The sequence below is a fragment of the Spermophilus citellus genome (assembly GCF_964194105.1).
Source record: "Spermophilus citellus genome assembly, chromosome: 3".
NCBI lineage: Eukaryota > Metazoa > Chordata > Mammalia > Rodentia > Sciuridae > Spermophilus > Spermophilus citellus.
In genome coordinates, this window is record NC_138184.1 from 197,577,631 (window position 1) to 197,721,809 (window position 144,179).

Sequence of the window (144,179 nt, forward strand, 5' to 3'; positions counted from 1 at the left end):
GGAATTAAACAGCCAGGGAAGACTATATGGAAGACATAATGAAGCTTTGAAGGATGAAGTCATAAAATCAGAAAAGGAATCATATTTGAAAGCATATTTAGAAAGTTCTGGAGATCTATGGTACAGCAGGACAGCTATAATTAATATTATATTTTATACTTGATAATTGCTAAGAGATTAGATTCTTAAAATGTTTTTACACCCTCAAAAAAAAGTGATGGGTACCTGAGGTTATGATAGTCATCTTGATTGTTGTAACCATTTTATAACATACATGTCAAAATATCAAGTTATATTCTGTAAGTATGTAATGTTTTTATTTGCCAACCACACCTCAATAAAACTAGAAAATGCATATATAATGTACAACATTGTGCACATAAGTATGCATTTTGTAGTAGTAAAATGAAGTACCATAATTACTCAAAAACCACAATTATAAGTTCAATTTAAAGTGAGTCTGCCTCCGTTGGCCCTTATGCCTCCACCCATTCAGAAGGCTACCTTTAGACAGCTCCCTTATGCCCCCAATGTATTCTTTTTGTTTCTCTGAGGACCTTCTGATAGTAGAAACATTTTTTCAGCCTGCATAAGGAACAGGGTAGAAATATCTAGCAGCACCTCCAACAAAGGGAAGCAGTAAGAAAACACTTCTGCTTCCTAAGCCTGTAGAAGACAATTCTAGGGATTTTCTCTTCACCTTCTTTTGGAGGTCCCAGAAGAGAGTTCAGTGGCACAAAGCTATGACTCCTCATAAATACACCTTTTGGCTACTCTTTTCCTTCCTTTCCTGTCTCAATTCTCTATCCTCTCACCATGCTTCTGCTGATCACGCGCCACATATGTTCTTTTACCCAAATCCTTATCTCAAAATCTAGCATGAATCTACTCTGGGTCCTTTAGAAATGTTAGGAAGAAAAATCTTCATCTCATTTTATGTTCAATGAAACTAAATATTTATTTGTTTCATGTATTCTAAGATTATAGATTATGAGATTTAAGAATCCCAAATTTGCAGAGATGTAGAAAAAAAGAACCCTATAAAATTATCAGAGAATAATCTGATCATCCTTCAGTACTGTGTTGCTTTTTGGGTAGAATTATTTGCCACTTTCTCTCTAGAGTGTTCTTCCACACTCCTGAGATGATGGCTCTACAGTTCAGAAAACATACAATCTTGCTTTAGTCCAAGTTTATTGTTATTGTCCCAAATTACCCTGATTTCATGACCCACTCAGCCCCATGTTCTCTCTGGTAGACTCCATCACCTAGTCTTAATTACAGAAAAAATATATTTTACTATGTATCAAAGTTCTAATACATTGACCTATTAAGAATTAGTAGTCCAAATATGTAATCTCAACAACTCTAAGCAGTAGGGAGTCCTTGAATAGCTGTGAGCAAAGGGAAGACATTTTAATTTTGTTTTACCAAGATCATTCTGAAACCCAAAGTGGAACATGTGAATCAGGATAAAAAATGAAAAGGCCATTTGTAACAAACAAATTAAAATAATTAAGGCCAAGCTGGGGGTGTAACTCAATGGTAGAGGGCATGCTTAGCATGCACTAGCCCCTGGGTTCAATAAACAGCTACAAAATAGAACAACAACTGTGTCCTGAATTCAGGGAGTAGTGGTGACCAGAAGATAGGAATCATAAATGAGGATTCTCAAAGCACTGACAAAAAGCATGCTGGGTATCAGAGACATGTGGTTACATCACATGTGTGTTTGCATTTGAGGTCATGAGTTCTATAAAATGAAAATTAATTACAATATACAGGAGTATATAGCTGCTTTCAATGGTCTCTAGAGCTGGGACTTAACTTCTGAGTGTTATGAACAAGTTTTACAGACCCTAGAAACTACTGAACATACACTTAAAGTCGTTTGCATTTTTGTGGAGAAATAGATTTGTACCTTCACAAATACTCCAAGACCCAAAAGAGAAAGCCTTAGCCTAAGGCAAAGAGAATGATTTCAAGCATCATGGAAGCCAGCTGTTGGGGAGTGTTCTGCAGGGCTTGCTGAGAACAAGGACCAAGCGATGCACATCTGAGTTTACACTGTGAAGATTCTAGTTAATGGAGAAGACATGGTCTGGATGATAGGTAGGAAAAGTCTCCGGAAGTAACTGATAAGCTTGAGACAGAGATACAAAATAAAGGATTTCCTAAGTTTGCGTGATATACCTCCATCAGAGCTGCTTGTGAAAATAAAGATAGGCTCTATATTTTACAGAGTGGACAAGGGAGAAGACAGCCATTTTCAAATATGAGAGGTGAAGAAGAAAGTGTTAATGGTTCAGGTTCAAAAAAAAAAAAAAGATCAGAAGAAATGCTCTTGACCAAGGCTATTCTAACCCATGTGGTACTTTGTGGATTTTTAAAAGCCTCTATCTTGAGCCAGGGTCCACAGCTTAGTGTGAGTCATAAAGACAATGTCCAGATCCCCCAATGCACCTGCTCAGCCAACTGTCCTAGTGCAGCCCCTTCTACACAATGTTCTGCCTCTGGGCCACATGGACATTTGGGTCAGTGTGCCAGCTGTCCTCCTGCCACATCTTTGTAAGCTTCACTGGTCATTTCCTTCTCTACCCAGCTACCCTAGACCCCCAGGCCCTCTCCTAGACCCCTAGCCTCTTAAAGCCAACACTAGATATTCCCCTTCTCATTCTCTAGACAAAAATTATATTTTCACCATCTCTCTACCATGCTTTTTAGACAGGAGGCCTTAAAATGTCTTCCCCTCGCACTTCTCAGGGTCACCCCTGTCTAAACTGCTATTCAGCTCATCCCTGATTAGTCATTTGGTCTTCCCGATTTCCCTGAGAACTTCTTTTTCCTTTTCTCTTTCTGTCATCTTCCCTTGACTTTTCCCTCTTGCCCTTGTACTGTTCATTAGTTTTGCCTCCCTCAGGCTTCTGGTGATCTGTGTTACTTGCTTTCTTTGTAGAATCATGAACTTGGAGCTACTCAAGTCTGGAGGTAATATAAGGTCTTCATGAATGTCACCACCCCTTAACAGTCCGCCTCAGCCTCACAGGATTCTGGCAAAAATCCAGAATGCCTCTTTCATCTCATTCCTCCCAAATGGATTCTGTAACCTGAATCCATTTGGTGCTATTGCAAAGCCTCTTTGCTAACTGTTGGTATCTGCAATTTCTTTCTCTGCTGTCCCAGTTTACAGTAGTGTTGTTTCCTACCACTGCTGGAAGCCTGATGGCAGGTATATTACCAAGGTCTGCAAAAGCCCCCATTTCTCCTACACAAGACTAGGCTGCCAATGACAAACATCAAAGAGGCTGATGTCTGCCCAAGGGGCCTCATCTGCCATTGATGCCAACACCCATGCTGTTAACATCTTAGGCTTTCAACATCTCATCATCCTCTTCAATATATCCCCATGGCTTTCCTCAAGAGTTAATTAACTTGCTTTTCTCTTATTAATGACTAAAGTTTATTCGAATGTAAGCTGCCAATAGTTTCATAATTTATCAAAGAAAGTTTGGGCAATGTGAAATAATGGTAAATATTGATGATTCTAATATCAGGGTTAGACCTATATAAGGAATAAATAGTATTTCATTCCACTGACAGTTTCGAAGACTTCTATTTAATAATTTTCATTCACTTAAATATTAGCAAGCTCTAGGTGAGTAATGTTTTACACAATTTAACAGATTAATGTATTTTCAGCTACAATAATTTCACCTTTAATGTTCAGTTCTGGCTGCTATTTATCAAAACTGCCTGTGATTTTAATTTCTAAATTTGGATTCATTTGTACAAAGATAGAGACCATGCCCACCATCATATTTCCCCTGTGATTTCTACTGTCTGACATGATTTGAATTGTGCCCTCCAGAAAGATATTAAAGGCCTGACCCCTAGTATTTCAAATGGGACCTAATTTGGGAATGGGTCACTGTAAAATAGAGTGAGCCCTTAGTCAAATATTGTTATAGGGCAAGAGCCTGCTGGGGAATTGAGGCAGGCATGGTAGTCCTTCCTCAATGTTTTTTGCAAACAGGAGTTAAAAATTTCAGACATGGGGCAGCTCAGTGGTAGAGCTTGCCTAGCATATGTGACGCACTGGGTTCAATTCTCAGTACCACATATTAACTAATTAATTTAATTAATTAATTAAAGATTCATTAACAACTAAAATATATATTTTTAAAAATATTTCAGATATGTCAGTCAGAGTACTAGGCATGAGTTTATTAGAAGGGACAGGAAATTGGAAAAGGAGACACTCTCAAAGGAGAGAGTGGATCTACTCCAAGAGCAGGAGGATGGTGCCCTTCTTCAGCCCTCTAGTTTCACTGGGGGGAGGGAGTCACAGATAAATTTCCAGAGAGTCCTGCTCCAGTCCACCTCTTAACTTTTGAGTGACAGCAGGATAACATCACTTTTAAGTCCTCACTGTGCATGGTAAAAGTTAAGGACAACTCTAGGTCACTTTGGGCCATGCCTACCAGTTCTAATGGGAACTCATTATTGCCAACTTTATGATTAAGGGGGAATGGTCCTCATCTCCCTGAGTTCTGGAACCTGGTCTGTGTAAAAGTCACAAAAGATCCCCTTCAGGGTTGTTCTTCTTGGCATTTCTGGCCTGCATTTCTCCTGCAGATAACAGGTCATTTGCTGAGGAATGTAACATATCCTATTGACTTAAACCTGGTATGACTTTAGGCGAATTGCTTTTTAAAATAAAGCATATGAGAGTCAGTACAGTGGGCCCAGTTTATAGAACTATTCCCTTAACCTCGTGTTCCCAACCACTCACATCCATCTATTACCTATCATTTCCCCCTTCAAGGACTTTATGTCCCTAAATTCTTTTAGGGTATCTGGGTGTTGATTCTATCTGGAAGTTTCCTGCTGAGAGAGGGAAAAGTAAGGGAGAGTGACCCAAAGTCCTGTTCTCTAATAAGTGGGACATGGACAGTTAAGGGAATTTAGCATAAAGGCAATTTAGAGGTCCTTGATGGCAGTTGGTGGGTAGATAGATGAGGCATACATAGGATCATGCTAGCATAACAATAAACAAGACAGCAAAGTATTATTTTTCATAAATAATCTCATAAAAGTAATAAGCATTATCAGGTAGTCTGAAAAGCATGAACACTGTAACTCATTAAAGCTTAAGGTGGGGTTCAACATGGCATTTGATTTATGAGTGGAGGCTATTTAAGACTTTAGAAACATTAGTAGAGTTGTCAGAAAAAAAAAATGTATGTATATATGGTCTACATACATACATGCAGGCACCCCTTTAAGCTATAGTTAAGATACCTAATGCCATCTAATTTCTGTAAAATAGCTTTTTCTTTTTTTTTAATTTTTTTATTGGTTGTTCAAAACATTACATAGTTCTTGATATATCATATTTCACACTTTGATTCAAGTGGGTTGTGAACTCCCATTTTTACCCCGTATACAGATTGCAGAGTCACATCAGTTACACTTCCACTGATTTACATATTGACATACTCATGTCTGTTGTATTCTGCTGCCTTTCCTATCCTCTACTATCCCCCCTCTCCTCCCCTCCCCTCCCCTCCCCTCCCCTCTTCTCTCTCTACCCCCTCTACTGTAATTCATTTTTCCCCCTTGTATTATTTTTCCCTTTCCCCTCACTTCCTCTTGTATGTAATTTTGTATAACCCTGAGGGTCTCCTTCCATTTCCAAGCAATTTCCCAGCTTTTTCAATAGTGGTATCTCTGATAGGGAATCCATTTTATTGTGTCATTTAGAGCTCTTTTTTGTAGGGTTAGTTAAGGCTTTCATGTGCCACATTATATCTTTTAGACCAATTTGAGGGATAAATATCAGGATTGTATAATTCATATAATCATACCACCAACAAAACAAAACAAAAAACACTCACATCCCAGATCAAGTCAGCCTACATAGGGATTAGGAAGATTTGTAGGTCTGTAAGATAAAGCTCAAGTTTATTTGGGACAAATTTGCAACACTATCAGAGTCTTTCTTGATAGTTATTATCAGGAACTCCTATACAAGAGCTCTTCCATTATAGCCTCTTGGCTTTACTTAATTTTGGCACAGCTGATCACATGTATATCTCAAGTTCCATTCAAATAATAGTATGTCTGCCTTTGGTTATACTTTTCTATTAGGTGTTTAAGACCAAGTGGGTCAAAATGGACCTTGCTCCTATCTACTCTTATGATCAGCTATGATTCTTCAGGAGTCACTTTTGAGAACTTGTGAGAAGCTTGTTGGCTCCTTTAGCTTTTCCTTTACAGGATGTGTCAAGGTTGTGCTAGCCACCTGTGACTTCCCTTGGAAGCATTTCCCTCTCAAGGATCCTTCTCTTTTCATATTGTATGCTGATTGGTTTCCTGTTCTCTAGGGTCCTCATGATCACCTGGATTTGGAGGTTGCTCACTCATTGGAGTTGCAGGGCCTCAGAGGGGTTCCATCATCCCCTGGGTCCTGGATGACTTTAGAGGGCCAAAATATTGGCTGCTTTTTCCTTAGACCTTTGACTTCCTTAACCTTGATTGCCAAGTTTCAATTTTAAACATCCACCAGAACATTTTCACCAGTCTTGAAGTGGGAGAAATGGTTTTATTTTAATGCCTATAATTTTACAGTTATCCTTTCCATAATTAGAGTCAGTATTGGTACTAAAATTCAACATTTATTTTATCTGTCCCATAAGTGATGATGGCTCATTATTTTATATTAATTTGAGTTGTTTTGTTAGAAGTAGTAATTTTGCAAAACACTAAAGTACAGGCAGCAGTTATAAAATTCTGCAAGGAAAATACAAAAGATAATTCACAAGAACAAAAATATATTCAGTTCATATAATAGCTATGAACCAAAAAACATGATTTCTATAATAATCCTAATGTATCTCTGATATATATTTAGCCTCCACAAAGACACATAAATTTATCAGCTCAATCACATATGAGATACTTAACAAAATTTTCTTTTTAAAAAAGTAAAATTTTAAAATGAGTAATGAGGGACATACCATCCTCCTTCTCTCTGAGAAGGATCCACTGTCTCCCTTGAGTGTCCCCTTCTCCCTTTCCCTGTCCTTTCTAATAAACTCATGTCTGCTACTCTGAGCGACATGTCTGAAATCTTTCTGGCATGATTGTGATCACAAAAAGCAGTAAGAAAGGACTGCTCTGGCTCCCTGACAGACCTTTGCCATTTAACAACATGACTTGTGTCAATATGCGAAGAGGAAAATTTGGACAGAGAAAGCAAAGAGGGCTATGTAACGACTGAGGTAAAAATCAGAGTTTTGCTGCCACAAGAACACCTGGCACTACTGGAAGTTGAAAAAGGAAAGGATGGCTCTTTCCCTAGAGACTTTGGATGAAGCACAGCCCTAATAGCATTTCAGACTTCTGGCCTTTAGAACTATAAGAGAATATATTCCTATTGATTCAGCGACTCAGTTTATAGTACTCAGTTATGGCAACCCTAGGGAACTATACATAATCCAAGAAAGAACTCTACCAGTAATTCAGTGGTTGAAGAAGTCAACAAGACTTATTAGGTAGAGTGCACCCTTAAAAATTATGACCTACTGCTGGCTCTTAAGGCTGAGTACTAGGAACACAGAAATGAATTCCATGCTCCCACTGTTCCCAGGAAATCACATTACCAGATACTATGGTTTAGATGCTAGGTACCCCTAAAAGCTCATGTATGAGACAATGCAAGAAAGTTTAGAGTTGAAATGATTAGATTATGAGAAATTAACCTAACCGGTGCATTAATCCCCTGATAGGGTTTAATTGAGTGGTAACTGCAGGCTCAGATTTGACTAGTGGATTTGACTAGTAGGTTCCTGAGGGTGTGCATTTGGGATATATATTTTGTCCTGTTGAATAGAGTTCTTTGTGCTTCCTGATACCATTTCCCGAGCCACCTTCCTCTGTTGCATCCTCCCACCATGATATTCTGTCTCACCTTGGGCTCCAAAGAATGGAATCGGCCACCTATGGACTGAGACTTTGGAAACTGTGAGCCCCCAAATAAACTTTTCTTCTTGTAAAATTGTTCTTGTCAGGTCTTTTGGTCATGGCAGTAAAAGAGCTGACTAAAAACACCAGGGAAGGGGAACAGGGGACAGACACATCAACAGCCAACACTAACCAGAAAGATGCCTGATGTAAAACCTAGGTAAGAACCAAACATTATAAGAGCAAACACATGAACTATGCCTTAGATAATCGAGAAAGCTTCACAGAGGTGACATTTAAGATGGATCTTAGGGACAAGTAGGAATTCTGTAGAAGTATAAGGGACAAGAGCTATTAAGACAAGGGGAATAGCATTAGGAAAGGAACTGACCACAATATTTTGCTGGCATGGCCAGCTGGATGATTATCTACATGCAAATTCTCAGAAATTACTTTCTATACTGGCATTGTGAAAACAAGCCATATAGACTCGGACTTTTGCTTTTACAGGAGTCACCCTGAAGCATCCATTGGCTTGATTTCTCAGGATAGGTAACTCTGTGGTAAAATGAAAGAAACCTTTAAAAATGCCCTTTTTTGTTGTTAGCCTGAATGAAAATTGATTTTATTTTGGTATCAATAATTAATCCTATAAAGGAAAAATCTAAAGACAACTAAGTTAAAAGATTCTCAACATATTGATAATTACATCAAAAATGCCTTTCTGATCAAGTCCAGTTTAGATAAGGTGCAATTCTATTTGCTAAATTCCTTACCTTAAAGAGTGATTTTAGCATTAAATATCTTCTGAAAACAGAAAGATTCAAAACAGACACCAGTGCCAGGCACCCAGTTCCAGCGCTGTGGCACGCTGACATTCTTATGAATAATAGAACTGGAAGAGGACCCTCGCATTTCTTTCTGTCAGAAGGAGTTTCTGACTAGGAAACAGTAATTTGGGCTAAAAAGAAAAAAAATAGTTCATTTATGTGGTGTCAATTTGTAACAGATTGATTCATTTGGTTCTTATGCAGAGCTCTGAGAAAGAATACTGCCAATTATTTCCACAAATAGAAAGGAACAATCCATCCAGGAGTAACTTTAGCATGCCTATTTCTTTCCCCTACCTTTCTTCCTCCTCCTTTCCCTTCCCTCATTCCTTAGGGAGAAGTATTTTGCAAGTTAAAAAGATAAAACTCTAACACAAGAAGTTCAAATTATTCCTGGGTCTCTGATATCATCGATATTGTTAGGGACATCAATCTGTAACACTTATTGACTACTTTTTATTTGCCAAGTGCCATGCTAACAACTTTACAAGCCTTATCTCAATAAGTACTCCTAATAACTCTTTGAGGTAGGTATTCTCACTTGTGTTGTATTGCAAATAGGAAAATTGTGATTCAGTGATATTAATGTAACTTTACCTACAATGGCACAGTTAGAAGAAGGAGTATGATGGGACTGGAAAAAAAATCTGACTTCATAATCCACATTCCTGACTATTAGAATAGTGTGCCTAAACTTGATGTTCATGGGAACCACCTGAAGTCTGGCTAAAATGCAAATGTTGATTCAGTATGCCTCAGTGGGGGCCAGAGAGTCTGCATCTCCAACAGGCTCCAGTTAATGCCAGGCAGTGGTGTCCTTTTGAGTAGAAAATCTAGGCTATTTACTGGCAAAATGATCTCTTCTTGCAAGAGAAAAAGAATCCCAGTTTTCAAATACTAAGATTTAAGATGAATGGAAGAATTGCCTGTTTGATTTAAATTTTAGAATAGTTTCTGTTCCTCTTTACTCTGCCATTTCATGTCTCACTGCCTACCTCTACCCACCCAACTCCCAGGGATCCCCTGCATCCCTGCTAGCCACTCTTTTTCTTGATTCTATAACTTGTCATTTAAAATATGTCATATAGTTAGAATTATACAGTAGACAGCCTGAAAGACTGACTTCTTTCACTTGCAACCTACAAGCAAATTTTCTGCACTTCTTTACATAGCTTGATTAGCTCTTTTTCTCATAGAAAAATAAACATACCATAGTTTGTTTACATATTCACCTGTGGATGAAAATCTTTTTTTCTTCTAAGATTTATGAATTATGAATAAAGCTGCTTCATAAGCTCATATTCCATGGGAAATATAATACGATTATAATGTGTAAAATATTTATGAACCTGAACTGTTGTAATTCAAGCAAATTTGCCCATGATCCAATTCTTCCTTCTCCCCCATGATGAGCATTTACTATGTGTTAGGTATTCTGCTAAGAGCTTTATAGGCATTATTTTATTTAAACTTCAAAATAACCAAAATGAGGGAAGTAATATTGTTTCCATTTCATTTTAGAGATGAAATGGAAAAAAGCTAATTGCTCAAAGTCACCCATATAGTAATAGATATGGTCATTGGGTCATTGGATTTAGCACATTTATTGGGGGGTGTATATAAGTGTGCACTCACTTAAATCCCAATGGTTCCAATAGGACATACTAAAATTATTATACACACATAATTTTTTGTTTAACTACAATTCAAATTTAACTGAGTGTCTTGGTTTTCACTGTTTTTACTAGATCTGGAAACTCGATCTCTAAGATATCTTCTTATCTGCTCAAATATCACCCCCAAAACTATTTCATCTTTTGTTAAGACCTGCTCAGTGTTCTTCCCAAATGAGCCCATGATCTTGAGTTAATTTTGTTTACTTTTTCCTGACATATTAGCAATAACAGACCTCTCTACTAGTTTTCATTCCTCTGTTTTTCCCCCTTAGCAAGAAAAATATCAGGAAAATTCTTAAACAGAAATGAATTAGCAAAGGTATATTCTTTCCATGCATGGTTTCTTCATACTACCATTCTCCCAGGTACCATCTCGAGGTTTTAGTCTGCACCTTAAAGTCTTTCCCCATCTTTTTTTATTTTGTCATTTGAGTTTTATGTTGCTCATCCTAGTCTTTTTATTTTATCCAATCCCAAAACTGCCTCTTTCAGTCTTTACTTCCTTAGGAAGAAGATGCTACATAGTTATAAACCTGCTATCTTTTATACCTGCAGTCATTTTGCATTAAAACATTTTTGAGCCAAAATCATAAAATGTGAGATATTTGCTCAGTCCTGGACTTTAGGAAGTCATCAGTGGTGGATCATTTGAGTTTTTCCTTCCTTCCTTGTACCAGGAGTTGAACCTAGGGGCACTTTGCCACTGACCTACAGCCCCAGCCCTTTTTATTTTGAGACAGGGTCTTGCTGAGTTGCTAAGGATCTCGATAAATTGCCATACTGGCCTCAAACTTGAAATCTCCTGCCTTAGTCTCCTGAGTCACTGGGATTACAAGCATGTGCCACCACACCTGACTGGATCTTTGAGTACTAAGTGTAAAAGGAACAGACCTGTGGACCTCAGAAAGGCTTGGTGATATGTTTTCATGTCACTGAAGTCAACAAATAAAGAGATTTATTTTATAATTATTTTCCCAGAAGTCAGTAAGCTTTCAAATTGCTCTTCTGAACCCTGGTTCTTCTGACCTCCCCACACTCTCTCCATTCCCCAGTCAATAAAGGTTCTCAAATGTTTTCAGGTAAGAGTATGTTTTGGTTTGTAGCACTTCCACAAAATTAAGAGGAAAGAGCCAAAGGAGCTAAGGGTCATCTTTGAGAACAAAATAATTCAAGATCTATAACTAGTTTAGTTCCCCACTCTGTTTTGAAACTAATAATGTGGCACATGAAGAACTTTGAAAAGAACTTTTCCAAACACAAAACTTTTTTTAAGAATTTCTTTTTTAGTTGTAGACGGACACAATATCTTTATTTTGTTTATTTTTTTATGTGGTGCTGAGGATCGAACCCTGTGCCTCATACGTGCGAGGCAAGTGCTCTGCCACAAAACTTGAAGAAGGTAGTTTTATCAACTGAGTGTCTTCTTCAATAGAACTGGTTTTCAACTGCACAGGAAGTCAGGCATTCATCATTAGCATTTCACATAATAAGCTATATACTCTATCAGATTAATCATCTACTATATTTGCCAGACATGATTGTATTTGAATATTAAACCCACCCACCCCAAAAAAATCTAAACTACCCCTGATAAATATACTTGGCAGATTATTTTGAATATTTAAATTTTTAATCTTCTCTTAGTTATCCCTGTAACCAGGACTAAATTACTTGTCACAATTAAGTTTTGGTCCATTAAATTTGTTAAAATGTGCTTAACTGACTGGAGTTACTTGGTAATTATTGTAGTGAGTTGAATAGTACCTGTCAGTAAGAGAATTTTTTTTATTTCTAAATTTATCAAAGCATGTTTCTCAGTTCTCCTTCTGTATTCACCCCTTCATTGTCTTTCTAAAGCTTTTGTCATTGTAAAGAGGTAATAAATTAATCCTTTACCATTTTGAGGACTTAGAAAACAAATTTGTGAGAAAGCTAAGTCAGACAGAAAAATCTCAAAGTAGCAAGTAAATGGTCACATGTATATATCATTCATTCAATCAATCATTTTATTATTTTTATTTATGTACCAAAGTTCCTTTAGGGATTTTTGACTCAGAGATTGATAACTGACTCTTCTCTTCACCAGGACTTTAATACCCACTGAGGCAGTGCTGAGTAATGAATTGTGCCCATTCCAAAATTCATGTCAAGTCCTAATCCTCAAGGTGGCTGTTTGAAGCCTTTCCAGGTGGAGATGTATCTTCACCTTTACAGACATAATTAAAGTTAAATGACATAAAGGCGCTGGCAACTTCTAGCGTTTAGAACCTTTTTTTTTAACTTCAAGTTTCTAGAACCAAGAAAATAAATTTGTTATTTTAGAAAACAACTTTTACTCTGTTAACAGGTATTCTGTTATGGCAAACTAATGTAGTTTCACTTTTGCCTCAAAAATTCATGAAACCCTATCTTTTTTTGTATCTATGCAGTACCACTTTCTTGATGAAATATATATTTTGGAAATTAAATTGTGTCCAAAATAATTTAAAATATGCTTAGTGATTTTAATCTTCTAAAAGGAAATGTTATGATTGTGAGTTAAAGCCAACTGACTTTTATACAAGTCACATTATCCTAAGAGCAGGAAAAATACTTCCTAAATCTGAAAATAGCACAAAGATGTATAGGTGCTCAGGTTTTGACGTAGGATGGGTTTTTAATTCAAAGACATCCGTTACTTTCAACCTATCTAGTCATGTGTCCCCTGTGGTGCTAAAGCTCAGTGATTTGGAATAGATTCACCCCAAATTATGGAATTGTATAATGTTACAGATAGAGTAACGGCTATCACAATACAGATCTCTCTTGCGGAAGCTGAGGAAGCTGAAAGCCAAAGTGAACATGTAATTTGTCCAAAGTCACAACCTACAGCAGATAGCATTAGAGGCCTTTCCCTAGATTCCTAGGCCAGGGATTTTTTAAGATTAACTCATTTGTGCTTTTAACTAGCCAGACATACTCCATTCTGGCCCACACAACATCATTCTAATCACCTTCTTTAGTTTCCTGGATTGTAGATGCCAAGAAAAGCTCACTGCTGCAGTTCCCAGGCTCCCTTTCAGCCAGGTTTCTATATATGAAAGGAAAAAATTGGCTGCCAAACTGTCAGTTTTACTCCAGCCTCTGGGGTGCTTGAACATCATTTGATCTTTACACTTCTTGAAATATCCATGTTAGTGAAAGGAAAAATTCAAAGATGTTGCTAGGTGTGTTGTACTTAGTTGTCACAATCATTTATTGTAACATATAACGTATGATTATAGCTTTACTGAAGAATGGGAGCTTGATACCCCACCTTTGGTATTTTAAGTGATTGGCAGAGTGTTTAAGTCCAGAAATCCCAAACCCTATGACTTTCCTATGCTGAGTGATCTATGCTTGCTTCAGCTTCCTGTCATTTCTTGTACCAAAATATACCCCAGCACATGATAGGGGACGTCAGAACTTTCATCCAAGGTCTCAGTGGTGCTGTTATTATAGATGCTGTCTCTTCTTTATCCTTTCTTAGAAACTAGGTCCACATTGTGCTGAGTAAACTTGTTGTGCTTTGAAAGTTGGATTGATAATCCAAACTGGAAGCCCACTCTAGTGACCTTATACCTAGCTTTACCAATATATCCACCTGCATGAGACGGAAGTGAGCACCTGGTTGCATGCTCATGGGCAAAGTCATTGAATCCTTGACAGAAGTGTTTTGGATTTTCTGGGGGTAACTCTAGACTCTAGTGTCCAACCTCTAGCATCATAGATGTAAGCATCATAGATGTAGCTTATACAAGCTACAGCAGCAGGGAAATTTTTCCCATTATAACCAACACAGGCCTAGTGGGATGCATCCCAACTCTTTGCTTCTGGCTAAGTACATTCTGTGAGCCAATCAACCCCTTTATTTATGCCTTTGTTTTATGTAGGGGGAGATTCTTTTGCAATTAAGAACTTTAATCAATAGAGTTAGAGCTTTTCTCTTTTGCTTTGAAGTGATTATTCTGAGCAATTTACTTTAGCTTGATCTTAATGCCTATGGAAACCCTGATCTGAATTAAAGTCATCCCACCCACATGCTATACAGCACAAGATTTGTTTTTTCCTGAAATCAGAAGTTCTGCAGAGGTGCCTACAACTTGTTTATGATTTCTTAACCACCCACTTGTGGTTTTGAGTCTGAGAGTTAGACAATCACTTGAAAAGGAAATGAAACTGAGACCCATGGTTAATTTCTCTTTAGGCCCCCATGAACCTGAATTTTAAATAATTTGGGAGGCTTCTCTGGACTCATTAACATTAAAACAAAAACCCAAAATAAGGAATCTTTGGTATAAAATGTCTCACCAAAAGCCCACCTTGTTCACACAACAGAGAAGGCAGGGAAACCAGTGCAATGAAGCAGTCCCTCTCCACCTAACCAGGGTGAAATGCTTCGCTTTGACTCTTGCTGGCCATCACTTATCATATGAGCAAGGCCTGGCCTTCACGTGTCAGTCGTACAATTGGCCAAGGTATGCTTGTGGGCCAACACATATATCTATGTATTGAAACATTACGAAAACTAAGAAGAAGAAGAAGAAGAAGAAGAAAAAGAACGGGGTAAGATTTCAAAAATGAGGGTGGGGAAAAGGCCCTCTAAACTGCTGGGAAATGGGCTGAACAAAGAATAGAGGAAATTGGAATGGCTGTGATAACTGATCCTGATTATCAGGAGAAAATTGGGTTATTGTCAAATTCAGGGCAAGGAGGACTCTGTTTGGAAAACAGGAAAAAAGTTCACTCAGGAGTAGAGGTTCAGAACCCAGGAATTTCTCTGCCCAAAAAAGGCAGATCCACTGAAAACGCAGACCCCTCATGAACAAAGGTTTAGAATGTCCCACCAGGTATAAATATCTTTGACTTGCTGAAGCCATGGCTGGGAACAAAGGGAACACATCATTAGTTATAGAAGAAGGAAATTATAAACTTACCTCATGACTAGTTATGGAAATAGTTATGAAAATGATGACAAAGCACCTAAATATATTTTCTTTTCTGCTTGTGTAAATGGATGTGCATTTCTTGTATGTAAATATAAATTTTTCTCTCACATCCTTTCCTTTATTATACAAATTTGTTATCAGTGAGGTTTGCAATTTGGTGTTTAGGTGTTTAAGTATTGAGATAAAACTGTATGGAATTTGGGAAATAATATACTTAGAGAAAAACAGTGTGACTACTTATAAATGCCAATGCATTTATGATCGGGACTTTGAGAAAAAGCTAACTACATCCTTATTTGTACCAGGGCAGTTGCGTTTCTAGTTGAGCATACAGAGTTGTTTTCATTGTTTTGAAGACAACTATATGTAGAAGCCTGTGTGTGTGCTAAGGAAAAAAAGGAGACAAATTTTGCCAGTTTTCTCTCAACTTCACCCACAATTCTATGCTCCTCTTTTTGATGCTGGGGGTGGGACTCTATAGATCACATTTCTGCTCTGATAACAGGGGATGCTAGAGAAAAACTTCTACATTGGAGGAGGAAGAGCTTGCTCCTTCCTGTCACTTTGTTTGCTCCTTATTCCTTTTTCCCTCAGCATCACCCAGCCTCATTTCTTCATTCTAGAAACAACAGCCCATTTCAGTGGTAGCAGTTGAAGCAAGCTTGCCATTTCCAATATCTGCAAAAACCACCCAGCCTCATCATGCCCATCTTAGAGACCAGTGCAAACTGTCCACTGCTCTCCTCTTCAGAAGTCCAAGTTTCGGCTGTACAGGGAACAACCTTTAATCTTCTAAAGTGTAAAAATTGCAACCTCTTCCCCTAATTTCCTAAGCTGCTTCCTGCAATTGCTGATCCTGTATAATATCAGGGTTCTTTTTTTGCATTATTTGTTCTTCAATTTTTCATCTTAAATTCTCTCAATGAAATAATTGGTATAGTTCCATCTCCTGACTAGACTCCTGGTGATATAAGAAGGTGATATAAAGGCTGCAAGTAAGCAATTAAGGAGTTTGGAATTATCCCAAATAAGATAAGATTAAAGGATTTTTAAAGCAAGAAAGTGACATAACCAGGTTTGGATTTGTGGGAAAGTTACCCTTACTGCCTTTGGAGAATAGACTAGCAGGGTCAATACAAAGAGGCAATTAATAAAGTCTTGTAGAAATCCAGATGAAACAGTGGCTTGAACTAAAGAGATGAAAGTATTGATAGAAAAAAACTGAATGAAGACAGATACCCAAGACATGTCTACTCAGGTATGTGCTACAAGTACAGCTACTCGGGAAGCTGACAGGAGGACTGTAAGTTTGAGGCCAGCCTAGGCAACTAAGCGAGACACTGTCTCAAAAAAAAAAAAAAGTAGTCAGAGATGTTGGAGACATAGCTTAGTGGCACAACACCTTGGGTTCAACCTCCAGTACTGCAAAAAAAAAAAATTAAAAATGGAATGCAATTATTCTTAAGGATTTGGTGATGTTAAATGAAGGAGGGAAAAGGCCTTATTTCATGTGGAAGTGAGGAAGAGGTACATATCAAGGATGATAGTCTCTGGTAATTATAGCTTGGTGATTCAATTCATAAAGAGCAGACATACTCTGGAGGGTGATCAGTTTTAGAGCAACTGATTGAACTGAGGTTTGAGCTGTGGTCTTGAGTTCTAGTGGATGGTTAGTTTCATAGGTTATGGAGCTCACAGGAGGAGAACTGGGGATCATCAAACTACATAGTACAGGGAGCCAAAGGAGCTGATGGAGTACCCAGAAAGGGAAGAGTGACAAGAGGTCTATGAACAAAATCCTAAGAACAAAATGTGGGGGTATTTGGTGTAATTCCTTGAGTAAACAGATATATTTCTCTTCATTCCTACATGGAATGCTGATATCATCTCTTTCCAGATTTAGAGCCTATGTGATATCAGGACCTTAGGAAATTAACCTCATAATCTTCTTTAGGAAGACTTGCCACTACCTAATGTTCACTATCAAGTCTGCCATGTCTCCCTGCCCAAGGAACTCTAGAGCAGACTTCCCTATTTGTTGGCATCATTACTAGGTGGTAGGCAAGAAGATTTGGTACAGATGTACTGAAAGGAATGGTGAGGAGGCCATGAACAACATCAGCACCTCTGAGTGGGTAAGACCACTGGAAAGCAAAAATCTAAAGGGCCACTTGATGAGAACACGACCAATAGGTGCTGATCCAGCAGATCATCTTTACGAATTCTATTATATTTTCCTTTGAGAGAACGTGTAATGATATTGGGGTTGAAGTCATAAATGCCACGCCAACTAAAAGGGTTGAAATCCTAACTCCTTGACCTCTAGCCAATTATTTAATTGTTCTAAACTTCAGATCATTCATTTATAAGATGAAGTAACACCAACCCAACTCTGGGAAGTTTAAATATCTATGTAAAATAATCTATGTAATGAATTGGTAACTATTATATATAATCTTTGTAATAATCTATAGGAATCCTGGTGCCTGGTGTATGTAAGTGCTCTATTAGCTATATGTGCTAGATATCAGTTTGTTGCCTCTTCTCTAAATTCATTCTCTATCACTAGCTATTATTATGGAGATTTCAATGTTTCACTTTTGCAGTGAGCACAAGATTAAGCTCTGTCCATGGAGTGCTGGAGGATCATTGTAAAAACAAGGATTTCTCTGATTCCAGTATACTGCCATCTTGGTTTATTCTTTGCTCTTGCTGCCCAGTGGGCAGCAGTACCTGTGTGGGGACATCCAATGATACTCTGCCCTAGTTACACAATTAGAATTTTTAAAATTTTATTTATTTATTTTTAGTTTTCGGTGGACACAATATCTTTTATTTTATTTTTATGTGGTGTTGAGGACCGAACCCAGCGCCCCGCATATGCCAGGCAAACGCGCTACCACCTGAGCCACCTCCCCAGCCCAGGATATATAATCTCTTGATATGCTTGTAGCCTGGCCTGAACTAGGACCACCTCATATGTCCCTCCTGATATGGACACTGATCATCCCAGGTTTTTAGTACCCTACCCGTGTCCCAATGCTCACTTCTTTGTCTGCACCCCCAAGACACTTCTTGTGTCCCTCCAGATATGGATACCATATACTGAAACCACTCATTTCCTGAGGCTCAATATTCTAGAGACCACGGTTCAAATACTTTGCCACCAGTCTCAGCCTGGCTATACTACACAAGACTGTTTCTTAAGGCACTCCAGATGCGCACACTGCAAACACTTGTCTGCTTACCAGTAAGCAGGATACCAAGAGCCCAACTTCCTCTGTAAGCCTATCTGCTAGTATCACTGTATCTGCCAGAGAGCAGCTTCCTGCCTTCTCAGCAGGGAGAAGAGCAGCAGCCTGGACAACAGGACAAATGTCTCTGCTATCCAATAGGCTACAGCTACCACACCAACCTCCTCCAGAGCTCTGAATCTCAGCCTTGAGAAGCACTCTTCCTTCCAACTTTGTTAATCCTCGGGTACTCTCTCAGAACTATCTCCTTGGATATCCTTTATCTGGGTATGGTGGCACACATCTATAACCTCAGGGCCTTGGGAGGTTGAGGCAGGGGATCCCAAGTTCAAGGCCAGCCTCAGTAATGGGACTCAAAAATATAAAGGGTAAAGCACCTCTGGATCCAATCCCCAGTAATCCCCCCCTCCCCGCCCAAAAGATATCTCTTTATTTACATCTTTATAGTTACTCCCCATATTAAGTACTACTTTTATATTAAACTTTCCTCATTCCAATTAATCATTTTTGTCTCTAGAATGAACCCTGATACACTGTTTTCAGACATTATTTTATTCAAATATTTATTGAGTTCCTATGATGTGCTTGGCACTATTACAAATAATGATGAAACAACAGTGAACAAAATTCCTGCCCTGATGGAACATGTATTTTTGATAAGAAAACTGAGATTGGGAAGCAGTTAAAATAATGTGAGATGTCTCTTTTGACTACAGAAGACAGAAGGTACCCCCTCACATGTCAGAAGGCTAAGCTTTAAGATTGATCAAACATTTTTTCTGTTCTAGAAAAGTCGGTTTAAAATAGCAATTAATTTGGGGCTGGGGTCGTGGCTCAGCGGTAGAGTGCTTGCTTGCCTAGCACATGCAAGGCGCTGGATTTGATCCTCAGCAACACATAAAAGTATATAAATAAAATAAAGGTATTGTGTCCAACTACAACTAACAAAAATATATTAAAAATAAAATATCAATTAATTCAAAACCAGTTCAGACATTTTTACCCATAACCTTTTTAGTCATACTTTTTAAATCAAATTGCTTTTGCATGAGCTTATCTTACATGTAAAATGTATATCATAATGAACTTGTAAAGTTTTACTATTCTTGTGGCCTAGTGCTTAATTCTCCTTCCAGTTATATAATTTGAGTGTCAGCATCCACTGGATATGCCATTACTCTGCAGATAGTTATTTTCTTAAAGTTGCTTAGCAACAATTATTCAACATTTAGCTCCTTTCAGCTTTTGCACTAATTGAAAACCTGAACGGGTATACTATTTCAAATTGAATGCTATTGTTTCTTTGCTAAAACAGCATAAGTTAATGTTATAATTTATATAAAATTAAAACACTTCTTAAAGTCCATAACTGCCAATTCATCTCAGTATTTCTGCATATTTCTATAGGTCAGTTTTGGAGATGTCCAAACATAAAATCAGTTGGAATAAGTGAATCTGTGTTCCAAATTCACCGATCTTGAGACAGATGAGGGGGTAGGTGAAAAATGTGGTTAGCCTAAATGAATTTATCAGCCTCTTTAATTCAAAACTTTTATGAAAATCTAATTATATTATAAAGTTCTTAAAGTATTTACTTTATCAGGTCTCCCACCAAAAGAATCAATTAGGTACCAAAGGGAAAATGCAAACAATCCTTAAGAGTTGTTCACTGAAAAAAAAAAAAAAAAAAAAGAGTTGTTCACTGAAGAAAGGTTTTCGAAATACAACAACATAAAACAGTGCCAAAGGCTAGAAAATAGTTTTGTGCTTGTTTATCTTATTTTTTAAAATAAAAATAAACATAATTGTTTTCCCTCTTAAAATAGACATATTTTTACAAATTGTATATTAAACAAGCTTATGAATAATTTCAAAATTGGGGTGTTGGATTATGTTTTTAAAGAAGATAATTAGTTATGGTAAATGAAAAAAAATCTTGTAGTTTCTCCTTTTTTTTTTTTTATCCTTTTCTTTTTTTTTTTTTTTTTTTTTACATTTTTTTTATTGGTTGTTCACAACATTACAAAGCTCTTGACATATTATATTTCATACATTAGATTGACATGGGTTATGAACTCCCAATTTTACCCCAAATGCAGATTGCAGAATCACGTCAGTTACACATCCACAATTTTACATAATGCCATATTAGTGACTGTTGTATTCTGCTACCTTTCCTATCCCCTACTATCCCCCCTCCCCTCCCCTCCCATCTTCTCTCTCTACCCCATCTACTGTAATTCATTTCTCTCTTTGTTTATTTTCCCATTCCCCTCACAACCTCTTATATGTAATTTTGTTTAGCAATGAGTGTCTCCCTTCATTTCCATGCAATTTCCCTTTTCTCTCCCTTTCCCTCCCATCTCAAGTCTCTGTTTAATGTTACTCTTTTCTTCCTACTCTTCCTCCCTGCTCTGTTCATACTTGCTCTCATTATATCAAAGAAGACATTTGGTATCTGTTTTTTAGGGTTTGGCTAGCTTCACTAAGCATAATCTGCTCTAATGCCATCCATTTCCCTGAAAATTCTATGATTTTGTCATTTTTTATTGCTGCATAGTACTCCATTGTGTATAGATGCCACATTTTTTTTATCCATTCGTCTATTGAAGGGCATCTGGGTTGGTTCCACAGTCTAGCTATTGTGAATTGTGCTGCTATGAACATCGATGTGGCAGTGTCCCTGTAGCATGCTCTTTTAAGGTCTTCAGGGAATAGTCCGAGAAGGGCAATAGCAGGGTCAAATGGTGGTTCCATTCCCAGCTTTCCCAGGAATCTCCAAACTGCTTTCCAAATTGGCCGCACCAATTTGCAGTCCCACCAGCAATGTACAAGTGTACCCTTTTCTCCACATCCTCGCCAGCACTTGTTGTTGTTTGAATTCATAGTGGCTGCCAATCTTACTGGAGTGAGATGGTATCTTAGGGTGGTTTTGATTTGCATTTCTCTGACTGCTAGAGATGGAGAGCATTTTTTCATGTACTTGTTGATTGATTGTATATCCTCCTCTGAGAAGTGTCTGTTCAGGTCCTTGGCCCATTTGTTGATTGGGTTATTTGTTATCTTATTGTCTAGTTTTTTGAGTTCTTTGTATACTCTGGATATTAGGGCTCTATCTGAAGTGTGAGGAGTAAAAATTCGTTCCCAGGATGTAGGCTCCCTATTTACCTCTCTTATTGTTTCTTTTGCTGAAAAAAAACTTTTAAGTTTAATTAAGTCCCATTTGTTGATTCTAGTTGTTAACTCTTGTGCTATGGGTGTCCTATTAAGGAATTTGGAGCCCGACCCCACAATCTGTAGATCTGAGCCAACTTTATCCTCTATCAGACGCAGAGTTTCTGATTTGATATCAAGCTCCTTGATCCATTTTGAGTTAACTTTTGTGCATGGCGAGAGAAAGGGATTCAGTTTCATTTTGTTGCATATGGATTTCCAGTTTTCCCAACACCATTTGTTGAAGATGCTATCCTTCCTCCATTGCATGCTTATAGCCCCTTTATCAAATATAAGATAGTTGTAACTTTGTGGGTTAGTCTCTGTGTCCTCTATTTTATACCATTGGTCCACCCGCCTGTTTTGGTACCAGTACCATGCTGTTTTTGTCACTATTGCTCTGTAATATAGTTTGAAATCTGGTATCGCTATACCGCCTGATTCACTCTTTCTGCTTAGAATTGCTTTTGCTATTCTGGGTCTTTTATTTTTTCATATGAATTTCATGATTGCTTTATCTATTTCTACAAGAAATGCCGTTGGGATTTTGATTGGCATTGCATTAAATCTATAAAGAACTTTTGGTAATATCGCCATTTTGATGATGTTTGTTCTGCCTATCCATGAACAGGGTATATTTTTCCATCTTCTAAGATCTTCTTCTACTTCTCTCTTTAGGGTTCTGTAGTTTTCATTGTATAAATCTTTCACCTCTTTTGTTAGGTTGATTCCCAAGTATCTTATTTTTTTTGAGGATATTGTGAATGGAGTGTTTTTCCTCATTTCCATCTCAGAAGTTTTGTTGCTGATATACAGAAATGCCTTTGATTTATGCGTGTTGATTTTATATCCTGCCACTTTGCTGAATTCATTTATTAGTTCTAGTAGTTTCTTTGTAGACCCTTTTGGGTCTTCTAGGTATAGAATCATGTCATCTGCAAATAGTGATAATTTAAGTTCTTCTTTTCCAATTTTTATGCCTTTAATTTCTTTCGTCTGTCTAATTGCTCTGGCCAGTGTTTCGAGAACTATATTGAATAGAAGTGGAGATAGGGGGCATCCCTGTCTTGTTCCGGATTTTAGAGGGAATGCCTTCAACTTTTGTCCATTCAGAATGATGCTAGCCTGAGGCTTAGCATAGATAGCTTTTACAATGTCAAGGTAAGTTCCTGTTATCCCTAGTTTTTCTAATGTTTTGAACATAAAGGGATGCTGTACTTTGTCGAATGCTTTCTCTGCATCTATCGAGATGATCATATGGTTCTTATCTTTAAGTCTATTGATGTGGTGAATAACATTTATTGATTTCCGTATGTTGAACCATCCTTGCATCCCAGGGATGAATCCTACTTGATCATGGTGCACTATTTTTTTGATGTGTTTTTGTATTCGATTCGCCAGAATTTTATTGAGGATTTTTGCATCTAGGTTCATTAGAGATATTGGTCTGTAGTTTTCTTTCTTTGAGGTGTCTTTGTCTGGTTTCGGGATCAGGGTGATGTTGGCCTCATAGAATGAATTTGGAAGAGCTCCCTCTTTTTCTATTTCCTGAAATAACTTGAAAAGTATTGGTATTAATTCTTCTTTAAAGGTTTTGTAAAACTCCGCTGTATACCCATCCGGTCCTGGGCTTTTCTTGGTTGGTAGTCTTTTGATGGCTTCTTCAATTTCATCTATTGATATTGGTCTGTTCCGATTGTCTATATCCTCCTGACTCAGTCTGGGCAAATCATATGACTTAAGAAATTTATCGATGTCTTCACTATCCTCTATTTTATTGGAATATAGATTTTCAAAATAATTTCTAATTGTCTTCTGTATTTCTGTAGCATCTGTTGTAATATTGCCTTTTTCATCCCGTATGTTAGTAATTTGAGTTCTCTCTCTTCTTCTCTTCGTTAGCATGGCTAAAGGTCTGTCGATCTTATTTATTTTTTCGAAGAACCAACTTTTAGTTTTGTTAATTTTTTCAATAGTTTCTTTTGTTTCAATTTCATTAATTTCCGCTCTGATTTTAATTATTTCTTGCCTTCTGCTACATTTGCTGTTGTTTTGCTCTTCCTTTTCTAGGGCTTTGAGTTGGAGTGTGAGCTCATTTATTTGTTGGTTTCTTCTTTTTTTGAGGAATGACCACCAGGCGATGAACTTTCCTCTTAAAACTGCTTTCATTGTGTCCCATAGATTCCGATATGTTGTGTCTGTATTTTCGTTTATCTCTAAGAATTTTTTGATTTCCTCCTTTATGTCTTCTGTAACCCATTGATCATTCAGTAACATATTGTTCATTTTCCATGTGATGTAGGATTTTTCCTTCCTTCTTTTATCCTTGATTTCCAGTTTCATTCCATTATGATCAGATAAAATGCATGGTATTATCCCCACCCCTTTATATTTACTGAGGTTTGCCCTATGGCATAATATATGGTCTATTTTTGAGAAGGATCCATGTGCTGCTGAGAAGAAGGTATATCCATTTGATGATGGTTGATATATTCTATATAAGTCAGTTAAGTCTAGGTTATTGATTGTGGTATTGAGTTCTATAGTTTCTTTATTTAACTTTTGTTTGGAGGATCTGTCCAATGGTGAGAGAGGTGTGTTGAAGTCTCCCATAATTATTGTGTTGTGGTCTATTTGATTCTTGAATTTGAGGAGAATTTGTTTTGTGAATGTCGCAGCACCATTGTTTGGTGCGTAAATATTGATAATTGTTATGTCTTGTTGGTGAATGGTTCCTTTTAACAGTATATAATGACCTTCTTTATCCCTTTTGATTAACTTAGTCTTGAAGTCGATTTTATTCGATATGAGGATGGCCACCCCTGCTTGCTTACGAGGACCATGTGCGTGGTATATTTTTTCCCATCCTTTCACCTTCAGCCTGTGTATGTCTTTTCCCATCAGATGTGTCTCCTGTAGGCAGCATATTGTTGGATTTATTTTTTTAATCCATGATACCAGCCTATGTCGCTTTATTGGAGAGTTTAAGCCATTAACATTCAGAGTTACTATTGATATGTGGTTTGAACTTCCATCCATGTTTGATTGTTTATCCTTTTTTAAAAAAAAAAAAATTTAGTTTGTCTCTCCATGATTGTCTTTCCCCTTGCCCTCTGTCTTTACTGCGGCACTTCCCACTGATGGTTTTGGTTATTGTTTTTCATTTCTTCCTCATGTAGTGTTTTGCTCAAAATGCTTTGCAATGCTGGTTTTCTGGCTGCAAATTCTTTTAACTTTTGTTTATCATGAAAGATTTTTATTTCGTTGTCATACCTGAAGCTTAATTTTGCTGGATACAGAATTCTTGGTTGGCATCCATTGTCTTTCAGTGTTTGAAATACATTGTTCCATGACCTTCTTGCTTTCAGTGTCTGTGATGAAAAATCCGTGGTTAACCGTATTGGTTTACCCCTAAATGTAATCTGTCTCCTTTCTCTTGTAGCTTTTAATATTTTCTCTTTGTTCTGTATATTGGATATCTTCATAACAATGTGTCTTGGCGTTGGTCTACTGTGATTTTGTGTGCTCGGTGTCCTGTATGCATCTTCAATTTGTATATCTGTTTCCTTTTTTATTTCTGGAAAGTTTTCTGTAATTATTTCCTTCAGTAAGTTTCTCATTCCCTTGGTTTGAATCTCTGTACCTTCTTCTATCCCGATGACTCGCAAGTTCGGTTTCTTAATGTTATCCCATAATTCTTGGATGTTTTTCTCGTGATTTTTTACCAGCCTTTCTGAGTTGGCTAGACTCTTTTCAAGATGGTGTATTTTGTCTTCATTATCTGATGTTCTGGTTTCTACTTGCTCCACTCTGTTAGTGATACTCTCAATTGAGTTTTTAATTTGGTTTATCGTTTCCTTCATTTCTAGAATTATTGTTTGATTATTTTTTATAGACTCTATCTCCTGATAAAGATGCTTAACTTCTTCTTTTATCTGTTTGTGAAATGCATTCTCAATGTGTTCTTTCGCTGCTTGAATTTGCTGTCTTGTATCCTCTTTAAGGTTCCATTCCATCTGTCTTAGGTGTTCCTTGAGTTCTTTATATGACCATTTTTCTGATGACTCTAGGTCCTCCTGAATATTTAGGCTGTCCTGCGTTGTTTGTACTCCTTTTCTTCCTTGTTTTTTGAAGCTGCTCATGTTGTTTCTTGTTCTGTTTGACTGCTGAGTTACTGTTTACTCCTATAAATTAGTTTGATGCTTGGGAGGAAAGGTATTTGAAGGGAAGGGAAGAAGTCTCTAAAGAGAATGAGAGTAGGCAGGTAGAATTCAAGAAAAAAGGGGGGATAAGAAAAATGAGAAGACTCAAGAAGAAAAAGAATAGGAACTAAAAAAGAAAAAGATTTAAAAAAAATAATAATAATTTAAAAAATTTAAGTTAAAATTAGTAGAAAAAAAATTTAAAAAATATTTTGTAAAAAAAAAATTAATAAAACAACAAGAAAGAAAAAAATGAAAATGAAAGAAAAACCTAAATCAAAAAAAAAAAAAAAAAAAGGAGAAAAGAAAAAGAAAAAAAAACCTAATAACTGCAGTCTTAGAGTTTGATTAACTTCTCTTCCAGTAGGTGGCGCTGTGCCCACCAGGTCAAGTTTCTCCTGTCAATACGCGGGAACCAATCATTGTGCAGCAGCTCCTCCCAGACTGGGCGAGTCTCCAATCCTGAGTGTCTAGGGCCTCCTCTTGTGTCTAGTCACTTCCCACTTTTTCTCTAGCCAGGCCCCTCTCACCACAATACTGGCTACACGCCAAGTCTGCTGCTCCCGGAGCCCTGTTTTCATGAACGACTGGGCACACTCTTCCAGTTTGCCATTCCCTCAGACCCTAAGCTTGTAGAGTTTGGGGCTGAGAATCCTCAGCGGCTTTTACTTGCCCTCTGGTATCCACTTCCCGTAGGTGGTGCAAGAGGCCTCAGCAATCAGCCCAGGTGGGAGCGGTATTTCTGCTTGCGAGACCCGCACCACCTCTGATTCCCTCGGGCTGGCTGAAGCACTCACAAGAGAGCTGGGAGGTGCCCTTAGGGGAGAGCTGGGAGGGGCTCTTAGAGTTTTCCCGATGTGTGGAGAGGCAAGGCTATGGGATCACACACCTGTTTCAACAAAGTTATCTCCGCAGCAGTCTGATGACACGGTTTCCCTTTGCCGGGAGACTAATTCTACGGGTGGGTCCTTCTCTCCCAAGCCCCGTTTCAAACCTGTGGCCACTACTTATGAAGGCTCGGTAGGCATTTACCTTCGTAGGATGAGAAGGGCTGACCCGTTGTTTCAGCGGGATGAATTAATGCCGAGTCATAGCTGTTTGTCTGCGGGAAGCAGGTGACCGGGAGTTTGAATTCAGCGGGCCAGAGCTCAGTGCGTGTTCTCGGATCACTTGGGTTTTAAATTGTCGCTCATCTTATCAGCTGTTTCATATAATTCGGCAGCTCAATCGCGCGGTGAAGCGTCTGCTCTGTGGTGCTCTGTGGGAGGCGGCGGCAGCGGCGGCAGCAGCGGCAGCGGCCTTCGGGACCCCCGGGGAGGGGGTGCGGGTTGGGGGAGGGGAGGCGGCGCCTCAGGCCACGCGGTCCGGGTACCGGACACGCAGGAGAGCGGGCGGGGTGGGGGAAAGAAGTTGAGATCTAAATTTAGAGACTGAGCTTGGGAGGAGAAACGGCTGGGGAGAAAGAAGCAAGGTGGAAAGGCGGAGAGGAGAAGGGGAGGGAGAAGGAGAAGGGGTTGATGGAGCCGGGCGGCTCGGGCTGCAGCCTTACTGCTCGCGCTGAAGTCCTGCTGTACTCCCTTCACCTTGGCTGGATTAGTGGCTGATTCACTCCACCTAGGCCCCTATCATGACATGGTGCTGGGTTTTTGTCGACAGATCTCCTTTAATGATCTTTACCTCATCGTTTCAGACGCCGCGGCGCGGGGCTCAGAGCAGCTTACTCACTTCCCGCCGCCATCTTCCTTGAAAAAACCCATCTTCCTTGAAAAAACCAGTTTCTCCTTACTTGAAATAAAATAATTTCTACTTTATTAGTTTTATTCAGTCAAAGTTTGTTGTTTGGTTAGTGGTTTTTGTTTTTGTTTTTTAATACGACAGTAGAATTCAAGCCCAGAAACTCCTCAGAATTTCCCAGAAAGCTTTTTTAAACTAAAAATGCCTAGGCCCTAGGCTACACAGAATCTTTAAGATTGGGTGCCTGGTACTTAAATCTAACGTTTCTAGTGTTGGACCACTCCTCTTTAATAAACCGCAGAGTACCTCACACTGGGTGGGAGCAGTAGTTCCCTATCAGACCCATTCTTACCTCCCTAAAGCCCTGTGCACAGTCCATTTAGAAATTACACTCTCTCTCTCTCCATGCCCTTATTTTAAACAAATTCTTTCCCACTCCACAAATATTTACTAGCTTAAAAATGTAGGTCAAACGAGTTAGTTGCACATATAATTTGAAGAATGACACTCATAAATATCACCCAGTATGAAATATAAAACATTGCCCCCAGGACCCCAGAAGATTCCATACACCCATTTCCAGTCACAACCTTGCTCACCCCTCTGGAGTTAACCACTCTTCTAATTTTTGTGACTGTCATTTACCTTTCTTTATAGTTTTACCACTAATATCTGCATTGCTCACAAGTTTTTTTATTTTTATTTTTTGCCTGATGTTCTACTTGGTACAAATGGATTCATTTACTGTATTTATATTCAGCATCTTTCAGTCAGTATTGTATTTATGAAACTAATAGTTCATTAAGACTCATTGCTATATGACCATACCACAACTTGATCTCCTGTTGAGAAATATTAGTATTGCTTATGGTGTAGAGTTGCTAAAATAGTTCTTATATGAACCTTCTTGTATAGAATGTTCTCCACACCTGCACAAGATTGTTTAGGACTGGTTTTGTGGGTTGCAAAGTAATATTAATAACAATGATACTGAACGCTTTATAGTATTTATTATGTTCTAAGTACTGTTCTGAATATTTCACATGGATTAATTAATTAATCTTAACCACACTAGAAGGGCAAAAACTGGTTCTTGAAGGAGAGGAAAACCAAGACAAAACTTTACTTTTTATATATCAAGTCACATGTGAAAGGTCAGAACTCACATGAACTTGACAGCAGTATCTGTACTCAAACACAATAATGAAATAATATTAATGCATTAATACTATAATAATATTCAGTATAAGCATCTTTAAATTTACTAAGGAATGTCAAACTTTTCCAAAAGAGTTATGATTTATATTTGCATACGTTTATTTCAATTGAAGCCAAAGATACTTTTTCTATTTACTGATACATGAATTTCCTTATTTGCAAATTTTTTATTCAAGATTTTTGCCAATTTTCTATTGAATTTTAATGGTAGGTAGAAGTTCCTCAGACATTCTGTATACTATGCCCATGGGCCATTGTATGTATTGCAACTCTTTATACTCAGAGGCTTATGTTTAAATTCTTTTGCAAACTTAACTGCTTTTGACAAAAGAAGTACCATGTTACTGTATTCATATCTTTTTTTTCTTTATATGTAGTTTTATTTTGTCTGAAGTCCCTTCCTACTCCAATATTTTGAAGATATTCCTTATCTTATTTTCTTGAAGGGTTATAATTTTGCCTTTCGGGGCTGGGGTTGTGGCTCAGCGGTAGAGTGCTGGTCTCGAACGTGCAAGGACCTGGGTTGGATCCTCAGCACTAACTAAAAAATAAATAAATAAAATAATGATATAAAAAATTTGCCTTTCATATTTTTATCTTTCAGAAACCACAATTCTATGGGTCTGGGGTTGTGGCTCAGTGGTAGAGTGCTTGCCTAGCATGTGTGAGGCACTGGGTTCAATTCTCAGCACCACATATAAATAAATGAATAAAATAATGGCATAACAACATCTAAAAAATTAAAAATAAAAACAGAAACCAAACAATTCTAAACACCAAAGTTTTCTTTCTTTTTTTTTTTTCTCTTAAAAAAAAAAGTCAACTGTCAAGGAACCAGAACCATTTACTGACAAGCAGTCCTTGCTCCATGGAGTATAACACATGACTGCCAGAAATCAAGTCCCTGTGTGAAGAAATGCCACACTATTTTACTAACTAAAGCGATACTATTTGGATGTCTGGTATGGTAAGATCTTTCAAAATGTTGTTCTTAAAAATGCCTTGGTTATTCTTGACTCTTGGCACTGCATACTGAAAAATGTTTGTCAATTAAAAAAAATATTTGGAATTTTGATGAACATTGTATTGCAATGATAGACCTTTTGAGGACAATTAAGATATTCACAATATTAAATCTTTCAATCTTTGAGCATAAAGTGCCTTTAAGTTTCTTTAGCATCCTGAAAGTAAAATTTTACAATTTCCTTCTGAGAATTTTGAACATCTTTTAGTAAACTGGTTTGTAAGTATTTAATATTTGTTGACAAAATATCTTTGAAAATTTTCATGCTGTTACCATTATGCAGGCGCACAACTGATTTTGATTTTGTGTAGCAATGTTTGCATCTAGAAAACTATTAAATTCTTATTTTCATAATTTGTACGCTCTTTTAGATCTTCCACACATACAATAATATTATTTTAGAATATCAGTTTTGACTCAAAGAAGTACTTACAGACATCCTTTCCTTTTTCCCAGTCTCAAAGAGAAAGCTTTCAACAATTCATGTTTGCTGCACATGTTTGGTAGAAATCCTCTAATTAGACTGAAGTACCCTTCATACCTAGTTCAAGAGCATTTTTATCATGAATAGATGTTGAATGTTTAGCAAACACTTTTTCTTCACCTCTTGAGATGATCACTACTAAATCTCCTTTAATTTGATTATGTGGTAGACGATAGTAACTGATTTTCTAAAGTAAAAGAACTTTGGATTCCTGGCATAAACATGACCACATCACAATGAAATCATCATTTGCTGGATTTGCCTTACTAATATTAAGTTTAGGATTTTATATCTATGTTCCTAAGTAAAATTGGTCAGTAATTTTCCTTTTCCACTTCATTTCATAGGTATTTGTTGGTCTCATAAAAATGGATTAGGGAGTATCCCTCTTTTTCTATCTGGAAAGGCTTAAGTTTGGGATTATATATTTCATACTATTTGGCAGTACTCATCAAAGGTGTTATTTAGGCTTGAAATTTTCTTTCTGGGAATTATTTTAAACCATTGATTCAACAATTTCATGGCTCCTGAAACATTCTTTTGATTATTTTTGTCAGCTTCCTCTTCCAAAAAATTTGTCCATTTTGCCAGGCTCAGTAGTACACACCTGTAATCCCAGTGGTTTAGGAGGCTGAGGCAGGAGAACCGAGGTAATAGAAGGATGAGAGTTCACATCCAGCCTCAGCAATGTCAAGGAGCTAAGCAACTCAGTGAGACCCTGTCTCTAAATATACAAAATAGGGTGGGGGATGTGGCTCAGTGGTCAAGTGTCGCCAAGTTCAATCCCTGGTACCAAAAAAAAAAAATGAAAATTAAAAAAAAAAGTTGTCCATTTCTTCCACAGGTTATATATACATTTATTGGCTTTAAGTTGTTCATATATCTATTTAATGATACAACAGAAAGTTTTGTCCTATTTTGTTCTTAATAGAGGTTATGTGTGCCTGGTTTTTCTTGATTAACATTGTTGGGAGGTCTCTGAATCTTTTTCAAATAATAAATTTTGATTTTTAAAACTTTTCTGCTCTAATTTTTATTTCCTTCTATTTTCTTTGAACATATTGTGTTATTCTTTTAAGATAGCTCTTCTCAGTAATATTCAGCCTTTCTTTGCTTCTGCTAGACTCACTAAAGTCTATCAACTTCATTCAAGGGCTCTTTTCGATGCAATCCATAATTTCATTATGCATTTTCATCACTGTCTAGTTGTACTTATATCCCAGAGTCCACTAGGGTTTCTTCTTTCACTCATGGGTTATTTAGAATCATGTTAATTTCTCCAAATATGAGGCTGCTTAACCATTTACTTACAGGTAAATGCCAATTTAGCATTCTCTTCCTAATAAATTGAACCTTTCATTATATGAACCAATTCTTTTTATCCCTAGCAATAAATGTTTCTGCTTTAACAATTTTTTCAGATGCTAATATTATCTATATTGACTTTCTTTTGGTTTGTATAACTTTAGTCATCATTTTACTTTAAAACTTTCTATGTATTGTTCTTTAGGTGTCATCTTTTGTAATGGCATATAATTGGTTTCATGTTTTAACCAGGTAACAATTTGTCTTTAACAAAATAACTTAGTCCATTTACATTTCATGTAATTACTGGGTTACATCTGTAAGACTATTTAGTACTACTATAATAATATATCACAGATTGGTTAAGTTATAGAGGTTTACTTTGGCTCAATTCTGGTCAAAGGCTGGGGCTGCATACAGTGATGGCCTTGTGAGAACAGTCCCAAGCCAGAAAAGTCCAAGTCACTTCCCAAAGGCCTCTCCTTTAAACACTATAGTCAGACTGTTTCCCACTCTATCTTAATAACTCAGAGCAGGGATGAAAGTCCAACAGTTTCAGAAGAGGCAAACCACTATCTACCACCTGTTTTTTTTCCCCTATTCCTGCCCCTTCTATGCTTCCTTCTTTTTCTATTTTATGATTATTTTCCTATTTTTACCTTCTATTACCTCAGAAACGATATACTAATTTCTGTGTAACCATCATTTTAAGTGGTTATACTAGAAATCATATTTATACTTCAGGTTAAAGCTAACCAGTACCTTTATTCTCTCAGACCATACAAATTTAGAGGACTTATTCCAGTCACTACCCTATCAACTTATATATTCCAATTGAAAGGTATTTTAAACATAATTTTTGAACTCCATGAAACAGCATTATTATTTCATATAGCAAATGCTTTTTTAGATTCATCCATTATTCACAACCTTTGGTCTTTTAGTCCATCTTCAATCACCTCCCTACTATATAAAGCATACCTTTTAGAATTTAAGAATACTTAGGTGGCAAACTTGCTCATTTTGTTGTCCGAAACTGTCTTTATTCAGCCATCGTTCCTGAAATATATTTTTGAGGTACAGATTTTAAGTCAGATGTTATTTTTCTCTTAGTCATACAACTGGTTTCTGGTTTCCATTATTGATCTTTAGAAGTCAAAGATCTAACTGTACGGAAGATTCATTGTGTACTGGTTACCACTTCAGCCCTCTGCATCTTGCACTACAATTTCTATTATTTCTTTTTTTTCAATATTTATTTTTTAGTTGTAGTCGGACACAATACCTTTATTTTATTTAATGTATGTGGTGCTGAGGATTGAACCCAGGGCCCCGCATGTGCTAGGCGAGCACTCTACCACTGAGCCACAACCCCAGTCCACAATTTCTATTTCTAAAAGTGATGAGACAGAACATTCACACATCACATGAAGTATGTCTGTTACTTAGAGATAGGCAGCAAGGACAACAGTAGCCTAGAATTCATGACAAGCCTTTCCTCCAAGGGTCAGGAAAGCTGCCAGGCCAGGAGTCTCATCTGCACATGCCCCAACTACACTGCAACTGAGGGTCCCTGGAAGGCACTCCACTTGGATTTTACATCCTGGTGGTGACCTCATCTGCCCAGCTATAGTGTTGAAGGTCATGCCAGTATAAGAGGGATAGAAACACAAACCACAGTGTTCTAGACATTCCCTCTTTATCTCATGATCTTGCATTACCAGCATATTCTGAGCACTTTTTTTTTTCCTAAGAACTACCAACAAGAAAGCTGGGAAGAGCTGGGTCACCAAGACTACTAGGGACTTGTCCTGCTCTAGGTGATTTCCTTTGAAGGTTAATTGTGACTTCTGTTTTGGCTACTTTAACCAGTTTTTGTCTTTGGCATTCTATCTTTTACTATGATGTGTGTAAGTGAGGACTTCATATTTATTCTGCTGAGGATAAATCTGTGGACTGGTGTTTTTTATTTGAAAGTTTCTCAGCAATTAATTCTTCAAATATTGCTTCTGTCCCCATTAGCTATTTGAGACTATTAGTTATACATTTGATTTTTATTCTTTTTCCTGTATTCTCACATTTTCAAGCTGCTCTTCTACTCAGCATCCTGCACAATTTCTTCTATTACAGTCACTAATTCTCTTTTCAGTTCCATTTAATCTGTTAAACCTGTTCATTGAAATTTATTTTTTTTTTAGTTATTCTATTTTCCACTTGGAAAAGTTGTTTTTTCTTTTCTCAAATATGATAGTCATCTTTTATAGTAAATTCCCTGTTTCCTGGAGACCTTTTAAACAATCTTTCTTCTTAGCACATGTGTAATATTGTTTTAGTCAGCTTTTTTTGCAGCTGTGACCAAAAGATCGGACAAGAACAATTAGAGGAAGAAAGTTTACTTGGGGACTCAGGGTTTCAGAAGTCCTAGTCCATTAACAGCTGACTCCATTCTTTGGGGTGTAAGGTAAGGAAGAACATCCTGAAAGAAGGGTATGGTAGAGGAAAGCAGCTGGGAACATCACCAGGAAGCAGACAGAGACTCTCCTCACCACAGACAAAATATGTACTCAAAGATACGCCCCCAGGGACTCACCTCCTTAAGCCACACTGTACCTGCTTACAGTTAGCATCCAGTTAATCCTTATCAGGGGATTAATGCACAGATTAGGTTAAGATTCTCATAACCCAGTCTGGGGATGTGGCTCAAGCGGTAGCGCGCTCGCCTGGCATGTGTGCAGCCCGGGTTCGATCCTCAACACCACATACAAAGAAAGATGTTGTGTCCGCTGAAAAACTAAAAAATAAATATTAAAATTTCTCTCTCTCTCTTCTCTCTCTCTTTAAAAAAAAACCTCATAACCCAATCATTTTACCTCTAAGCTTTTTTGCATCATTTCACATGAGCTTTTGAGGGACACCAAATATTTAAACCATAACAATTATAAAACATGTTTAGTTCTAATTTCTGAGTTTTCTGGTGGCCTGTCTCTATTGCCTTAGTTGCTATGCTAATTTTCCTTGTGGAGTTTATTTAAACTTGAGGAAACTGTGATCCTAGTATCCTCCAAAAATTTGTTTAAATCTTTCAGGTACTTATTCTGGGACCATTTTATATAAATTCATAACTTGTTGTTTGAGTACATAGATGACTTGATTTGGGATGCTCTGAAACTCTGGACAAATACTGGAGCAGGTTTGCTTTTGGCGTTCTCTGATGGTATTCCTTAGGGTCCTGGCTTTGTGGGAAAACTGTATTTTATGAATCTCTATTTCAACTGGGCTCTAAGCTCTGTTTTTTTTGCCAGTGTTCCTAAGGACAATCAAAACCAAACCTGAAATTCACCCTCAGGGCAAAAGGGTTGCAGCAGTTTCATTTAGTAATACTGGCCTTGGAATTACTTAATCTTTTAGAACAGTGCCAACTCCCAGATGCATCTAAAAATGCTTTTTCTATTTTACCTAAAAGTTTTTAGTTTTAGCACTGCTCAGATGAACATAGTCTGCCACCTTACTAAAAAAGAAATCTAGCATTTTGTAAAAATTCTACATATTACATATTCTCACTTATCAATTAGGAAATTTCCAATGTCCTTTAAAATTCCTTATAAACCTAAGTTTATCTGGGTTCACTCAAGTGTCTGCTGTTGGCTGAGAGCCAGCTGATCCAGTATTGCCTTGGGTAGTGTAGTTTACTATGCTTCCCAAAACCTGATCTGATCTTCTGGAGGGTCAGCTCAGGCTTAACATGGCAGTAGGGCAGGTGTCCAATCATGCCAGTGGAGCTATGCCAGCTCTGAGGCCTAGACACTAAATTTGCATAATATCACCACACCATTCTTTTGATCAAATCCATGGCATGGGAGTAGACTTTTTGTCTTTGATAACTACTGTATCCCCTGAATATCAAATGATCTTGGCATATGCAAGATTTTAATGTGTCTTTTTAAAAATTTATAAATCAATCTAACTATGAGAAAAATTTGTGTTTTTATACTCCCAAACATTAGGCAATAAATGACTCTCAAAGTAACTACGAATTATTTGAAGGACCATTTGTTATAAATACTGTAGAAATATTATTATATTTTGTACAATCTACTATGCAAATGATAATATAATACTGAATATTAAAGCTTCTCTTTACAATTTCATTGTGAATAAACAATGAGTCAGAAGGAGACATGCAGAATAATCATATATGCAATTATTAAAGTGAAAATGATACTTTCAGAATGACAATCTAATAAACCTGTTGAAATTCTACATTTGTCATTATGATATACTTAACTGATATAGCAAAAGAAAATCTCTAATGCTTGAACATTAGCATTTAAAACAAACTTGTATACAAAAAATTCTCAATATTTCATTTTGGAGGCTTCCTTATTTAATGCACAAAATCAAATTCCATTCAGTAAATACTGCTATTCCAACAATGTCCTAAAGTTTTCCAGTTGTCTGCTGGTGATCCTGGTCCACATACTGTATTCATAAAAGCCAAAAATAAAATAATACGTAAGGATGAAATAATAACTTTTAACAACCAATGGTAGTTAAAAGGTTCTAAATTTTATATTTTGTCAAACTTTACTGTATTTACTAAAATTTTGGTTTTGTAGACTCCATGATACTAAATTGCCTGTTGGGTTTAGTAGTTTCTCGCATCAGTTCCTGTAACTGTCCAATTTGCTCATCACGAAAGTCATTAAGTTTTTCTTCTGGGAGTGAGGTGCCAAAACATGCTCTTTCAGTTGAATTTTGTCTGTATTCATTAGCTTGTTCCCATAACACTGATGCATATACCTAAGAAGAAGAAAAAGAAAAATGATTGATGTTCACTTATTTAATCATGGAGGACTTAATGAATTCTAATTCCAAGTTACCTATTTTTCTCCATCACTAAATTTTCTGCATTTGCCTAAGAAGATATAAACAATATAGTCATAGCTTTATTATTCAGTGATAATTTCAAATATAGCTTATTTTCAGCACAGGCTTTTAGAAAATTCTTCAATTATAAATTAATGGTGCATGTGTAAATGGATGGAGCTGAAGACCATCATGCTAAGCAAAGTAAGCCAATCCCAAAAAAACAAAGTCCAAATGTTTTCTCTGATAAGTGGATGTTAATCCATAATTTGTGTGGGGTGGAGGGGGTATATAAGTGGAGGAACTTTGGATAGGGCAAAGGAGAGGGAAGGGGAGGGAGGGATGGGGACATGGAGATAGGAAAGATGGTGAAATGAGACGGTCATCATTACACTAGGTACATTTATGATTGCATGAATGATGAGTGCCTACTTTGTGTACAACCAGAGAAGTGAAAAATTGTACTCCATTTGTGTACAATGAACCAAAGAGCATTCTGCTGTCATGTAAAACTGATTAGAATAGATAGATAGATCGATGATAAATAGATAGATAAATAATCTAGAGGAAAGGTACAGGGGTATAGATACAACAAGACTGGCCATGAACTGATAAATACTGAAGTCAAGTGATGTATGAATGGTTCATTGTGTTCACCGAACATGTGTATATGTTTGAAATTTTTCCCATTAGTTTTTTAAAAGTATGTATGTATATATACATACAAGAACGTTAAAATAAAAAATACAAAATCAATAGAATTAACTATGTATAAATACTAACCTAAAACTATTTCAATCACTTCTAAATTCCAACTATGGGCTTGAAATTTCTCATCTAAAAAACTTACTAAGTCCTGAAGAGCTAACCTTCACCTGTCTAACCACAAGCATGTAACTCTTTAATGCTTTATCAACCTTAAAATCATAATTTTTAATTATTTGTTTCAGTAAGGAATACAAAGCATCTTCAAAGTAAAATTTTATTTTTGTGAATCAGCAAAGGAAAAAAGCAAACTGTTTCTTCAGATTCAAATATGTTCTATTCTTTATAATCTCAACTTCTAAAATACAACTAAAATTTTTTTGTGTGTGGATTCATCAGGGTTCAAAGAATAAACCAGTTAGTTTTGAGGTTATCTTTGCTCAATGATACTATTATATTATAATGAAGTTATAATGATCACCTGCTTTTTCCACTATAAGCAGGTTCTTCATTAATCTTGTTCTTAATTAATCTTCTTTGATCCTTTGATCTCTCCTATTTCCAATTAACCATTTCACTGTTTCTTCTGCCACTTTTAAAGTGTTCATTAGAAAACATATTAAGATTAAGGTTCTTTAATAAAGAAAGTCCAAATTTACCAGCAGTTCTTCTTATATTCCCTAGCATTTTCCCTTATGTATATAAGACATAGCCAAATAATTTTAAATAGGTTTTGTGGGAATTTCCTCAGTAAAAGAATAAGATTTCAGAATTATCACTCTATCACATAGTGAACCTCAATTTAGTTCAGTTTGTGTGCCATAAAATTAGCATTTGTATTGATAATATAAGTTGCTAGATTTGTGCTATTTTCCTTACAGGCTAGAATCAAAGAGGCATAAAATTCCTTATACAACTGCACACAAAAATTGAGACTGTTTTTAAAGAACTAATATGTGCCATGAATTCTCCAGTTGTCAATAAGGAAGAGAGATGGCAAAAAGAGAATAGGATTTGGATGTGGGATAGTGACAGAGACATAGAAAACAAAAATGTCATAGAAAATAAATTAATGGATTTCAGAAAATTGAGCTTCCAGGTATGAATAAAAGGAATATCAGGAAAGAAAAGCTACTGGCTCCATTCATATCTTAAAGTTATCCATATAGAAAGATGTAAAAAATTGATCAAATTAACTATGATACATCTATAGTCATCTATATTATGAAATAGTATGTGATAGTTAAAAAGAGTAAAATCAAGAATATATTGATAGAAGCTCCCAAGACAAATTAGAAAATCAACTTACAGGATATTAAGTAAATACAATGCAATTTTAAAATATGTGCAAATTTATATATGTAATAGCATACTTATGTGAAAGTAGGCTGTAAGAATGTTTACAAAATTTGGGTGGGTGATCTTTCACATTTTGTCCTGAACACCTTTACCTTTGTGCTATTCTAAATTTTTAAATAATAAAGACTAACATAATTAAAGGGAAGAGAAAGCTGGAAGAAGAGAAACTATAGGAGAAATTTTGAAATGAATAAGTTGAAGCTCTGGTTTTTCATGATTTGTCCTAATAACAGAGATCAAACTAATTTGTCTAACTAAAATTAATTAATTTAACCATAAGAAACAACAAAACTCAAGTTTCAATTTTTTAAATCACATCTTGTATTTGCTTTTCTTGGTTTCTTGAAAACAGAACTCCAATGCAATCACCCCAAAATAAACATTTTAATTGTGAAATCACAACATACGAACTGACAAACTGGGTAAATAAAAGTTTTGGATAGTTGCTTCACACACAAATTCATATTTAGAAAAACATTTTTTCACAGACCTCCTTTTAATAGTTGTTATGGTTTGGATCTGGAATGTCCCCCAAAGGTGCATGTGTTGAATGTCTGATTCCCAATGTAGCTATACTGATAGGTGGAGCTTTTGAGAAGTGACTAGATCTAAGGGTTCTGACCTCATCCATGGACTAGTCCATTGATGGACTCAGAGTTGGAATGGACTTGTGGAAGGTAGTAGAAACTATAGGAAAGGGGACTTCGTTGAAGGAAATGGATCATTGGGGGCATGCCCTTGGGAACTTTATCTTGTCCCTAGATCCTTCCTCTCTCTCTCTCTGCTACCCAGCTGCCATATGAGCCGTTCTGCTCTGCCATGCCCTTATGCCATGGTGTTTTGCCTCACCACAGACCCCCAAACAATAAAGCCAGCTGACCAAGGATAAAAACCTCTGAAACTATGAGTCAAGATAAATCTTTCCTCCTTTAAGTTATTTATTCCAGATATTTTTTAATACCATGGAAAGGTGTCTAACCCAACAAAACCAATGGTTTTAAATCTTTTATAAACAAGGCATTTTTAAAATATCAACTGTAGAGAATATAATTCAAGACAAGTTCTATGTACCACCTGTTCCATTTAAAAACCTGACATTTTGTTACATTTCGGATTAGGTCATAAAAATGCTACCCCAAATTTTCTACATATAATCGGAATTTGGTCTAAAGAAACCTCTTTCTTTTAAATTACATAATTTCATTGCCAATTTTCCTAAAAGAATAAAAAAGATTAAAGCATGTGTTGCCCTTCTCACAATTCACTAGAAAGCTATAATAGTAGTAATTGTTTTCATAGATTTGATGAATTATTTGAAGTCCTTGAATGTAAACTCCCAAACAGAAGGACAACTATTAGATCTAGAAAGAAACAAATACCTTTTTCCCAATTTTATTCAATTATTGTAAGATTCTACTTAGCAACCCTGAACCAATAAATTTAAATTTGCAGCATTTAATCAAACTTTCCCTAGAGAACTGATTAAAAATGTCAGGCCTCCTTGCAGAGCAAAAACAACAAAAACACCCTCCTCCACAAGAAAGCCAAAGGTTACCTAAATTACAATAACTAACGTCAAAGACACTTTGGGTATTTGAAATACATCTGCTCAATTCATTAATACAGAATATTCATATTCTAGAAAAAAATGAATTTGTTGCAATGAAATAAATTTAACTTCTTGGCTCTTTTTTGAATAGGTTTTATGATTTTCAAGTCAGTAAGGATAGATTCTCCATTTTTACAGCACAGATAGCAAAATAAATGTTATTTCTCAACCTCTAGACACTTAAATCACATTGATTCATAGAATACAAACAGGATAGAAAATAATACAGGTGCCACCATTAAGTGTATTTCTTGGGTGACCATGAAGCAGGACTTCTCTGTAGTCAAGTTCCCCTGGTTTCTCTGCCCATTGCAGTAAAACCAAACTCAGGCTTCATCTGTGACTCTAGTGTTGAGCAAGAAAGGTGTCAGTAGCTACTTAAAGCACAAGGGGAGGGGGGAGAATAAAAGCAAGAACTTGGAAAGCTCTTGGCTAAGGAAACAGAGTAAGAAAATGTTAGAGAAGAATGACTCTCAAATATTCTTTCCTTGTCTATTATGAATTCTGTACGTCCTTGTCACTAGACATATACAAATGAAATATGCCTTAATGTCAAAACTAAGAGTCACATCCACAGCCCTTTTTATTTTATTATAGGGTCTCCCTAAGTTGTTGAGGCTAGCTTTGAATATGCAATCCTCCTGCCTCAACCTCCTGAGTTGCTGGGATTACAAGAGTGTACCACTGCTGTCTGGCATAAAAATGATTTTAAAAATACATTTTCCTGCTCATTTCAAAAACTACTGAGGTAAATGAACCATACACCGATGCTTTTTATAGTACCTTCAATTTTTCTCTAAAGATATGATTTTCATAAGTTTCATAAAATTCATTATACTATAAATATTAAGCCTATAATACAATGATGCATTCACACAGGGTATTAAAAAATGATAAAAGCTGTTATCCAGCATTCTAATTATCAGGACATCTTTATTAAAACTACCAAACATTTACAGTACAATAATGAGCTCTGTACTGCCTACCTAGGGTTACGGTTAGAATTAAATTATAAACTGTTGGTATTTTTAAAAGGTACGTGAATCCATGCCATAATACCATGGAGTTCTAATTCTCCTTGCATTTATAATGTCGTTATGAATACTCTTCCCCTTACCTGGAATGTTCTTCTCATGGTTGGCTGCTGTTTACCCCTCAGGTCTCAGGTTAAATGTCTCTTCCCTGGAGAGGCCTTCCTAATTCATCTATTTAGTCCTACTACTCTTTCTCAGTATTTAGATTTCCTGCCTAGTACTTACTCTAATCAGACATTATTTTGTTTCCCCACTAGAAAGTCCATGAAAAATAAACATACATTTTCTTCATTACCAAATTTCCTTCATCTAGCATAGTAGTTGGAAACAAAGACAGTGCTCAGTAATTATAATTCTAATAGTTAATAAATTAATGTTACCAAACATTTACCAAAAACCACTCCTAAGGAGGTAAAGGCATAATGTTAAACTGAAAGCTACCATGTAAAATGGTTAATCTTCTAGATTTTTATAAGGATCCACAATTTAAGATTACACTCAATTTGTAGATTTTACAGTGGTAGATAGAAATTTTACAAAGCTCTAATCTAAGCTTTCAAGTGAAAATTTTACCTTTGCCCAGAAATAGTTGTTTTACATGAAGTGACAGAATCACTCCATTAATTTTAGAGAAAATGTCTGCAAATACCCAAATCTGAATAACAATTGTCAGTTTTTTCCTCTCAGGTTAAAAGGTGCAAAATGAAAAAAAAAGTGTCTAATTTAGCTTGCTACTTAAATATTTGCACGAGTGTTTTTACTCAAATAAGCATCACATATTTGTAAAAGGCAGAAGTACTTTCTTAGTACTTCCCACTCTCATAGAATTTTAGACACATACTCAAAGGTCCATGTTTAATAAAATTGATGTGTATTACTTCATGAAGGATGCTCTTAAACAATATTGGCCTTTTTAAAACTGTAAGTGAAAATCAATGATGAATACAGTAACTGCGGCTACAGTCCATTTATTGTACTTTCGGGGTTTTTTCGTTTTTGTTTTTGGGGCTGGGGCTCAAACCCAGGATCTAACGCATGATAGGCAACAAGCACTCTACTACTGACTATACCTCTAACACACAGCCTCAACTTAGGCAAAGGTATCAGCAGTTTTATCCATTGCTGGATTTGCATATCAGTTGCAATTCTAGAACACAACTTTTCCAAAGTATTTTTTAGGGAGCTCTAATATCAATAAGTGTTCTTCCTTATGAAAATATAACCTTTTTATTTAGGTGTATGTGGAAAATACTATATACTATATGTCACCCTTGACATTAATGAAGAAATTTTTCAAAGCACACAATTGAGAAAACACTTTAGAAATTTCACTTTTAGAAGAAAGATTTCAATTTACATCACTGAAGAGTCAACTCATTGACTGCATTTTTCAAATGCTTACTCTCAACACCAATCATCCAATTTCTGTAAGATATGGAATCAACAGAGATGACCATTAACAGATGAATGGATAAAGCAAATGTGTAATATCTACACAGTGGAATGAAAACTAGCCACAAAAAAATGGAAGAACTGGAGAACATTGTGTTAACTCAAATAAGTCAGACAGAGAAAGACAAATATCACATTTCTCATATACGGATGCTAAGAAAAGCCAATCTGAATGTAGAATAGTGATTATTTAGAGGTTGGGAACAGGCAAAGGAAACTTGAGGGAGAGTGGATAAGTCCTAGAATTCTAGGGCATAGTGAGTATCTATAGTTCACAATAGTCTACTATGTATTTTACAAATAAGTAAAATAAAGGAGTTCAAAGACTTCATATACAAACTTATAAGGAGATGGAAATGTTAATGACATTGATTTGGTCAGTATATACTTCATACACACACACACTTCACACATTATGTACAATTATTGCATATTAATCAAAAAGTTTTTTAAAATGTTTAAGGACATGGTACTTACTTAAGGAAATAACCTGATTTGATAATTATGCATTATACTTATGTATCAAATTATTATACACCATAAATATGTACAATTAAAATAACTTTAAACCTGACCACTAAAAAATAAATCACTTCTATCTGTATGTGTGTATACATATCTAAATACATACTTTTCTATATCAAGATGGTATTGACAAAGCTAATTTATGATTTAATTGGCTTAAAGAAAAATTAGTGCTTATACATGAAGTATACATTCCTTAAACTCCTAGGTGGAAACTAACGGTAAATTTTATTCAAGTTCATGTGATTTGGGAGAAAATCTTCAGCAAATATAAGCTAGTTAAAGTTCCCTGGTTTTATTACAATATGCATGTATTCAGAATTGTCAGTGTTAAATATAATATAGAAGCACAGCTTTTCCTACCTACATTTATTAGTAAGTATGGGTAGGTTCTCCCTATATTACAAAATCTGTCAGCAAACAAAATTACTTGGGATAATGGGTAGCTGTTCAGTATCTCATGTAAGCAATCCAAAAATAATTGTTCTTTAAAAAATGAGTTAAACAAATATAAGTAAATAAAATTTTCATGTGAAAGATGGTCTCACTATATACTAGATGATTTTAACATTCTTGAGAAAACATTCTATAAATCATGATTCACAGATTTACCAATCTATAGAACACTAGTGTGACAGAATAGACACAATTGGTTACATACTAGTTCTCTCTAGATATTAAGGTTACTTGGGGTTAAAAAAAATTCAAATTAATATGTATCACTAAAAATAACTAGAAATTATAAGAGAAACAGCAATACATGAAAGTTTATTATAAAGATGTATTTTTGACAAATAAAACTATAAGGAATATGAGTATGTTTTGTTAAAATGCGGAGTAATTTTTATGCTAAAGTAAAAATTACTTGTTGTTCTACAGTGAAAAATAGGAAAAGTACAGGACAAAAATTCAATTGATATAACAAAGTGGCAAAACTAGAATTATGTTAAAAATAAGGTTCTTTTAGGAGTACTAGTTTGCCATGTAACTTTCTCCACATGCCTCTGAAGTTTTTTAATTATCATTCTTGTTAAATAAGCAAGTATTCTCCAAAGCTGTGATCCTATTTAACCAACTGTTTTAACCTTTTGATATTTTTGAGAACTTCCAAAAATCAAATTCTAAAATAAGTCCTTTTGACCTGGATGGGCCCCTGGAATATCTCAAAAAGAATTTATTTTAATCCTTATTTATATAAAGAGAAATGTTAAGCTAATTAGGTTTATTTGATGTGATAAATTGCATAGAAAGCATTTTCAAATAGTGAGTAATGCTGAACCTTCTTCAAGTCATATTGTATGAATGTGGTATTAATATGTTTCAGAAGTGGAATGAAATTCCTAGAAATCTGATAATCCTGGCATAATGTTATTATTCATAGTTGGTCATTATCTTAAAATACAGAAATATTTCTGTATGTCACAGATATAAAACTCCAATATAAATTGTATTATAATGGACTCTCCTCACACCTTTTTATTTAAGTTTATAAATAGAAATTTATTTTTTATAGTTCTGGAGGCTGGGAAGATCAAGGAGTAGGCAAATTCTATATCTGGTGAGAGTGCCTTCCTGGTTCACATAGCATCTTCTGGTTGCACCTTCAATGTTAGAAGAAGGGTTAATACAACTCTCTGGAGCTAAACCATTCTGGGGACCCTGTTCTCATGCCCTAATTACCTTCCGAAGGCTCTGATTACCAATACCTAATCACCTTGGGGATTGGGTTTCAAGATATGAATTTGTGGAAGGTACAAACAATCTGACCATAGTAGGGAGCAAGGGCAAATGCAATGATATCAGTTAAGAGCCTGTTGTAACAATACAGAAATTTTGAAAAGATAACATTTGTATGGGTGCTCCTGATGAAGTCATTATTCTTTGTGATGAGGAAAGGGAAGATGAATAGCAAATATTAATATACCAATTACTACATGAGTATAAAAGGCATTTATCAGATGTTGTTAAAGTCATATTTGTTTATGTTTAATCTGCATCTCATCATCATTAATTTGAATTGTTGGCTACTTTATTTGCTGAGACAAGCAAGAAGCTCTCCTACTAAGTTCAAAGATTTAATAGTAATTGCTTCTAGGATTTATCATAATAAAGTGCAATTACAGAATATATGTTAAAGAAATTTGCACTTGTTCCTTATATTTATGTTCTTCTTCTTTTTTTTTAATTCTCATCATTGTGCTCAGCCCATCTTATTTCCTATTGTTGTTTAAGGTTTTCAGCTCCTTCTTTGTGTTTTAACCCCAATAATTATACTTGATTGCTCACACTGTTTTAGAGTAAATATGTGTTTAGATTTCCAATGTCTATAACCTTCTCTGTCTATGATTCCTTAAGCTCAGTGTTGCCTTCAACACTGTTTGTTCTATACTTTGTTAATCATGTTCCTTTATAGTTGTCTCAGTGAAAGTTTGTTGGTCGTATAGGCTCTTCAAGTGAGTTTTGAAGGCATTTTATTCCATTGTCTCTTTTTTTATGGTACTTTGATTTTATTTATTTATTTAAAGCCACAAACAAAACAGGTGCTGGAAAAACTGGAAATCCTTAAGTGGTAGAATGAAATTGAATGTCTATCTCTCACCCTGTGCAAAACTCAACTCAAAGAGGATCATGGACCTAGGCATTAGACCAGAGACCCTGTGCTGACTAGAAGAAATAAAATGACAAAATCATAGAATTTGCAGGGAAATGGATGGCACTAGAACAGATTATGCTTAGTGAAGCTAGCCAATCCCTAAAAAACAAATACCAAATGTTTTCTTTGATATAATGAGAGCAACTATGAACAGAGCAGGGAGGAAGAGCAGGAAGAAAAGATTAACATTAAACAGAGACATGAGATGGGAGGGAAAGGGAGAGAAAAGGGAAATTGCATGGAAATGAAGGGAGACCCTCATTGCTATACAAAATTACATACAAGAGTTTGTGAGGGGAATGGGAAAATAAACAAGGAGAGAAATGAATTACAGTAGATGGGGTAGAGAGAGAAGTTGGGAGGGGAGGGGAGGGGGGATAGTAGGGGATAGGAAAGGTAGCAGAATACAACAATTACCAATAGGGCATTATGTAAAATTGTGGATGTGTAACCGATGTGACTCTGCAATCTGCATTTGGGGTAAAATTGGGGGTTCATAACCCACTTCAGTCTAATGTATGAAGTATGATATGTCAAGAGCTTTGTAATGTTGTGAACAACCAATAAAAAAAAAAAAAAAGAATATGTAGGCCCCCATCATGTTGGCTTAGGAACCAACTTCCTCAATAAGACCTAAAGTTCAAGACGTAAAATTTAAAAATCAATAAAATGGGGTAGTAGCAAACAAAAAAACTTCTTCACAGCAAAGGAAACAATCAAGAATGTGAACAGAGTGCCTACAGAATGGCAGAAAATCTTTACCACTAGCACCTCAGAGCATTAATCTCCAGGATATACAAAGAACTCAAAAAACTTAACACTGAAAACAAAACAAAACAAAAACCCCAATCAATAAATGGGTTAAGAAACTGAACAGGCACTTCACAGAAAAAATAATGGCCAAAAATATATGAAAAAATGTTTAACATCTCTGGAAATTAGAGACATGCAAATCAAAACTACACTGAGATTCCATCTCACTCCAGTCATAATGGCAATTATCAAACATAAAGTAACAATAAATGTGGCAAGGATGTGGGGGGAAGGTTCACTTATATATTGCTGGTGAGGCTGGAAATTGGTGCAAACATTCTGGAAAGCAGTATGGAGATTCCTCAGAAAACTTGGAATGGAACCACCATTTGACCTAGCTATCCTACTCCTCAGTTCATACCCAAAGGACTTAAAATCAGTGTACTACAGTGATGGAGCCACATCAATATTTATAGCAGTTCAATTCACAATAGCCAAGCTGTGGAACCAACCTAGGTGGCCTTCAAGAGATGAATGAAGAAAATGTGGTATATATACACGATGGAATATTACTCACCCATAAAGAAGAATGAAATTATGGCATTTGCCTGTAAGTGGGTGAAATTGGAGACTATCATGCTAAGTGAAAGAAGCCAGTCCCAAAAAAACAAAGGCAGAATGTTCTCTCTGATATGTGGATGCTAATCCACAAGGGAGGGGAAGATTAGAAGTTCACTGCAACAGACAAAGGGAAGGGAAGGGAGGAAGGATGGGAAGAGGAAAGACACAGAATGAATCTGACCTATCTTTCCTATTCTTATATATGAACATACAACTAATGTAACTCCACATCACATACAACCATAATAATGGAATACTAATTGAAACAAATTATACCTATATTATGTATGTATAATATGTCAAAATACACTCTACTCTGTAACTCTTGTTACAGTTTAGGTGTGGTATCCCCATGTATATCTAGAAAGAACAAATACATTTAAAAAGAAATCAATAACAAAATGAGACAGAAAAGGAAAAAAGAAATTTCACCAAAAAAATTCTTTATAACCATGGCTACATTATTTTCCAAACCACTTTATATAACTACAATTTCCACTTGTGACGGCATACCCCAAAAGACTGTCAATCACTCACATTTTTTTTTAATGTGGTGCTAACACTTGAACCCAGTGCCTCACATGTGCGAGGCAAGTACTCTGCCACTAAGCTACAGCCCCAGCCCTACTCACATTTTATGGCAGAAAAATCTCACACAAAATCTATTATAAGTATTCATAAAGAACTCTAATAATGGATATTAATGATAGTAAGGAAACTGTTTTATGATATTAATATTTTAAAGAATTTGAAAGCATAGGGCAGTGCATATCATATGATAGCAAGAGAAATAAACCTAAGGTTTTAAAAAATATTTTTTGTTGCATAATTACTTTTCAATCAGCATTTTCAAATTTGAGTTTCTTCTTGACTTTTGGACCTTTCAACTCTGTCTATTGCTTCATTCATTTCTAATCACAGGGGTATACAGTTACTCTCTCATCTCTACAAATCTAGAGCTCCTTCCTTTGCTCCACAGAAAGGTGCCCAATTATGGCTTAGAGACATTAAGATCTATTTATTTCTCCTTAGATCTTTTAAGAAAGTCTATTTTAAGTTTTTTCATGGCAGACAATTGCTCTACTCTAGTAAACAGGCACCATGCTAAAAGAATTGTGAGCAACTATAAACTGGAAGAATTTTACCTTTAAAGGGATTCATGAAAATGATTCTGATAGGTACAGGTTCCTGATAAGATTAAGCTCATGCAATTGGACTAGGAAGAATTCCTAGAACTCTAGTCAAGAAACTGGTTCATAAATTTAGGTTGACTGGAAATTCAGGAAATGGAGTTGCCTACTGAATTTTGAGTAACTCTTAAAAATTATTATTTAAAATTAATTTTAAAATTGGTTTTAATTTTCCTAAAACAGACTTTTACTTAATTTCATCTTTTTAAATGATACGGGTTAGACTTGTGTTTTTTCTAGTTACTGAAGGATTTATTTTTTCCCTTTGGTAACATCTCTAGGTCACCAACTAGTCCAGTGTAGATGAAGGAGACTTAGATGAACCTATAATAAAGAAAGTTTGCAAGCTGTTAAAAAGAAAGAAAGAAAGAAAAGAAAAAAGAAACTGGTTCATAAAATTTCTTGTTACAGTTTAGATGTGGTATCCCCCCAAAGCTCACATATGAGATAATGCAAGAAGGTTTGGAGGAGAAATGATTGAATCATAGCCTTAATCTAATCATCTAGTTGATCTCTGAAGGAATTAACTGAGTAGTAGCAGGAAATAGGTGGGGTGTGGCTGGAAGAAGTGGCTTATTGGAGGCGTGACCATGGGATATATATTTAGTCTCTAGAGAGTCTCTCTCTCTGCCTTCTGATCATGTCACACTCTCCCACCATGAAGTTCGGCCTCACCTTCAGCCCCAAGGAATGGAGCTGGCCTTCTATGGACTAACACTTCTGAAATCATGAGCCCTCAAATAAACCTTTCCTCCTCTACAGTTGTTCTGGTCAGGTCTGTTAGTAACAGCAGTGAAAAAGCTCACTAAAACACTCTAAACCAGCTTTAAGCAAAACAAGAAGTGTTTAAATAAAAAGGAAATCCTCAGACAGATTTTCATGCTCAGTCAGCTACTACTGAACCTGTCAGTATATATAGTTTCAAAAAAATACCTATGATCCAAGTCTAATCACCAACAATAACCTATTTAATAAACAGTGCTATATGCCTGATTTGGGAAAACAAAATTGGTATCTGAAAAGATAAACATTTAATTTTAAGCAAAGACTCATGGATGGCAACCTGGTCGTTATAGTTTTCATTTTAAAAACTTACTATGAAGTAGAGAAAAGTATATAAATTATGAAAAAAATAGTATAATGACTTTTATAACTTCAGAAAAGGTTTTATAATGAATGCTTGATTTGTCAAACCTATAACCCTAGGAGGACAATAAAAACCTCAGGGGTACATTTCTATCACCTGCTGGATCACAGGACCACTTACAGATTTCATTGCCATCTGCCATGGATATCAAAATGCTCTTGTAATTGTATGTTCTCCAGTTGAAAAGCTTTCTTATGCAGGTAGGTCAATGTTGCAGTAGCTAAAAAGTTACTAGAAAACGTGTTTCCTTTATAGAGCATTCCTGAAGAAACTTCCAGTAATAGAAGTACTCATTTCACTAGATAAGTAATGAAACCAAGTATTACAAATAGAATGACACTACCATTGTCCCTATCATCCTCAATCTTCTAAGAATGTTAAAAGGATGAATTGCATTTTAAAACTGAAATTGGCAAAGTTAACTGGATTAACTAAACTGCTTGGCCAAAGGTGTTGCCATTGGCTATGATGACAATTAGATTCACCCCTACTGGATAACACAAATTAACCTCTTATGAAATAGCTACTGGGTAACCCATGCTACTAATAAAAGTCTCATATCTCTTGCTCATATAAACTCTAAAGTAACTCAGTATTACAGGCTTTACCCACATTATCCCAAAGAGTATTCTCACCAAATAAAATAAACCTTCCGTGATCCACCAACTGATGACTACCTGACTTTTCACCAATCTAGAACCCAAAGACTTGGGTCTGTTGGAAATAAAACTAGAGAAAGGCTACCTGTGAGCCCTATTAGAAGGGACCACACCCTTCTCACTCCCCACACTGCAGCAAAACTTCACATCTTGAGACTTAAGGGGTCCCTCTTAAGTTGGAAGATGTGAACTTAAGATTCTTGGGACTCTACAACATGGGGGACATCAAAGTAAAATTCACAAGGGAGGTTTCTCCCCAGAAGCAGATGACATGCTAGACATAAGCAGCTTTCTCAAGGTAACAAATCAAGATTTCTGTTGTCATGAAACCTCTGTCCTTCCTTTCCTGTACCTTCTATGTATGCACAACAAGAAAAAGCTATAATCAGATTTTCACAGTTGATATCTGCTGAGGGCCATTACCAAGTAGGAATGATGCATCGAAATTTCTTTCCCAGCGTACCCCATGTTAATTTCGCTGTTGACCTTGCATGTGTGTTTGAGAAAGGTGACCCTGCTCAACGACCAGGGAGGATCCAGGATTAGGGTGTGTCCTGCAGTTTGAGGAAGTATCCCGGTCCTTGGGTTAAGGGCGTTCCCAGTTTAAGACCTTGGATTTTAGGGAAGTTCGATGTTGAGGATTATTGCTGCTGGAATTAGGGCATTCCTGCTGCCTGAGCTCCCGTTGAGTTCTCGTGAGATTCAGAGAGATTTTTTGGGAAAAAAAAAGCCTCGTGGAGTAGGTGAATTGGGGGCAGAAGAACTGGGATTGCCCCAGAACGTGTGTGGAGGCCAGTGTGAGTTCGGGAATAAAGATTTGCTGTTTGAATCTACAAAGCTGTGTGGTGGCTCGTGATTCTGTGCCCAGCCAAGACTGCGGCAGATATCTTCAACAGATAGTTTAAATGAATACTGGATACATCATGTTAAACCTAAATCCCTACATAATCTTATCTATAACCTCTATTTGACACTATAAACAAATTTCAATTTCATGGACATTCAAGGTATGAACCACTGTTCAAATTATCAATCTGACTCTTTCTAGAGGATTAGACTTTTAGATCTTAGTATTTGGATTCCTTGCTTTAAAATACCAGTAGTCATAACCCACTTGAATCTAATGTATGAAATATGATATGTCAAGAGCTTTGTAATGTTTTGAACAACCAATAAAAAAATAATAAAAAAACCATACAGTGAAGGTTTTCCAGTTAAATTATGCCAGAAACTGAATAAGAAAGCCAAAGCAAAAAAAAAAAAAAAATCAGTAGTTCTAGTTCTGTTAGTAGCCTTTCAATCATGCAATAATGCAGTAGTAGAGCCTTGAAGAAATACTACCACTGCTTCTCTGCTTATGACTCCTACTCTATAATGTGACTCACAGGAAACTGGTGCTGTCCCCCATCAAAATTTGTTATCTGTGGAGGACATAATAATGGTCAATCATATACACAGGCAACTCTCAACAGATTGAAATAAGAGCCCAATGTGAATTAGGGATTTTACAACACCACTGTCACTCCATAACCAAGTAAAACGTGAACACTTGTCTACACCTATTATTTCTGGCCTACAGAATAAACAGAAAATTGGCTGCAGGTACAAATTCCTTTAAGTGTACATCTTGGCATACAATACTCCTTTCCTGGCATGGCACAAATGCAAATGAGGTTATTATTAAAAATTTTTCAAACATTAACTCCTACAGCTGACTTGACTGCAAAGGCTATCTATAGCTGTCCAACAAACTTCTCTAAACTTGCTTTGGATAAGTGTTTTGGATAACATGATTGCCCTTAACAGTATATTGGCTCAACAGGGGGAAGTGTGCAATAGCTAACACCTCCTGCTGCACAGATAAACAAATTTAGTACTGTAGAAACTCAAATCACAAGAAATTGAAAAATGGGCACTTTGATCAAAACAAAACATTTCTTTTTCAGCTCATCTTTGATTTCTCTGATTTTCATTTATTTGGTTCATGGGGTCCTTGACTTATTCTTTTTGTATTATCCTCCTAATAGTCATCATCATAGTCTCCCTGGTACACTGATATTCAGAAAATAGAGGAAGAATATTTCTAAAGATATATATTCAAAAAAATCAAGTATTCAACTCTAAACAGAATTTCCTTAAAATCTCTATACTTCATTAGTAGACATACAAATTATTAACATTACTTAAAACAATATGCCATAAGAAATGCTTTTGGTTTCTCTACTTTCAATAATATAGTCTGTAACATAGTGTCCTCCTTTTCCAATTAAAAAAAAAAGGTATTACTTTGGTAAAATACACTTAGGGAGCAATTAAAACTACCATGAACATATCCTTCCTTCTCCAGTCTAATTATGGATTGACTTTTTAAAAGAAGAATAATTTACAGGTCACTAGAGAGAAGTTACTTTGACAGTCTCAGGGGATAGTGATTCAGTCTATTTTAAAACACACTTTTGAAATTTAGTGGTATTTTTTGTAGTTCCAAATAATTAAAGCCCCTACAATTCCACTGTGGAGGTACATTGTAACTTTTTATTAATTTCATCTTATTGCTTTTCCTAGAATGTCTGTAGGCTGATACATACAGTGTTAAATATGACAAAAGCAAAGACTGAAAGGAGAAGGAGAAATGGAGAATGGGATAAGATCAATTTGAATATACTTGAAGGATAGGTTAGATAGTAGAACATACTTGTTAAAATGGTTGTTCAAGTCAATTCAACAGAGATTAAAAAGCTCTGCTCTTATAGTGACTAGAAACTAAGCTGCCTGAATTTGGAGAAGGGTAGGATTTGGCGAAGGGAAAGAAAAGCATAACAAAAAATAAAGGCAACACTGAGTAGAGTCATGTATCACTCAGTGACAGAGATACATTCTGAGGAATATCTCAAAAATTTGTTATCTGTGGAGGACATAATGGTCAATCATATACACAGGCAACTCTCAGTAGATTTAAATAAGAGCCCAGTGCAAAGACTACAGAGTATGCTCACACAAACTAAGATGGCACAACATCACTAGGTGACATAATCTAATGGGATCATTATTCTATGTAGTCCTTCCCTGACTGAAACATTGTAATATGCTACATGAATATACTTAGGTCTTTCTCATTTCTTTTATTACAAGTTAATGATTCTTTGATAAAGTCTAAGCAGAGAAACATTGCTGTTTTAATTATTCTTCCCTTTAATCCCAACCAATCCAAATTGTGAAGTAAAGTCTCACAGACTACACCGTTTTTTGGGTTTTTTTTAAAAAAGAAACGACAAATTCCAGCTAGGAATATAGATCAGTGGTAGAATGATTGCCTAGCATTCCAACCTCTATATCACTCCCCCCCACCAAAAAAAAAACAACAACAAAGAAACTAGAACAAGTAGTAGCAAGTATAAATTAATGTTAGTACATACTAAATTCTACATATAGCTTTCCCACTTAGAAAAAAGAAACGTCCTATCTCACTGTTTTTACAGGTTTCTATACATTGACCGTATTTGGTCTCCACCCTTTGCACACCACCTTTTGCTATTCTTTCCACAAATTCATTTTCAAGTTCCAAAGTTCAGCATTGCCCAATTCAAAAGCCTAGTATCAAACTCAGCTGTACCGTTCACTACAATCCCATATTTACAACTGCTAATTTTTTCCATTAGCCTTTGTTTTGCTGCTGTTGTTGTATTTTTTTGTTTGTTTGTTTTGGGCACCAGGGATTGAACCCAGTTGTGCTTAACAATTGAGCCACATCTCCATCTCTTTTTTTTATTTTTCATTTTGAGATAAGTTCTCATGAAGTTGCTTATTAGGGTCTCACTAAATTGCTGAGGCTGGCTTTGAACTTGCAATCCTCCTGTCTCAGCCTTCCAAGCCTCTGGAATTACTGGGTTGTGCCACTGCACCTACCATTAGCCTATTTTTAACACATCCTTGTCATTACCTTTCCTTTCCCGATGTCATCAGGATAGAACCATTCTCAAATTTTCAAACAAAAGTCAGCAAAAATGGCAGAGTATGGATCTCCAGTAAGCTATCCCTCCACAAAGCAACAAATAAACTGTCAAAAAATGGCAGACTACACTTTCTCCAAACTCTAAAATGGAAAGCTTACAGAAATCACAAACATTTAGTCAAGACAAAAAAAGCTGAATCTTGGTAAGACAACTTTGTGGCATTTTAATTCACTCTGATCCCTTTCTATGCTCCCCAGATAGGCAATGGCCTTTAAAACATCAGCCCACATTCCAGGCACAGGTACCCAGTACCAGGAAAACTAGAATGGAACTTACTCTCAAAGAACTGGAGTTGTTTCTTGTGACTTGTTTGGTGACTGCCTGGATGACAGGCTCAAAGGAATTGCCTTGATCTTGCTTTACTCTTCCAGTGCTGAAAGAAGCACCAGGGGGCCATTTATAAAAGAGAGGCAAAGGAACTGAATGTACTACTAGCCCCTACTACCTACCTACAGGGATTGAAGTGGGGGCAGACTAACTAAATGTCTTGGCATGAAAGGCAGCTGAATGAGAAGCTTTGGGGAGTAAGGGCTTTGAAAAGCACTCACATATTTCTGGGAATCTCAAAGATCACACCCATATCCACATATCTAAAATGTTGAAGAAGTTTAGATTCCAGTGTCATTTTTTAGAGGAGAGTGCGTCTAAGATGTGCTCCTGTTCAGCAGCCTGAACAGGAACATCTACAATGTACTTTCTAAGAGTTTTAACAAATTTTTATCATATTAAGCCACCCAAATTTTGGGATTATTTGTTACAAACTGGCATTAATTGCATGAACAATAGAGACCAAGAATCTAGGGAACCTACATGCATTCTACTTTGCTATAAAATAAGAACTTGTTTAAAGAAAAATGAGTGATTTCTTTATATGATGTTCAATAAGGATCTCTCAGCAAGTACATTATCTTTATACTGAATTACTAATAAAAACATTTAAAAAGAAGAAAACACAAAAATGAACTTTATGTAGGTAGACACATTTTTCAATAAATTATTTTGAGCAGTACATACTGGCCAACCTCCATCAAATCTTAAATGTCATAATATAATAATCACTTAGAAAGTGAATCATATATATTCAAATTTAAGTCTGCTAGAATACATTCATTTTAAAAAATAAATTTTACCTGAGTCAGAGAGTTTTAGTATTAGCATCTGGGAATAGTAATGTAGAAAGAATAATTATGGACAAGTTTTAAGCTAAAAATGAATACAAAGTACATGTATGAAGACAATCTATTCAAATTATATTCAGATCTATGCAGTTATTCTTCTGAAGGATAATGCCTCAGATGAGGAATATCTGACAAAAGAACAGCCTGAATAATAAAAATATTCATTTAAAACAACAGAATGGTAAAATAATAGACAAATATGTGTTTTTTTTAAGTTTAACTGAAAAGATCAAAGCCCTGAGCCTGCATTCATTCTTAATATATATTTTAAACATCACAATAACAATAGCTTCACAAAATGTACTATAACATATAGCACAAAAAATATGAATTCAGGAAGCAACATCTCACAATATGCCAAACATAAAATATGAACTTCCTTGAACATGTTGCCACATGCCATGCTATAAAATATCATATTTATTCATCTCATGGTAGCATCAAAATGCCAGTTACTACATTTGCAATTTACTGTTCTTAGCAATTTAGTATTATTTAATGTATGTTCAGATTTCCAAATTTTAAAATAAGCCCAGAAATGCTGAAATAAATAAAGGTAACACAAAAAATGGAATGTATTATAGTCTAAATGCATATATTACATGTTTTCCTTGAAAAGTTCATAGCTACTCACCCATTGCCAATGACAAAATCCTACAGTAAATTCATAACATAATCATTACATATCTGAATAGTATATTGTTCAAACATGCTTTATAGAAGATCTATTAATTATAACCAGTTCATATTAGTAATCTGTCAAAAATGCCTAGAGATATCTGCCTCACTTTACAATTTTGAGAAGATTCTATGAATCAGATTTCTACAAGTTGAAGTAAAACTACAAATAGTTTAAAACTTTTATGGTTTTATAAAACTTTTATGGTTTTATAACTATTTTATTTTATGAATTTGTAAAAGTTAATTTCTTTGGAAATAATTAGTCCTAATTAATCACAGTCATAAGTTTATGTTTTGTGTTCTGGGCTTCTTTAAAGTGATCCTAGACTATATTATTTGTAAATTATTTTTTCCAATGATACAGCTTGTGTATGTTCCCATTCCAAAGAAGTTGTCATAAACTAGGAATACTGAGAAGGTGTTTATGAGTTGAGAAGAAATGAAGATTTAAAAACAAACAAAAGGCAAAAGGGTGAAAGCATTCATATTCTGTAGTGCTAGAGAATATAAATGCCAGCCTCCTATAAGTGCCCTCCCAATTAACCTACCCCCAAAAGAAAATTTTTAAGACAGGTAATCTAGCAATGACTGGATTTCAATAAGGATCCCCAGGTTCAGCATGTAATTATAAAGCAATATACTTTGAACAATATACTCTTCAGATATGTAATAATTATTTATATGAATTCAGGTCCAGGATTATTTTGTTGTTGGAGGCAGATGGTTAGCTATGATCTTTTCAAGGAAAACAAATACTATATGCATTTAGGCTATGATACATTACATTTTTATGTTACCATTACTTATTTCAGCATTTATGGACTTACTTTAGCATTCAGAAATTTGACCACACATTAAATAATACTAAATGCTAAATCTGTAAAAGCAATAAATTGGCAATAAGAAACAGAACTAGGGGAAAGGAGGGGGCATAGGGTTAGAAATGACAGTGGAATGAGATGGACATCCTTATCCAAAGTACATGTATAAAGACATGAATGATATGAATATACTTTGTATACAACCAGAGTTATGAAAAAATGTGCTCCATATGTGTAATATGAATTGTAATGTATTCTGCTGTCATATATATAACAAATTAAAATTTAAAAAAATTTTAAAAAACAGAACTAGTCCCCCTCCCATCTTTTTTGGTCAGAAAATAGAATTCTCAAAATGAGGACATCATACAAAGGAATAAAAATTTGAGGAAGTCTGGAGAATATAGAAAAGAATTAATTTAGGAAGCTAGTAAAATGATCTTTAAAATTATTTTAGTACTCTATTAGACCATTAGTCTCTGGATTCACTAAATTACAGATTGTCCCTGACATCCTCATGACTACAACATACAGTCTAAGCTATGTAGTATACAAGCAACAAACAATATAAGGGAAGAATGGGTATTCCCAAATGCCACCAATGGACCCCCTCACCACCATTGCATTTGCCATTGACATACGCTATTTGAATATGCCATAATTTGATATGCCATTTAAATGGATTTATAATTCATATTATCAAATTTAATTAAGCTAATTAAACAAACCTATAAAATGGACAAGATTCTTTAAAAGGTGTTTCTAAAGAATCTTCTGAAGACAGTAAGATTAATACAAACACAAGTAAAAGATGACAATAAGATGATGGATACTTCTCCAACTATGAATGCAAGCTCATCAGCCACAATTAATGAAGTAAAAATGATGGCAACAGTATACCCTCTGTGGTCTTCCTTTCGAAAATCCATAACTCCAGTTTGAGGACAGACTACAAAATTCCTAATTAGTACTGCCAGGTCATCAAACATGAGGAATGTGTGAGAAACTATCACAGTTTAGAGAAGGCTCAAGAGACATGACGACTAAATATAATGTGGCTTCCTGGATAGAATCCTGGAGTGGAAAAGGTCACTAAGTAAAAACCAGGCAAATGTAAATAAAAATTGAATTGTAGCTCATAATGATGTATTAATATTGGTTCATTAGTTGCTACAAGCATACTGTACTATTTTAAAATGGCAATGTAGTCAGATCTAAAAAACTCAGCCCCAAATTTTTTTTTTAAAGAGAGAGTGAGAGAGAGAGAGAGAGAGAATTATTTTTAATATTTATTTTTTAGTTCTCGGCAGACACAACATCTTTGTTGGTATGTGGTGCTGAGGATCGAACCTGGGCCGCACGCATGCCAGGCGAGCGCGCTACCGCTTGAGCCACATCCCCAACCCATCAGCCCAAAATTTTTAAAAATATCAAGACTACTTAGAATGAAAATTTACATTCATGATACATTTTGTTAATGAACATTCCTTTCTAAGTGTCATTTATTAAGAGATATTAACTAATGGCAAAGCATATTAGAATTTATATTAAATTTATATTCACATGAAAGATACATGCTTCAAAAGTCTGGAGAACATAATTCTAAAAAATGTTAGTCAATATAAAAATAAATAAATGTGAAACTATTATTCATACATAACCAATTATTCATTGTATATACCCTAAATGTCAAGTGTTAGGGATACAAAGATCTCACAATTTCTGATTCAAAGTAGCTTATACTTCAGTTGTGAAACAGACAAGTAAAAAGGCAATTACAACACAGTGTAATAATGAAGAGGAATGAGAATATAATAATTGATATAAATAGAAATCAATGGAGAGTTCAACTGGTAGGATGAGAAACGAGGAATGAAACAGAAAAGGTCTCCAGGAAGAGGTGACGTCTATGCTGATTATAAAAGGAAAAGTTGGTCAGTTAAATAAAAGGAAGAGTTTCATAGAGACCAGTATATATAGTTGTTGAGAGCTACCTTGTCCAATATAGTAGTCAGTCATAAGCCAAAATGTCTACTGAACACTTAAACTAATGATTACTGAGAATGATTGAGGAACTAAATTCTAAATTTTAAAACTGAAGTAATTTAGCATAGTAAATAACATCAATTCTCCCTAACTTGATCTCCAAAGTTTAAAAATCAAAATTCCAAAAATAGATCCACTGAAGGGGAACATGACTGTCTTCAATCTTCTTCCTGAAAATTTCATTAACCAAACATTAAATCAACCACCATACCTACAGTCTAGAGGAAATTTGTCCTTAAAAATAATTTAGTACCCCTCTAAAATTGCCTACTGACCTCTCCCTCATGATAAGGGTATTTAAGTATCATTCATCTAGGTCCTTATTTGTATTTTCATATTTTTGATGACTCCCACCTTATGTATACTAGTAAATTCGTATTTTTTTATCCTGTTAAACTTTGTACTGTCAGTTCATTTTAGCAAAGTCGAATGACAAATATTCAAAGGGAAAGTTTAACTTCCTATGTTAACTTTAAAAATATATAAACACAATAAGATAAAATAACAAACCTATTAGAATGATCCAGAGCATGGAAACCACCAAAAACTGGCAAGAACATGTGCTAAAGGAATTCTCATTTCTTGGGCTGGGGTTGTGCGGCTCAGCAGTAGAGCGCTCACCTAGCACATGCGGGGCACTGCGTTCAATACCACATAAAAATAAAATAAAGGTATGTGTCCAACTACAACTAAAACAAAATACTTTAAAAAAAGAATTCTCATTTCAAATGGAAAATTCAAAATGGAACAGCTACCCTAGAAAACACTTTGGTGGTTTTTTACAGAAATAAACATATTTATGGTAAGATCCAACAATCATATGATTTGGTATTTGCCCCAAAGGGTAGCAAACTTATGTCCACACAAAAACCTATGTCCAAAGGTTTACAAGAGTTTTAGTCAAAATTGCCAAAACCTGGAAGAAACCAAGATTTCTTTCAGTAGGTGAATAGATAAGTAGCTGTGTAACATATGAGAAATGGACTGGCAATTGGTGCTTTAAAAAACAAAAACAAAGTGGTGCATGCCTGTAATCCCAGCAGCTTGGGAGGCGTATGCAGGAGGACAGCAAGTTCAAAATCAACCTCAGCAATTTAAGGAGGCACTGAACAACTCGTGAGACCCTGTCTCTAAATAAAATACAAAATTGGGCTGGGGACATGACTCAATGGTCAAGTGTCTCTGAATTCAATCCCCAGTAACAAAAACAGAAAGCAAAAACAAAAACAGATCTGTGAAGACAGTATCTCTGACTCCATCATGCCCAAAGTCATTAATTATAGCCAAAGAAGCTATAGGGAAACTATACTATAGTGACCTTGAGGACGGGTCTTTCAAAATATTCAGGGGGGTGGCCAGAGGAAAAAATAAGAAAGAGTGAAGACAGTGTTCAATATCTGTGGGATACCATTAAACAAACATCCACATTTTTGGAGAACCCAAAAGAGAAGGGAAAAAAAAAGGTTACGTGCATAGAAAACATATAATACAGCAAAAAACATCCACACTCTTAAAGAAGATATAAACACCCATATAAATAAACCCTGTAAGACCCCAAATAGTCATAACCAAAGACTTTTACCATGACACATTACAACAAACTGTCAAGAGTATAAGACAAAGAAAAACAAAAAAGGCTGTCAAGCATGCACAAAGCATGGATTTGCTCCCCAGAACTGCTAAAGTAAAGCAGAAAGGAAAAAAAAAAGGAAGAAACCAATTTGAAAGGCTACATTCTGTATGATTCCAATTATATGACATGTTAGAAAAGGAAAAACATGGAGACAGTAAAAACAACAGTGGTTACAAAAGGTTGGTGAGAAAGATTAATAGAGAACAGAGGATTTTTTTAAGACAATGAAAATACTCTATATGATACCATATTGAAATATAGGCCATTATTTATCTAAATCCACAGAATTTAACACCAAGAGGAAACCCTAATGTAAGATACAGGGCTCTGGGTGATCATGATGTGTCAATGTAGATCCATCAATGGCAACAAGCATACCACTGTGGTGGAGAATGGTGAAAATGCAGGAAGCTATGCATGTGTAGGAGCAGGGGATACAAAAGATATCTCTGTACCTTACTCTTAAAGTTGCTGTGATCTTAAAACTACTCTTTAAAAAACTGTCTTAAAAAAATAAAAATAAAATAAACAGTCACCTGAAATCTGAATTACACATCCAACAACAACAACAAAAAAAATTTAACAAACTTTCAGTAGGATCTGAGTTTATAATATGACCAGTTATGGCTTAGAGTTTGGGGTTTTTTTTTTTTTTTTTTTTGGAGGGGGTGAGGTACTGGGAATTAAACTCAAGGACACTCGACCACTAAGCCACATTCTCAGCCTTATTTTGTATTTTATTTAGAGACAGGGTCTCACTCAGTTGCTTAGTGCCTGACCATTGCTGAGGCTGGCTTTGAATTTGCAATCCTCCTCCTGCCTCAGCCTCCCAAGCCGCTAGGTGGCTTAGACTCGTTTTTGTTTTTTTTTTTTTTTTTTTTTTTTTTTTAATCAGGGGTAGAGTACTTAGCTAGCATGCCTGAGGCCCTGGACTCTGTCCCCAGTAAGAATTTTTTAAAAAGTGTATTTCCAAATAGCACAGAGAATTTTGAATGTTTCCAACAAAAAAATGATAAATGGGATGATATGTCAGTTATCCTGATCTTATCAGTAAACATTGCATACATGTAATGTCACACTGTACCCCATAAATATGTGTAATCACACATATGTGTAATTATATATGTCAATAGACTCTTGTTCAGTGGTAGAATACTTGCCTAGCATGCACAAGGCCATGGGTTCCATCCCCAGTACTGCAAAGATGAAAAACTTGACTAAATCTAATATTTTATTTATAAAACTAAAGCATGCCAGGCTGGGGTTGTGGCTCAGCAGTAGAGCACTCACCTAGCATGTGCAGGGCCCTGGATTTGATCCTCAGCACCACATAAAAATAAATAAATAAATAAATAAAGGTATTGTATCCAACTACAACTGAAAAATAAATATTTTTAAAAAACACCTTTTTTTAATATCACAGTTTAAACTGTGCCCTAAATTTGTCTTTTTTTTTTTTTTTTTTTTTTTGGCAGTGCTGCAATTCAAACCCAGATTCTCACACATGCTAGAGCTCACTCCATCACTGAGTCACACCTCCAGCCTCCTGAATTTTTTCATTTTTACTAAAGTATTAATGGTTTCATTAGCATTGGTATACCTTCTACTTTGTACTTCTACTTTCTACCACAGACTAGTCTAGCAGTGTTTAAGATGCAATTAACATAAATTCTTGATTTAATAAGTGGTTAAATCTAGAAGATACCCATTGATAACCCATCTCTTTCCCAATGCTTTTCTGACTCAATGTAACCAACACCTTTCTTTTATGGACAGGGCAGAAGATCTGGTTAATAAAGTTAATGTATTCAAACCCAAGTGCCTCCTCTGGTATAGCATAGAATAGTCACATAAGTATTTGACCCTATTGCCCTACCAACTACTTAGACTAGGCCACATTTCAGACTAGTACACAAAACTTCCATTAAGCAAGCTGAGTAGGGACAAGAAAATCATAGGAATTTAGTCAGCTTTTTCATGCTGCAACCTAAAGAACTGACAAGAACAACATAGAGGAAGAAAAGTTTATTTTGGCTCACAGTTTCAGAGGTTCAGTCCATAGATGGCCAACTCCATAGTATGGGTCCAAAGTGAGGCAGAACACCATAGTGGGAGAGCATGGTAGAGGAAAATAGCTCAGGACATGGCAACCAGGAAGCAGAGAGAGTTCCACTCTCAGTTCCACTCATCAGCGACAAGATATAAACCCCAAAGTCATGCCCCCAGTGATTTACCTTCCTCCAGCCACACCCTGACTATGGTTACCACCTAGTTAATCCCTACCAGTGGATTAATCCACTCATTAGTTTACACCTCTCATAACCATTTCACCTCTGAAAATTCTTGTTTTATCTCACACATGAGCTTTTGGGGGGAACCACTCATCCAAACCATAATAAAAGGTTAGGTAAAATACATAAGGGAAATAGAGAATATAGAGAGCAAATACAATAGAGTTTGTTCCAACAATACTGTTTTTGTCATTTAATAAATTGTACAAATCTATAACTATTTACTTTCTAACTCTTTTTGGCACCAGTCAACTACAAAAATGTTTATCATGAATAAAAAAGCCAGTGTGGAATTTCCACTTCTCAAAACATTTGAGAATAAACATTAAACACATAGACTTTTACACTGACCACATGAAAACCAAAAGATACAATCTACTCAGCATCAGTATTTACTTTAAAATTCTGAATTATTTTAAAACTGTACAAGACTACACATATAGCTACAGTTAGTATATTTACATATTATGCTGAGAACCAAGATTATCTCTAGTGAGATCAAATAGCTATTCACCTAAATTAATTTCACTCATTTTTATCCTAAATATTTTGTGCACATGTAAGTAAATCAATAGTTGATAAACTGTTAGCAAAAGAACCACTTGGCAAAAAGTTAAATATTAGCTTCATATCAGTGATACCAAAAGCTCTATATAAAAAAAAATAAATCTAGTAACATCAAGGAACTAGGAATTAAACCAGAGAGCTTGCACCTAATAGACAAAAAATAGGCCCAAATCTCCATCATGTCAGATTAGGCCCCAACATTCTTAATAAGACTCCTAGAGCACAAGAATTAAAACCAAGAATCAATAAATGGGATGGATTCAAACTGAAAAGCTTCTTCTCAGCAAAAGAAACAATCAGTGAGGTGAATTGAGAGCCTATAGAATGGAAGCAAAGATTTACCACTTCCACATCAGATAGAGCACTAATCTCTAAGATATATAAAGTACTCAAAAAACTTAACACCAAAAAGATAAATAACCCAATCAATAAATGGGCCAAGGAACTGAACAGACACTTCTCAGAAGAGGATATACAATCAATCAACATATTAAAAAATGTTCAATATTTCTAGCAATTAGAGAAATGCAAATAAAAACTACTCTAAGATTTCATCTCACTCCAGTCAGAATGGCAGCTATTAAATCCAAACAACAACAAAAGCTGGATGTGGGGAAAAGGGCACACTTATACATTGCTGCTGGGATTGCAAATTGGTGTAAGCAATCTGGAAAGCAGTATGGAAATTCCTTGGAAAACTGGGAATAGAACCACCATTTGACCCAGCTATCCCACTCCTTGGTTTATACCCAAAGGACTTAAAATACAGCATATAATTAAAAAATCACACTTTGGCAATTAATCTGTACCCATGTAAAAAAGCTGTATATTGTTTAAAATTTCATGAAAAATCTATTTTGTCTTATGAATCACAAACATTAGCTAAAACATAGCACGATTTGGTGGCTATCTACCTTGCAAAACAAAGGTTTTTTTGTGAGAGAGTTTTTCTTCTTCTTCTTCTTTTAACCTATGAATCACCAGTAGGGCAGTTTCTGAAACATGGTAGGCATTTAATAAAAATGTACTGAATGAGTGAATTTCTTAAATTAAGACCAGAAGGGCTGAGGATGTGGTGGTTCCATATTGGAGCTCTTGCCCAGCATGCATTAGACCCCAAGTTTATTCTCAACACCATAAAAAAAAAAGAAAGAAAGAAAAATTAAGAGAAACAGTGACAGAGAATGAGGCAAGAAACAAAACAGTAAAGATACCATGAGATTGTCATTCAAAATTCTTGGCATGTTAACACAAAAGAATACAGATTAAATCAATTCCTTAAATTTCTAAAGTAGAGTTAAATAAAATTTCACATATTAGGTCTGACATTTTTACCTTTAAAGAGTAAATATCTGCCCTCAATTTCTCCTAAACTGACTAAGAAAAAAGATAATTACTCAATTTACAATGCTATTCAGGAGAATAGATGAAATCTTCAAAAATGGATGTATATAAGAAATAGAAAAATTATTTACTTCATTGTAAAATCAGTGAATTAAAACATTAAAAATGGAAACAGCATATTTATATTATATAATACAAACATGAAAATTGTTAGCTGGTATATGAAAAGACAAATATTGAAGATTAAAATTGAAATATAAAGTTTCCTTAATTTTATCTCTTTCTAGACACAAGGATCTTCTGCCATCATGTGGAAATTTTTGAAATTACACATGCATTTAAAAAACTACTGTATATCACTAGAGTATTAGTTTACCCCTAATTTCCCACATTTGAAAAGATGAATCCAATTGTAACCTTGAAGTTAACTATTACTAAAATTTAGTGAAAATGTTTGTGCACAAGGTTCCTCTTCTTCCTGAGAAAAGATGGTGTTCGCTTGCACCATAAGGGAACTGAATAGAAGACACTACTACATTTGTTATTAAGATCTATACCAGTTGTACTTCTAGGTCTCTTCCAGTTCATGATCCTAAATCCTTTAATGACTGTCTCCTTTACTCTCCCCTACGTCAGTCACTTAAAATACTTTACTGAATAGAAAAAAAGAAACAGGATCAAGCTACATTAACTTGTTCTGAATAAATTGGAACCAAAGAGGTCTGATACTAGTTTCATAATTAAAAACTGAACCAACTATCCATACAGTCGCATGCCCATTAACTACACATCTTGACCAAAATATAAAGTAGAGTGCTTGAAATAAGCCAAGTGTCCTGTGAACTATAACAATGAATTATTTTGTACTAATGAAATACAATTTTAAGAATTTAAGCTTTTGCTTCAACTACTAATCTTTATGACGACTACTGTTCACAAATTTGTTTAACTTTTTATTGAGATATAAACATTAACATAATCACTCATTTTTCTTTGGGGGAGATGATTTACTGAGCATCTTTTATACACAAAATACTGTCTTAGTAATTTTAAAGTACACCAAAATAAGTAAAACATCATTTTTATCCTCAATGAATTTACATGTACCAGTGGAAAAAAGGTGCACGTACTCATAACATGATGAAGAAAGTAGTAGGAACCAAAACAAAAATAGAAAAATAATGTCTTGGAAAATTAGAAAACATTGAGATTTGCTTTTCACTGGAAGACTTAATTAAGAAAGAGAGAAAAGGCAAAGAACTCAAAAAGCTAAACACCAAAAAGAAAAATAACCCAATCAACAATGGGCCAAGGACCTGAACAGACACTTCTCAGAAGAGGATGTTCAATCAATCAACAAATAGGTGAAAAAATGTTCATCATCTCTAGCAATTAGAGAAATGCAAATCAAAACCACTCTAAGATACCATCTCACTCCAGTCAGAATGGCAGCTATTATGAAGACAAACAACAATTAGTGTTGGTGAGGATGTGGGGAAAAAGGTACACTCATATACTGCCGGTGGGACTGCAAATTGGTGCAGCCAATATGGAAAGCAGTATGGAGATTCCTTGGAAAATTGGGAATGGAACCACCATTTGACCCAGCTATCCCTCTCCTCAGTCTATACCAAAGGACTTAAAAACAGGATATTACAGGGACACAGCCACATCAATGTTTATAGCAGTACAATTCATAATAGCTAAACTGTGGAACCAACCTAGATGCAATAAAATCATGGCATTTGCAAGTAAAGGGATGGGGTTAGAGAAGATAATACTAAGTGAAGTTAGCCAATCCCAAAAAACCAAATGCCCAATGTTTTCTCTGATATAAGGAGGCTGATTTGTAGTGGGGTAGGGAAGGGGAACATGGGAGGAATAGACAAACTCTGGATAGGACAGAGGGGTAGGGAGGGGAAGGAGGGGGCATGGGGTTAGAAACGATGGTGGAATGTGATGGACATCATTATCCAAAGTACACGTATGAAGACACAAATTGGTGTGAATATACTTTGTATGCAACCAGAGATATATGAAAATCTTGTGTTCTATATCTGTAATATGAATTGTAATGCATTCTTCTGTCATATATAAGTTAAAAAAAGAAAGAGAAAAAAGGATTGGTGTTGTTTTGAAAGACATTTTAGGGTTTGGCCTTGTGGGAAAATAAAAAGATTTATCCAAATGAATTGCTACTTTCAGAGACATTCAGTCGAATGACCAGAAAACAGAATTCATGACAAAGAATACTGAGATGAAAGTAATAAGATGAATTTGGGCCAGATTTTGCCCCCCACCCTTTTTTTTTCTTTTTGGTACCAAGGATTTGAACTCAGAGGCACATAACACTGAGCCAACATGCCTAATGCTTTCTTTCTTCTTTCTTTTCCCTCCCTCCCTCCCTCCCTTCCTTCCTTCCTTCCTTCCTTTTTCTTTTTTTAAGAGCTAGGGTCTCACTGAGTTGTTGCTTTGCACCTTGCTAAACTGCTGAGGCTGGCTTTGAACTCATAATCCTCCCACCTCAGCTGGGATTACAGGCGTGTGCTACCGTGCCTGGCTTAGATTTTGCACACTTTTTTACTCTATGTTAAAGAGAAGTTAATGGAAAAACAGATGAATTTTCACAAAAGCAATAAAACAATCAAATTTGTGTCTTGTAAGAAAACAACTAATAGACTAAAGGTAAAAATTACTTATGAAGTTATTACAAACACTTGTAATGACAATTGGAATGGAAGTGATAGATCAACGTTCTAATACTCTAAAAGGAAATCAAATCAGTAGGATTTGGCAACTAATTGTATGTGGAGGATAAGAGAGAAGTTCATTTTTAAAAATGAAAATTACATAATTTGTTTTTAGCACTCTCAAAAAACACCAAAAACTTTCACCTTCTCATTATTAAGCTCCTTCCTACTCCACACTAGAGCTAAAATAGCTAATGTTTATTGAAGTTATTATGTGCACAGCACTTGGGCAACTACTATGCATACACTATCTTATTTAATCCTTAATCTTAGAATTAAGTACTGCTGGTATACCCAATTTACCCATAAAGAAACTGAGGCTTGGGATAGTTAATCAAATAAGCCAACGTCACTCAGAAAGTGGCAAAATGGTCAGATACTTATTAATGTATTAGCCAACAATAAATTTAAAATGGACTCTCTCAAAGGTTAAATATATTTTTTAATAGAAACTCAAAAGACAAAAAAGATCTTCAAAATACAATGGAATGGAGCCATATGCAGGAATGGCAAGATACAGGGCAGACATGTTGGGAAGGGAATTACCTAATCATAAATCTAATGGCTAAAAGAAAAAGAAGTTTTTCCTCCTGTACTCATACTCCAAATCTGTTTGTCCTGCTATCAAAAAACCAATATTTTCAACCACTATTCTTTAAGGTACAATGAGTTTCATTCTATCATATACAGATTTATAAACAGACACATAAATTCCTTGAAGTCACTAACCATATATTAATATACCTCTCCCCTAAAAAACAGTAGGAAATGAGTGAATGAGTAAACAAATGAACTCTATTGGACTGCTTCTGTCTAGACTCCATGGCACTGTGTGACCAACACCCTCACATTGTTCAAACATTTTGAGTAATTTCTCCATGTCCCACCCTGATCTCAATCTCAAAACCTCTGCTCCTGATCCTTTGTCTCCTTCTCAATTTTGAACTTAATAATGCCCTATGGATAATTCTTGACATTCAACTTGTTAAAGCAGCAGACAAACATAAATGGCCTCATTTTAGAAGTTATTTCTCCTAAATCCCAGGAAATTAATTACTAAGAGTTTTGTGAACCATTAACAGAAATTCTTCCTCAGTTACTAAGGTCAAGATTGACTTTCCATGGAATCTAACAGAATCCATGTTTGATAGTGAGAAGGCTTCTCGTTTGATGAACAATCTAGTTGGCTGTGTAGAAGATCTGAGAGATGTGTACAAGTTCCCAATGCTCTTAGCTTTAACCTGTACAACCTTAGAATAACATGGGTTTGACTGCACAAGTTCACTATATGCAGACTATTTTTGAGATCAGCAACCATTTGAAAAAACTCTCAAATTAAATGAATAACCTAGAAATATCAAAAATTGAAAAGAATGTTGTGAATGCATAAAATATATTTAGATAATATATAATTTATTCCCATAAAATATACACAAATTTTAAAAATTAAATTTATCAAAACTTACACACCAACACTTATAGAACATATATGACACCATTTGCAGAAAAGAAAAATGCAAACAAATGTAAAGATGCAGTATTAAACTCTAACTCCTAAAATTAACTGTAATATACATATACAACTATAATAATTTCACACCCACCTCCTATTGTTATCACAGTGAGATCATATTGATAGCATCCATCTTCACATGAGAAAGAAACAATAAAAAAATGTTTGTAGCAAAAAGTGCTCTTTGGCATTTCTCCTCTATTTTTCACTTATACAATACATATAATACTCAGATGTGTTAATTATTTATGATATTATAAGGCTTACAGTCAATAATAGACTATTAGTAATTAAGTTTTGGAGGATTAAAAAGTTATATGCAGATTTCTTACTGTACTTGTTAACTCTCCTAAACTCTCTTAACCCCAAGTTTTGTTCAAGGCTTCCACAGAGTCTTGCAAAAGCAAATCAACAACAACAACAACAACACACACACACACACACACACAAAAAAAAAAACCTCTATTTAACCAACAGTGCAGTACAATATTCAGAATGGCAATCATTTTTATCTCATCTTTTCATTATAAAACTACCATGTTTTACTATATTAAGAACTAAATAACTGTTTTTTGGTTAATTCTAGTTAGCATTTTCGTATTAAAACTAAGAGGAGGATGAATTATCATTAGTATCTTCCAAATATTAAACAGAGCAATAAACTGATGGGTATAATCAAACTACTGCAAAAAAGTAAGCCAACAGACCTATTTAAAAGCACCACATACATACACAGGCTAGGATAAAGAAAAAATTTTAAAGAAAATAAAGCAATTAACATTTCGAATTCCAGTTATGCTTTTAAAAGAAAAGATAAAACCACTAAATAACTTTTCAAACTTTTCATAACTTCACACTAACCCTGCTAAGAAGATAAATTACAAAAATATACCATGGCTTGATCTAAATATACGAAGTCTTGCCACTCCTTTAATTTAGGGTGTTAAGCACATTTTGATGGCTTTTAGTTGAAAAGAATGAAGATAAAATAATCTGGTATGTCTCACTTATCAAAAGTGAATTTGATACAAACAGAAATTAAATTTTCTTCTTTTTAGACACATGCATCAACACTTGTAGACATAGCCTATTTAAAACAAATTTGATGTATGCAAATGCAGTTTTACACAAAGAAACAAATTATGGGCTGATTATTCACTTTACAAAGGATCCAAAAGAGAATTCCTTTAAATAGTAAGTTTGCCAGTATGCTTAAAACATAATTACATTTAAAAAAATCAGTTTATAAACAAATTTTCAGAAATATACTCAAGTATAAAGTTAGTTAAAAGGGTACCAATCTTCCAAGAATTCCTATTATTAGTCTTTGTCCTAAAATCTTGACAAATATAGTAAATTAAACTAATGGATTAAATACCATAGCTGAAAATGGCATTGAAATGTATATTTAATAACTATTCTCATAATCACCAACCTACTAAATTATTTTAAAATATATTCAGGAGGCAGGTATGGTGGCTCACTTCTATAATCCCAGTTACTCAGATACTTAGGCAGAAGAATCACAAGTTCAGTCAGCCTGAGCACCTCAGTAAGACCCTGTCTCAAAAATAATATAATATAATATACTAATGTTGGGGATGTAGCTCAGTAGCAGAGTGCCTCTGGGTTCAATCCCTGGTCCTGAAAATATTTTTCAGTGACTGGAAAACAACAGAGTTAATATGGGTAAAGGTGACTCCAAGAAATCTAAGGTACTTTTGCCTTCTTTGTACATGCAAGCAAGAAGTACAGGAAAAATTAAAATCCAGAGATTCCCCATTTGTTGCAGTTTTCTAAGAAAACCCTGTGAGGAGGAAGACAATGCCTAGGAAAAGAAAATACAAATGTGATGATCCAGAAATGAAGCTTTTAGACAAGCTAAGAGAAGCAGGTAGAAGGATCCTAATGCCCTAAACTACCAATACTGGTTCACTTCTTCCTGTTCTGTTCAGAGTGCCATCTAAAGAACAAATTCACAAACACTGGCATTTCAACTGAAGACCCCCAAACTGGGTGAGATGTGGAGTAATGTGAGTGACAGCAAAAAACAGCCTTACAATAATAACATGGTAACACTGAAAGAGAAATATGATAAATATGTAGCCACTTCACAAAAATTTGATGGTGCAAAAGGGATAGCAAAAGTTGCCTGGAAGAAGAAGAAGAAGGAGGGGGAGGGAGAGAGGGAGGAGAGTGGGGGGAGGGGGAGAAGGGGGAGGAGAAAGAGGAGTTTGGAAAAGGAGATATGATGAAAAAATAAAACTGAGCATCTGTTGCCCTGTGAATTCCACAAAGTAGAGAAAATACCACAATACATCTCTTTGAGGAGATGGTGTTAGATTTCCTTAAAGCTTGGTGCAGTGCTACATGCCTATAATCCTGAAGACTTAAGACCCTGAGACAGGAGGATCACAGATTCAACACTAGCCTGAGCAATTTAGGGAGACCCTGTCTCAAAATAAAAAATAAAAAGCACTGGTGATGTAGCTCAGTAGTAAAGCACCCCTGGGTTCAGTCCTCAGTACCTAAATAAATAAAAAGAGTGAATTACAAAATTAGAATGATCATATTGCAGTTTCTAAAAGTGCTCTAGAAATATCAGGTATTTGCATGAGGTATTCCAGGGTGTTTTAGCATTTTGAAACTATATTAATGTTTTCTATAACTCCAGATATCCTATAATAATAAGTTCTCACTCCATATCTGTCATTTAGTCTTATAAAGGCATTTAAAGATCTCACAGATTTTTCTTTTAAAGTGGTGTAACTATGGTTATTGGCCAGAAATCCTAAAGTTATTAATTTTATATCTGTATCTATAAATTATAAAATAAATTAAGCAACACAGACAAACGGCAAGGACCAAGTTTGGAAGTGTGAAGTGTGAAGCAGTAAGTATGATGCCTTCTGGAGGAGTCACAGTCCACAGTGTCTGCTGTGACCATAGATAAGTATTGTCTCATTCATGTGATTCCTGCTGTTTTTGTATATGTGTATCTGCTATGCCACCTACCACCATTCTTAGCTTTGGAAAGGTCATATGAAAAGTATAAGATTTTTTTTTTTTTTTGATTAGGCAGAAAGAATCACAAGTTAGGCAGAAGAATCACAAGTTTCGTCAGCCTGAACACCTCAGCAAGGGATAGGGGAGAGGGAACTGATGAAGAGGGCTGGCTTTCCTTTTCTAGAAGTCAGATATTTACATTCACTTCCAGGGAGCCCTTTTTTTTATATATAGTTAAGTGAGATAGGTTTTTAAATACAGACCTGTTCAGCAGCAGCAAAGTGAAGTCACTGTATCAAAGCTCAGAAACATTTGGTATTTAAACATTATATTCTGGTTTTGTTCTGTATGTTTATAACGATGAAGTGTTTTTTAGGGAAATAAATCATACCATTAAGACTTATTCAAATAAAGTGTGAATATTTTTGTGTTTTAGAGCTTAGAAAACAAACATACTTCAGAAATGCTTCAAGTTATAGTGGTATAGGAGACAAGAAGAGCAAAAAATTATAAATAAAGCATTACAGTCCTACCTTGGGAATTAAGGTAATTAAATTTGTACACAATAAGATGAATTTGAAATCTCTTAGGCCAAGAAGACTTAGCTTAATCTATTAACAGGTATAATGATGATGATGATGATGATGATGATGATGTCTCAAGAGAAAGAAGGTGGTTAACAAAAATAAAGGATTGGGGAGAAACTTGCTAATATGTGCTCAGCACTGTCCAGGAAAAAAAGAACATGAAGCTAGAGGACCCACAAAAATGATTACTAAAGGGATGTTTTCTTCTGCAGACACAGGGAGGCCTAAAGAAAACTTTTTCAAGCCCACCCATTTGTCATTATTTTAATTCCATGTTTACCAGGCAAACTTCTAAGCACTAACTCGTCTCCTGGAAAGCTTCACAGCTTCACAGAGATCCACAATCTCTTTTTTTTTTTTTTTTTTTTTTTTTAAGGGACAGGGTCTTACTGAGTTGCTTACCACCTCACCATTGCTGAGGCTGGCTTTGAAGTCATGATCCTCCTGTCTCAGCCTCCCAAGACACTGGGATTACAGGTGTGCACTACTATTTGCAGTTTTGTAAAGTTCTCAAAAGCAAAAGCTCTTTTACAATAAGATAAACTTGGCAGTAAAGCATGACCTACATGGACATGAAGTCTTCACTTGTGAATAGACAAATATTTTCTGAAGGTATATTAACAATTACAGAATTCTACCTTAGATCCCACTAGAGTGTTTCTTAAAATTCACTACATACCCATTACCTTTGGAAAAATCTAAAAAATACTGAATTCTGAGTCATATCTGAAAAAAGGGCCCCTGGAAGTGAATGTAAATATCTGATTGCTAGAAAAGGAAAGCCAGCTCTATTAATCAGTTTCCTCTCCCCTGGCAGCAAGAAAAAACAAACTTGTATTATGGTTTATATTTCAGTATTACATAAATTTAATTAGCATAAGTCCTATGGCAAGAATCTGATCATATTTGGGTATGTTGGTTAGTCAAAGTGCAGACTTACAAAATCAAGATTACCAGGCCTTGTAACCAGAATCCAGGATGGCAAATATCTACCTCAACTCTTTCCTAAATCTCCTGGTTTCCAAGCCACAAAAGGAGCCTGTTTACTTGTCTTCCATCCTCCCTAACTAACCTATCAGAAGATAAACCAACAATTAACTTATCTTCCCTACCAATCCTACCAGTCATCCTCATTCAATCTAATATAAATTAGAAAAGGTAAAAAACTAAATGAAAAAAATAAATTACAGTAGAATAGAATAAAATTATAAAATAGCATTTAAATTAAGTCTTTATCAAACTGATTTAGTGGAGAATCACTGAATGCGTATGACCTCTGAGAAACTAAACATGAGAAGACTCCCCATACTACTTGACCTTATACCAAAAAAAAAAAGACCTTATACCAGAAAAATGACCTTAATGACACCAGATGACCATAGTTCTCTTCTAATCTTAGTTTAGAATCCTTAGGATTCTAAATGTTTCTACTAATGGTAAGGTAAAGTTTAACTTTGATCCTATACATGTTTTCATTTTCTTTCATTTCACTTAAAAAATTAAGTAAGAGCACACAAAATATATAACTGACACTAACATTCATGAAACATGCAAAAGACCAAGTCTAAAATATAAAACGTAAAGGGAAAATTAGGAAATAAATGAATAAGGTTGCTGGTATGTGATTCTAAATATGTTTCCCTCAAGTCCTTTGTGAGACAAGACTGGTGACAAAAATATTCAGTATATCCGACTGCAATTTTTTTTTTTTCAGTCCCAAGGATTGAACAGAAGGGTGCTTGGTTACTGAGCTACAATCCCAGCCCTTTCTACTTTTTTTAAATTTTGAGACAGGATCTGGCTAAATTGCCCAGGCTGACCTTGAACTTGCAACCCTCCTGCTTCAGCATCCCATGGAATATATAAATAAGGTGCTAGTATTTAGCTCTGAATGTATCTGCCTCAAGTTCTATGTGACACAAGACTGGCAACAAAAATATTGAATGTACAAAACTGTGATTTTTTTTCAGTACCAAGGAATAAACAGATGGTTATTCTGCCACTGAACTATATATATCCCCAACCCTTTCTGTGTTTTTTGGTTTTCTGCTATTGTTGTTATTGTTTTTGCAACGGGGTCTGGCTAAGTTGACCAGGCTGGCCTTGAACCAGCAATCCTCCTACCTCAGCCTCCCAAGTAGCTGGGATTACAGGTATATACCACTGCACCTAACCCAAATGCATTTTAAAAATAACTCTACTGGATTTCTTATAATTACTAAAGTAACATGTAATCTTTGTAGAGAATCTGAAAACCTTGAATTAGAATGAAGAAAATTAAAATCATTCTTCAACTTATCACCCAAAGATTAATAGTGTTTACATTTAATTATATCATGAGCAGTGTTATGTGTCATTCATTCTTCTAAAATAGCACTTCCAATAGCTGCCTACAACCTGTCCATTATATGGTTTTGTTATAATTTCATTCTTCAATAAATGGATATCTAAACTGCTTTAACTTTCTTACTTTTACTATATCCACACAGCATAGCAATTAACATTTTTGTACCTAAATCACAGAACGTCTAGTAGATGCCCTTTTGTCCATTCTTTTAAGCTATTAGTGTTTCCCTACCAAGCTAAATGAGTTCTCTTTATATTATTAATGCTATCAATCACATATTCTATTAGCCACAAATATATTCCATTTGCCTTTATATCTTAACTATTTTTAAATTCAGGAGGTAGTAAATGCTATATTATGTGTTACTATATTTCAAAGACAAATGAAATATACTGTTTTTATTTTTTACCAATTCTATTGCTATACTAACATACCCATACAACTAACAGAAAAGATTAAAGGGGAAAATCAGGGTGTCAATAAAAAGTATAAAGTAGGTTAAGCCATTTGATTCAACAGGTTATACAATCTCACAGTGTAATCATATCTTGGGGGTAAAAGAATTTTTTGATCCATCTGTAATTTCAGGGGCAATATATTATTTTCTCTACTAAAACAACTAAAGCCCAAGAAAACCTTTCAGACAATTACACAGAAAATAAATGTGTACCTAATTAATATGAAAGTCTAACAGTTATATCCCAGCAATTTCCATTCTCCTTTTGTTGCTAGAAAGAAAAAAAGAACTTTGAAACAGAAATGAAAGGCAAGTAGCACCTTATGCTAATAAACATAAAATAATTTTTAAACATTGTAAGACACTACACTAGAAGTAAAGAAAATTTAAAAGACCATTTAGAAGCTTCCCTTTCCCTCAGGAATAATTATAAAAATGAAGAATCAAATAGACAAATTGGTAAAGAAGCAAGATTCAAAACAAAGTATGCAATCATTTTACACTGCAAAAGTTTGTTTGAAACATTAATTTCCAAAATCTTAAGTAGCCTATCATGAAGTAGAAACACAAGCTTTTTTGTCCTAAGAAGCAATATGTCATTTTACTTCTATAAGCCACTATCATCTTCTTTTCAATAGAACTTTTCATCTTTAAAAGAATTTAGAGTTTTTAGGTAAAGAATGGCAGACTGGAGAAATTCTGTGATTGAGTCTATTTCTTATCAGCTCTCTCTTCTAAAACTCCACTGCAGTCGTGGGAAGGAATTTTTAAAAGGAGTAATCCATAATGACTAAAGGAACAAGAACAGAGCCATTAGCAGCTAAGAGACTTCAGAAAATTTCTGAAGATAAAAAGCAGGCAAAAGAATATAAGTAATGAAGCAGGTAGACACAGGAAGCCACAGCATAAGGATATAAAGGAGAATGTAGCTGAAGAGAAAGACAAACCACCAGAACCAACTGAAGGAACACCAGATAAATAAGGGACTCTTGAAGAGAAAAGCAAATAGAAATTAGGTTAATTGAAACTATGTAACCAAAAAGTAACTTTCTAATCAACCACGCCTACCTATGTGGGAGTTTTCATTTCCTATTGCTGCACTCATAAATATGAACAGATGTTTTTAGGTCTTTTGGGTTTAGTCTGAGAAGAGGAATAGCTGGGACAAATGGCGGTTCCATTCCCAGCTTTCCCAGGAATCTCCATGCTGCTTTCCAAATTGGCTGCACCAATTTGCAGTCCCATCAGCAGTGTATGAGTGTACTTTTCCCTCGAATCCTCGCCAGCACCTGTTGTTGGACTTCATAATGGCTGCCATTCTTACTGGAGTAAGATGGTATCTTCGAGTAGTTTTAATATACATTTCTCTGATTGCTAGTGATGATGAGCATTTTTTCGTATATTTGTTGATTGATTATATATCCTCTTCTGAGAAGTGTCTATTCAGGTCCTTGGCCCATTTATTGATTGGGTTATTTGTTTTTTTGGTGTTTAGCCTTTTGAGTTCTTTGTATACCTTAGAGATTAGAGCTCTATCTGATGTGTGAGGGGTAAAAATTTGTTCCCAAAATGTAGGCTCCCTATTCACCTCACATATTATTTCTCTTGCTGAGAAAAAAAAACTTTTTAGTTTGAATTCATCCCATTTGTTGATTTTTGGTTTTAATTCTTGTGCTATAGGTGTCTTATTAAGGAAATTGGGGCCTAGCCCCACGTGATGGAGATTAGGGACTACTTTTTCTTCTATTAGACGCAGAGTCTCTGTTTCAATTCCTAGATCCTTGATCCATTTTGAGTTAACTTTTGTGCATGTTGAGAGACAGGGATTCAATTTCATTTTGTTACAGCATACTACAGGGACACAGCCACATCAATGTTTATAGCAGCACAATTCACAATAGCTAGACTGTGGAGCCAACCTAGATGCCCTTCAATGGATGAATGGATTAAAAAATGTGGCATATATCCACAATGGAATATTACTCAGCACTAAAAAATAATAAGATCATGGCATTTGCAGGGAAATGGATGGCATTAGAGCAGATTATGCTAAGTGAAGTTAGCCAATCCCAAAAGAACAAATGCCAAATGTCTTCTCTGATATAAGTGGGGGGGTGGCTCAAAATGGGGAAGAGAGGAAGAGCATGGGAAGAAGATTACCTCTACATAGGGAAGAAGGGTGGGAAGGAAAGGGAGGAAAAAAGGGAATTGCATGGATGGTGAAAGGAGACCTCGTTGTTATACAAAATACACGTATGAAGATGTGAGGGAAAAAAAAAAGAATAGCTTTACTCTAGACTAGGTAGAGAGAAGTGATAGGAGGGGAGGGGAGTGATTGGGGGGATAGGAAGGATAGTAGAATGAAACAGACATTATTATTACTGTGTGTATATATGTGAATGCATGACCAATGTGATTCTGCAACCTGTAACTTCAGAAAAATGAGATATTATATCTCATCTGATTCAAATGTATGATATGTCAAGATCATTGTACTGTCATGTGTAACTAATTAAAACAAATAATAAAAAATAAAAAAAATATGAACAAATAACCAAAATTCACAAGACATCTGAAACAAGACTAAAATAAAGAATGTCCCTACAAGAGATAAATTAAAATTCAGAAAAGAATATACTGCTCTGTATTATAAGCTCTTCTACACTAATTTTTAAACCATATGCACATATTATTGATATTTTACAAAAAGTTGATGGGAATGGCGATATAGTTCAGTATTAGGGAGAAAAAAATTTGAAGTGTATATTAACTGAAAAACAAAAAGAAAAGAAAAAGAGTTTAACAGAGTAAAATGAACCTACAATCAATTCTAATATTTCTGATATAAAACTTCAGTTGTATTTCTCATTTGCATTAAGCAGCCATAAACTGTTACATAAAATAGTTGAACAAGTAAAATTAATATTATTCTTCTGTACAAATTCTGAACAAAAACTTCAAATGTGTAAGACTGCATGTTGTATACATACATACACAAATATAGATGTTTCTATAAGAGGTGGCAGGACCTTTAAGAGATGAGTCCTACTGGAAGGTTCTCAGGTCACTGGGGGGCACTGCCCTTGGAAGTGATTAAGGTAGTTCTCCTGGGAACTTGAGTTGGTTCTTGTAAGAGCTAGCTGTTATGAGAGTAACTCCAAACCCTGACTTCTCTGGCTTCCTGTCCCCATGTGATCTCTCCCTCCCAAACATGTTCCCACCATTGTAATTTCATCCACCATGAAGTCCTCACCAGACACCAGTTAATGCTGGCATAATACATTGATCTAGATAAACCTCTTTTCTTTATAAAGTTACCCACCCCTAGGTATTTCATTATAACAACAAAAAGACTAAAGCACATTTTATGTTGCAAGAATATACTATTTCATATCTTCCCTATTATCATTTTATTCCTTTTTAGGCCATTAATTAAGCACCACAATAGTTCTAAAATCTTTTAAAAGTCATACCTTGATATAGAAAATATATGTGTGACAGATCCATTCAATAAACCATCACCATTCAATAAACCAAAACAAACAAACAAAAAGCTGTAAGTAACATACAGAATAAACAATACAACTAAGAGGTACTCAAGTGACCCACTCATGCTAAGTAAATATATTCTCCAAACATAGAATCAATTTACTAAACAGGGAGGTAATTCATTCCTTTTCTCCCACAAGCTAAAATACAAACTTTAAATCAGAATGTTCAAAATCAACAAAATGAGGTCCCCAAATTAGGTATAAGAGGCATACAATTACAAAAATTAGCAAAATACCCATCCAACTCTAATTATACTAAGTTAAAGAAACTCTAAATATATGTGACATGCAACTTAATCACACGTTTTATCTAACAATGCACTTCAAAGTCATAAATAAGAAAATATATCCCAAATGAGTTACAAATGTATGGCTACATGACTCAGCAGTATTTCCTTATCTCTAAAACAAATGCACCAAACAAAAAAGCAAATGTCATATTACAATATCTAAACTATCACACAAGTCTGAAGAATTAAATATAATAAAGAAGAATGTGTTTTTGCAAAATGACTAGGAACAATTAAATACAATTTTAAACAAAAGAGAATGGTTCTAGCACTACACTACCATCTACTCACTCTCCTGACTCCTAAATGTCAGCTACTTTCCCCTAAATGTTAGTCGTCTATCTTTGGTCACCTAATCTGGGCACTTCCATCCACACTTTTGGACCATCAACTACAGATATTGAATTCCAAATTTCTATCTCCAGGCATAATCTGTCTACTCAGTATCAGACCAATATATATCTTTTATCTGTACTTAACTGTTCCACTGGAATTATTAACACAAAATGTACCAAATTCAACTTATTCTCCCACCTGTTCCTCCTATGTATGTTTATTAGTACCCTATTCTAAAACCTGTGTTTATTAGTACCCTATTCTAAAACCTGATGGTTATCCATTCTATTTCTTCCTCCTATGCTAAGCCTATGTTGGTCACCGTTTTAGTCAGTATTTTGTATCACTGTGACCAAAATATCTGACAAGAACAACTTAGAGGAGGAAAAGTTTATCTAGGGCTCCTAGTTTCAGAGGTCTCAGTCCATAGATTGCCATCTTGATTGCTCTGGGCCTTTCTTCTTTCTGAGTGGGTCAGAAAGTAGACAAAGAGAAAGAGGAAGAAGCCACAGGGAAGATGCATCCTTCCAGGGCGTGTCCCAGTGACCCACCTCCTCCAGCCACACCCCAGCTGACTACAGTTACCACCCATTCCATTCAAACTAGGATGGACAGATTAGGTTGCAGGTCTCATAATCTAATCATCCCACCTTCGCATATTAACAGGAGCTTTTACCCTCATACCCAAACCATAAGTCAAGTCCCATTTTGCCTTGAAAGAATAACTCATAAATCTGTACCCTCCATTTTCAACACCTCTGTCTTGGTTCAGGCATGTATATATTTGAGATTACTGTATCATCGCCTATAATTCTCTCTACCTTCAATCTGGCTCTTTCTATACTGCTGCTAAAATGAACTTTCTAAAATATAATTTAAATCATTTCCACCACTGCTTATAATCTTTATATTCAAAATGAAAGCGTAAAATCTTTAGAAGAATATCTTTTCTCTTCTCAGCTTTATCTCTTCCTAATCTTTCATAAGAAACTAAATTCCAAACAGCAATGCTGTGAAAAGTCACATTGCTTCTTACTTCAATGCTTCACATGTTATTCCTTTTTCTAGAAAGTCCTGTTGTTGTTTTTTAACATATTTTTTATTGGTTGTTCAAAACATTACAAAGCTCTTGACATATCATATTTCATACATTAGATTCAAGTGGGTTATAAACTCCCATTTTTACCCCAAATACAGACTGCAGAATCACATTGGTTGTTTTTTTCTTTTTCCTGAAGTTCTGGCCAAGTTTCTTCAGGCTGGCCTCAACCTTTGTAATCCTCCTGCCTCCACCTCCCAGGCTTCTGAAATTACAGGCATGGCAGCCAGCTCTAATAAAGTCCTATTCTTGACACAGTAACTGACTAGGTCAGTGCTCAGCTCAATCATCTATGTTGCCTTCATCTTCATTCCTCCTTGCTCCCATAGCATTTAATAGACATTCTTTGATACTGTGTTATAACTGCCTATTCTACACTACAAAATTTTGAAAACTGTGAAAGTAAAATATATTAACTGTTTATTTTTGTGCCCCATAATATGCCTACCACATTCCTGGCAATAGAAAGTGATTAACACTTTTGCAGAATGCTTAAGCCTTTTTACTTTTTTCCAGAAACAGAATTTCTACTTATAAACATTCCCCACCAGATACTGTGCAAGGCAAATATTTGGGAAAAGCAAGAGAAGCCAGGCAAAAAGGCAATCTGCATAAATAAGTGGGATAGAAAAAGGAAAATTAAATGTATGGCTCTCGAGTAGCTATAGAAAGCACACTACTTTTTGCTGTCTCACATTCTCTCACCAACATATTTTATTTACTATTTAATCTTAACTCTTATTCTGAGTCCCTAGAAAATAAGTGGTAGACAGAAAAATTAAAAGCATTATCTAAATCAGCTATTTTTCATAAAATGAACAAAGTCATTACTTTAAAATGCCATAAGACCCTGATCTACCAACACAATTCTACTTCTTGCCTCCTAAAAGACTTGGGATTAAGATTATAATGAACATTTTATAAACCAGTTATCAAACATTATCTTAACAAATCAGAAACATCTCTTCCTAAACTTTCAATTTTTTTCTCTTAAGAAATTATATAAATTCAGAATTTTCTCTGTAAATACACATTTACATGTTTACTCTTAAGATGAAATAAAATATTTTCCATCACTTTCCTCCAAGTGGTCCTGAAACAGAAACTTCTCCAACTGAATTCTTTCTGAGATATGCCTGTTTTCCATGATCTCAAATAGCACTCTTGATCCTTCCCCTTTTCTTTTATCCAGTGGTACTCATACCCAACTTTGCTCATGATACAAAACAAATTCAGAATTCATTCAGGTCCAAAATTAATTTTAGAAGTATATGAAAGAATCCTAGAGGCCAAATTCCACACAGCATAGTTAAAAGTCTGCAACAGGGATAGGACATAGCTTAGTGGACACAGGCAAAATTCTTCAATGAACACTGAAAATAGCTGGCCAAGTTTAAGGAGAACTTAGTCTCTGAGTCTCTGTCCTAAAATATGTGTTAATTACAAAAAAAATACAAACAGTCTTAATCCATTTTTTGTTACTATAATAAAATACCTAATGCTGGGTAATGCATAAAGAAAAAAGAGATTTATTTAGCTCCATGTTTTGGAAGTCCAAGAATATGGTACTGGTATCTGCTTGGCCCTCGTGAGGGTCTTCTGACTATATCACAACATGGCAGATAGCATCATGGTGGAAGAATATGTGAGATCACAAGCAGACAGGACACAAGAAAGATTTAAGAGCCAGGTTCACTATTTTTATAACAACCCATTCTCACAGGAACTAACTAGTGTCCTAACAAGAATTGTATTAATATGAATGAAGCTGGGCAAGGTGGTGCACGCCTGTAATACCAGCAGCTCAGGAGGCTGAGTCAGTAAGATCCCAAGTTCAAAGCCAGCCTCAGCAATGGCGAGATGCTTAGCAACTCAGTGAGACCATGTCTCTAAATAAAATACAAAAATAGGGTTGGGGATGTGGCTCAGTGTTTGAATGCCCCTGAGTTTAATCCAAGTACCAAAAAAAAAAAAACTATATTAATCATTTTCATGGGTGATGCTCCTAGTGAGCTAATTACTTCCCACTAGGCCCCACCTCTTCAAGGTTCTAGAACCTCTACACATCATCACAGTGGGGACCAAGCATCAAGCATATGAACCTTTAGAGGACACACTCAAACCTTATCTAAACCACAGTATTAACAGTGGAACACCTGACAGATAACATCTTAACCAAGTTAATCACCGTTACCAATAATGTCATGTTGATATGTACCTTCTGAAGTGTTGAGGATACTTCATTCCTATAGTATTCTCAATAATGGATAACATCAATCCCATGATCATGAATAAACATCAAAAAAACTCAAAATGAGAAACATTCTACAAAGTAAAAGGCTAGTACTTTTTTTCTTTTTTTTAAAGGATTATTTTTTTTTTAAAGAGAGTGAGAGAGGAGAGAGAGTGAGAGAATTTTTTTTAATATTTATTTTTTAGTTCTCGGCGGACACAACATCTTTGTTGGTATGTGGTGCTGAGGATCGAACCCGGGCCGCACGCATGCCAGGCGAGCGCGCTACCGCTTGAGCCACATCCCCAGCCCGCTAGTACTTTTTTCAAAAGAGTGTTGAGGTAGTGAAAGATGGGGGAAAAAATGATCAACTGTCACAGATTGGAAGAGATTAAGGAGAAAAGATGACTAAATGCAACATGGATCCAGATTGAACCCTGGACAGAATAAAAACATTTATGGAAGTCTTGGCAAAATATGTATAATTAATAATATTATAATACTGTTAAATTTCTTAGTTTTGATAAACACACCTCGGTGATATGTTACCAGAAAGGGAAGCAGGGTACAGATGTATGGGAACTCCATACTATCTCTGTACCTTGTCTAAAATTATTCCAAAAGAGTTAAAAACAAAAAAAAAGCTAAATTCCTACCAAGCTTCCTAGGTTGTTCAACAATTTACCCAGTTCTTTTCTTACATCCTCTCTTCCCTCAGCTTGTAACAATTTATTCTAAGTTCCCACTCTTTCCTACATTTTCCCTAAAAATTTCCCAACTGTGACTTCTAAAAGTAACCTCATTTCTTCCCAGCACAGAACCAAACTCTCCTGTCTGTCCACAAACAGAACTCACTTAAAAGAGGTCACTTAACAAACACCTTAAATATATAATAGTTTCAATGTAATTAATAATATTCTAATATTTTAAATAGTTAAAAGTCTGCAACAAGGGTAGGATGTAGCTTAGTGGAACATACACTAATTTTCAGATGCATACTATAAATACTATTACTTTACAGGTGAGGGATAAAAGACTAGAAAAATTAAATGATCTGACCTTTAATAATATCCAAGCCTGAATCTGAATCTAGTTCTGGCTCCAAGAGCAAATTACCTTATTAAAAGAAAGTGGTCTGCACTTAAAATATTAAACTTCCCTGGCTTCAGGCAAACAAATTATATCAACTACACCATGATTTTTATGAACTTTCTAAATGTCACAATCTAAATGTCCGTCTTTAAAACTTTAATGGTTCAACCATCAATTCTGGAATTCAGTGAAGAAGCTCCAAGTTTACCTTTGTATAACCTCTATGATTTTTTTTAAAAGCCCAATTCAGTCATCTCTTCAGCCATCAACTTTTTAGACATTAAAACTCACCTCTACCATGCTTTCAAATACCTGAGACGTACTCTAATCTCCAAATCCATTCATTTCTTAATATTTACCAGTAAGAAGAGGAAATCCTGCAGGGCCCCCAACCCACGAAAAATTTTAAATATTTTTTTTTTCCTTCGTTCAAAAAATAAAGTCACTAATCCCTAATGCATGTGTCTGCTCAAGACTGGGCACAAGAGCGAAGGGTAAAGTAACAAAGCCACGTGACTCATGACTGGAGAGCCTAAAGAAACCAACTTCCACCTTGCTTAACTCCGACCAGCATTTTCCTCCTTTACCACTAGTCCTTTATCTGATTATCTGATTTCTGTATCGAGTAAGAAATTCACCAAGACCCTGAGATTTAAAAAGTAACAGATCAGGAAAACAAACCTGTAGGTGTGGAGACTGTTATGAAATAACCATTAACTTATTAACAGGCGTTTGCTACCTGCAAAGGCAGTGGAGCGGACCGAAGCCGGCAAGCCCTCTGAGCGTTTGACAGTGATTTAGTCAATTTTGTGACCTCCACCCTCACCTCTTGGACAACTAGTATCTGCAAGAACTCAAAAGGCTGAACCGAGTTAGACACACTGAATCTGCTCCAGCCAGGAACCGGAGGACTCAGGATGCAGCTTTATCAAGTGTAGAATGCCCCCGTTTAATCTGTATGGGTTACTGGGCACGAGCTGGGACAGGCGGACTCTGAAAGGGACAAACGGGAACACCACTTAAGGAAACCCCAAACCGAGGCGAAGAAAAGGGGGCGTCACTTGCCTCCCATTCCTGCAAGAAACGCTGGGCCTCGTCAGAACCAACGGTCTTATGTCTCCTAAATTCGTCCTTCACGTACTGGTCACCCAGAGATTTAAGGTCCGGGGGCAGAACCCGGTGTAGTTGCAAGATCCGCCTATATAAGCTACGGACACGAGAGACGTGCGTTCCAGGCATTTCACCACGCGTGGACCGCCGACTGCGCCTGCGCAAAAGGTCGTCGCGACCCCGCCCCACAGAGAAATTGCCTCTGGGTGAACCAGAAAGAGGGCGGGACGACCTCCATCCGGTTTGGTCCGCTCCTGAATCTGGTCCTTCCGGAAACTCGAACTTTGCTGCGTACGGAAAACGGGCCGGCCCCTTGCTGGTAGAGGCATAACTTTCGTGTAGTAGCGTCTGCGCTTCAGGGTTAGTTCTCCCGCGTTGTGTCGCGCGGAGAGAGGCGAGGAACCAGAATCTGGAGCGTGCAGTTGTCACCTCTCTCTCCGTACCACCCCACTATCTTTTTCTTTCATGTTTGTTCTTTCCTTCTTTTTAAAGGTCTGAGAAAAACTTTGTAAAATCAGGCTACTCCAAAAAGCCCTCCGGTACCATGGTTAACCCAACCCACTTAAGGTTTCTTAAGGGTATTCCTGAATTAAAGTAGGATTAATCTTTTCCTCCACTAGCCCAACGGCCCACGCGCACTGCACAGTGCTGTGCTTGAGCTCCTCATATGTAACCAACAGCTTACATATTAAGCCCTCAAGTTTTGTTAGCCCAAGTTGGCTGTGGAAGAATCTTGGGAGGAGTTTTAAAGGTAGTGTTTCCAACGTCCTGGTGATTCTGGCTAAAGAATCTGGAGTGAAAACTGGAATCAAGAGGTTTAAAAAGTTCCACCTTTTACAAAGGTGCTACTGAAAGTGTAACCGGTTTCCAAAGCTAGTAGCTCCTTGTCCTCATTCTTCCCCATCTCATCTTTAGTTCTTCAGCAGATTCTGTTGATTCCACCAACAAAATATATGCAGAAATCTACCAGTTTCCTCCACGCACTCTATTACAATTATCTCTCTACTGGGTTTTATAGTAATTCCCTTATCTCTATTCCTGCTTCAGGACATGACCAACTTCATTCATGGTCCACCAAAATTACAAATCAGATCATCTGTCCAAGAAAATACTCCAGTAACTTTTCATCAGAATAAAACCCAAAGTCTCCCTACCCCCTTAAAGTCCTAATGAGACCCTCCCTGGAAATCCTGTTGGAAACCTTTGAAATTGCAACATCACCAGTCCAAAAACTTCCAATGATCTTACTCTGCTTTTTTAGCCCCCTCTATAGTACTTATACATGTTATTTTACCTAGTTATATATTCTGTTTCTCCCCCCACTAGAGTACAAATTCTGCAGGAGCAAGAATTTTGTGATTCTTTTCACCGTTGTTGCCATATATCAGTGACCTACACCAGACCAATAATTAAGAATGCCGTAAATATTTGTTGAATCAATGGAAAAAGTTTAGTGGTGTCAAGTGCTGCATAGACTTGGTGGGAAAAAGACAAGAGTGTGAAAACTTGTGTGATTCTCTAACAGACCCCAGATTTCTATCTATGCAAAGGCTTTTGAAATTTAAAAAAAAAAAGTAAGTATCCCACAGAGACTTACTCATTTCACTATGCTCTTGAGGGCCCACCACAGTGCTTTACAAATAGTAAGCACTCCAATATTTATTGCCTGAATGGAGTTTTTCCTTTTGCTTAAATTTAAGGAAAATATTTGTTTAAAATAACAGAACATTTTTTAAAAATGGATTTAATTTGGTATTGTGACAAACCACACTGATGTCAAGGATTGAAGGGCAGTGTGGCTATTTTATTTCAGGAAATTTTTTCTAACCATATTTCATCTGTTAATATCCCCATAAATTGAATATTAATTTCTTGTTCCAGTTTCCTTCTTTTCTGGTTTCCTTTGGGGTTAAAGTACATGTATAATAAATACTTCTTTCAGAGCCAAAGCTCTCATAAAAATGTGGAAAAACATTCTGCCAATGAATTAATAAAAAAAATGAAAGAATTAATTCAGTCTAAAGGGAACAGAAAAGGTCTGCAAAGCATTGAAAAAAAAATCAATGCTAAGAAATGGAGTTGATGGGCCGGAAAGAATCCAAGACATGGTGAAGTGGTTAGGCCTTGTGAAAAGGAATCAAGCAATAACAGTGAGGGAAATGACAGATGAACCATATTTTTTTCTTAAGATGGGCTGGACAGTTAGTTAACTTTTAAAGACAAAACTTTCTGGTTCCCTAACCTTCCAATTTAGTTTTCCTCTCATGGTCAAAAAAGCCATAAACTGAAAAAACAAACAGTGAGTTGAATTCTTGGCAAACTAATCCATATTAGTACACTTTATGCAGGTTTTTTTTTGTTCTTCCTCCATCTGTTTCTTTTTCCTGTGTGTTATCTAGCAAATCATTTAACCCCTCTGTGCTTTGATTTTGTCACATGTCAATTAAGTGAGATTGGCTAATTCTCACTAATTCTCTTCCAGCTTTACTAATCGTGACTTCTCCCATATTCCCTCCAATTTTTTTTTGTAAAGTAAAAAAGGACACATACCCACTCTGAAATAATTACTTTGAAAATGTTTCTGTTGAATAAGAAACAAGACTGCATGAGGAGCATGCAGGAGCCCTTCACTATACACAAAATAGAAGAACCACACATATCCATAGAGATGGTAGAGGCAACTAGAGAAGGTTTTTAACAAGCAGAGAGAGATTTTCAGATCCAAAGTGTTAGAGAGCAATGCTGAACAAGAAAAAATAAACTGAAAGGAGAAAGGGAACATCTGCATGACATTCTGCTACTTTGTGTTATATCTAGTTTTCACCTTACACTGTGGAAAGTAAGTCACTTGCAAATAACCTTGGAGCATTTTCCTTTACAATAGAAGTGAAAAGCATTGGGGGCTAGGAGAGGCTGGTGGTAAAATATTTGGAAACTTCTTTATGTCACTGGATTAGGAAGCAATGCATTCACAGACTTGGATTTGATTACACAAGTGGCTCAGTTGTGAATTAAGCCCATTAGAATTTCAAATTCTAAATTATGGCGAATAATGAAAACTCTAGGACAAGATATATCTTTGACCCAAATAACCTTCACTTGCTTAGAGGTCTACAGAGATGAACAAGCCTGATCCATTCATGATAACTGCTTATACTCATCCCAGTAGACATCAGAAATGGTCCCTCATTTCCCACCTTAAAATTTAGGTACATGGCTGCACTGAAGTGACCCATGTAAGAAACAAGGAATTTTGTAAACATCTTTACATGGTACCTGAAATTTCTATTTATTAAAATGCAATAGTAAGGGAAAGTAGATAATGGAAAAATGATTTAAGAGTTCCAAATAACTGATGACTATTAGAAAATAGCTTAATTATATAAGGTTGGCACTCTTAGTAAAGAACCATAAAATCTCTATCATCTGTATCTTCTCTCTTCCTGCTCTCCTCAAACAGAAAACTTCACCTACTAGTACCCTTGGTTATATCCTAACTATTTTGAGAAGCATCTTTCCCTCTTTGTCATCTTCAATTACACTCTTCATGATATTATTCCAGTGATCTCATAAACTTTTCATAAGAATACTTCAAGTTACAAAAAAATCTCCCCATCTAGTCTGCCTTCACCTTAAACTACCATCCTATTACTCTGCTTCTTTTCATTGGCAGATTCAAAAATACATATTCTGACTTTTCCTATCTCCATACCCATTCCCCATTTAATCCCTTTAATCTGATGCTGATATCACTACTCTTCTAAAATCACTTTTTTCCAAAATCACTAGTTACTTGCATCTGCTCACATGCCTACCAACTCAAAGGTTTCTAGAAACCTTTGCATCATGGATACATTGCTGCTGTGCGGGTTGTCCCACCTCCAGGGGCCCACTGCCTCTATCTCCTAAACAAGACTCTCAGTGCTCTGCCATCTTCAGCAATTGGTGATGCTCTGCTGCCCCCACCTGGCCAAGCCCACCCTAATCACTTCATAGGCCTTCACTGAACCCTGAGTACCTCCAGATCTCTCACACCTCTGAACTCGCCACAGTTTCAGCTTTCCCTTGTAACTACTGGATTAGTCTAAATCCCAGGGTCTGTCATTCCTTCAGAATCCCTGATCCAAACTAAATTCATTATTTTTTTCAAAGACTTTTTCCTCCACCATTATTCAACCTACCTAGATTCAAAACATGTTAACTGATTAGAACAACAATAACAACAACAACAACAACAACAACAAAATTGATTAGAAAAAATTTTTTAAAAGTGGAAGGGGCTGGGGTTGTGGCTCAGAGGTAGAGCACTCGCCTGGCATGTGTGAGGCACTGGGTTGAATCCTTAGCACCACATAAGTGTAAAATAAAGATATTGTGTCCACCTATAACTAAAAACTAAATATTTTTTTAAAAATGGGTGGCATCTGTGACAGCTTTTTTTCCTTCATTTAACCCCCTTTTAAACTCTGTGACTTCTCATTTAACAACTCCAGACCTTAATTTTTCCCTCTTAAAATAAGAATGATATTATGTACCTCAAAAGCTTCTTATACAACTTAGTGATTTAATATGTAAAAAGTATTTACACTAGTTGACGCCTGGCACATAAGAAGTGACAATTAGAATTAGTTATGATGATGAAGTGGAGGAGAAGGAGGGGGAGAGAATGTAAGTTGATAGTAGAAACTGCACTCTGTTCTAAGAAATATGATTTTTAACTTAATTCTCACTTTAAAACATAATAATAGATCTATGATACTTAAGTAATAGAAACAGACAATTTAAATCCTTTTTATTTTTAAGGGTCATTTTTCCAATTCTATTGAGGTACAGTTCACAAATAAAAATTATACATATTCAAGGTGTACAATGTGAGGTTTTGGTAGGTGTGTACATTATGAAAGTATTAACAAAACTAAAATATCTATCATTTTACATAATTACTTGTGTGTGTTAAGAATGGTTAGTATCTACTCTCAGAAAATTTCTCGTACACACTACATTATTATTAACTGCAATCACCATGTTCCATATAATTTCAGAACTTATAACTGTAAGTTTGCATCCTTGGACTGATTTTCCCCATTGCCTCCACACCCTGACTTTTGGTTACCATTCTTCTACTATTTGTTTCTGTGAGTTTGACTTGAAGAATCCACATATAAGTGAGATGGTGAAGGATTTGTCTTTCCTCACCTATCCTATGTCACTAGCATAACATCCTCCAGATTCATCTATATTAGCACAAGTGGCAGGAATTTCCATTTTATGAATGAATAATATTTCTCAATTGATATATACATAAAATTATATGGTATACTTTCCTTATCCATTCATCTGTTAAAGGCCACAGATTATTTTTATATCTTGGCTATTTTGTATAATACCACAATTGACGTGGAGTAGAGCTGTATTTCCAAGTTAGTGATTTATATCTTTTGAATATTGGTATGGCTTGGATCTGAAATGTCCCTCAAAGATCATATGTTAAAGGCTTGGTTGCCAACATGTGGTACAATTAGGAGGTGGGAGGAAGGCCCCCCAGGTAAACCTTTGATGGTATGTTGGGTCCCTGGGCCCTTCCTCTCTCTTTTATTTCCTGGTTACCAAGAGCTGAGCAGCTTTCTTCAACCACAATAGACTGCCTCACAATAGGTCCAAAAGCCACCAGGCCAAGTAACCATGGACGGAAGACTCTAAAATTGTGAGCCAAAATATGTGTTATCCTCTAAGTTGATTTTCTCAGATACTTTGTCACAGCAACCTGACACTAAAAGACATATGCCCATAAGTAAAATTTCTAGAGCATATGGTAGTTCTAGTTTCTATTTTTGAAGCATCTTCATACTGTTTCTATAGTGGGTATATTAATTTACACTCCTACCAACAATGTACAAAGGTTCCCTTTTTTCCACATCCTTGTCAACAGTTGTTGACATTTGCCTTTTATTAATAACAGCCATCCTAACATTATGGTTTTGATTTTGAACAGCTTATTTTCTTTGGAAAATGTATAGTTAGATCATTTGCCTATTTTTTACTTGGCTGGGTTTTTTATACAAATGTTTTATTACATAATTGTAAATGTATGGAAAGTGAATATTACAATATACCAGTTATCTATATTCAACATCTGCTTATTACTTGCCATTTTATTTCTTCTATGCTTCTACCTATTTCCCAACCTAGACCAGCCCCACTCCTTACATATTTATTTTTTGGTATGGTCATATGTACATGTATTGAATGGCACAAATATTGACTGTACAGTTTTGGCAAATATACTCATAAAAACCTTCACTGCTTTTAAGCACAGAATATTTACATCATCCCAAGAAAACTGTTTTCTTTCCCACACAACTTTTTCTTCCCCAGAAGCAAGTTACTATAATAGACATTTAACCATACTTTTTATTGGTTCTTCTTAGTTACACATGACAGTAGAATCCATTTTGATAAAATTATACAAGCATGGAATATATCTTATTCTAATTAGGACGCTATTCTTGTGGATGGGCACAATGGTGGGATTCGCTTAGGTATTTTCATATGTATGCATAAGAAAATCATATTAGACTTATTCTAGTGTCTTTCCTATTCTTATCCCCACTCTCTTCCTTTTGTTCCATGTTGTCTAATCTACTGAACTTATCTTCTTCCCTTCCCCACCTTTATTGTGGTTTACTACTGAATTGTATGAGTTACTTAGGTAGTGTGGATATAATAACGCCTTTGCAAATATTTCCTCCCATTTTGAAGGTTGCCTTTTTATTTTGTTGGTTGTTCCCTTTGCTGTGTGGGAATATTTTAGTTTTCTATAGTCCTATTTGTTTATTTTTGGTTTTGTTTTCTGTGCTTTTGATATCATATCCAAAAAAATCATTGTCAAGACCAAGGTCATGAAGCTTTTTCTAGTTTCACATGACAGTAGTTATGCTGCCAGATCTCATGCTTGAATCTTCAACCTATTTAAGTTGATTTTTGTGTGTGGTATAAGAGGCCTTCCTTCCTTCCTTCCTTCCTTCCTTCCTTCCTTCCTTCCTTCCTTCCTTCCTTCTTTTCTTCCTTTCTCTTTTCATGTGAATGTCCAGTTTTCCCACGTGGTGTCCACAGTGCAAGTATTCCAGAATCAGCTGACCATATGTTTCAATTAATTTCTGGGTTTCTATTCTGTTCCATCAATCTGTATGTCTGTTTTTAATTCAAGTTCTACACTGTTTTGATTATCATAGCTTTGTAATATAATCTGAATCAGGAGGTGTGATGCTCCAGCTTTGTTGTTTTTGTTTAAGGTTGTTTGGGGTGTTATGGTATTTTATGGTTTCATACAATTTTAGAAATTTTTTCTATCTCTTTGGAAAGTGCCATTGGAATTTTGATAGGGATTACATTGATCCTGTAGATTGCTTTTGGTAGTATGAACATTTTTTACAATAGTGATTCTTCCATTAATATAGGTTATCTTTCATTTACTTGTGCCTTCTTCAATTTTCTGATCAGTGTTCTATAGTTTTCAGCGGATAAGACTTATTTATTTCCTCAAAAGTTTATTCTTAAGAATTTTATTTGTCATTTTCCTTTTTTGAATGGTTTGTTGTTAGTGCATAAAACACAACTAGTTTTTATATCCTGACTTTTTTCAATTTGTTTATTACTTCTGATGATTGTTTTGTGGAGACTTTAGGGTTTATAAGATGTCAGATTATGCCTTCTGCATACAATTTTATTTTTTCCATTCCTATTTGGATGCCTTATGTATCTTTATCTTGCCTGAGTGCTCTGGCTAGAACTTCTAGTATTTAATTTTTTTAAAAAAGGCAAGAATGAGCATCATTGTCTTACTTTTGATCTTAGAAAAGTTTTCAATTTTACATCCTTGAGAATGGCATTAACTATGGGCATGTCACATGTGATCATGGTGTTGAAGTATATTCCTTATATAATTCGTTGAGTTTTACATAAAAGGACATTGAATTGTGTCAAATGCTTTTTCTAGATCTATTGAGATGATCATATGATTTTATCCTCCATTCTATTAATGTGGTTAATCACATTTATTGATTTCATATATAAAAAATAAATCTCATCTGACCATGGTGTATGACCCTTTTAATGTGCTGTTCAATTCACTTTGCTATCCCTTTGTTGAGGAAAATTGCACTGATAATCATAAAAGATATCAGCTTGGGGGGCTGGGGTTGTGGCTCAGCAGTAGAGCACTCACCTAGCATATACAAGGCCCTGGGTTCAATCCTCGGCACCACATAAAAACAAATAAATAAAGGTATTGTGTCCAACTACAATTAAAAAATAAATATTTTTTAAAAGGGGGCTGGGGATGTGACTCAAGTGGTAACATGCTCACCTGGCATGTGCGGGGCGCTGGGTTCAATCCTCAGCACCACATAAAATAAAATAAAGATGTTGTGTCCACCAAAAACTGAAAAATAAATATTAAAAAATTCTCTCTCTCTCTCTCTCTCTCTCTCTCTCTCTCTCTCTCTCTCTCTCTCTCTCCCCCCCCCCTCTTTCTTAAAAAAAAAAGATATCAGCTGATAGTTTCCTTTTCATGTGGTGGTACTCTTGTCTGGCTGAGGTACAAGGCAATGTTGGCCTCATACAACACATTGGGAAGCATTCCTTCATCTACAATTTTTGGGAGAGAATTTTAGAGATACTGGTATTAGTTCTTCATTAGATGGTAAAATTTATTAGTGAAACCATCAGGTCTTGGGCTTTTCTTTCTTGGGAAGTTTTGTATTTCTGATTTGATCTCCCTGCTCATTATTGGTCTGTTCAGATTTCCATTTTTTCATGATTCAGTGATGGTAGTTTGTTCTAAGAATTTATCTCTTTCTTCTAGTTTATCCATATTTGGCATATGATTATTTATAATAGCTACTAATGAGCTTTTGTATTTCAGTGATATCAGTTCTAATGTCTTCTCTTTCATTTCTGATTTTATTGATTTCAGACTTCTTTACTTTTCCTTAGTTTGTCTAGCTAAGTGTTTTTCAATTTTATTTCTTTCAGTAACCGACTTCTGCATTGGGGTATAGCTCAGTGGTAGAGAACTGGTCTACCATGCATGAAGACCTGGTTTTGATCCTCAGCACTGCAAAAACAAAGGAAAAAGAAAAAGGAAAAATAACAACATGTGATCTTTTCTATTGTTTTTCTATTCTCTATTTTATTTTTTCTACTCTATTTTTTCTATTTTATTTTTCTACTTTGGATTAGTAATATTTTTTTGCTTTTCCCACTGCCTTAAGGAGTAAAGTTAGACTGTTTATTTGAGATGTATCTTTTTTCTTATGTAATTATTTCTCCATGTAAAGTTTTCTCTTAGAAGAACTTTTCCTACATCTCATAAGTTTTGATATGTTGTTTTCAATTTTATTTGTATGAAGATTTTTTTTAAATTTTCCTTTAAATTTTTTATTTTACCCATTGGCTGTTCAGAAGTGTGTTTTTTAATTTCTACAAATTTATGAATTTTCCAATTTTCCTTCTGTTATTGATTTTAAATTTCAAAAATTGTGGTTAGAAAACATCCCTGGTATGATTTCAATCTTCATAAATTTGTTAGTCTTGTTTTGTGGCCTAATATATAATCTATCTTGTATAATGTTCTATGTGTACTTGCAAATAATATGTATTCTTTTTTAAAAAATATATTTTTAGTTGTAGATGGACACAATACCTTTATTTAATTTATTTTTATTTGTGCTGAGACTTGAACCCAGTGCTTCACACATGCTAGGCAAGCATTCTACCACTGAGCCACAACCCCAGCCTAAATAATATGTATTCTATTGTTGCTAAATAGAATGTTCCATTATGTCTGTTATGTCCATTTGGTCTACAGTGTTATTCAAGACCAATATTTTGGCATCGTGGAATGGTATGTGCCTATAATCCCAGCTACTTGTGAGAATAAGGCATGAGAATCTTAAATTCAAGGCCAGCCTTAGCAACATAGTGAGACCCTATCTCAAAATAAAAAATAAAAGGGACTGGGATTTGTAGATCAGTGGTAGAGTGCCCCTGGGTTCAATCCTTGATACTGCAAAAAAAAATCTTTATTGAATGATCTATTTATTCTTGAAAGTGAGATATTAATGTCTCCTTTTATTGTTGTATCACTGTATTTTTCTCCCTTTGGTTAATACTTGCTTTATATACTTAGGTGCTCTGTTATTGGGTGCATATATACTTATAATTGTTATATTCTCTTGATGAATTGTCACTTTTATTATTACATAGTCACCTTCTTTGATTATTGTTATAATGTTTGTCTTGAAGTCTGTTTTATCTGATTACATGTGTATTTTCCCTTTCTAGCTTTTGTTTCTATTAGTATAGAATGTCTTGCCATCCCTTCACCTCTCTGCCCATGTACATATTTAAAGCTGAAGTTGAGCCTCTTCTAGGCAACTAGTTGGTTCTTATGGTTTTATCCACCCATTTACTCTCTGTCTTTTTATTGGGTAACTCAATTCATTTAATTCAAGGTAATTATTGGTAGACAAGGCTTACTATTGCCATTTTGTTATATTCTAGCTGTTCTGTAGATTCATTTTTTTTTCCTCCTTTGCTGTCTTCCTTTGTGATTTGATGATTTTTTATGGTAGTATGCTTTTCTTCCTTTCTCCTTATCTTTGTGTATTTGCTATAAGTTTTTGCTTTATAGTTACTCTAAGGTTATGTAAAACATGTTATAATTATAATGGTTGTTTTAGTCAGCTTTTTTGCTGCTGTGACTATAAGATCTGACCAGAATAATTTTAGGGAAGAAAAGTTTATTTGAAGGCTCATGGTTTCAGAGATCTTAGCCCATAGAAGGCTGGCTCCATTCCTTGGGCCTGGAGGTGAGACAGAACATCATGGTGGAAGAGTGTGGCGGAGGGAAGCAGCTCACATTAGGATCAGAAAGCAGAGAGAGAAAGACTCCACTCTCCAGATACAAAATATATACCCCATATCCATGCCCCCAATGAGCCACTTCTTCTAGCCACATCCCACCTGCCTCCAGTCATCCCATCAGGGATTAATTCACTGATTAGGTTGAGGCTATAACCCAATCATTTCTCCTCCAAACCTTCATGCATTGTCTCACACATGAGCTTTGAGGGGACACTTCATGTCCAAACCATAACAATGGTCTATTTTAAATCAATAGCAACTTCACCTTGATTATATATAAAAAACTACAATTTTATATTCCCATAATTTATGTTTTTGAGGTCACAATTTACATCTTTTTATACTGTATAACTAAGAATAAATTACTCTGTTATATTTATTTTTATCTTGTAACCTTTATAAGAGTTATAAGTAATATATATATATATATATATATACTTTATTCCAGTGTTGAGTATTCTGAATTTGACTACATACTTACCTTTACCATTAAATTTTATGCTTTCATATGGTTTCATGTTATTAACTAACTTTCTTTCATTTCAGTTTAAATAACTCCCTTTATCATTTCTTGCAAGGCAAGTCTAGTGATGATGAGCTCCCTCCATTTTTCTTTTGGGAAAGATTTTATTTCTATAAGTAATTTCTGAAGGACAGATTTTCCTGACAAAATATTCCTGGTTAGAAATTTATTTTTTCCCCAGTATTTGAATACATCAACCCAGTCTCCTAAACTGCAGCATCTGCTGAGAAATCATGCTGATGGCCTTATTGCCTGGTGTGCAATAAATCTCTTTGCTCTTGCTACTTTCAAAATTCTTTGTCTTTGATTTTTGACAGTTTAATTATAATATGTCTTGGTAAAGTTTTCTTTGGATTGAACCTGATAAAAGACTTTTTAATTTCATGTACCTACATGCTTGTATCTCTCTTTAATTTTGGCAAGTTTTCAGCCATTATTTTTCTAAATCAGCTCTCTGTCCCTTGCCTTCCCTTCCCTCTTCTGGAATTCCCATAAAACAAATATTAGCTCTCTTGATAGTGTCTCAAAACTCCTGTGGGCTTTCTTCTTTCATCTTTATTATACTTTTTTTCTTACAGGATATTTTAAAATGACTTGTCTTTAATTTCAGATTCTTCTGCTTGATCAAACCTCTGTTCATGATCTCTATTTTATTTTCATTTCGTTCATCATATTCTTTAGCTCTAGAACTTTTGTTTGGTTCTTTTTTATCCTGTCTCTTTATTGTACTTCTCAATTTGTTTATGTATTTTTTTCTGATTTCATTGTGTTATCTGTGTTCTCTTGTAGCTTCTTGAGAATCCTTTAAACAATTATTTTGAATTCTTTCTTAGATAATGTATTTATCTCCATTTATTTGAAGTCAAGTCCTTGAATATCATTGTGTTTTTTCAGGGTTTTATGTTTTTTTCAGGGTTTTATGTTTCCTTGGCTTTTCATGTTCCTTGTAGTCTAATATTTCTAATATTTCATGTTCCTTGTAGTCTAATATTTTTACATTTGAAGAAATAATCACCCACGCGGGTTCTTTTTTTTTTTTACAAATAAACTACATTTATTATCTTTTAACATGAAGGCAAAATTATAATCTACACTGATAAATCAATCCATATGAATTGTAGTATCTTATTTAGAATTATGGAGTTTACCATAAATAGTAAAAGAAAAGAAAGAAAGTAAAAAATAAGTTCCTCTGTAATTGGTAAGGAAGATGGTGAAATGGGAGAGGATTTTTCTTATTTAATTACACTGTTTTGATTTTTTTAATGCTGTGTGTGTGTGCATGTGATGTGGTTATAATTATTATAAAGAGAGGAAAACATGAACATGTTTTCTACTTCAAGCAGGTGAAATAGGATAGAATTGTCATAAATATACTTAAGAGCTAGCATAGAGTCTACACTTAGTATATTTCAACAAATATTTGTGAGTAAAAATAGTTTGTTTATAAAAGTATTTTCTTTTTTTTGAAAGAGAATTTTAATATTTATTTCTTTTATTTATCGGCGGACACAACATCTTTGTTTGTATGTGGTGCTGAGGATCGAACCCGGGCCACACGCATGCCAGGCAAGCGCGCTACCGCTTGAGCCACATCCCTAGCCCAAAAGTATTTTCAATTAAAAAGTAAAACTAAATATTTACACACTCCAAAACATAAAAAATAACCATAAAGTAATGGAAGTTAGAATATGTGATGATCTTCCATTTGGTGTGAGTTAGCTAGGGCTTTTGGTTGTGGCCAATCTATGTCGAAAAGAGCCAATTTTTTTTTTTTACTGTTTATTCATTTATTTACTTTTTTTTTTTTTACATTTTTTCCCCATTGACAACAGGTTCAATGAAAGCTGATTATGATTGTTAACTATTTCACATCCAGTGCCTAGTACAGTCCCACACCAGTTCTTATTGATTTGCTTTGGGATAGAAATGCCTTCACCAAACAGCCTGACTAGGAATTCTAAGGCTCTCTAAGACCTTTTTTATGTATGTACTTGCTCCACACCTCTTGTTCCCTTCTAGGGAGAATTCTTTTATTTATTTATTTTGTGTGTGTCTGTGTTTGTGTGTATGTGTGTAAACAGATGTTTATTACAAAATATTTTAAAAAAATTAAATGCCTTAAATAAAAAACAATACCATAAAGTGATAGACCTGGTAGCATGAAAATACTTCAGGTTGGAGAGGCGTGTTTGCTCTTGGTGAATGTACATATAATAAATTCCTATGACATTTGACTCCAAAATAAATGTATGAATTGGCTGGACATGATTATATGACTAATAATTTCAAGTAAAATATAATCTTAAAGGCAATTTAAACACTTGCATTAATATATAGGAAACCATTCAAGGTCAGTGACTGGAGAGCTATATAAAAAGAACTGAGGTAAAATCTTTAGGAAGCAACATTGTGCCTATGTACATCTGTAAGATTCAGGCTCAACTTCTGCTTTTGACGAACCTGATGTAATGGATGTATAACATGTGTTTGAAACAGATGTGTAATGGATGTATAACATCCATTACACATCTGTTTCAAACACAGTCTATTTCTAAAATTACACATCTCTTTACAAATAAATATCAAGTATTAATAGCTAAAAGATGCCACTGGGATGGGCTCCAAAGTCTGTTTTTACGGTCACCCCAAGACATATTTTAAGGCATCATTTTTAATCGTGGGGCTTTAAGAACATCTTCTTTGCTTTAACTGGTTTTATGTATCCATTTTTATCTTCTTCATAATTGGCACGGTCTCTTTTCTTGGCAATTTTTTTTCCAATTGTCCCCACCAAGGTCTCATATCTTCTAGCCATTTCCTCATCTGAAACATCAAGATCTACTATTACATCTTCATCTTCATCTTCTGCTTTGTTCTTAGCATTCATCTGAAGCATCAATTTCTCAACTTCAGGATTAAATCCTCTGAATTACATTCTTCCATACAGAAGATCTTCACCTAACAAGAAGCTCTGCTCCTCTATTATGACATTCTCTTTCTCTTTGCGCTTTGGCAAATCCAAGTACCAGTGCTCTTCACTGATGATATTTTTTTCTTCTTCTTCTGGTTGTTTCTTGGTTTCCGAGTACAGTCCCCTTTGCATGAACTTCATGCGCAGCAGGTTCTGGGACAACTTGGTCTAGCGCTCGGCCACCATGCTGGCTCCAGCTGCAAGCCTGGGGAGAATTCTTAAGATTGTATGCCTTCTCTTGATCTAGCAAAAACATGCCAGGTATTTAGAGTCTCCTGCTTGCTTTCCTGAGGGCAGTGTCCTAAACTGCTCAAGTTCATGTGTCTTTTCCCAATCACACAGAGTTGAACTAGCTATCTTACAGGGTACTTGCACTCACTATCTATGAGGCATGTTCAGCAGCCAGACTGGAAGAAAGTATGGTGCATTGATCATTTGGGAGGTACCCATGGACCAATTAGGGAGGGAGTTCCACAAACAAAACATCCCAGTGGCTCACTGGCAGTCTTTGCAATGGAGTCCACAGAGTGGTTAGTAGAATCCACAGTCTTTCTTTTCTATTTCCAGCCTTGTCCAACCACTCAGCAGTGCCTATCACTTCAATTTTCTGAGTATGGTGAGAAAAAAAGTGGGTCCTTGACAGCATCCCCCATGGCTGGGGAAGCTGGGTACTTCTTGTACTCTCCCTTTCTTCTATGGGAGGAATCATGAACCAAGGCATTGGCACCTTGGTGGCAAAGTGACATGGATAAAGTGAAACTGTTCTTTTAACTCTTTCTTTATGCCTATTCTTGTTTTTATTTTGTTGGGGGGGGGTTGTTTGTTTTGTTGTTTTTGTTTTTGCTTCAATAATGTTCTGGAACTTCTCTGCTATTCCAGATTCCAACAAAGATAATTTCATTCATGAGTAGTTGTTAAATTTTAATGCTTCTCCAGGGAGATGACTATGGAAAGCTCCTATTCTGCCATGTTACTGATGTCGCTTAACTATTTATATTCTTAAGTCAGAGATTATACCCAAGCCCCCTACTATACAAAAGCATGAAGGTTTCCCTTTGAGTAACAAGAAAAGGTTTTTTGTTTATTTGTTTGTTTGGTTGGTTGGTTGGGGATTTTTGTTGTTATTGTTGTTGTTTTTGTTTTGTACCAGGGATTAAACCAAGGGATGCTTATCCACTGAGCCACATCTTAGCCCTTTTAGTTTTTATTTTGAGACAAGTTTTTACTATGTTGCTTAGGGCCTCACTAAATTGCTGGGGCTAGCTTTAAACTTTCAATCCTCCTGCTTCAGCCTCCCAAGTCACTGGTATTACAGGCATGTGCCACTGTGCCCAGCAAGAGTTGTTCTTAAAATAATAATCTCTTGTAAATCCATGCTGAGCTTACTGATTTAAGATACATCCTGTAGTATCTGATAGAGTCTCAGCATCAATCATGTAACTTTTTTTTTGTCTTGGACTTGTCCTGTGAAAGCCTTTAAATTACTATTACTCATACTGAATTAGACTGAATATGACTGACAAGTGAAAAAAATGGTATTTAGTTTATCTGTACTATTCTGTAGACAAGATGATAAGAAAAGGAGATTATTTACTTATGAAATAAAGAGTAAGGCCTGATAAACCTAGAAACTACATTATTCTGAAAGAGTAACTTCTTAAAAATTATTTGTAGGGCTGCACTAAAAGTAACAAATAAGTATTTATTCTCCCTCTATAAATAAGACTCTGGCAACAAATGGTTATAGGATTTCTTCACAAACATATTAGCACATAAGGTCTTTGAATTTTAGGGAAAAATATCACAAAATAATTTTAATTTAACAATTTTATTTAACTGGATTTGAAATGAACTTGTGAGTAGTACAATAAAGTTCTTTTTGAGACTGTTTTAAAATGCAAGAATGTCATAACATATGCAGCCAGTGATGGAAAATACATTTCAAAGTTAGGTCAAATAGGATCTATGTTGAAAAACAGTGGGGAAGAAGACAGGTGCATTCTTCCTTTATGAACATAGAATGGAATTACAACCCTTTCAATTACTCTGGCAGAAGAAACTTTCTATAGAGAATCTATCTATGTTGCCATGTAAAGGTACACATTATTAAAGAAAGTTTTTGTTCATTTATATCCATTTAAATACATAAAATATGTACATAAGTATAAAATTAACTCACTTTTAAATATACCTAGTCATAGTCCATAACCATTATAAGTTCAACTTAGACATAAAGAAGAGGCTTAAAAATTTATGCTGTGATTGTTTTTATTCTACTTATCAATCTCCTAAGGTATTTATCAGATCATAAAGGGAAATCGGAATTCCAAGGGGAAAAAAAAACTAACCTGAGCACATGGAATGATTCCCATAGTGCTCCTATTGGAATATCTTAATATATCAGAATATCTTAAGATGGGCCTGATGGAAGAATGATTTGTCCAGAAGGACTTTAGCCTAAATTGATGTTTTAACAATCTCACTAGTCATCTGATTATCTTGTTAAAATACAAGTGCAGCTTCAATTAGTCCAAGAGGGGGCCTGAGATCCTGCATGTCTAACCAGCTCCTAGGTGATGCTGATGCTTCAGGACTGTAGATCAATTTTTAATAAGGACAGTTCTAAAACATAATCCATAAATAAACTAACAGAGTGACATGTTGTTTCCCCCAACTTTACCTTCATATTATTTATATGTATATAATGTGGAGGTTTTAGGTGATTTTTAAGTAACCAAAATTTTGCCCATTGAAGCTTCATTTAAAATCATTGAAGAGTGGACCAAAAATAAAGCTCAAGAATAGTCTTTTAATTACAACACTAAGGCAGTAGAGAAAAGAGTCTGCAAAGGTGAAAGTCAATCAGCCCAGACTTGGGAACTAGGTCTGCAAGTCTGGGGGCTTGCCCAACCTGGAGAGATAACTTTTGTATTGGGTATAGCAGGGTGATTGAATCTTAAGTACTTAAGGCTAAAAGTATTCTTGAAGGGTCTAGCTGCCTAATCAAATTGCTTTTATGCCTTTGGATTGTCATTACATTACCCCACAGGGAATTTAAACACAACATAAACATGTATTTAAATGAACTTAGAAGAAAGCTTGTTGTCCCGTCTCCTGTTTTAATTAGATATGTCTTATATAAGAAACATATAAATGCAGACTCTGTGGTTTCCCTGGCAAGGCTACAGCACTGAGTAAATTCACTATAGTATTATTTTGTTTGCTTTTTTCCCCTTAATTAAGTTTTTTAAGTTTCCTTAGCTCTCTGTGTGGCTGCTTCAGCTTTGGCAGCTGGGTTTGTGGTGAAGGGTTGACAGAGCACATACCAGCCTCCCCCCTTTCCTCCTAACTGTACCTCCTGTGCAGCTAGATAGGAAAGTAGAATAAACAGAAGAGGAAAACATCTCAACTGCACAATAGAGGCCCTTCATACAAATCCCCTAATATCATGTTGAAGAAAAGCCCATTATTTTACCTAACATTGACAGGTTGTGGAGGGTTACTCTAAACAACTTCTCCAAGTGTGTGGACAGCTTTCCAAGGCTTATGAAAAACAAGGATAGTGTCCAATTATATAATGCCAGTGTATTAAAATATTTTTCTGGCTCAAGTGTTATCTTCACCATAGATCTCTGGACTGGAGGCTCCTCTATAAACCAATTTCAGTGGCTGCTGAAATCCTGTGCTAGTAAAATAACCAACAAGAGGCAACATATAAATCCTTAATTTTTCTCTTCCTTTTGTTAAATCCTCAGAGAAGAAAGCTAGGGTTGACAAGTGGCAAACACATCTGTGTAAATGAGTACGCCAAATGGTTTCAGAAATTTGTGTTTTTATCTACCTTTTGGATTTTGTTTTGTTTTAGTTTAGTATTAATGAGGTCTTAATTGTATGCTGCTCAATTGAGAGCAAAAGGAGTATATGCATAATATGAAGCATGTGAGTTGGTACAACCAGCTCCCAATGTGTGTAATTAAGCTCATAATCACATAAGATATAGTTATATATTTGCATCTCTCTATTTATATAGCAGAGAAGAAAACTCAGAAAATCCATGTAGCATTCTTTAATTTATGCTTCTACTCTCCCAGTTATGTACTTGGTATAAATACATTAAAATTCATGCATGAACTAAGACAGAAATAGAAAGAACGATTGGAAGAAATACACCTAAATGTTCACTGGAAAGTTAAATTGGATGTGTTTTTTTTATGTTTTCTTTATACTTTTCTTTTTACCCTAGGCCCTTACAATTTTTCTGGGTCTTTTCAAACAAATGAAAAGACTAGATTATAAGCAGAAATATATTAAAGATTATTCTTGTTGGCATTTGTTTCAGATTACTTAGTTCAATCATTTGGCATAATTTAGTAAGAATCATCTCTGTACCAAGTACTGTGCTTGGTCTTGGGAATGTTCTGCTAACATGCATCACATGTTTTTATTAAACAAATATCTCACTAAATTCTCTCTATTGACCTAAGGAAGGGTGCTAGTAATGCAGGTTTCTCATGGTACTGGGGTTTGAATCCATGGTCTGGCACAAGCTAGGCAAATGTGCTGCACCCCCAGCCCTTTCCCCACCAACACCCAACTAATTTTGAGGCAGTCTCACTAAATTGCTTAGGCTGGCCTCAACCTGGTTTCTACCTCAGCCTCCCAAGTTACTGGGATTACAGGCAAGCACTTGGCTCTAAATAGGCACTTTTATCAGTTTGCTATGATCTTCAGTGAAAGAAATGTCACCTAATAACTTAGGGGCAACAGCCTTCAGCCATAAAAACATAAATATATAAGCTTTGTGCCCATCTTTTCAGAACTTTGTTCCCAGTACTGGCACTAGTAGAGCAGCCCCCATACTCCTCTGAGGCAGGGACAGGACTGGGGAGGCAGCAATGAGTAATGGCTCTTTCCCTTCTGAAGACACCAAGGAGGGCTGTGTGAGACCAGCCTCATCAGACAGAATAAACAAAAACTGATCAAACACTCAAAAGACCAAAGTCTATAAAAATGCTTAGCTAGCTAACTATAGATCTTCAAATGGAACTTTTGTGGATGCCCCAGGTTTTAGAAGAAACCACTGTGATTAGCAACTTCCATTTAACATTTAAATTCTAACGTTGTAAAATGGTGTTTCTTCATTGTCTAGATATGGTGTGTTATTTAAAAACATTTGCAGCCAGGTTCACCCTGTCCTTTCCCACAATAGGCAGCACATTCAGAAGGTCTCTTGATGGGTATTCAGAGTCCTTTATGATTCGATCCCAGCCCTTGTTCCTCCTATTTTATTCCTGCATAACCTTTTAGTTCAGTCATGTGGCATAAGTAGTCAGTCCTAGGAGATACCTCTTTTTTTCCCCCTCTTGCTATTAAGCCCTACCAGCTTTTCTCCACTTTATCCATCCTTTAGTGACAGGTGTAATTCACTTCATCAAGAAACTCCCTAAAAGGATTTCAACCTCCGGCATGTCCTCCATCTTTGAACTCCATTGTACTCTCTATAGAACTCATTGGGCCATGAATGGGGGTATACAGAGGTAGATGGATTGGACTGACTGAGGTTATCAATCTCTATAGTCTATGTGCTCTTAGGACTCCTTGCCATTCAGTATGGTTGCTTTGGCTCTTCTGTCTTTTGCATAAGACAGACCATATAATAAAGAGCTTCAATAAGTAATTGGACATAGGGCCCTCTTATGTTGCAAAAATCATAATGGGTAATTAAATGTTAAGTCATTACTTTGTGATCTCATTGCTCTTTAACTTCTCATAACTGAGTGTACCAAAGTTGGCTTTGTGCTTTTTGGAAATAAGGATCATTTCATACTTTTTTTTTTAAATGCCTCAGAGTTTGCAAGGCAAAGCTTTGCACATGTTAGGTGCTCAATAAATGTGTGTTTATTGATTTATATCTTATTCAACCCTAGCAATAATGAAGTGTTTTCATGGAAGTATCTCCAAGCAAAATATATATCTTTTTTTTTCCTTATGTATCTGGATCTGGTCAGCTTTTCAGCTCCTTCCCCTTTTGAACTCTCAGCCAGACCCTTTCTATATTCTGGGTGTTCTCCAGTGATACCCACACCGGATGTGGTTGCAATGACTCAGGTGAGAAGAGGGAGAGCAAGGAAATCATAGCAACTTCATGAGCTTCATCTCTCTACCAACAATTCTAAGTAGAATCTGAAACTCCATGGTAGCTTTGTGACAAAGACTATTTATTGTCCACTGTTACTATCATCACTTCTTCTAACTTGTAAGTCCAATATATGGCTGCCAAGCTAGAGGCTGCATTTTCCAGCCTTCCCTGTATCTAGGCAGAAACATATCACTAAATTCCACCTAATGGAGTAGGAACAAAAGTGTCCCAGTTCTTCATCAAATCCTTTTAAGAGGAATTTACTTGCACTTTTTTTTTCTCTCTCTCCTCTCTCTCTCTCCCCTGCCCACCCGCCCCTCTTCCTTGTTCCAAATTAAAATGCCCAGCACAAAATTAGCACACCACAAAACTTGCTATGATCTTCAGTGAAAGATATGTCACCTAATAACTTAGGGGCAACTGTTTATTGATTTATATATGAAAATACCCTAGAGAATGACATGGCAACAAGACAGAAGGAACACAAATCCCTGAATTACTTTGTGTAGCAGAACTGCCTTCATGCTCTGTATCATTCATTAATTCTAAACTGTTATAGGAGGAAGATAAAAATTCTATTCCATTTGAACCCTCACATTTTCAGCTTTATTTATGAAAGTAACTTAGCCTGTAATTAATTTTTTAATTAATTTTAATTTTAACAGATATTTTATAGGTAAATAAGACTCCTGGGGCTGGGACTGTAGTCCAGTGGTAGAGTGCTTGCCTCACACATGTAAGGCACTGGGTTCCATCCTCAACACAACATAAAAATAAATAAATAAATATATTAAAAATAAAAAGACTCCTGAAGCACAATTTCTAACCATAGATTATATCACATTCTTTTCTCTTCAGGAAGCATATGCAACAGACATGGTTTCTGTCTGATTATTTCAGTAAATGCTTAAGGATATACTAACAATATGGATATGGAATACCACCCTGACCAACTAGTGTTTGAGTTACAAGTTGTAGTTTCCACAAGATAAGCACTGACTGCAAAACTTTGTCCTTTCACACTTTGTGTTTATTTTTGTCAAACACAGATATAAATGTCACTTTTTTCCAGGTGAATGCATATATTCGATGCTTTTCACCAATGAACCAATAGCTGACGACATCAATTTTTGTTCACTGGTCTGCCATATGATATGTTCTCCAAAAACATATCATGTCTAATAACTGGGCCACAACACAAAAGGCATGATCTTTGAAAGACACAATTGATAAACTGAACTTCATTACAATCTAAAATATCTGCTCTGGAAAAGACACTATCAAGGGAATGAGAAAACAAGTCATAAGAGAGGGGAAAAATTTTTGCAAAAGACATATGTGATAAAGGACTGTTATCCAAAATATTTTTTAAAAAACTCTTGGGGCTGGGGTTGTGGCTCAGTGGTAGAACGCTCGCCTAGCATGTGCAAGTCCCTGGGTTCGATCCTCAGCACCACATAAAAATAAAATAAAGATATTGTTTCTATCTACAACTAAAAATAAAAATAAAAAACTCTTAAAACAACTAAAACAAATCTTTTAATTTCCAGAAGAGCTAGACTCAGAGATGTCAAATAAGCATATAAAAAGATGATCCACATAATGTCATTAAAGACATGCAAATTAAAATAACAATGAGATATATCACTTCATACCAATTTAGAATGGCCAAAATTCAGAACACTGTCAACACCTACTGTGGGCAAGAATATGCAACAACAGAAAATCTCATTTATTGCTAAAGGGAATACAAAATGGTATAGCCTTTGGAGGACAGTATGGTAGTTTCTTATAAAATTAAATATACTCCTTACATGATACAACTACACACTTGATATTTACCCAAATTAATTCAACACTCATTTCTATATATATATATATATATATATACATATATATATATATGTATATATATATACACACACACATACACATATATATGTGTGTATATATATGTATATATATAAAGAACAAATAAAATTAAATTTTAAAAATATGCACATGCATGCTTATAGAAGCTTTTATTTATAATTGCCAAAACTTGGAAGCAACCAATGTGTACTTCAGTAGATAAATGAATAAGTAAACTATGGTATATCCAAATAATAAAATATCAATTAGTGCTAAAAAGGAAATGAGCCGGCTCCTCAACAGGTGAACAAAATTGCAACTGCTGTGTATTTATATTATTTTGGTTGATATGGTCAAGCAACGTTTGCTATACATTGTTATCCATTCTAAATTTTTGCAAATTGCCTGTCATTCCTTTATTTTTCCACTTAGAAACTTAATTTAAAAAATTATGACATCTTATATATTTTTGGTCAAATACACTTGTTTTGAATGCTTAAATAAAAAGACATGAGCTATGAAACCATGGAACGAAATGTAAGAAAAGTGAATGCATACTATTAAGTGGAAGAAACTAATCTGAAATGCGTAAGTTCTTTATGATTCCAGCTATATGACATTCTGGAGAAGGCAAAACTGTAGAGATAGTAAAAAAAAAAAATCAGCAGTTTCTTCTAGGAGTTGGAGGGGAAGAAGGGAAACCTAAATGGAGTACAGAGGATATTTAGGGCCGTGAAATTCTCTGTGTGGTACAATAGTGATGAACACGTGTCATTATTCATTTGTGAAAACCCACAGAATGTACAACACTAAGAGCGAGCCCCAATATGAACAATGGATAATTTTGTATCAATATTGGTTCATTGATTATAACAAATTTGTCACTATGGTTCAGAATTTTGATTGGGGGTGGGAGAAGAGTAAACATGCGTAGGAGTGAAGAATATATGAGAACTGCTCTGAAGAATAAAGTCTATTTAAAATGAGAGTAGAAGGGGATTATCTGGGTTCTGCAGAGAATCTTTCCAATCAGTGAAGCCAAAGCTGCATATTTTTGAGGTTCTAGTCTCAGCACACTTCCACCTGTCTGCTGAAACATTTCTGCACAACCCAAGGATGCCACCTTAAAAAGAACTCTCACCCTGAGTCTGACTTGCTGTAACAAAGCCCAAAGGAAGTCCCACAGAGTGTCCATATGAAAAGGTCCTACCTGAATAAAGAGAGAGATGTAGGGTCAGCTCCCAGCGCTTCTAGCCTCCTCCTATTCTAGATCCAACCACTGACTATAATCAGATGAGAAATGCCAGAGCCAGAACAGCCTAGCTGAGCCCTTCTTAAATTGCATCCATTATTCACAAGATCCAAAAGTGGAAACTCAATCATTGATAGACAGATGAACAGATAAACAAAATGTACATTTTACCACAATAAAATTTGTGATACAAAAAGAAAAAAAAAAAAAAATATATATATATATATATATATATATATATATATATATATATCCATAAAAACCATAAAAGCTTTAAAAATATCTGTACTATTTTAAGCTACCAAGTTTTGGAATAGTTTGTTACACAGCACAGATAACCAGAAGAGTTATCAAAGTAAGTAACCCACTACCCAATTTTTCCTGGAATATGAGGGAAAAGGGGTATTTCTTTTAAAATTTTACTCTACATGACAGTAGAGTATATTTTGACATTTTATACAAATATGGAGTACATCTTATTCTAATTAGGATCCCAGTCCTATGGTTGTACATGATGTGAAGATTCATTGTGGTATATTCATACGTGAGCACAGGAAAGTTATGTCCCATTCATTTCACGGTCTTTCTTATTCCCTTCTCTTTATTCCCCTTTGTCTAATCCACTGAACTTCTGTTCTTCCCCTTATCTCTCCCCCTTGTTTTTTGTCAGCATCTACATATCAGAGAGAATATTTGATCTTTGTTTTGGGGGTTTGGCTTATTTCACTTAGCATGGTAGTCCCCAGTTCCATCCATTTACTGGAAAATGTCATAAAGTTATTCTTTTATGACTAATATTTCATTGTGTGTCTATATCACATTTTCTTTATCCATTCATCTTTTGAAGCAGTACCTAGGTTGGTTCTATAGCTTAAACTGTTGTGAATTAAGCTGCTATAAACACCGATGTGGCTGTGTCACTGTAGTATGCTGTTTTTAACTTCTTTGGATATATATACCAAGGATCAATATAATGAGATCAAATGGTGGTTCTATTCCTACTTTTTTGAGGAAGCTCCACACTTCTTTCAAGAGTGGTTGCACCAATTTGCTGTCCCACCTGCAATGTATGAGTGTACCAAAAAAGGGATATTTCTTTTTTCTTTTTTTTAAATTTATTTATTCTAATTTGTTATACATAATAGCAGAATGCATTTCAATTCATAGAATGCATTTCAATGTGTGTCTCTGGTTGTACATAAAGTAGAGTCACACCATTTGTGTTTTCATACCTATACTTAGGGTAATGATATCCATCTCATTCCACCTTCTTTTCTATCCCCATGCCCCTCCCTTCCCCTCCCTCCCATCTTCCCTATCTAAAGTTTCTCCATTCTTCCCATGCTCCCCCCTCCCCATTATGGATCAGCATTCACATATTAGAGAAAACATTTAGCCTTTGGTTTTTTGGTATTGGCTTACTTTGCTTAGCATAATATTCTCCAACTCCATCCATTTACCTCCAGATGCCATGATTTTATTCTCTTTCAATGCGAGTAATATTTCATTGTGTATATATACCACAATTTCTTTATCCATTCATTTATTGAAAGGCATCTAGGTTGGTTCCACAATTTAGCTATTAGGAATTGTGCTGCTATAAACATTGATGTGGCTGCATCACCATGTATGTTGTTTTTAGTTCCTTTGGTTATAAACCAAAGAGTGGGATAGCTGAGACAAATTGTGGTTCCATTCCAAGTTTTCCAAAGAATATCCATATTGCTTTCCAGATCGGTTGCACCAATTCGCAGTCCCACTAGCAATGAATGAGTGTGCCTTTTCCCCCACTTCATCACCAACACTTATTGTTGTTTGTGTACTTAATAGCTGCCATTCTGACTGGAGTGAGATGAAATCTTAGAGTAGTTTTGATTTGCATTTCTCTAACTTTTAGAGATGTTGAACATTTTTTGTATAATTGTTGATTAATTATATATCATCTTCTGAAAGTGTCTGTTCAGTTCTTTGTCCCATTTATTGGTTGGGTTATTTGTCTTTTGGTGTTAAGTTTTTTGAGTACTTTATATATCCTAGAGATTTGTGCTCTATCTAGTGTTCATGTGGTAAAAATTTGCTCCCATTCTGTAGGCTCTCAATTCACTTCACTGTTTCTTTTGTCAAGAAGAAGCTTTTTAGTTTGAATCCATCCCATTTATTGATTTTAATTCTTGTGTTATAGGAATCTTGTCAAGGAAATAGGGGGCCAAATCCCACATGATGAAGATTTGGACCTACTTTTTCCTCTATTAGGTGCAGGGTCTCTGGTCTAATTCCTAGGTCCTTGATCCACTTTGAATTGAGTTTTGTGCATAATGATAGGGCTTAATTTCATTTTGCTGAATATAGATTTCCAGTTTTCCCAGCGCCACTTGTTGAAGAGGCTATCTTTTTTCCAATATATGTTTTTGGCACCTTCATCTAGTATGAGATAATTGGATTTGTCTCTGTGTTCTCTATTCTGTACCATTGGTTTACAAGTCTATTTTGGTGCCAATACTATGCTGTTATTGTTACTATTGCTCTGTAGTATAGTTTAATGTCTGATATAGCGATGCCATCCACTTCACTCTTCTTGCTAAGTATTGCTGTGGCTATTCTGGGTCTCTTATTTTTACAGATGAATTACATGACTGCTTTTTCTATTTCTATGAGAAATATCATTGGGATTTTGATTGGAATTGCATTAAATCTGTATAGTGTTTTGGTAGTATTATCATTTTAACAATATTAGTTCTGCCTATCTAAGAACAAGGTAGATCTTTACATCTCTAAGGTCTTCTTTAATTTCTTTCTTTAGTGTTCTGTAGTTTTCATTGTAGAGGTCTTTCACATTTTTCATTAAGTTGGTCCCAATTATTTTTTTTTGAGGCTATTGTAAATGAGGTAGTTTTCTTAGTTTCTCTTTCAGAGAGTATATCACTGATGTACAGAAATGCCAAAAGGGGGTGTTTCTACAAAGTAAAACAACCAGTCCTTGTTTCCTACATGGCTCTTAGGAAGGCTGGGCAGTCAAGAGGACACAGTGGGAACAGTCCTCCCAAAGAAGGTATTTGGTAAACATAGCCTGTGCCTTAATTTCCTCATTCCTGCCCTTCTTCATGAAGGTCTTATAAGACCTGAAGCTGCATGAAATGGACAATAACTCACTAACTGACTATTCTAATACAACCCCACAAGATCCAATACAGACTCCAAAACATCTCAGTTATCCTCTCACTTGTTAAATTACAGATGCAAAGTACTGGCCTCTCAGAGATTCGTGGAGAATGCTACTTTCCATCCTAAATCTCTGTTCTTTATCTCCACAGGGCCAATCCCTGTCACTTTGCAAAAGGAGAAACAGGAAAAAAGTTCTTCTCTCTCCAAAAGCCCTCCTTTTATGAGCTTTACTCTCCGTGCAATCTCAGGGAACACATGTGGTCAGGATCATTTCTTCCAGCACCACAGCCGTTTTCAAAATCCCTCCTTTGGCAGTCAGCAAGTCTCTTACAATCCCTTTGGAAATAACTTTTCCCCGAGAATAATCATCCTGGCAATAAAGCAGGGAAGAACATATAACTATGTCCCAGGAAAGCCATGTCTGAGGTCCTTATTTAATGCCAATTCTAGTACAATATGGCGACTACTAAAGGAAAATATTGCCTTGGTATAGAAATTGGACTCTGTGGCTGCTCAACATGGGTGGCCTGACAACCAGGTGGGAAGTAACTGGAGGGACAGTTCTTGACCTAGGTTAGTTCCAATGTTCAACAGTAAGAGAAAGTACTGAAAATTATTTCACTGACTATGCAGACATTTATCCTACCTCTAACCAAACAGAAACAGAATCTGAAATAGCTGATATCCTAAAGACTAGAATCAAAAACATTTTGTTCAAAGAAAGTATATGCTTTTTCATGTGTGCAGTGTGAATTGTGAATTTTGAGTGAAAACCTTGAGTGGGCTATTTATTAATAGTAAGGCCAACAAAGCTCAATATTTCCAAAGAACAGAGAGATGGACACAGATCATTGAACTACCCTAGTTAGGAATCTGGAAATTTAATTAACTATCTAGATTGAGTTTAGTGAAATTGATTTTGATTTCATCAAGATAACTGATAAGATCCCATAGGAAGATGTAAATTGAGAAGCGTGAGTGGTATTTCATAAGCTATGTTTTAAGTGATATTTTCCTTATCTTCCAATTTGTCACCAGTTTTTGCCAAAGTAGGAACACAAATAGACTTTGTTTCTGGCTTGTGTAGGCTCTCTTCAATTTTAAAAATTCTAATGTGAAGTAAAACTCAAGTCTAAAGGCTACCATGACTTATAACTTTAGAAGCATTAAAAAAATACTAATTTAGGGACATATGAAAAGAGACATGTTTTTGAAAACATTAATACACTCAAACTACTGGTAATTTTTAAATCAACATTTTTTATACTATTACAATTTTTAAGTCTTTCATATTTAATAGAAGCTTTCAGGGCTCTATCCTGAGTCATTTAATTTCTGTTAACAGATCTGTCTTGGCTTCTTATTGGCATGTACTCCTGTGCCACCCACGTAGAGCCCAAATGTGGATCCAAGGACTGCTGAGCTGTGAACACTCTATTTGTGTAATTCTGCCAGTGACCACCCTTAAACCTCAAAGGAATCAAAGGAAAGCAAAGATATGCTAAAATATATTAAGAAAAAAAAAACCTTGAGGACACTTAAAAGAATGTGAGTTCTTCTATACTGTACCCTGTCAAATCTGGGTCCTGAAGATCAAGACCACCTATGTACAGTTTTTAGCTGCTAGGGGTTCTGAGCATGATCTGTGGCTAAGTTGTATGTGCATATGTACCAGCCTTCCCAATGCACCACAAAAATATCAGGACTAACCACAGCCTGAAAGAGGAAACTCTTATTTGGTGCAAAGAGTAGATGAATTGTGAGCCCTGGGTCAAAATACCTTCTTGTACCTTCCTTCATCCTGAAATAAGATTTGTGTGTGTGTGCTCAGCTTTATACTTTAAATCAGAATGAAAAGACATGAAACAACAGAGTTTCCCCATACAACAACTATGGATTAGGCAAAAGTTAAACAAAAAGACTATATAATAGTCACTTGAACTTTACTGACTTTCTTACCAACATTGCCAACACTAAAAGCTGTGTTTCATCTTGATTTCAATTTGTAATTTCAATTTTATTCAGTGTTCTGAATTAAAGTGAGGGGAACATCGGTTAATTATAAGTTAATTTTGCCATAATCTGGAATAAATTAGATGATTGCTTAGTTCACATAAATGTTTTGTAATCATAAATTGGGATTTGAGACTTTGAAGGGAGCTTTCAAATTACTTCCCTTCCAAACCTCTCATTTCAGAGATGAAAAAAAAATGGGGATCCAGTGTGATTAAATGACCCGCCCAAGGTCATACAGCTAATTAAAAGCTAGGCAAGAACTAGATTCCATGTCTCCTGGTTCCCCATTGGGGTATTTAGGGGTTTTTTTCTATTACATCTCAGTTTTTAATTAGTCATAATAAGAGGTAGCAGTGGTCTGGATTAAACAAATCACACACACACACACACAAAAAAAAAAAAAAACCCTGTTCCCTTTCTTTGTTTCTTGGCTCCTTGAAAATGGGGTTGTTTGGCTTTGTTTAATTATTTTTATAGTCTTTGCAGCGTCTAAGATGTGAGGTTTTCAGCAGAAATGTGTTGAGTAAATTGCTCTGAGTAAGGGAAACTTAACTGATCTATTTTTTTAGAACAGCAGATTAATGTAAATATTAGCATATGGATGGGAAAGTCAGACTGCCAGCCAGGTGGGGAATGACAGTAGAAGTTGGTTTGGAATTTATATTTTTCTATTTCTAAACCACAAAGAATGAACTGCCATAGAGACTTAGCAGAAAAAAAAAAGACAGTAATATCATTCACATCATGTGAATCAGCCATTTCTGTTTTCTCATTAGCCTGCTCAACTTGCTAATGAATGGTATTCTAACATGTCAAACTCTCTTTCTTACCATTTTGTTCTTTTTTTTTTTTTTGCAGATACAGCTAAATCTTATCTCCTTTATGTATGGTACAACCATACATAGGAGGTTTCAAAATAGGCTGCTAAACAAAACTTTAGCAGAAGCAATATTGTGTATTAAAAAGGGCACTTGAACTGAGAATTAGGAGACATGGTTTCTAGTTTCTCTATAATAAGCTCTTTGATTTTGGAGCAGTTGTACAAAGGCACTGATGATCTCCCTTCTCCCTTCCAGGTTTAAAATCTTGTGACTCAATGTCTTTTCTTAAAGAAGTCACAAATACTTCTTGAACAACACTAAGGTGTCTATTTTTCAAAAGAGGGTAACTGTCTCATTTGTTGAGAGCAAACTTAACACGTGTCTCAGTCCATTTCCCATGGCTATCATAGAATACCACAGACTGAGTAAATTATAAAGAAAAGTATTTCTCACAGTTTGGGAGCCTGGGAAGTCCCAAAATATGGCACTGGCAAAGGTCTTTTTGCTGCATTATAAATGGCAGAAGAGCAAACAAGCATGCCCAAGACAAAGAAAAGAGAGCTCACTTTCATAACTAAACTACTCCCATCACTACTAATCCACTCCCACAATAATGGCAGTAGTGTTCACTTTAGTACTGAGCATGCTGAGTACTCTAATATTCTAATCTGTGTCTGGTTGGTATATTTGGGTGATCTTTTTAACCAGACTAAATTAGGTGATCTAATTCTTAATCTCTATAAGCCTTCAGAGAGTGAGAAATGTGACCTAGACTAGAACCACGTACATATCCTGAAACTGGAAGACTGCAGTGAGATTAACTAGGCTAAGTGCCTCCTTCACTCAGGCAGGCAGTGAAACCAGGGCAGTAACACAGGTAGATTGGGGCTTAATGCTCTGTGGTTGCACTCTTGAAATGCTTTATAATGGAAACTTTGGATTTGGATGTGGTGAGCGAAGTCCAATGGACAATGGAGCATGTACCTGAATCTTGGAGCCTCAGCTCCCACATCATCTTGCTTTCCTCCATCTCCACAGGACTGGTTCTTCCTGAGCTGCTCCCTGCCCCCTGCCCATCACCCCACTGCCCAGGTCATCTCCCCTTTCCCTGCTGCACAACAACTGCTCTCCTCTGTCCCTGTGTATGACACAGAGAGGAAAGGAGTTATGTCTCTGTCCTCTTGAAGCATTTCAGGATAAAGCATGGGGAAGGAAGCTCAGCATTCTGCACCATGGTACCATCTGCTGAGCAGCCTGCCAGAGGCTGCCTCTAGGCAAGGACAAGATTCTCCCCTACCTTCACCCAGATCCTAAGTATATTCCTGCAGTGAGATTTTAAGATTTCCTGTGGATTGTGGTGGCACCCTCAATTTCCCCAGACCCCACCTGCAGTTGCATGGATTCCAGCTCCTGACAGTTGCCAAACCCAGTAACTGACAGGCCCAAACACATACCCTCTTCAGGGGTCTGTGCTCATCTCCACAAATGCCCTCACTGCCATGCTTGGGGCAATCTTTGTTTCATCCTTCTTTAGTATGATTTGTATTTGTCTCTTCTGGCAGCTGGAGGCAGGAAATTTCTCATTCTTTTTAATATTGTACTCTGATATTTGCATTTAAACTACACTACAATAAAAGAATAAATATTTAACATAAATTGTCTCTTTGATATTTTCTTTTAAAAATATATTGTACAAATTTATGTTAAATATTTATTTATTTGTTTGTTTGTTTGTTTATTTATTTATTTATTTTGTGGTGCTGGGGATTGAACTCAGGAGTACTTGACCACTGAGCCACATCCCCAGCCCTATTTTATATTTTATTTAGAGACAGGGTATCACTGAGTTGCTTAGTGCCTCACTTCTGCTGAGGCTGACTTTGAACTCGTGATCCTCCTGCCTCAGCCTCCTGAATAACTGGGATTACAGGTGTGCCACTGTGCCCAGCCTAAACATTTAATATCTAATTCTTTTTCTTTACTTGGAATGATATTGAATAAAAAACAAAAAACACTATGACAAGGTCGAGAGAGAGAGAGGGAAGGAGAGAGAGAGAGAGAGAGAGAGAGAGAGAGAGAGAGAGAGTGCGCGCATGGATAGAAACAAATTAAATTCATATGTATCTTTAAAAACAGTGTTGGCTCTTGATTTTTAGACCAGGGTTTCACATTTTTATTTTGCATTGAGCCCTAAAAGTTAGTACGACAAACAGAAAGAGCAATCTGATTCTAAAACCTTTCCTGGAGCTGGGGGCAGACTCAGTAGCAGAACACTTAGAACACTTCCCTAACATGTGAAAGATATTGGGTTCAAGCTGTGGCACTACACACACATACACACACACACAGGGGAAAAAAATAACTTAGTTATCTTTATACAATTTCAAAATTTGAAGGACCAATCCCTAATTCCTGATACTCTTTAATTTGTTCTCTCACCATTTCTCTAAAGGCTCAAGTCTTCAGAGAAGCTGAGTTTTAATATCTGATTCTTGGAAATAGTTGCTCCACTAGCACTTGCACCCCTTTTGTCTGCCACTGTGAATCAAACTGTTCACCGTATAAAAACTGCATTTCAGAGAGGCCCTAGAAGAATGAACAGCACCTGCTATACCATGCGCTCTCTATTTGGGATAGAGAGCCTCGTTCTCCTTGGCCTAAAATATCTCAGTAGTTCTCATGAGCTGTAGTTCTTGTACAGCAGCACTTGGGGCATGGGGAAAAGATGTGAGAAGTTCACAACAGTGACTTTGTACAATATATTTTTAAAAGAAAATATCAAAGAGACAAACATAACAAATCGTTTATAAGATAGATGGCATTAAAAGATTATTGGGGTTAATATTTGATATCTACATTCTTTACTTGATCTTCAAAGATCACTTCAAATGGACTATTATAATTTACTTAATATTTTCTTACCTTGGCTATTAGTTGTTTCTGGTTTTGTGCCCTAAATGCTTCTTAGTTAGGATTACTTGCTTAGAATTAATTTTCAATTATTGGGGCAAAGAATATGACCTTGGTAAAGAATAAGGGGGAAAGGCTGGGGATATAGCTCAGCAGTAGAGTGATTGTCTAGCATGCACAAGGCCCTAGTTATTGGTAAAGTATTTTTAAATTGTTTTCAAAAACTATTAAGGAAATGTCTACCCCTACAAACTCAAGCATTTCTCAGCATCTTTTCCAATAGTTAAATTTGTCATTAATTAATCAATCAATTAATTAATCAATTAGTCATCTTCCAACTCAAGAAGTTGATATTTTAATTGCATTTCTTTCTAGTACAAATATGGCTGTTATTAATAATTATGAATATGACTATTAGTCATTTTTAATATCCTCTTAGAAGACTGTCTTTTTTATACCCCTTTATAAAAATTAATGAGCTATAAACAATGGAATATTACTCAGCCAAAAAAATTAATGAGCTATAATGGCAAATATGGGCAATATTATCCCTGGGCTTTATATCCTACAAGCATAACAATCCCAGAAAAAAGAATTTCTCTTTCTTAAACTATGGCTGGCCTGCATAGGATGAAATATACATTCCTGAATTAGTCATGGGTAAAGGAGAGAGTATGATGTTCACTTTCAAAGCCTGAGTCATGTGTCCACCCACAATGCCAGGGAAGGAAGTGAGCCCCAACTGAGCTGGATCCACAAGTATCATTGTCCAGTGCAAGTTCCTGAGTGAGACTAACTATCATGGCATATCGTGTTCTGTAAGATTTACTCGCTTTCAACTGGGCTATTCTCCTGGGCTAAAGGGAACTGAGAACCACATAATCACAGCGACCATTTGCACAAGGCAGAACGTCCTTTTGCATATAGATATTTCATTGTCAACTACTTAACTGCTCACATACAAAAAAGAATGTTCCCTTTCAGAACAAGACATCTGTTAAAGGCAAGTATTAGAGGAGGTTTATCATATACAATATTTTATGAAAATGTCAAGTCGTATCTCCAATGCATATCCAAGCATACCTTATCTTGACTCATCAGCCATTATTATATTTTCCTCAGAGTAAAATTTGTGTGGAGTAAAATAGAATAAAATCTTGCAAAAATAATAATGGAAACCTCTCTTTTCAGTTTATCAGGGGTCAGAAAGATGTATACTGTGAAGAGTCAATTGAACTGAATTTTGAAATCCTGGGATTCAACAATGTAGGAAAGTGTACAATAAAAGATTTCTCTGAAAGTATAAACGAAAGTAGCATGTTATATAAGGTTACCTCTTAGCTTATTGGTCTTCTTAAAATTATCCTCTCTTATATTTTGATCACAAAGATATGAAGTATCATGAAGCATCCATTTAATTACTTATGTCAACCCTGAAAAGTAGGTTACTACTATCTTCCTCCCCCACTGTCTTTCACCACCCCTTTCATTGCTGGAAGAAAAAAAAAAATGTTGGATGGGTAGGGAGAGGATGCACAAAGTAACTCATCTGAAGGCACATAAACTATCACTAACAGAGCCAGAAACCAAGTCCTGTTTCCTCTAGTCTAACCCATTAAACCTCTCCAACAAGCACCAGACCTTAGCACTTGTACTTTTCTGGGTGTGCATTCCAATGGCAAGAAATCAGGCAAACTGTAAATGCCACCAATAAGTGCTAAATACGAACTAGTGAGCACCCAGAACTGAACCCAAATCCCAGCTCTAAACACACCATAGTCAATCCATTTTTCACATATTTTCCTGAGTTCTCCTGGATATTATTATAGCTCTGGAAAGAGAGTTGGTTGGAAAACTTGGCATCGACTGTACAAATAAAGTGAAATGAATAAGTTTTTCTTTTACAAGAGTTTATTTCTTCAAAACATTGGTTCAGAAGCTGTGGAAGCAGCCGTATTTAATTAAACAAATGCTAAGAAACCTCATGTTTTCAGTGGAGGAGGCACGGTTTCTGCCATCTGTCTTTTTGCAATTGTAGAGCCTCCAAATAGTAGAGATGTGGAAAAGAAATTATGATTGGTATCTTCCCAACAAACATTTTTTTCATGAAAATTGTCATCATCTTAACTACTGTCAGAATGAACAAAAAATGACAAAATAGATATAAAAGGAGTAGAATTTCCAAGCAGGATTTTGAAAAGGTCCTGATTTTGGTGATATGCTGTCCATTCCCTCATTTAAAACACATTACAGTTGTCACCCATTCCAAAACGAACATCATCAAGTGGGGGAGGGCTTTTAGGCAGATGGCAGATGGATGAACACATGTTTTAAGATAGCAGGGTACCTGGACATGTCTTGAAAACCTATAGTTAAGAAAAATACAGAAAAATGAGATGCTGCCTATGCTGTAACACAATATAAAACAAGTTAAGAATCAGCACAAAGATAGGATTTTTTTTTTCATCTTGGATTAATCACAGATATATGCAGGTCTTTTTTTTGTATTGGCATAATTGGGAAAATAATATTACTCATACTTAGATTTTTATTTTATTTTGAAAAGTGTGATTGCTAGGTAAGATGATTATTAAAGCAAATGCTCAGTTTTATTACTATAGTCATTTCAGAGTCTTGCTCCTAAAATTATTTACAATGCAGAATCCATAAAACTGAATTCCAAAATGTCTGTTCACTACATATTTCTCTTTGTTTCCTTTGTCACTATCCTAGTCTAAAATGACATGATCTGACAACAAGACCACTCCAACTGTCTATAGTCTCAGCTCTCTGCCTCACTTCTTGCTCAGGGCTGACCCCAGAGCCTCCAAGTTAGGAAATGATTATAGTTCCCATGCGCAAATTCATACATAATTTGAAAAAAAAAATGTGCTTCATATTTTTGGAAGATTTAGTGTGCAACTCTGGAAGACCATTTATCTTTTTTCTGATTTTAGAGGTAAACATGTCACCTGTTTATTTATTTAACACTATCATCTGCTTGAGAAGTGACTCTTTGGGTGCTCTGCATTTCTAGATCATATTAATTAGAATCTAGAATGAAATTCTGATAGATAAAAGAGCCCTGAAGATCACAGTGTCATATCCATGAATCTTAATCAAAATGTCAAGTTTAAGAGTCACTGTGGGCTGAGGTGGAATTTAGTGGTAGAGCACTCACATAACATACACAAGACTCTGACTTTGATCTCTGGCACTGGGGAAAAAAAATCACCATGTATAGTGCAACAAAAGTGCTACTTAGGCTACACTTCATATTTTTGTATAAGAAAATGCTTTGGAAAAGCACACATCTGTTGTTTTTGCCTACTAAGCATCTACTACCTGTTCTTTGGAGAGCCATGCCGCACCCATTGGCTATGACCATGAGTGGACTTAAATTAAGGAAATAAGCATGGGATCCAGAGTAGGCCAATCATAGGCCTGAATCTGGAGTAACAAAGACTAAAAATTTTCAAGCTTATGTATCCTGTTATCAACGACCTAAAGAGCTGTCCTCTGATTGCTTCTACCTATATTACTGAAATTATTTTTTTAATCAAAATAAATAAACATTTATTTTACATGTTATAGATTCAATTTAGAATCAATTGCTTACGAAATTAAAACTGACAAACAAAGGCTCCCTTGTGCCAAGACAATTCTTCTGACCTTGGACTTTGTCAAATACACCTTTAAGTTTTTGTCTATTAAACACTCAATTATCTGAGTGCTTCTGTTAAAGAAAAAGTGCCTTCAAAAATTTTTTAAACATTTTATCTTACTTTTTATCTCACACACACACACACACACACACACACATATATATAAGCTTAAATATTTATATTTTCTTTGTGGTAAAAACATTTAAAACCCTCTCTTCTGCCTATTTTAAATATATAATAATATATCATACATTATTGTTAACTGTATTTACCCTATGGTGCAATAGAACACCAGGACTTATTCAATGACTTTTTTTTTTAATATTTATTTTTTAATTCTCGGCGGACACAACATCTTTGTTGGTATGTGGTGCTGAGGATTGAACCCGGGCCGCACGCATGCCAGGCGAGCACGCTACCGCTTGAGCCACATCCCCAGCCCCTCAATGACTTGTTAAAGCATGCATGGTAAGGCAGACTTTAAGACCTTTGCAACATATAGGGCCCAGTACAATGGATTTTTGCAGTAAGGGACGGATATTGGGTTTAATTACAAATGTAACAAGAACAAAATAGCCAAAGAGAAGGGTGTATTAGTAGATGGAAAGTTATTAAGAGGGAAATCAAAGGTAAGTGGGCTTCCAGCTAAACTTATTTAATAGTATTCTTGCTGAAGATGATCAGACATCAAGGGAGATATTGGAAGATAAGAAACCTGATCAGATAGTGAAGGTGATCAGATATAGAGAATTGAGGTTCTTGCTAAATTGATCTAGCAGAGTTCTTTCTATAAGTGAATTTTATAAGGAAATGCACATATTGGTTTAGCAGAAGTTTTAGGGGCCTGACTAAGGTTTGTTTAATCAGAGACCAAATTTTGTTTCTTCCCAGACTTTTTACTAAGACTCTATTCTAAAACCAGACGCTTATTGTATAATAAAGAATTTGACTGGACTTTGTCCCTGGCTCCTGGGAAGGACTAACTCCTTGGAATTTTCCAAGTAGCTGGAGTGTTTTTGGTATTGGTGAGCCACTTGGATCACACCTGAGTTTATGCTAAGACATGATATGGCTCAGCATCATGGATAGTCAGCAGATTGATCAGTCATGTGTTAGAAGGCTGGAGCTTTGAGCTGGGCAGGGCACAGAAGCTCTGCATTCAGAACCTGCCAAACCTTGCCTCATGTTCCATCATTACCTGACTGTTCCTGATTAATATCCTTTTATGATAAAACTTCAGTTCTAAGTATATCACTTGCCTAATTCTGTAAATGTTTTGAGCAAATTGTTTGAGGACACTTGTAGGAACCCCCAAATCTGCAGTCTGTTTCAGAATGCAGGTGACCTGAGAACTCCACTTATAGATGGCTTCAAAGATGGGGACAGTCTCATTGTGGGCTATGCAATTTAACCTATGGGTTATGCACCAGTTCCAGGTGGTTAGCATTACAATTACATTGCAGGCTACACTTAAAGCCTAATCAAATTTTCCATAGCAATGGAAAGTGTAGGCTTGTGATTCTTCATTTTGGTGCTGAACAAGTAATGGAGATCATACTCATTCCTAAGGATTGCCCTACTCACTGCACTATCAGAAGGATCCTGAATACCAAAGTGTCTTTGATGAAAGCCCAAAGTGTGAGAAACATTCATTCATTCATTCATCCAACAAACATACCAACTTGCCAGACACAGTCCTGGACTCTGAGTGTGACAAAACAGCTGGAAATCCTACCTTTGGGATTTCCATTCTTTTAAAGCTCATCATTCAGGCCTGAGCCTCCAGAGGGCTCCATATATGTTCATGTAATAAGTGAATGACTACTTCTTGCCCCCAAGAGAAAAGCTGCTCTCTCTGCAACAGAGGCTGGTGAACACCGACACCCTGTGCCTTCACAACCTCACAACACAGAACACTTCTGCCACCAGATGGATAGGGCTTCCCCCACACCCTAAGCAACTCTCCACTAGACACCAACTGGGTGTCCTGTGACTCATTTCAGTTCCGACACTATCTACATAGAGATAGCATCTAATCCCACAGGTGAAGTCTCAGTCCCACAAAACTGCACACACTTCAGAAGGCAATCTCTAATTCCAGTTTGTAACCTGTGCATCTCACAGATGGGCCACAAATCAGAGGTCCCATGACCCAGCTTCCTTGAGTTCATAATCTACTAGGAAAGCTCACAGAAGTCAGGGAAATACTCCATTCACACGACCCTTCTTATTACAAAGGACTTTGTAAGGGATATAGATGAATAACCAGAGGGGTACATAGGGTTTGGTTTAGAAGGGTCTCAAACACAGGGATGTGCTCATTAATCTGGAAACTCTTCTGGAACTGTTCTAATTTCCATCCTTTTGAAGGTCAGGATCTTTGAGATTTGAAACAATATCCTTTGAGGAATTTTCTTTCTTTCTTTTTTTCTTTTTTGTTTAAGTTAGCCAGAATTGATTTTTGTTTGCCACTTGTAACCAAACTATTCTACTAAAGCAGAGCTTTTGCATCTTTTTAGCTTAAATACTATCTTTACCACTTAGAAGTATTTAATTTCACAGCAAGGAAAGTTATGAAATAATATACTTAAAAGGCGAAAAATCTGTAATGCATGTAGTTTTGGTCACTCCTTTTTTTTTCGTTTTCTTCTTTTCTTTCTTTTTTTTTAAGCTATGCACACATAGACCCCCAATTTGTAGCATTTGAACCTACTATTAATCTAAAGTGAGGCAGCTCAAATACCCATTTCTCAATGATGTTAAGAGCATCTATAAATAAGGAACCACTCCCTAATGACTCCAGTGTGCTGAGATTTCTTCTTACAACTCTTTCCATAATTTAGTGACTGAATGCCTCCTACCAAGTCATTATAATGCCTTCAGGTGGAGAGATGCATTGGACTGTTGATAAAGCAGTGACCACATCCAATTCAGTCATTACCTAGTCAACATGTTTTCATTATCTTCTGAAAAGCAAAATTCTTCTAACTTCACCAGAGATTTTTCAGGTAAATATTTCACTTTCAAGATTATTTGCAATATCAAAGTTTATAGAGATTTCGAAGAGTGAGCACTAGTAAAATACATAGATCCAAAAGAATATTATTTAAAGTAGACATCTCAAGATACTATACATTTATGCAACAGTCAAAAAAATATTTTTGTAAAAATTCATTTAGAGCCTGGGGTGGTGGTACACACATGTAATCCCAGTGGTTCAGGAAGCTGAGCCACGAAAAACGCAAGTTCAAGGCCAACCTCAGCAACTTATCGAGGCCAAAAGCAATTTAGAAAAACCCTATGTCAAAATTAAATTTTTTTTTAAAAGCTGGAGATGTGGAAAAGCACCCCTGGATTGAATCCCCAATGCAAAAAAAAATTCTTTTAGAATTAGCTAGTCTTATTATATTTTTGACCATCAAAAGACTTGATGCCAGATGACTATTTTTATTTCTGAAATCTAGTTTATTTCCAAAGAATGAAAATATAATCCTTTTCTAAAGACTAAAATTCTAGTAGAACATCTGTAGTAAAATCCCATTTTGCAAAACCAAATGCAAGTGGAGCCATTCCTTGCTAACTAGGGGGATTGGTTCTAGAACCACCAGCGTATTCCAAAATCTACACATAGCTGTTCAAGTTCTTTATATAAAATGGTGTATAGTTATTTGCATATAACCTAGGTACATCCTCCCATGTACTTTAAATCCTTTCTAGGTTACTTATAATTCCTAATTAAATATAAATGATATGCAAATAGTTGTTTGGGAAATAATGATAAGAAAAAAGTCTGCATGTGTGCAGTACAGACACGATCTGTATAGGCCTAACTGCATGTCAGCAGCAATGTAACATATTTTTCCAGTATTTTTTATCTGTGGTTGGTTGAATCTATAGATTTGAAATCCAGGAACAGAGAGCCAACTGTATATTCAAGACACATCCGTTCCCCATTCTGTTGAAGTGTTTTTCAATGCTGAGAAGTTACATTTAAAATAATGGTTCATCACACAATCATTGTCATCTTAGAAATGAACAGCATTATAAGGAACCTAACTGCTCTCAAGTCTCCCATCCTGCTTTAATATTCCTTTGCCTTTTATTTATTTGTTTGTTTGTTTGTTTTAGTTCTAGTTGGACACAATACCTTTATTCCATTCATTTATTTTTATGTGGTGCTGGGGATCAAATCCAGGGCCCCGTGTGTGCTAGGCCAGCGCTCTACTGCTGAGCCACAATCCCAGCCCAATAGTCTTTTGCTTTAATGTTCATAATAAATGCCCCACGTTTCTATACAATTTCTGCAGGATGCAGCACCTGTCTCCAAATTTCTAAGGATTCCTTAGAGTCATAACATCATGTCTCATTCCTAAAGCCTGCTTCAGCTACAATCTTGATTTATATTCATTATCTCACTTCCTTAAGTGACCACTGGCTTTTATTTCCCAAACATTATTAACATAAAGCTTTAAGGATTTTTGAACTTTTACCACAATTTGCAGAAAATGCAGACATATTGCTGGCCAGCAGAAATAATACAGAATATTGCTTGTGGCTCCTAACAGAATATGAAATGGGATTTTCTTAAATATTTTTACCCATCCTGGTCCTAAGAAATTTTTTAACAGCACTGCCTCTCTCACCCTCCTGGGCTCCACTTCCACCATATTTGGGGGGGAGTGTCTACTTCTCCTTAATGTTATGTATCTCTTTCCCATCTCTTTTTTCAGGCCTCAGAGGGCACCTGAAAGCTTCTCTCCCCAGTAATAGAGGAAACTCAGTATTGCTACCATATATTATGCAGAATAATTGGCTCTTAACTTACACTCCAGAGCTGTCTCAGAAGATGTTATTTCATACCAAAAACACAAAGCCATTTACTTATTTACTTCAAAGCAACTATAAGATCGGGGGTGTGAGCGAGGTACATAGATGGAATGGATTGGACATGCATTGTTGATCATTGAAGCGAGGTGGTGAGTTCATATTAGTGTCTATACTTTTACAGATGTAATAAAAAATATTGTGTTAAAAAGACAAATAGATAATACTTGTGTGGAGTAAATGTAAATATGAGGTTTTTTGGTCTTTGCTTTTTGTTTTTCTGTAGAGGTAGTGTTTTCTCTTTAGGAAGTCAGTAAGGGCAACTCTTAGAAATGGTAGGAAGCTATGTAGAAGCAATTACTGCCCAACTGAACTCTTTAGAAAGGTCTGGTAAGGTAGTTTCATAAAACACATACATTCACAGCACCATTGCTTGCTCTCTCCTTTCTGAAACTCTGTACATGCCATTTCCTCTACCTGGAATACTTGCCTCTTCCCACATTTACTGCCAAATTTTATTTGTATTTCAGATCTCACTTCCTTGCTAAGGCAAAATTCTCTAGACAAACTGGGCACGGTAGTGCCTGCCTGTTATCCCAGTGACTCTGGAGGCTGAGGCAGAAGGATAGAGAGTTCAAAGCCAGCATGAGCAATTTATCGAGGTCCTAGCAACTCAGACAGACCCTGTCTCTAAATGAAATATTTTTAAAAGGACTGGGGATGTTGCTCAGTGTTTAAGTGCCTTGGGTTCAATCCCTAGTACCAAAAATAAAAATAAAAATAAATCTCTTAGGTTGTCCTGCTATCTCTCCCAAAGCATCCTTTACTTCCCCTTCTCGATAGGTATCACACATTATATGTATTTGTTTATGTCAAACTGTTCACTCCATGAGGACAGGGGAAAAATAGATCTGGTCCTCAGCTATAGCCAGAGCATTCAATCATAGAGTCCAGGATGTTGAACACATTCAGTACATACTCATGAATTAAATGTTTGAATGATTGAATGAAGGGACAGGTTAGGAAATGGTGAGTAAATGACAATAAAAATAAATCACACACTAACAAATATTGATGATTTTCAGATGTATTGTGTTTTCTTTCATTCTGTCATATTGCAGCATGCTTGACTTTTCTGTACTTAAAGGTCCATCAGTCCCACTATTTTTAATCTGATTTTTATATTTAATCCAGGAACAAAGGACACTGATAATGTATTAAGATAAAAGCATTTTTATCTCTTAGTCCTGTGAAAGAATGAGTCAAATGGTGTAGAAGTGGATAACTGATTGTGTTGCTTCATTTATAATTTGTGGGTTTGTACATCTTTCTGTATGTGTGTATGTATTTGTATGGCTTTTGGTAAAAACAGCTGCCTCATTGGTCTGGAGTGGTGGATATTATGTAAATATTAAAAGTCACATCACAATTTCTTCTTTTCTTTTTTTTCCTTAAGAATTACCAAGTTGCCAAGGTTTTCTCTGATAATTTTCTGATATTCACCCTACCATCAGAGCAGGACTGATTTCTTTATCCCTAAGTCAAAAGGCATATCCTTGAAAAGAAGGTTTTCATAATGTTTAATCTTTTTTTCATCTTCTTTTGCTGCAGCTAAAGTCCCATTACTCCTGGTCCTGTCCTTGTTGACTAATGAGGATAATTGGTCCCTTTCCTTCTGAAAACATCCTCTTATGTGTTTTGGAGAGTTATTATGGCCCCTTTTCAGTCCTCTCTTCTGTAGGAAGAGCAGGCCTGATTCTCTTAACCTTTCCTCACAGGGCTGATTTTCCAAACCTTTGATCATTTTTGTTCTTCCCCTCTGAACTCTCTCCAATTTGTCTGTCTCTTTCAAAACGTGGTGCCCAGGAGAGAATTCAATCCTTCAGTTGAATCTTAACCAATATGGTATTAACCTGGTCAATGCTTAGTAGCTATGAAATAGAATCTTAAATATTATTTATCCAAATTCTGGTACAGAAGTTCCTTTTATTTAAAAACACAATAGAAATTAGGAATTTTAATTTGACACTCCGTGTCCCTTAGATAATCCACAAGATAGTACACAACAGTATTTGAAATGCAGTGAGCTGTCAAACGATAGTGAACAGAATTTGAGTTGGAGAGATAGAATAACATTTTAGATTAGATGAGTTTCCTAAAGGAAGGCAAATAGAGCCTTTCAAATGTGAAGAAAGATTTCCATACTGTTTTTATGTCATTTTGCTTTTTATGCGATATCTATCATTTGTAAAAGAATTTATTCTATGTTTATGTTGCCTTGAAGATCTCCTGGGAGTAAGTTTTCACAACTCCAGTTGACATAAGGCTTATTTTTTTATAAGGCTTATGTTTTTGTTTTGCATCTCAGCTTTAAATTATACCAGCAGTTACTAAAGACTACAATGCACAAACTAGTCAGAAAAGAAGAGATAAGATTTTCACTGAAACTCAAGAAAAGATTAAATATGAAAATAGTGTTTTATATATTTTGAAAGAAGGTTTTCATAAATAATATGAAAATTAATGTATATTTTTAGTCGTTGATGTCCTTTATTTTATTTATTTATTTATATGTGGTGCTGAGAATTGAGCCTCACACACAAGCACTCCACCACTGAGCTACAATCCCAGACCGGATTTAAATCTAGAAAATAATGTTTTACATCATTTATACCATTAAAAAACTATGAAAGATACAGAAAGACATATAAGATATCAACCCTTGCTTTTTCAGGGTTTAAACAATAACACAATGACAAGATCAAGAAGCATGAAAATTAGTAAAACAACTTAATGCTTTACTATGTGGTTCTAAGGATGAATAAAATGGTGATTTAGAGAAGAGAGAGATCAGCAGGGACTTGAGGTGGTAAGACATGGCTCCATGAAAGAGATGGATGTTAAATGAGCCTTTAAAATAGGCATCAGAGAAGAAGGAGGAACAAAAGCAGGAAAGGAGAAATTTAAATGGTGTGTCCAGGGACAGGGAGGAAACCACCTTGTCTGGAATAGAGAAATGAGTTGAGGAACTGTGAGATAGAAGAAAGTTGAATCTTGAGTGGTTTGAAAGTCAGGCAGGCACACGGGAACACCCAAAGGATTTATCGATATTCCTCTTTGGGGACATTAATCTGGTGATCGCATTTTCTGGGGCAGCAGGGGCAGGGAGGGCAGTGCTAAGGCCAATGAAGCACCTGTGAACATTCTACTCATTACCAGGCTCTTAGGGCTGTCAAACTCGTCCTTTTAAATAAGTGAGCCCAGTTGCTAAGCAACTTTCATGCAAGTCAAAGAAATACTTAGACTTAAACATTTCAGTCTGGATTCATCAGCATGTGTATTTAAAGTGCCTTAGAGATGTAGAGAGGCCATTTAAGGTGGACATTAGTAGAGATATTCAACTTTAAACACTGAACTCTGATACCACTCTGAGGGGAGAGAGAATATGGAATTGTGACCACTAGATGTCACTGTCGCTGGGCTACCTCAAGGTTAGAAGTTCAGTATCCAGGGGGCTTAAAATGAACTGAGTCTTTGGTACAATAGAAAACACTGGGATTGTAGCTCAGTGGTGGAACGCTTGTTTAGCATATGTTTGAGGTACTGAGTTTGATTCTCAGCACCACATGTAAGTTAATAAGTAAAATAAAGGTCCATCAACAACTAAAAATACATATTTAAAAAAAGGAAGAAAAGGGGCTGGGATTGTGGCCTGGATTCAATCTTCAGCACCACATAAAAATAAATAAATAAATAAGATAAAGATATTGTGTCCAGTTACAACTAAAAAAATGAAATTTTAAAAAGGAAGAAAAAAGAAAACATTTAAATTCATAATTTTTGCAGCCAAAATAATCCCCATTCCAGCTATCCCCCACATGCATCCTCTTCCTAAGAGGTGAATTCAAGATGCTTGTTTGAGGGCATGTTATAATTTCTAAAATAGGTAGAACATCATTGTTGCATTCTTACTTTTTATAATAGCTTTCTTCCTTAGCTCTGGGTTCTCTAACCTGCTCCATGTAGGGCTGGGCTGTTGCCAGATGTGGGGCTGGGCTGTCATTTCTTGAGCAGGTTTATTCCTACACTACAGCAGAATTCCAGAGTTCTCTGTGTCACTGTTTCATAATGCATCTTTTAATACAGTGGAATTTGGAAGCCCAGAGCATACTTTCTCATGTGTTTACAGAGTCCTAATTATCATATCACTTAAGATATTTTGGATGTCTTAATTGTTTTACATGTTTAGGCTATAGCTTATGGTCTGATCATACATTCCTATAACAGCATTTTGTGTGTACCTAATAAAGGCTCTTAAGTAGCACTATGTGTACTCTTTGTAAATAAACACTACATAAAACACCTTATGAAATATTTAAAGACCATCTTCTATAGTAACTAAATTGTGTTTAACCAAAATTCTGGGTTTCCCCCACATCCTCAAAGATACTTACTATTTAAATTCAAGTGATAGAAAGCTAGCTTCATACAAAAGTGGAAGTAAGGTTTCATAAGCTTGCAATCTTAAACATCTGGATTTTTTCCATCCCGTGCTTTCTTGGGATTTCAAAAACATTCCCATTTCTGTTTTCACCTCGATTAAAACCCCGCAAAGGTGCTAAAGATGAGGACACCACAAAACACTTGTATTGAATTAAGGTGGTTAAGAAAAAGATGTGGAAATCATTACTAGAATTTATTAAAATGTCCATTGACTTTTTGATATTTTGGGAGAGATATAGATTCTTATTGGATTTTTTTAAAAAAATATGCTTCCAAACATGGTTAGTTCCTATTCCTGAACTTTGGGATAGATAGCCAAGTCTCCAGTTCATAATCTTCTAGGCAACGACATCTCTGGAGAAATGATTGGTCATCCCAAGAATGCAAAATTGGTGAGACACATCTTAACCATCATTTTAGCACATCAAACATTCCAGATTCAGAAAAATATAGACAGCCCAAATGATTCTGAGAGAAAAGACCTTAAAATCCCAGACAGGATGTATTGATCCAGAGCAGTTCTCAAGCAGCCAGCTTTGTGAGGGCACAGGTAATGTACAAAAGGAGGATATTCTCTTCTCTCTTCCTCCTCTCCAAAAAAGACATTGGTTTTTGTTTTGTTTTGTTTTTTTCATCTAATTTAACTCACCACAAGGAACAGATTCAGGCTGACAAATTCCTAGAGCAGTATCCATGCTTTGTAGTACTGAATGACAGAAAAGTTTCTTTCCATATACATACTAAGAAAATGTGAAAAAGTACATCAAGCCCTATTTTAAATGCCATGTGGAACCTTATTTCCTGAAAATATCATACACTATGATGAGTTCTAGTGCTGATTGTAGATATCCTGATTTGTTTACATTGGTTTCTTCAAAAAAAGAACACATTTCTTTTTTAAGTAAAATTGTTATATAAAAATATTTATATTGACAAAATAAAATGAGGCATTGAAACAATAGGGTTACCTTTACAAGAAATGCTCATGCTAAAGGAAAAATGAAAGGATTGTTCTGCTTGTCATGAAGTATAAATCTGATATTTATAAATTTTAGATTAAGCCCCTAAACATTCAGTTATCTTTATCAATTCTTCTGCAGCAACAAGCCAGAAATCTCAAGCAATCTGAAAAAAAAAATCTGATCCTGTGGGATCCATATTTTATAAGTTAAAATGTTTACCCACTGATATTATGTAGTCCCTTATGTACTTTTTAAGTTATAAAGTTTACTCAAAAAGAAGTTTACATATTTTCCATTAAGAATCATGTTAGTAATACTTTGGGGAGTTGGTTAAGTAATTTATAGGATACTTTAGAACAACCAAAGAGCAACTGCTAATTATTCCTCTATTCTATCATGAGCCATGCAAATATTTCCTAATTGATGTGATGCAATAATATTTGTAATGAAGGTGGTTATTTCCTTGTGAGGTCAAATATGGTAACAATAGAAAATGAGACTTTTAAAAAATTTTAATTCCTAGCTTTAAGATTTCTGAAACAGAAAAACTGATCACTAGTAACTTGGAAAAAAAAACTTTGTGTTTAGTTTTATGAAAAAGTCTTTCAAATTAACAATTTGTTATTGGTAGTGAAGTTTAATGGAATATTTTAATCCAAACAAAAATGTAATAGCTCAGATGGAAAGCCTCTGAGTAGAGAGGAAAAAAAGCAATTAAATCTCTGGGCAAAGAATCCCAGGAGATATTTGCTCTCCATGATGACTTGTCTGGCGTACACTTTGGAAATGCTCTGGCTCCGGATGCTCCCACACTCCAATGTGGGACCGATGCCAGTTGCACACCACATCCGAGCAAAGAGCAGAGATGTGAAATCAAGAGCTTAGCTGATCTTTTCCAAGTCCAAACCCTGCAAGTCAATAAAAAGGGAGAAGGAACTAGCGCTGAACACACAGCAGGTCTCATAAATGATTTTATGGTATTTAGAATATATTTTCAAATATATTCCTGTATTTATGACTATCCTGTAGGGTATTAGTTACTGTTTGAAGGTATGGAAGGGGTTACCTCCATAAAGTCACCCAGGCAAGGGAGATTAAGTGCAGACAGCCTGTTCACACCCACCAGGGGTGCGGGCCCTGAGTTAGACCCTTTTTCTAATTAGAACATGGCACCATGTATGCTCACAGCAGCCTCCTATTCTACACACTGTCCTCAACCCTTTCTCTCTAACACATCCCGTGCACCTAAGGAGAAGAGGCAACATTATTTCAGACTGTCTTCTCGTCTATGAATGCAGGCAACCGGCACCAAAGTCAGTAGTCACAGAAGCAAAAAGGACCTGTTGTTGTTGTTTTGTATTTTGTGGTGTTGGGGATTGAACCCAGGGCTTTATGCATGCTAGGCTCTACCACAGAGCTACATCTTCTGTCCTAAGGACCTAGTTTTCAGGTTTTCAAGGAGGTAGAGTAAGAACCTCCCTGGTGCTGTACTTTGAGAGGCCTAGAGCCTAGAAAACAACCCAAACATTTTCTACAACTGCATTGATGCAGAAGGAAAAAAGTCCATCTGCTCCTCAGGTTAAGATGCACATTCTCAATGGGAATGCTACACCCCCCACAGGGAAGGCAAATCATAGTCCTTGGGAGAAAAAAAAATGTTACTAATTTTATATATGGTTATACAGATATTCTATAAAGAGATAAACTGTCTTTCTGAGGTTTTAAATTTTCATAGGGAAGGGCTGGGGTGTGGTAGAGTACTTACCTAGCAAGTGTGAGACCCTAGAGTCAATCCCCTGAACTTTGAAAAAAAAATTCCTCGGAAATTTTCTGTTAAGATTATGTTGGCAAGGACAACACAGAATCAAATGATGAACAAACAAGTATTGAGCAAACAATATGGACAATGTGGACAGATTCAGCTATAATTAGTGAACCAAAGAAATACAAAATTTGCTCTCCTTTTTTACAGTGTATATCAATTGGACAAAGAGAATCTAGTACAGAATAAATAGATGCTGACAGGCATATCAATATATGACTATAAAGAACTGTCTAAGCAGGCATGGGGTACACACCTATAATCCCAGCAACTCGATAGACAGAGTTAGGGGGATTGCAAGTTGGAGGCCAACTTTGGCAATTTAGGGGGACCCTGTCTCAAAATTTTTAAGAAGTAGAGTTAAGGATGTAGCTCAGTGATAGAGTGCTTGCGTAGCATGCACAAAGCCTTGGGTTCACTGCCCAGTACCACAAAAAAAAAATTAAAGAATTGTATAAAATGTTTTTTAAAATGTCAAAGAGTTTTTGAAAAAAAGTTAAATAATGGCATAAACAATAAAGTCAAGGGTAGCTCAAAGAGCAGAATTATAAGGGTGAGGATCAGGGAGGGATGCATACAGGAAGTGGGATTTGAACTGGACCTTAGAAAATGAGACAGCTTTGACTCAGGACGGAGGAGATGGGAAAGTATCCAAACAAGACTGAGGACTTGCATCAGAACACACAGCAAGGCTCTCAAGTCCGGAAGGAAAAATAAAGTCTCAGGGGATCTAAGAGAGTTGACAGACCTATGCTGAGTTTTGACCACTATATAGGTCACCCTGGAAATCTCCCCCACCCATACTTCTCATTAATTTTTAAAAAATTTTCTATAGCAATCCTGGTATGTGAGAAGTGGGGTCTTACAGTGGGTGTTTTTTATTCTTATATTTTTTCATTTAGTACAATACAGACAACTTAAAATTTACCACTTTAACAATTTTTAAGTGCATAGTTCAGTGGTTTTAAGTACATTGACTGTGGTATAACCATCACTACTATCCATCTCCAGAATAGTTTTTCACCATCCTATACTGAAACTCCAGACCCATTAAATAACTCCCCTTTACCTGCTTCCTTAGCCCCCGGTAATGACTGATCTACTTTCTGTCTCTTCACATCTGACAATTTATATAAGTGAAATCATACAGTGTGTCATCTTTTATGTCTGGCTTATTTCACTTAGTGTCATATTTTTAAGATTTCAGGGGAGTACCAGGGATTGAATTCAGGGCACTCCACCACTGAACCACATCCCCAGCCCTATTTTGTATTTTATTTAAAGACAGGGTCTGACTGCTATCTCACTTAGCACCTCGCTGTCGCTGAGGTTGGCTTTGAACTTGAGGTCCTCCTGCCTCAGCCTCCTGAGCTGCTGGGATTACAGGTTTGCACCACTGTACCTGCTCATTCTTTTTTAAATTGCCTCATGCCCTTTTTCTTGTTCTTACTTTCTTGATAATTAGAGATGAGAGACAAAACATGCACACAACTTTCTGAAGCCTTACAGCACTATAGCCATGAGAAGGCAGGATTACCCAAGTTTGAACTGTAGTCACTAAAAAGATTCTCTAAATAAGGTTGATGTAAACACTGTCAGAAAAATACCCTCCAGAGACAGGACTAGTTGAGAGTGGCATAGAGCAGAGTACACTGAGCATGCCAGAACTGCATCCATGGACTCAGTTTGGGAAGGAACTCCCAGGAGATTTGTGGGATGACCACTACTACAGTGACAGAGGAAGGCCAAAAGTACTGGGAGTTGCAACAAGGAGAAGAAACCACCACAGGAACTACAACCAGGGAGCAATTTGGTGTCAAAACTATCGTTATGTTGATCCTTAGGGTTTGGGGGCAGGTGTGTGTGTGTGCAAAAAGACTTGACCAAGCTTAGAGTTACAAGATAGTAAGGAAAAGGAAAGAGCTGGATGGTAAGAAGATAGTTATTGGAACATGTGACAGAAAGAAGAGAGGCAGTACTTCTGTAGGTGTATCAGCTAGCTACTGCTTCATAACAAACCTCCCCCAAAATTTAGTGGCTTGAAACAACACTTGTGTATTTATTCTAATAAATCTATGAGTTGGCTAGAGGATTCTGCTTGGGGAGCCAGATGTGGCTAATCTTAGCTGGGCTCTCACATGAGTCCTGTTATATCCATTGGGACTAGCTGATCTAGGATGATAACATATGGGACTTGAGTACTTACAAGGTCTCTCTTCTCCAGCAACCTAGCCACAGTTTGTACTCACAGGATAGTTGAGGTCTCAGAAATCAAGGAAAAGCTTTCTGAAGTCTTGGCTTGAAATTTGTGGGTCATCATTTCCACTGTTTTTCTGGCCAATGAAAATACAGCCCAGTCAAGATTCAAAAAATAGACTGCACTTCTTGATGGGAGAAACTGCAAATTTGTATTATAAAAGAACAGAGAGAAGAATGAAGAATTTGGGCCATTGTTGCAAGCTATCTTGCACACAGAAGGAAAAGTGTAGCAGGACTTCAGCTGCATAAATTATGTGCACAAGAAAAAAAATCCCATTTCTTTATCTTTTATAACCTGTTATCTTCCTCATGAGTTCTCACTATCCTAAGTATGGGTCCCTATGCTTAAAATTTCAAGGTTACTCTGTGTTTTAAAGTCACTCCACAGTAACTCAGTCTCTTTTGAAAGCTGCTTCATCCTGTGGACTCTCTTCCCCTGCTCTTCCCCAAAGTGATGTCTCCTCTCTGGCAGGGCTCATGAGACATATGGCAGTGCTGGGTTGGAGCTGCTGCTCTCTGCTGAGGTGTGGCTGGACAAGTTCCTGAACCAATAACACTCAGGCCTACGGAAAAGTAGCCAAGGAACCTTCAAGTCATTCTCTTTCCTTGATTCCCACCTGTGGTTCTCCTTTGCTAAATCTATTTCATTATAACTGTAGCCATTGTTGAAATCTTTCATTGAATTTCTGTCACTTTTTTTGGTGCTCCTGACCTCTCCTGCAACAGTCCCCACTACAAAACTACCAGCTCACTAATTAGCTATCTTTCATGTACAACCATGGAGCTTGCAAAAATTTCTAGATTTCCTCACATCATATAGGAGCTGAGGAAGATGAACGACAGCCATCTCCTTAACCATACACACCAACATCTCCACTTGTGGCCCCTCCATATTGGCATAGGACCACTTTGCATTGTAGCCTCCCCTGGAGATTTCAACTAGAAGCCAACAAAAGCCTTTCTCTTCAATCCAGCTAATGATCACTCCCTACACACACATCTGCAAATCTCAGCCCAGATTGAAGCTACAACCCATGTCTCTCTACTTTGCTTCCTCTACATCTCTTCCCACTCTTACCAAGCCAAGGGCAGTAAGGCCAGGATTTCTCTCCTAATGTAGCAGATATTTCCTCATATTGAGCTCTGTTAATGAAGCCTACTGACCTGAATTTCATCACAAGTTCTGCCCCACTCCACTGAAGAGTAAGGACAGTCAGACTTGCCTGGTGACATTACTTCATTCTCTTTAGCTTTAAATAATTCCAGTTTCAAATCATTCAGTCTTTTTTAGGCTTAAGGCTCAAATTTTTTATTTTATTTTTTATGGATATACATGACAATAGAGTATATTTTGACCTATTATACATACATGAAGTATAATTATAATTAATTCTAATTAGGATCCCATTCTTGTGGTTGTACGTGATGTGGAATTACATCATGTAACTTGTGTATTTTGATATTAACATAGAGAAGTAATGTCCAACTCATTCTACTGTCTTTCCTATTTCTATCCCCCTCTCTTCCCTTTCTTCCCCTTTGCCTAATCCAATGAAATTCTACTCTTCCCCTCCCCACTCTCCCTTGTTGTGGGTTAGCATCCACATATCAGAAAGAACATTCAGCCTTTGAGTTTTGGGGACTGGCTTCTTTCACTTAGCATGATAGTCTCCAATTCCATGCATTTACCAGCAAATGCCATAATTTCATTATTCTTTATGGCTGAGTAATGTTTCATTGTGTATATATGCCACATTTTCTTTATCCATTCATCTGTTGAAGGGAAACTAGGTTGGTTCCATAGCTTGGCTATTGTGAATTGAGCTGCTCCAAATATTGATGTGGCTATATCACTGTAGTATGCTGACTTTAAGTCCTTTGGGTATAAACCAAGGAGTGGGATAACTGGGTCAAATGGTGGTTCCATTCCGAGTTTTCTAAGGAATCTCCATACTATTTGCCAATGTGGCTCCAGCAATGTATGTGGGAACATTTTCCCCCATTCTCACCAACATTGTTACTTGTATTCTTGATAATTGCTATTCTGACTAGAGTGAGATGAAGTCTCAGTATTGTCTTTGTTTGTATTTCTCTGTTAGAGATATTAAACATTTTATATACTCTTTGACCATTTGTATTTCTTCTTCTGTGAAGTTTTGAGTTCTTTGCATAGCCTGGAGATGAATGCTGTATCTGAGGTGCAGGTGGTAAAGATTTTATCCCATTCTGTGGGCTCTCTCTTCACATCCTTGTTTCCTTTGCTGTGAAGAAGATTTTTAGTTTGATATCATCCCACTTATTGATTCTTGATTTTATGTCTTGCACTTTAGGAGTCATGTTGAGGAAGTCAGTTCCTAAGCCAACATGATGGAGAACATGGCCTACTTTTTCTACTAGTAGGCACAGAGTCTCCTATCTAATACCTATGTTCTTGATCTCCTATCTAATACCTATGTTATTGAGTTTTGTGCAGGGTGAGAGATAAGTGTTCAATTTCATTCTACTACCTATGAATTTCCAGTTTTCCCAGCACCACTTGTTGAAGAGCCTATCTTTTCTCCAATGTATGTTTATAGCACCTTTGTCTAGTATGAGATAGTTGTATTTCTGTGGGTTTGTCTCTGTGTCTCCTATTCTGTTCTGTTAGCTTTGATGTCTGATTTTGTGCCAATACCATGTCGTTTTGTTACTACAGCTCTCAAGTATAATTTAAAGTCTGGTATCATGATACCTCCTGCTTCACTTTTCTTGTTAAAGATTGTTTTGTCTATTCTGGGCCTCTTGTTTTCCCAAATGGATTTCATGACTTCTTTCTCTATCTCTATGAAGAACATTATTGGAATTTTAATGGTAATTGCATTAAAAATGTAGAGCACTTTTGGCAATATGATTATGGTTTGAATTTTGAGATTTTCTCCCCTTTTCTCTGCTGCATTCCAACACAACATCTGGGAATAAGGGACAAGATTGGGAAGGGGTTTGTGTGGCCTAAAAGCAGTGAGAGGGATGGGATCAGATACACATATGGCCTAAACTACAAAGGTGGCTGGGCAGGTTCTTGTCCCTTTTGTCAAATGAAAGATATTTGTTGGGCCTGTGACTTTGGCCAAAATAAATCACAGATTTTTTTTTTCACACTCCAAGTATTACAGTTATCTGTATATGTCTTTTTGTCATCACTCTTTTGGAATTATGTTATTAGCCATGCCACCACATCTTGTAATCTAATGCATACATACATAAAAGCATTTATTACTATATCACAAATTTGGTTTTTTTTAATTTTTTTTTTTAGTTGGAGATGGACACACAATATCTTTATTTATTTGTTTGTGGTGCTGAGAATCGAACCCAGTGCCTTATACATGCCAGGCAAGTGAGCTACCACTGAGCTACAACCCCAGCCTACAAATTTGTTTTTAAGATACTTGATTAACTGCATTTCAAAATAATTGAGTTTCATCATGATTTTTTGCTTTTATTTATGCATTTCACAAATACTATTCTAAAAAAGAGTGCATAGATGTCACTAGACTGCCATGTGGATCTGTGATGGCTCAAAAGCTGTTAAGAACCCTTGCCTGAAATCCTCAGAGCTCCCCACTGGATTTGAGAGCAGAAGGCTCACACTGAGGGTTTCAACCACCCACAATGAAAGTGGTGAGGCCATCAGCTTTGCCATATTTCATGGGCAAGATCTTCAACATGTGGTCCCACCTGATTGCAAGGGAACCAAGAAATGCAGTCAGGGCATCTTCCAGGAAAGAGCAGCAAGTTTGGTGAGCTTTTAGCCAGCTCTGCCTCTAGGGCAAAGACTCTCTGTTTAGGGTTCCCTGTTTTGTTTTTTTTTTTTTTTTGGTTGTTGTTGTTTTAGTTGTAGTTGGACATAATACCTTTATTTTATTTATTTATTTATATATTTATTTTTATGTGGTGCTGAGGATCAAACCCAGGGCCTTGCATGTGCTAGGGGAGCGCTCTACTGCTGAGCCACACCCTAACCCTCCCTGTTCTTAACTCCCACTCTGGAGCTTAGTGCAAAAGAGGATCTGACCACTTGCCCCTTACTATTGAGTTTCTCCTTCTCTTCCATGCACCCCCAGAAGCATAGCATTTTCCTTTTCTTTCTCTCAGCTGAAGCTCTTTATGTCTTCTCTCTTTTCACAGCCTACCTGTCACAGGCAGAAGGTGAATCTATGGGAAAACTCCATGATATAAGTTTGGCTCTGGATGTGAGCCCTATGGGGGAGCTACTAATTAGAGATTGCCAAAGACAAAACATACCAGTTTAATATCCTCCAATATAGCTCCCCTGTTGCATAAATGAGAGGCAGAAGGTAGTCAAGATTTCTCACCACCTTTACGATCAGGAGCAGCTTGGACTCGCTGAGAACAGAAACTCCAAAGCATCTGATTAAGTTGGGAGTAATTATGGAATGAATAGAAATGTCCACTTGAAGATGTTTAACTGGAATTCAGGACAGAGGTTTGGAAAAAAGAAGTAAAATCTGGGATAGTGAGCATGAACAGGCTCACGTGAAGAAAATGGCAACACTGAATGACCTATTGCAGGAATAGGATATGTCCTGTCTTCTGACCCACCCTTCTGTATTCAAGGGCTCATACAATTGGACTGAGCCCACTCAAATAATCCAGAATAATCTCCTCATCTCTAGTTTGTAACCTTGATCACATCTGCAGAGTCCCTTTTGCTATGTAAGGTAACTTATTAACAGGTTCCAATAAGACAGTGATACCTTTGGGTGGCCATTATTCTACCTGCCACACTTGGCTTCCATGCCAGGATCACTTCCTGATCTAGTTTTCTGTCTTCGTTTTCTGCAATCAGAAGAGAAGGAGGACTACCACACAGCAACTTGAAGGCAGGGGCCATGCCTTTGTCTTTTCCATATCCCCAATGACCTATAAATGTATCATTGGAATAGATGCTCATTAGTGTGTTAAGAAGGATAAAAGGAAAGAAGAAAGGCAGAAAACCAAGAGAGAAAACTAGATCAGGAAGCGATAGTGGCGTGGAAGCCAAGTCTGGCAGGCGGAAGAGTGGCCACCCAAAGGTGTCAATGTCCTACTCACTGGAACCTGTAAAAAAAAAATACCTTAAGTAGCAAAAGGATCTCCATAGATGTGATTAAGTCTACAAACCAGAGATGAGAAGATTGTTCCGGATCATCGGAGTGGATCCAGTCTAATCGTATAAACCCTTAAATACAGAAGGGTGGGTTAGAGAGATGGGACATGAGGCCCAGTCACTGTGGCTAGCTTTAAGATGGAGGAAGCAGCCCAAGAACTAAAGAAGAACAATGTCCTTGAGAAGCTGGGGACAGCTTTCGACTGACAGTCAGCAGAAAAACAAAGACCTTGGTCCTACAACGAAAAGGAAGTGAATTTGAAAAACCACCTCCTGAATGGGAATGGATTCTTTCCTAGAGGTTTCAGAAGGAACCCAGCCTACCGACACCTTGATTTTAGTCTGGTGAGACCAATACCAGACTTGTGACCTACAGACCAGAAGATAATAAATTTAGTTATCTTAAGTTTGTGGTTATTGTAATGGCATCAATAGAAAACTCACGGGCCATGTAAAGGCAAATAAGGAAAGTCACTACGATAATATTGATACAAAACTTTCATCATTTCATGGGTTTTAGTCAAGTGATAGATCAGTGCTCTGAAAAACTGGAAGATGGTAAATGAAAAAGTTCTGTAATACAGGGAAAATTCCCAGAGAGTAAATGCCCATGGGTAAACTTAAGTATACCTAAGACAATCTTGGGAAGCCAGAGAAAGAAGAAAGAAAAAAAAAGAGAGAGGTTAAACACAGGAATTGACTAAGATAAATTTCACCTATTTTGCAATTTTTCTCAAAGTTGGACTTGGAAACAAAAAGCAACACTATAGTTTCTAATCTTAAATAGATGTTACTTTAGTGATTTGGAATTATTTCCTTGACAGAAAAGAAAAGAGCAAAGAGAAGAAAATTTCAGTTACTAGGCTGGTGTGGTGGTACACACCTGTAATCCTAGCCACTCAGGAGGCTGAGTCAGGAGGATTACAAGCTTAAGAACAGCTGGGAAACTTAGCTAGACCTTGTCTCAAAATAAAAATTTTAAAAAAGGGGGATGGCCAGGGATGTAAGTCAGTGGTAGAGGGCCCCTGGGCTCAATCCTCAATAATGAAAAAAGAAATAGTTTCTAGGGTTCTATTTTATACATTTGAATTAATGGTCAATAATAAAAGCATGAAAAATTTGAAATAGATACATTTCTAATTCCATTTTGAAGTGTAACGTTTGGTTATCAGATAAAATATTATATTATATGTTATCCGTGTAAGCTTAGAAGTTTACCTAAGTTATCTGGGCCTTGGTTTATCCATTCTTAAAGCCAGGTATAATACCTTTCATGCCTACAGACAATGTGCTATACCAGGTTATCTCTTAGCCCTTTCTAGATGTAAAATTTGATGATTCAGAAACTATTCACTTTCCCCCATAAATTCACAGGTGTCTTTATTGCAGACCATCAAACTATGGCAGGGAACAATCATCAAGTCAGAATTTCAACCTAATGTAATCCAAGGCTGTCCTGATACCTAAAACATCAACATCAGGGATGCAAACTGGGCTTATCTGAGGCCTCATCTCTAATCAGTTGATTGAGGTTGACCTGAGTACTGTGATAAAAAGGATTCTGAGGCCAATTCCAGGCTAAGTAAATCTTATGTTTTAATCTTGCAATTCAAGTGGGATGACTGGGACAGGGCGTGGCTGTGTGAACCACCTATTTACCATCTCAGCAATGTGGGATAAGGATAATTAGGATGTATAAAGATCTATCACTAACATGGCTTGTTATTTCTTGGAGCAGAAGACATTTGGATTGAGGTTTGAAATGGACAAATAAAATTTTTGTGGACAGAGAAGGAAGAGGGCAGACTTTGGGGATGTCAGCAGGGACCGCTGTTAAAACCACAGACTAGCCCTCTAAAACGCCCCTCATTCAATTTATAGTTGCTTTCATGTTCACTAAGACTTTTTTGCAACCAGAATTCTGTAATACAGAAAGAACTGCATGCCTTGTATTCCGTGTAGGAAAGAGAAGAAAGGGGGAAACCATTTTATATTCCTTTTAGCTCTTTACTGACAGTGATAGGATATGGAAGTATATTATTTAAGAAGGGTTCACCCAAATGCATTCTAGTGTTTTTTCGCCAGCTTCTTTGGTTGAGAGGCAGCGGTTCCTGATCCTTGAGTCTAGCAGCATGTTACAAAGTCAATCTTCCTGGCACCAGCTTCCCAGTGCTCCCAGGAGTTGTAACTGGAAGCCCAAACTGGGCTCTTCCTCCTGTCCTTCTGACAATTTTAAGTATCCAATGCGCTGTATAAAATCCCCTTCTGCCTAAAATTAGGATAACATGTCCCTCTGACACCAATTTCTGATATAGGTAGGGGTAGAATAGCCAAAGATGTATAGGTGGAAAATATGATCAGCAGACAAGGAGGAAATCAACCAGACAGAACAAATGAGATTGGGGAGCTCAAAGGGCATGGAGATATGCTGGTTTGACAGGCTTGAACAGATTCTGGAAGACTTGGTGCCATGATGTGGAGCTCAGACCTGATCTCAGAGGAACTAGCTATCTTCGGTGAGGTGGCTGGAGTAGAGCACAGAGAGACCTAAAGTCGGAGGACCAATTGCAGGCCATTGCAATCACCAGGCATGAGGTGGCCTGAGAATAAGGCACTCAGGTTGGGAGTAAAGGGAAAAGAGGAAATTCCAAGGTGTAAGGAAAGACTGAAGGCTGTGCCTAAGATGTCAAAGATGCAATACTCCTCACCTCAAAGTCTCATTTGATTAAAAATACTTGTTTGTCACAAAATTAGTATGGCTGTAAGTGGGCCAATATATATGGATATATGGGAAATTCCAGGTGTTATGACTTTATCCAATTAAAATGAGAATAGTATTCTTCTTGTTCGGCTTCAACCTTTTGCAAGTGTGGAGAGGAGATTTGGTAAAATAATATTACTCAAAGTTAGATAAACTGATTCTTTCTTTTTTTAATTTTTAGTAGTAGGGATTGAACCCAAGGGCACTCTACCACAGTACTATATCCCCAGCCCTTTTTGTTTCTTTTATTTTGAGACAGGGTCTCTCTGA

General features: G+C 36.0%; 1 protein-coding gene and 1 pseudogene across 2 annotated transcripts; both read right to left on the bottom strand.

The window, feature by feature from the left end:
- Positions 1–30,196: 30,196 nt before the first annotated feature.
- On the bottom strand, positions 30,197–85,615 carry SDHAF3 (succinate dehydrogenase complex assembly factor 3). The gene is made up of 2 exons (XM_081285458.1): positions 85,346–85,615; positions 30,197–36,672 (listed from the first exon to the last, which is right to left on the bottom strand). The coding sequence occupies exons 1-2, from the start codon at positions 85,517–85,519 to the stop codon at positions 36,469–36,471; spliced, it is 378 nt and encodes a 125-aa protein (XP_081141584.1). The 5' UTR covers positions 85,520–85,615; the 3' UTR covers positions 30,197–36,468.
- A 13,898-nt stretch (positions 85,616–99,513) lies between these two features.
- LOC308645213 (M-phase phosphoprotein 6-like) lies at positions 99,514–99,999 on the bottom strand (annotated as a pseudogene). The gene has a single exon. The product of its transcript is annotated as an M-phase phosphoprotein 6-like (transcript).
- Between the last annotated feature and the right edge of the window lie 44,180 nt (positions 100,000–144,179).

What these genes read in the sequence shown, in the direction of transcription:
- SDHAF3 (XM_081285458.1), bottom strand. Translation starts at nt 85,519, where the DNA reads ATGCCTGGAACGCACGTCTCTCGTGTCCGTAGCTTATATAGGCGGATC. An exon ending in GTTTCTTGCAGGAATGGGAG is followed by an intron (nt 36,673 to 85,345) that starts GCAAGTGACGCC and finishes TCTTCTTCTTAG; the next exon opens with GTATATGCATCAGTGTTATG.